General features: G+C 34.9%; 9 protein-coding genes, 1 long non-coding RNA gene and 3 pseudogenes across 16 annotated transcripts; 7 read left to right on the plus strand and 6 right to left on the minus strand.

Annotated features, from left to right (window-relative positions):
* The first annotated feature begins 6,116 nt into the window (after positions 1–6,116).
* LOC145604786 (receptor-like protein kinase THESEUS 1 pseudogene) lies at positions 6,117–9,257 on the plus strand (annotated as a pseudogene).
* Positions 9,258–9,523: 266 nt separating this feature from the next.
* LOC145604278 (uncharacterized) lies at positions 9,524–13,224 on the minus strand. Its single transcript, XM_081660207.1, has 4 exons — positions 13,144–13,224; positions 12,911–13,011; positions 10,770–10,923; positions 9,524–10,366 (listed from the first exon to the last, which is right to left on the minus strand). The coding sequence occupies exons 1-4, from the start codon at positions 13,222–13,224 to the stop codon at positions 9,524–9,526; spliced, it is 1,179 nt and encodes a 392-aa protein (XP_081516333.1).
* Positions 13,225–13,362: 138 nt separating this feature from the next.
* LOC145604505 (lysine-specific histone demethylase 1 homolog 2-like) lies at positions 13,363–17,745 on the plus strand. Its single transcript, XM_081660391.1, has 2 exons — positions 13,363–15,279; positions 16,581–17,745. The coding sequence occupies exons 1-2, from the start codon at positions 13,746–13,748 to the stop codon at positions 17,321–17,323; spliced, it is 2,277 nt and encodes a 758-aa protein (XP_081516517.1). The 5' UTR covers positions 13,363–13,745; the 3' UTR covers positions 17,324–17,745.
* Positions 17,746–20,782: 3,037 nt separating this feature from the next.
* LOC145604279 (protein ULTRAPETALA 2-like) lies at positions 20,783–22,944 on the minus strand. The gene is made up of 3 exons (XM_081660208.1): positions 22,467–22,944; positions 21,545–21,872; positions 20,783–20,957 (listed from the first exon to the last, which is right to left on the minus strand). Exons 1-3 carry the CDS (start codon positions 22,942–22,944, stop codon positions 20,783–20,785), a joined length of 981 nt encoding a protein of 326 aa, XP_081516334.1.
* A 13,195-nt stretch (positions 22,945–36,139) lies between these two features.
* On the minus strand, positions 36,140–47,013 carry LOC145605328 (uncharacterized). 2 transcript variants are annotated; one of them, XM_081661364.1, is made up of 8 exons: positions 46,859–47,013; positions 46,569–46,688; positions 45,296–45,348; positions 45,156–45,201; positions 40,120–40,197; positions 39,644–39,760; positions 37,577–37,644; positions 36,140–36,439 (listed from the first exon to the last, which is right to left on the minus strand). In XM_081661364.1, exons 1-8 carry the CDS (start codon positions 46,904–46,906, stop codon positions 36,352–36,354), a joined length of 618 nt encoding a protein of 205 aa, XP_081517490.1. In that variant the 5' UTR covers positions 46,907–47,013; the 3' UTR covers positions 36,140–36,351. The 2 variants fall into 2 exon arrangements, with proteins under 2 accessions (XP_081517490.1, XP_081517491.1); XM_081661365.1 differs by lacking the exons at positions 45,156–45,201; positions 45,296–45,348.
* A 3,586-nt stretch (positions 47,014–50,599) lies between these two features.
* LOC145604926 (O-fucosyltransferase 20-like) lies at positions 50,600–54,984 on the plus strand. Of its 2 annotated transcripts, XM_081660914.1 has the most exons (6): positions 50,601–51,426; positions 51,548–51,716; positions 53,124–53,213; positions 53,304–53,587; positions 53,680–53,938; positions 54,363–54,984. In XM_081660914.1, exons 1-6 carry the CDS (start codon positions 50,843–50,845, stop codon positions 54,600–54,602), a joined length of 1,626 nt encoding a protein of 541 aa, XP_081517040.1. In that variant the 5' UTR covers positions 50,601–50,842; the 3' UTR covers positions 54,603–54,984. The 2 variants fall into 2 exon arrangements, with proteins under 2 accessions (XP_081517039.1, XP_081517040.1); XM_081660913.1 differs by having other exon boundaries at positions 50,600–51,426; positions 53,124–53,587.
* A 1,513-nt stretch (positions 54,985–56,497) lies between these two features.
* On the plus strand, positions 56,498–65,330 carry LOC145605580 (uncharacterized; annotated as a pseudogene). The gene is made up of 12 exons (XR_014105105.1): positions 56,498–56,676; positions 59,096–59,209; positions 59,791–60,041; positions 60,193–60,306; positions 60,438–60,587; positions 60,984–61,061; positions 61,132–61,353; positions 61,468–61,554; positions 62,264–62,383; positions 64,358–64,450; positions 64,604–64,719; positions 64,808–65,330. The product of XR_014105105.1 is annotated as an uncharacterized LOC145605580 (transcript).
* Positions 65,331–67,524: 2,194 nt separating this feature from the next.
* Positions 67,525–75,522, plus strand: LOC145605381 (uncharacterized). Its single transcript, XM_081661425.1, has 7 exons — positions 67,525–68,096; positions 68,840–68,917; positions 71,044–71,078; positions 71,156–71,211; positions 72,922–73,023; positions 75,037–75,122; positions 75,256–75,522. Exons 1-6 carry the CDS (start codon positions 67,668–67,670, stop codon positions 75,093–75,095), a joined length of 759 nt encoding a protein of 252 aa, XP_081517551.1. The 5' UTR covers positions 67,525–67,667; the 3' UTR covers positions 75,096–75,122; positions 75,256–75,522.
* A 10,306-nt stretch (positions 75,523–85,828) lies between these two features.
* Positions 85,829–88,403, plus strand: LOC145605439 (F-box/LRR-repeat protein At3g48880-like). 3 transcript variants are annotated; one of them, XR_014105078.1, is made up of 4 exons: positions 85,829–85,938; positions 86,470–86,626; positions 86,725–87,235; positions 87,299–88,403. XR_014105078.1 is itself a non-coding variant. In XM_081661488.1 (4 exons), exons 3-4 carry the CDS (start codon positions 87,111–87,113, stop codon positions 87,844–87,846), a joined length of 657 nt encoding a protein of 218 aa, XP_081517614.1. In that variant the 5' UTR covers positions 85,829–85,938; positions 86,470–86,626; positions 86,725–87,110; the 3' UTR covers positions 87,847–88,403. The 3 variants fall into 3 exon arrangements, 2 of the variants coding, with proteins under 2 accessions (XP_081517614.1, XP_081517615.1); XM_081661488.1 differs by having other exon boundaries at positions 87,315–88,403; XM_081661489.1 differs by having other exon boundaries at positions 85,851–85,938; positions 86,474–86,626; positions 87,315–88,403.
* Positions 88,404–89,744: 1,341 nt separating this feature from the next.
* Positions 89,745–92,386, minus strand: LOC145605365 (uncharacterized). The gene is made up of 2 exons (XR_014105062.1): positions 92,139–92,386; positions 89,745–90,245 (listed from the first exon to the last, which is right to left on the minus strand). It is a non-coding gene; the product is annotated as an uncharacterized LOC145605365 (long non-coding RNA).
* Positions 92,387–93,943: 1,557 nt separating this feature from the next.
* On the plus strand, positions 93,944–98,150 carry LOC145605137 (uncharacterized). Its single transcript, XM_081661161.1, has 8 exons — positions 93,944–94,083; positions 94,735–94,832; positions 94,964–95,031; positions 95,577–95,649; positions 96,167–96,258; positions 96,340–96,444; positions 96,996–97,095; positions 97,783–98,150. Exons 2-8 carry the CDS (start codon positions 94,749–94,751, stop codon positions 97,957–97,959), a joined length of 699 nt encoding a protein of 232 aa, XP_081517287.1. The 5' UTR covers positions 93,944–94,083; positions 94,735–94,748; the 3' UTR covers positions 97,960–98,150.
* A 241-nt stretch (positions 98,151–98,391) lies between these two features.
* Positions 98,392–103,627, minus strand: LOC145604280 (disease resistance protein UNI-like; annotated as a pseudogene). Its single transcript, XR_014104929.1, has 5 exons — positions 103,621–103,627; positions 100,322–103,544; positions 100,141–100,246; positions 99,973–100,031; positions 98,392–99,129 (listed from the first exon to the last, which is right to left on the minus strand). The product of XR_014104929.1 is annotated as a disease resistance protein UNI-like (transcript).
* Positions 103,628–105,598: 1,971 nt separating this feature from the next.
* LOC145603778 (putative arabinosyltransferase ARAD1) lies at positions 105,599–107,759 on the minus strand. Its single transcript, XM_081659759.1, has 2 exons — positions 106,893–107,759; positions 105,599–106,437 (listed from the first exon to the last, which is right to left on the minus strand). The coding sequence occupies exons 1-2, from the start codon at positions 107,757–107,759 to the stop codon at positions 105,880–105,882; spliced, it is 1,425 nt and encodes a 474-aa protein (XP_081515885.1). The 3' UTR covers positions 105,599–105,879.
* Positions 107,760–112,575: the final 4,816 nt, after the last annotated feature.

Raw genomic sequence — 112,575 nt, forward strand, 5'->3', positions numbered from 1 at the left:
TTTGGATAATTTCTTGCATAATAGATTGCAAAAGGGTTAGTTTCGATAGATTGACTCTCTTGATTTTACATTTCTTACACGAAATATGCAACAAAACTTTAGTGTACCCAAGAGTATTCTTTCCTTCTTTTACTAATATGATTGTGTGTAAAATAATCATGTTAGTAATATTGAGAAATCAGCAAAATATACTTTTAATACATCGATACACCTAAGCAAGTGACCTAACTCTAGATGTAACCAGATGTATTATAATCTTGCATTCAAAGCACATGCACAAATAACGGACATAGTATTTTAAGGACATGTTCACATTTACTGAACTGAACTGAATTGATTAGAGCTGAGCTGAACTGAACTGAGCTGAAATGAATATTTTATGAGAGAGCGAGGGAAATTAAGAGCTGAACTGAACTGTAATGAACTGATTGGAGCTAAACTGAACTGATTAGAGCTGAACTGAACTGAAATCAAGTAAATGTGAACAGGCCCTTAAAGTTAGATCATGTTGTTCGAGAAATAGACTAAAATTTTAGTGTGACATTATGCAAAAATATATTAACAACCTATAATACCTTCATATATGTTCCCAAAGTACCACGGAATCCAGCCATGATATAATATATATATATACGTAAAAGGGTAACATTCTAACATATAGCCATATTAGGGATAATATATTAGCAAGTCTCGTCAAAGTCCAATTCATATTGTATAATATTCCTCTTAATCACGGCAAACATCTATAGCAAAACTCACTCAATCCTCTTAAATTTAGTGAGTCGTCTTAAAGTACTTGTAGCGTTGTAGGTAGTTGCATGTATTGTCAAGCACTTAAGCGCCATTAAATTCAAACTGATTGCCCACATTAGAAGATATAGTTACACGAAAGAGGAACATAAGGAATCATAACAATCCTTTGGAAACAACACTCACTTTAGGTATAGATTATTAGAGAACCAATTAAGTACCTTGTGAAGTCTTTACATCATACGACCCATGAAAGATTTTGATGAATATGAACAATACATACATATAGTCATCATCTAATTGATTAAACTCGTGTTGTGTGTTGAAAATTGAAATATTTATACATGAACTAGTCATGAATGTCATGAGGTATGTTATCGATTATTGTAAGGGCATTATTGGAAGAAAGTCTACGAGTTGGAGAAACAAAATTTCTTGTTCTAATAAAAGATATACAAACGTTTCTATGTGATCAAAATTTTTATAATAATTTGATCCAATTATTTGAAATGGTTACATAAAAAGGACTGAGGGCCTGTTCACTTCAGCTTAATTTCACTTCAGTTCAGTTTTGTTCAGTTCTAATTAATTCAGATCAATTCAGTTCAGTTCAGCTTCTAATTTCCTTCTCTCATAAAATATTCACTTCAGCTCTATTCAGTTCAGTTTAGTAAATGTAAACGAACCTTGAACAAGTAGTTAAAAACAAGCTAGGGGAAAAAATTAGTGTGTGTTATCAAGGTTCAATCACTCCCAAAGAGGAATTGGGTAGCAACAAAAGTTGTTCACAAATAAGATGAGTAGCATAATAGACTAGTAACGTACCACATGCATGTTTGACTTAAAAAAATAAATATGATTAACAACATTATTTGTAAGGGAGATCCGAAATTACCTAAAAGATTAAGACAATAAAACATTATATTGATGTTTAAGCCAAATCACATCGCACCGTTCGCCTTCATTCACGCTGTCTTGTCCTTATGTTTATTTTTTCACACTTTTGTCATACACTATGTACTTGATCACAAGTTCATAGTCTTCATTCACATTAATGTTAATAAATATCATTATTCTTTTTCAGAAAAATATATATATTATAAATAGAAATTAAAAAGGATATTAAACAAATTGAAAAGGATTTTAATTGTTGATTTGTTGAATTTGGACAATTATTCGTGAAGGTATATATCTTACTATGATTAGTTCATTGCATATTTTGCGTTTAATGTCTGGCTTTTATAATTAGTGAAATGCAGAAATTTTATCCTAGTGATTAATGTAATTGTCCCTATTGCATGAGATGATTAAAATATTATAAGGGGTGCTCCTTTAGACCTCAACAGAGATTGGCTTCTGATTATGAAAAAACAAACATGTTATAATGTTATATCCTTGATTATGACTTTTCAAGAGGTACAACTAAATGGTTATGCTAGCCAATATCTATCACAAAATACAAGTTGCAAATTTTCATATTTTTTTGTTAGAAACTTTAGAATATGCCTTAAATCAGTTTGCCCCTTAAAATGATTACTACTAATGAGTCTCGTTATTTGCTATGTGAGCAATGATTTTCTGTTATTTTTGGCCTATTCCATTTTGTGTGTGGGGAGTAATATATAAATTCCATAAGGGTTTAATCCTAACCACAATTTTTACTTTTCTCGAGATCAGTAAAACTATCCTTTTGCCTCTTCAACGTAACTTGTTGCTAGTAATAATTGTTGATGTATTATATTTTTCTTTAATTTTATCTATTATACTAACACTTAGTCCTATTCTCTTACGTTGAAATTCAGTTCAGTTCAGTTCAGTTCAGCTCAACTCAACTCCTAATTTCCTTCTCTTATAAAATATTCATTTCAGTTCAGTTCAGCCGAGTTCAGTCAATGAGAACAGGCCCTTACCTAGCCACCTTACTTCACCAACTTTGTTTTAATGGGGTGTTTTTCAACATACAATTATAGTAAGAAGTAGCAAATTATAATTTCTCTTTGTCTCAAGTTGGTATTATCTTGGTTTTTTTTTTTTTTAAAAAAAAGATATTATCTTGACCTAGAATCAAATTAATTTATCTCTATTGATTCTATCATTTCTAAATGAATTGTTATTCATATAACGTTTTTGTTATTTGTTTGTGTATTTTATTATTAATTTCATGATTGGTTTTGGATTATTGCTCACAACAACTGATAAAGATAAACAATTCTCATTAGGGAATGCAATGACATACAAGTACATAGTTTGTACTTTGTATCATTTTTGACTTGATTGTGTATAATTATTTCAACTTGAGTCAGAAGAAATCAATGAAAACAAATTTCATAAAATTTGGAAAAGAAACCTTATAGTTTGGCAAATGTATAATTATTTTATAAAATAAGGATTTTAAATTGTTAATTTTTTCAACCTTCAAATCAATATTTTTTTTTCAAAAATTAATGATCTTATTATCTCATATTACTTGCATCACTTGACCTATTATGCATTGTATTACTCAGTAGAATTATAAAATTTTACAGAGTATATTGTTAAGCCAAATTATTCTTCTTTGGTCAATCATAAATACAGTACCAACATGTAATAAAATAAAATCTATTAAAAGGTGGTTACTCGTGGGATGAGCTAGTTAATATATTAAAAAACTTATACGTAGTATCATACAGAGGATCATTTTTATATACCGCTAATTTATTTATTTTTTTCCTGGATCCGACACTGTATATTTTCACAAAAAAAGAATTGGAAAATGTATGCGGAGTAGGAAGTTTATGGGAAATGCAAGGCTGAAGTAAGAGGACGAGAGCCCCAAGCCATGTGCTGAAATGCGGCGTAGGGATTCTACGACAATGACAAAATTTGTTAGAGAATAAAATAAGCTATTCAACGTCATCTTTAACTGTTTGTTTGGTAAACCATTGATAGCAAGTTATAACAAATTAAAGTAATGGTCTCTATTGACTTGATGAGTAATGGGGATTCAAATGAGATTGGCTTCTTGGTATTACTTTCCAAAGCCAATTCAGGATTTTAGCGTCAAGTTAAATTTTTGATTGGATTGGTCTTTTAATTGATTGAGGTTTTAAAAAAATACATTGATTTTAATAAAGTCGTAATAGCATGCTCACTATAATTGAGGTTTTCATAAAATCACTGAAGTAAAACATCACTTCTTTCTATTCAATACAACATATTCTGTTTTTATTATAAATGGTTATGTGTAATGTGTGAGCCCTAAACAATTTAATTTGGTCGCAATTGCACAACCTGCACCGCCTAAAGGTTAGGCATACAGATGAGTTGAGTGTGTTATGGTTGGGAACAAGTTGAATCATTTTATGCAAGCTCATATGTTGAGCTAGCAAGCGTAGCTTGAAACAAGCTAAGAAAAACCCGTGTCATGTCGTGTCAAGCTCAAGTTGATAGTTTATTAAAACGAAGCCCATACACAACCCAATCCATATGTTGTTTTGACCCAAATTTTACCATTCTAACCTACCTCTATGATATAGTAATAACTTATACTTGTAAATTACTTAGTTAAATACGTAGTATAAAGAATATAGGTATTGGGTGGACCGACTCATGCCTCTGTATCATGGTAGAGCGGTAGACCAATATTGGCCATGCGGGACCTGGCGTCCTGGATGGTCAGGGCCATTTGGTCCATGCCTAACTCACCGGACGTTTTTTGGGTCAATGTCGTCAAGTCAACTTTAACACCAGAAGAAAAACACCGTTATCTAAGTAAGACACAAAGACAGTGATTCTATTGTGTGCTAAATTGCAAATGAAAGCCGCGTTATATTGGGCCCCATCAACGGTCCCAACCCAGCTGAGCAAGCAAATTCTCATTTCTTCCCACCTTTACAAACAGAATCTCTCTCTTTTTTTTTTTTTTTTTTTCTTCTGGCAATACTACTATATTTATTGTTTTTTTCTTATTCCTGTTACACATTTATTAATCAAGACTTTCTTTAATATACGGCTAGAAATATGAAAGGCCTAGGTTTAAAGATTTTCTAGTTTGTGAGCTTATTTATTTTAGTTTTTCAACTTGCTGGTTTCTTGATCTGTATTTAATATTTTAAACTCATAAATTTTGTTCATACATTTATTGTTAAGAAATTTTGCAATTAGATCTTATGTCAAACTGTTCAAAATATCCTTTATATTTATATTATGTTAATTCAATGATTAAAAAAAAAAAATCTTTCAACATCTACAATAAAAATTAAGAACAAACAAATACGAAATAAATTGGATCAAATAAGATTTTAATTGATCAAAACCCCGACCATTGTGTATGAAATCTGACATTGATAATTAGCTTATTTAGTTATTTCACATTGCATTTTGATATAGCCTTCAATAAGGGAGTCTTTCAATCTATTGTAATTTTAAAATCAAACCAAATATGATGCAATTAATTGTAAATGTAGAATTGAACTTTTTTTTTTCTTTGATGAAATCTTAAAAACCTTTGTTATTAGTCTTATGATTACTTTTCAACATATATAATTATAATTTAATAGATACAATTACATTTATTGGCATAAAAATATGGTCAAAATGTAACTATTATTGACATCAGCTTTCCTATACGTAAGTAAATAATTTAACATGAACTTTGTCACTAAATTACATAGTGAAGTGACATCAACTAAAACTAGCATGCATGCACTTAAATGACCACGATCATGCCACAATTGGTTTAATGACCAAGTTCATGTTATAATTTAGTAATCGGCTCATATTAATTGAGTGTATCTAACAATAAAGCTCTATCACATTTATCATAAAGTCAAGTTCATGTCAGTAGTTGTAATCAAAATACAGTCCCATTTCAATAAGCAAAATTTCTTCTTTAACACCGCAAAATCACATTAATGGGCGAACGATGGTTATGAACTCCGCATCCCTCGTACTAACCTCGCTGAACTTATCAAATCAGTGTAATGGGGGCATCAAATCTTGTAATCACACCACCTAAATCCCAAAACATAAACAGCTGGTTTGGTTAATTGGTTCAAATAATGTCAATGTGATTTGGGTTTTGTAGTTTCACATCTTTTTCCTAAAATAAAGTGGGTCCTTTGCTCCTTTCTCTCTCTTCTTCTCTTCCTGAATAATGACAGCCTAATCAACAGCCTGGAAAGGGCTGGTAATTCTGGTTAGCTCAATTTCAGCTCACTTTACCTCTGTTTTCATGGTAGTTGGTACTTCTACTACTTGGTAGTATTAGTATTCTTTCTTTCTTTCCTTCTTTCTTGCTGCCATTGATGCTCTCTCTCTCTCACTCTTACTCTTTCTCTCTCCTCCATTGTTGGCTCAATTGAAACACTAAAGAGGTACGAGTAAAAGTTTTTGTACTTCAATTGCATCAACTTTAGCTTAATTTATATACCCATCTTTCTTATTCAATTTATACATTATTTTACCAATTTGGGTTGCTATTGTTTTGTACATTATTTGCTGTTAGCTCAGTAAGTTGGAGCTTTGTTTGATAGATCTGAAGGGTGTTCGACGAAATGCCTCAGTGAGAGTAAAAGTGCTGCCAACTTGGGTTTGCACTATTTGGGTGTTATTGGGTTAATTTTGTTTCTGGGTTTTGAATTGTTTTAGGCAATTGATTGATTAGTCTGTTTTTGGGGTTAAAAAGATGAAGATTATGAAATGGGTGCCTTTGTTTATGACTTTGATTTTATATGGGATGTTTGTTTGTAGCTCAAATGCAGCCTTTAAACCTGTTGATTCTTACTTATTAGCTTGTGGTTCTTCCAAAAATGTCACTTTTCAAGGCCAAACTTATATTCCTGATTTAGAACATTCCTCTGTTAAACTCAGTAGTCAAGCCAATTCTCTTGTTGCTACCACCAATTCTAGTGCTCCCTTCCCTATTTATCAATCTGCCCGAATATTCACCCGTAGTGTGTCTTATGAATTTGATATCAAACAGAAAGGCCATCATTGGGTTCGGCTTTATTTCTATCCGGTTTCGAGTGCAGGGCATGACTTGAAATCGGCCTCCCTTACTGTTGTTACTGAAAACTTTGTGTTGCTAAACAACTTTACATTTGAGAACTTTAAGGGTTCTTATATGTGGAGGGAGTTTGCCATCAATGTAGATTCAAGTTCCTTGAGCCTAACCTTTATTCCTTCGAACAATTCAATTGCGTTTGTGAACGCGATTGAAGTTGTTTCAATCCCTGATGACTTGCTCCCTGACCAGGCTTTGTTCTTGCCATCAACCTCTATTAGTGGGATATCAGAGCTAGCACTTGAGACTGTGTACCGAGTAAATATGGGCGGTCCATTGCTTACTGCTCAAAATGATACTCTAGGGAGAATGTGGCAGAATGATGTGCAATATCTTCATGTGAATAGCTCTGCTACAAATGTTTCTGTTAGCCCTTCAACTATCAAGTATCCAGCTACAGTTACTCCTGAAATAGCACCAAATTGGGTGTATGCCACTGCTGAAACTATGGGAGATCCAAATGTGGCCAATAGTAACTTCAACATGACCTGGGTTTTCAATGTTGATCCAGATTTCACCTACTTTGTAAGGGTTCATTTTTGTGATGTTGTCAGCCAGTCGCTGAATTCTCTTGTTTTCAACCTGTACATTAATTCCGATGTTTGGGCAAGTGTAGACCTTTCATCCTTAACTGGCAGTCTTGATGTGCCTTACTACAAGGATTTTGTTGCAAATTCTTCAGACTCAGGTGTCTTGACCTTAAGTGTTGGTCCAGATCCTGTAGCTGATGATAGTAGTGGTATTATGAATGGTCTGGAGATCATTAAGATGAGCAATGAAGCAAGAAGCTTGGATGGAGTTTCTCCTGTTGAACATCTTCTTCCTCCTTCAGCATCGAAAAAGAAACATAGGGCAATTATCATTGGTTCATCTGTAGGTGCAGTGGCTGCATTAATGATGATTGCTCTCTTCTTTTGCTGCTTTGTTTCTCACAAGTCGAAGACTCCTCAACAAGGACATTCATGGTTGCCTTTGCCATTGTATGGTAACTCCTTGACGTTGACAAAAATGTCCACTGTTTCTCAAAAGAGTGGTACTGCTAGCTGCATTTCATTGACTTCCACCAATCTTGGTCGGTTCTTCTCTTTCCAAGATATCATGGAAGCGACTAATAAGTTTGATGAGACCATGCTTCTTGGAGTTGGTGGTTTTGGAAGAGTTTACAAGGGAACGCTTGAAGATGGGACTAATGTTGCTGTCAAAAGAGGAAATCCAAGGTCTGAACAAGGTATAGCTGAGTTTAGAACTGAAATTGAGATGTTGTCTAAGCTAAGACATCGTCATCTTGTCTCTCTCATTGGCTATTGTGATGAGAGATCTGAGATGATATTGGTTTATGAATACATGGCCAATGGACCACTTAGGAGCCATCTTTATGGTGCAGATCTTCCGTCTCTGTCTTGGAAACAACGGCTTGAAATATGCATTGGGGCTGCGAGGGGATTGCATTATCTCCACACTGGTGCAACTCAGAGCATTATTCACCGAGATGTCAAGACAACAAATATTCTCTTGGATGAGAATTTTGTGGCTAAGGTAGCTGATTTTGGCCTCTCTAAAACCGGACCTTCTCTTGATCAGACCCATGTTAGCACTGCTGTTAAGGGAAGTTTTGGGTATCTTGATCCTGAGTACTTTAGAAGGCAACAATTGACTGAAAAGTCAGATGTATACTCATTTGGAGTAGTTTTGATGGAGGTTCTCTGCACTAGACCAGCTTTAAACCCTGTGCTCCCGAGAGAGCAAGTCAATATTGCAGAATGGGCAATGACATGGCAAAAGAAATGCATGCTTGATCAAATTATGGACTCAAATCTTGTGGGGAAGGTAAATTCTGCTTCACTAAAGAAATTTGGGGAGACTGCGGAGAAGTGCTTGGCAGAGTATGGGGTCGATAGGCCGTCAATGGGAGATGTCTTATGGAATCTTGAATATGCTCTTCAGCTGGAGGAGATGTCATCTGCTCTTGCGGAACCTGAAGATAACAGCACAAATCATATTCAAGGTTTACCATTAACCTCTCTTGAGCAATTTGACAATAGTGTTAACATAATGAATGGAGCTAACTCTGGCACTGATGATGACGCGGAAGATGCTACAACAAGCGCTGTGTTTTCTCAATTAGTAAATCCCCGTGGAAGATGAGGGTGATGAATCTATTTAATACCGGTGAAAATTGTTTGGGTGCTCCATCCAGACATGTATAAGAAGGTTAAGTTAAATTTGATTGCTTGTTGGCTTCATTGTTTGCGTATTTTGATTTGTAATATAGAGAAGAATGAATATAATGAAGTCCGTTCAATACTGTCCCCAAGATCGTTATAGGAAGCCCATTGTTTCCTTTTTGTTCTTATATAATTGGATTTTGCTTCCCATTTTGTATTACACTTCTTTAGGATAGTGATATATGTAATGGATTCACAAACAATTGTTCAACAATGCAGAAAATAATGCACAGGTTCTGCAATTTTTATCTTGCATATTGGTGTCCTTTTAAGATTCATTGATTTAATTGCTTCCTATCCTATTTCTTCTGTTGACTTATGAAGCCAAATACAAGAGAAAAGCATCTCTATGCTAAAATTGGTTGTTCCTATTATTAAAATACATCAGGCATAAATTTCTCATTCTACTCGTGGATAAAAAAATAATATTGTGAAAGCGATGAAAGAGTAAAAAGGAAGAGATATTTCATGCAGGAAATCTGTTGATGGATAAAAATTCTTATTTTCATTTTCTGCAAACTATGCCTTGTCCAATCTCTGTGCTGCCCCTACAGTCTACAATGCCCAAGTCCTTCATAAAAGCGAAATCCTGATGTAGTACTCCAATTGGAGAGAACAGGCAGGATTTGCAGTCTGTTGATAAAAGAGTTGAGGTTCTATATCTGTCTTCACCGCCTACAATGGGCATGGCAACACCTGGCTTTGCCGGGTTTTTGAAGTCTGGTTGGTATGTCCTTCCGAGCACACCTTCAACTTTTGGTGAAAGTCCGAAAAATCGGAATTGCACTTCCAAGTGAGCAAAACAGTCATCTGGAGGTATATGATAATTATGTATCCTGTCATCTTTCTTAGTAACTGGAACCACATTGACTGATATCTCTGCGACTTCTTGTAGAGTCACTATAACACTGTTTTTGCTTTCTGTTCTTTCTATTTTCAGGTCTTCATTAGCTGATGTCCAGCTTGATGAGTATCCTGTTGTTACATTTAGTTCCTGTCCATCATAAGAAAACTTCAAGTGCTCAACCTCTTCATCCCATGCTGCAGCTCGTGTGGCCTCAAGAGAGAGAGTGTGAGAGTTGAACAAGATCCCTAGGGCTTGTATCCATGTGTAATCTCGCTTTCTTCCAGAAGGTCGGAGTCCAATGAAGCGAGCATTGATTTGGAGCTTGGGATCTGATACTAAACTAAAGTGCTCATTTCTCTTACCATGGAAGTAGAAAACTATTCCATCTCCACCAATGAAGCGAGGGTCCAAGCATGCTGCTCCTCGGCCACTGCAATTTGGCTTGCGATCTATGATTGTCACCAAACGATTTTTGTGAGTACGTGCATTATAATCAATACTCTGCATGTTATATGGCATAAACAATTTGCTGTTCTATAGAGTATACTGTAAGTGTTAGAAGATCTATAGGTTCAACAGTTCAACAATCATGGCTTAGCAAACCTTAATGTAAGAAGCAAGTTAAACCATCTTGCACTAACTTATTGTGAGACATTAGAAGTCATCCTTAAATGAAGTATGAAGCCAACCCTAGAAGAGTCACTTCAACTTTACATTAAGACATTAAGTTAGAATAAGCCCGTCAAACAAAATTTTGCCTAGTGTAAGAAAATCTTAGTTAAGACTCGAGACAATGTAAAAGTATGACAGAAATAAAATGTGGATATGTCTTATATATGGAAGTAGTGCACTCACTTCTGCATTCAGCCTTGCATATTGGCGAGTAGCAATCTATATAGCAAACCTTAGCTTTAGGATCCTTCGGGTGTGATGTTGGGCACTGTCTTGGGCAGGTGATTCGCTTGAGGAAGCAAGGGCTTCTGCGACTGAAGCAAGTCTTGGTCTCTGTGTGTACTGGTATCACTTTTGTCGATGATTTTGAATGTACTTGTGTTGAACTGGAGATAAAAACCAGAAAAAGTAGCAGTAAGCAGTTGATTATAGACACCTTCATGGCTTACACCCAATTAGAAAGATTATACAATGACCCCTTAATTATGTGTTTTGTTGTTCTTGGGGTAATAAGCAGTCGAGTCTTGGTTAATATAGAGTTATCTCTGTTGATTATGCACCCAATTTTAGTGAGTTTCTGGTGTAATTCAACTCGAAGTGGAGTTCTAACTGTACAGAACATTCAAATTTGGCATTTTAGCAGAAAATATGTTATAAGGTCCACAAATTCAGCTCTTGGTTTTTTTAATCTATGAAGTATTTGACTCTCAGAAGTCTTTTTGGTTATGTTGTGAGCCAACCTAGTTGGCCCCTTTGAACTACTGGACAGAGTCATGCAGAGTAGACTATGGAGACAGTTGTGGCGCCCTAATGAATGTTTGAATTACCGACTTTCGGGGTAGCACACCCGATGCCCAGTTACCTGACCTAAATCCAAAGTGTACTCGTAATTGCATTATTCAAATCAAAATTAACCCGACTTGAAAGTTAATAGATTAACAACTTTTTTTTCTTCTTCTCATGATTAAGTAATATAATGACAATAGTTACGGAGTTGTGTATAAGGCTTCCAAATATAACTCAAACAAAACCGACTAATACAAATCCGATTTGAATGACCTGATTTCCACCTACAACTCTACATAGTAAGGATAGCCACCATATTCACAAACTATATCAGATTCTTTGTTGCATAATATGTTACAAATGTTAGGCCTTTTTGTATTTTCTTTTTTTGACATTCATGTAATATGGTTGACTTCCTAAATAAAAGAAGTATAAGTGAACATGTACCTATTAACTTTTGAGATGGAAAGATATGAATCAATGCATGAAGATCTAACTTTTATTTTATGTAGACTTTAAAAGTCATAAGCCTTCCTGGCTTACACATTGTTGTGGAGTGTGTTGGTTGGAATGGCGCGTAAATGATGTCCAAATAATTGTCTAGTCAAGTCAGTTTATAAGTCAAATTTCTATTCACCACCTTTGACTAATTTGATTAATTTATTCTATACATTTCGATCCATAATGCACAAAGCTAATGCTACTGATGAGTTTATACCAATTTATTTGGTAAAGTTTGTATTATAGATTTTATAGGAACAAATTTGTTGACATCTACCAATTGTGTTCGTGAATAAGGGCACGTTCTCTTCATTTCAGCTCCAATCAGTTCAATTTAGCTCCAATTAATTTAGTTCAGTTCCTAATTGTCTTCTATCATAAACAATTCATTTCAAATCTATTCAGTTCAATTCAACTCAATTCAGCTCAGTTCAGTAATGATACTACGTCTGTTTTCGAAATAAGGTTACGTTTGGTGGTTTTATAATTTTATACGGTTAGTAAGGAAAATAAGATAGTGGAAAATAATAATTAAATTTCAAATACATCAGGTATGAAGGGATTAAATTAACTTGGAAAATGAGAATATCAAGTGTGCACCTTTAATGTAAAGCATTTGTTTTTTTTTTTAGAAAATGAAAAGTTTGAAGAAGAGGGAGGAATTGAGCATTGAAGTAAACTAAAAAAAGATAGTCAAAATTGTTATCGTGACCAACTAGACTCACAAATCTCAATCTTTTAAATATAACTATATAAGCCATTTCAAATTCTTGCAGTAATGATCTATGCAACACTCAAGGCTATTATGATCTATAGTTTCAAAAAATCTCAAATATTAATAGTTTAAGAATTTATCATAATATCACAAGTTGATTAGTGTTACTCCGTATTAATGTTTGATTGGTGCTTAGTGTGTCCAATTTTAAAATCTAATTTTATAATCACCCAATTGAACATCATGCATCATTCCTTTATTTTTTCTCAACGGGTGATGTTATCATGTTAGAATGTATATTAGTTCCTCTCTTTGGTTAACTACAAAGTTAATTCTTGCAATTCCCACACAAGTTAAGAACTTATACATACTTTGCCACAAAAAACTTGCAAACATAAAGGGCAAATTTTAGTGAACCAAATTTTCCAAGACCACCCCAACTAATTTGGACTAGCCCCATAAATATGGGAACCTTCATACCAAAGTCCAAAGATATGATCCAATTAATTAAAATGGACCCACTTCAATTATTCACAATTCCCTCCAATCAAATATTCTAAAAATTTTACTCTCACTTCCCACACACTTCGAGGCTCCCACTTACATCATCATCATCATCATCATCACAATTCCTAAATACCGCAAGAACCCTAATTTCAAAATTAAATTCTTTCAACCGCTCCATCACTAAAAATTCAAATTACCCACCACCCCTTTTCAACTTCTGTTCACTACAGTTCGATTAAATTTCAAATTTTTTGATTTATAATTATTTCAGTTCGTCCAATTTTTTTGTTTTTTTTTTTTTTTTTACCCTTTTATTAAACCCTGTTTTCTCTCTCTTCACCCCTATTTTGATTTTCTCTAAATTTGGAAATTCGGAGTTTTTAAGGTATGCCCATGTTTTCCCTTTTCAATCAAAGGTTGAATTTAACCCTTTTTTGAGCCATTTTGCATGGGGCGTTTTGGCCAATGTTGTAGGAAAGAATTGCGTTGTAAAATATTGGTTAGTGTAAATTTACTTTTGCTGTTTATAGTGTAGAAATGAATAAGATTAATGTGGGTATTATGTGATTTGTTACGTTTATGACATTGTTTAGTTTGATATGCATCTTAGTGTGATTGATGAAACATTTAGTTTTGTATAGTTGTTGTATTTAGCTTGTTATTGTGGTAGTTTTCTTGGTTTTGATTGTGGGGTTGAACATGGAGACCCCGGTTTCGGATGGGGTTGTTCCGAAAAGGTCATTGAGGAGGAAAGTTAGTACGAAAAATTATGATGAGAAGTTGATGGATGATCTTATAGAGGAGCATTTAGGTGGCCCTTTAAAGAAAAGGAATAGAACTAGGGATGACTTGGAGAAAGAAACTGAAACTGAGGCTATGATAGCTATATCGCTCGGTTTCCCCATCGATGCGTTGCTCGATGAGGAGATTAGGGCGGGTGTGGTGGGGGACCTAGGTGGGAAAGAACAGAATGACTACATTGTTGTAAGGAACCATATTCTTGCAAGGTGGAGAGGCAATGTTCGAGTGTGGCTGTCTAAGGGGCAGGTTAGGGAAACTGTTAGTAGTGAGTGTGAGCATTTGATCTCCTCTGCTTATGATTTTCTTTTGTACAATGGGTACATTAATTTCGGTGTATCACCAGCTTTTACTTCTCAGATTCCAGAGGAGGCATCTGAGGGGTCAGTTGTTATAATTGGGGCAGGACTTGCCGGTCTTGCTGCAGCAAGGCAGTTGTTGTCGTTTGGCTTTAAGGTAATTGTCCTTGAAGGAAGAAACCGTCCTGGGGGTAGAGTCTATACTCAGAAGTTGGGTAAAAAGGGTGAGTCTGCTGCAGTTGAATTAGGTGGAAGTGTTATAACCGGCATTCATGCTAATCCTTTGGGGGTTTTGGCTAGGCAATTATCAATACCGTTGCATAAAGTGAGAGATAAATGTCCTTTGTACAAGCCAGATGGAACACCAGTTGATCATAAGATAGATTCCAGTGTTGAATTTATTTTTAATCGTTTGTTGGATAAAGTAACTGAGCTGAGAAAAATCATGGGTGGTTTTGCTAATGATATTTCTCTGGGTTCTGTGTTGGATACTCTACAAGATCTTTATTCGGTGGTCAAAAGTAAAGATGAAATTCAACTCCTTGATTGGCACTATGCGAATTTGGAATATGCTAATGCCGGATGTTTATCAGAGCTCTCAGCCTCATACTGGGATCAGGATGATCCCTATGAGATGGGGGGTGATCATTGTTTCCTTGCTGGGGGTAATTGGAGGCTGATCAAATCCTTGTGTGAAGGCGTTCCTATATTGTATGGGAAGACTGTTAACACTGTTAGATATGGAAATGACGGTGCTGAGGTGATAGCTGGGGACCAAGTCTTTCAAGCAGATGTTGTCTTGTGTACGGTGCCTCTTGGGGTGCTGAAGCGAAAGGCAATCACATTTGAGCCTGAGTTGCCCCAAAACAAGCTAGCTGCTATAAATCGGTTGGGTTTTGGGTTGCTGAATAAAGTTGCAATGGTTTTTCCTCATGTATTTTGGGGAGAAGAACTCGACACATTTGGTTCTCTTAGGAATCATACCCATGAACGAGGAGAGTATTTTCTATTCTATGGTTACCATACTGTTTCTGGTGGTGCGGTACTCGTAGCCTTAGTTGCAGGAGAAGCTGCCAAGGACTTTGAACACACTGACCCATCCACTTTGTTGCATCGAGTTTTGAATCTGCTCAGAGGTATGTTTGCAATTTCAATTACTATGTGCAGTATAAAGAGCTAACCAGAACGTACCCTATTTTTTAGTTGTTCCTAGTTCGTACAAAATGACAAAACATCCTTTTCGTGTTTGGGTGTGTGTGTGTGTGTGTGCGTGCATTTGACAATGACAGTCCATGATTGTTCTATTTCCAGATCTTAAGACTTTGCTGGATATTTGAGGTTGTCCTTGATTTCTATTGAATTAGTAATTTTATTCCATCTTCTGCTTGTTTGAATAATAACTATGAAAGATTGTTATAAATATGATTCTATCTTATTGTAATATATCTATCTGAATATCATATGATCCAACTTGTCTGGAAATTAAAGGGTGCTATGTTTACTGGCCTCTACTGTTTAAATGTATTGAATTATTGATGATGAAGAATCTGAAAGATATTTTTATATCTATAATTGTAGGCATCAAGATTGTGATGCTAGTTGTATGAATACATAACCTTCTTTCACTGGATTATTGCCACCGGCTCCCCTTTCTTTTCGAAAGAATCAATTGTATGATCCAAATTCGTTCTAGTTCTAAACATATATAATCCTTGAGATCATTTTCACGGTAGCACTGTAGTAGGATTCTGCTTCGTATGAAACTATTAATGGGTCATTGAAGATCATATATGATTGTACTATGCAGCATCACGTATGACAGTTTGCAGATTTGTGTATTAGCTGCTGATATGATTGAGTATTCACCCCTTTGGATGTCAATTCTCTCAAAGCCATAACTATTATCAAATCATGAATTGTGTGATGCAGAATCTGTAGTCCCTTGTTTACAAAATTTTAAACTGTCCATTTATTCTAGGAAATTATTTAGTATGAAATAGTGTATATCAGTTGCAATTTTACAAATATATTAAAGGGTATTTAGAAACAGCATTACTATTATTGCAATGGTAAGGCTGCTTGCATTTGCCCCCTCCTCCTTTGGTACCCCAGATTAGCCAGATTGATTTTGATGCATTGTGGAAGAGTTGATAATTGATGTCGATATAACCTTTTTGCAAGAATTTTAATGCCTGATTAACTGATGAAAGATTCTAGATGGCAGTAAATTTTTAGCCAATAAAGCAGATTTACAACTGAGATTTTGAAAATAGTTGTGACTTGGTGCAAATTGACACAAATAAGAGGGGATTCGGACATATTTTCCTATTGTATATTCCTGTTACATCACAATTTCCTTTAATCGTTTCCATTCTCATTAACAGGCTTCTGATGCATATTGATCTTGTTTGTTTAACTTTTGTGGGTGACTTAAAAGGTATATACAATCCAAAAGGTGTTCAAGTGCCTGATCCTATTCAGACAGTTTGCACAAGGTGGGGCACTGATCCTCTTTCCTATGGTTCATATTCTCACGTCCGAGTAGGTTCAACTGGTATCGACTATGATATCTTATCTGAAAGTGTTGAAAACCGATTGTTCTTTGCTGGTGAGGCAACAAGTAGGAAGTACCCGGCCACAATGCATGGTGCATTTTTGAGTGGCCTAAGAGAAGCTGGTCGCATTTATCGAGGCACTAGGAGTTTACAGTTGCATGGAAGGAAAAATGGGCAAAAAAGTCTTGGACCCAGCTTTGATACCCTTCTTGATCTTTTTAGGAGGCCTGACTTAGAGGTTGGAAGGTTCTTGTTTATTCTCAATCCGTTGACAGAAATTGGGAGCTCCCTTGGGCTTTTGAGAGTTGCTTTTGAGGACTTCAGCAGTGAACTCTGTGATGAATGTAGTTGTTTGGTTGACCAGGGGAGAAAATGTGCAAAACACAGTAGCCTTCCTTTGCAGCTTTACGCAGTAGTATCTCGTGAACAAGTAGAACAGCTGCAACAAGTAAATGGAGGAGACCAAGATAGGATGTTGTATTTTTTCAACAATCTTGGGCTAAAGCTCATGGGACCGAATGCTTTGGGTGCTCTAGGGAACACTGTGATCACTGCCATTCAAAATGCACGAAGAGGTAGAGGCAGGTATCGTTTTGGAAGTGGACCTCCACAAGGAGTCATATAAATGCTGCTGGTCAGCATTGTCCGGTTGTGGTAGTATTTGTAGATTTCAAACTCAAGCTAAGAAGGTTGCTGTTTACTCTTGTTTCCAGATAGTGGTAGATGTTGCAATGATGAAGTCGTGAAGCAGTCAATGTAATTTTTTTTGTTTGGTGCTGTTTCCGACTGGTAAGAGCAACTAAAGCGAGGATGTATTTGTCAGGGAATAGGTTAAATGTAGTCTGTGGTGGTAGCAACTAGCAAATGGGGGTGAGGAAATTGGGTGGTAGATGACTAGTTGCTGCTGCTATAACATCTTCTGACTTCACAATAACAGTTATGCTGGTATTCTTGGGCCCTTGCTCACTAAATGTAAATTTTGTGTACACTAAAAATTTTGATGCTTTGAAAATGTAACTCTTTTGACCTTGAGATATACCAGCAAGAAAAAAAATCATTTAATTATGCTAGTGAGAGTGGTTGATAAATTAATGTGGCAATGTGGCATCAACTTTTGTTTTTCTGATATACTTCCTTTGTTATTCATATACTAGCAACACACAATCTTGGCACACCATTTGAAAAAGTGATTAGAAAAGGTAAATGGACAGAAGCGACAAAATTCAAACAATAACAACTTAACACTTGTTTCTTATCGATGGTAAAATTAATTCAGTTAATTTGTCCGTTCACCTAGCTAGTCTATTATATATATCTTCGTTGAAATGCATGTATATATAAAATGGCGTGTTGTAATAAAATAAAAACATAGAAAGCATGATTTAATGTAAATATAGATGAAAAGAAGCCCATTTCTTACATTTAAAATTGCAAAAAACCACCTTTTATAACAACTATTTTGTAAAAAAAACACCTTATAAACATTTTCTTGTAAAATCACACCTAAAACCACTTTTTTTTTTTGTGAAGTAACACCTTAACCCGGATTCCGTCCTTTGACTTGGTTTTCAGGCATTGACTTGCACGTGTTCCCGTGACTTCCCTCAATTTACCCTCTATTTCTCCAATTTAACTTTCTCTCTCCTCCCTCTTCTCTAACAAAGTCACCATTGATGAAGAAATCTCCATTTTTAAGCATGAATTGTTGCAATTAACCTAATTTCGAGTAGGGTAAGTTGTTGTAATTACTGAATTTCTTGTAAATTATGTTGGGTTTTTCGTATTTTCATAAGTTAGGGTTTGTAATTGAAAATTAGGGTTCTTCGTTTTTTCCACAAATGATGAAATTAGGAGTAATTTCGAGAGACCAATTAATGAACACCAATGTGGTCTTTAATTCTTCTTCTTCTTTTTTTTTTTCCGTATGTGCTTTCTCTATTAGGCTTCAATGGAGGAAGGGGATGAAGAGGTGAAGTGGGGTTTTTGAGTGGATGGGGCTGAATGAATAGGGGTGGAATTTTCATGGGAGCAAATTTATCGGGTAAAATGGTGTTGGTGAGAGTAGTAGTGAATTAGTGGTGGTGGTGGGGTGGTGTTGGTGGGGGTGGCAGTGAGGGAAAAGAGGAAGAAGATCACGTGACCCACACGTGCAAAGTCAACACCGAAAACCAAGTCAAACATCGGAAACCGGGTTAAGGTGTTACTTCGCAAAAAAAAAAAAGTGGTTTTAGGGGTGTTTTTACAAGAAAATTTTTATAAGGTGTTTTTTCACAAAAAAAGGTGTTATAAAAGGTGGTTTTTTTTTTTTTTTTGCAATTTTTCCTTTCTTATATTACTTAATTATTTGGCATTAATAGGCATATAGAGTAAGGCTCATGTAAGAACCCTCCTCTATATAAGAACCCAATCTTATATAAGAACCAATCTCAGCACTTTATTATTTTTGATCTAACCATCTAAAATGATCCTTTAGTAATGACATTTCTGTAATTTTGTATTTAGAACATAGAAAAAAAATTTAGAACATAGAAAAAAATTTAGAACATAAGCTGAAAAAATTTAGAACTTAAGCAGAAAATTTAGAGCATAAGAAAAATAATTTAAAAGATAGCAAAAATTTAGAACATAAACAACTAAAATGTTAGAACATAAGAAAAATAATTTAGAATATAAGTTGAAAAAATAATTTAGAACATAAGTTGAAAAATAATTTAGAACATAAGTTGAAAAAATAATTAATAATATAATCTGAAAAAAAAAATAATTTAGAGCATAGAAAATATTTAGAACATAAGCTGAAAAAATAATTTAGAACATAGGATCAAATTTAGAACATAATTTAAAAAAAACAATTTAGAACATTATTAGAAATAATTTTGAACATAAGTAGAAAAAACTTAGAAAATACGGAGTAGGAAAAACTTTAGAACATAAGCTGAAAAAATAATTTAGAATATAGAAAAAAAAATTTAGAACATTAGCTGAAAAAAAAAAATTAGAACATAATCTAAAAAAAAATATTTAGAACATTATTGGAAAAAATTCGGAACATAAGTAAGAAAATTTTTAGAATATAGGAAAAAGTTTAGAACATAAGTTAAAAAAAATTAGAACATAGGAAAAAGTTTAGAACATAATTAGGGTTCTTACATAAGAAAGGGTTCTTATATATAAGGTGGGGTTCTTACCGGATCTCTTCCATATATATATATATATATATATATATATATATATATAATGATCAAAAAGAAAGACAATACTAATAATAGAAGTTGCTTGTATAATTTGAAATGTATTCTATTAAGGTCTCATTTGGCAATAGCGTTTAGGGTAATAGACAAGTGAATAGCGTTTTGACTAAATCAAAACACTAGTGGGTAAAATAATAATTAAACATTCAACTTGTCTAGTTGGCTCTTTCTAACCCCATAATCCTTATGTATATAATGCCACAAGTAAATTCATATGCATGAAATATTATAAAGAAACTATAGGTAGTAAGTAGTAACACTAAGGGCATGCTTGGATTGGAGGTAATATATTAAGGGGGTAATAAAAGTCAAACTAAGCAAAATGAATGTGAAAATAAGGAAGAAGGAGATAGTGATGGTGTGATTGTAAGAAAATTATGTAGTGATGGTATGGTGTGAGGTGAAGAAAGAGGAATCAATACCCTCATTTTGGGGGTAATAGTTACACTAGGGGGATGGTGGGTAACTATTACCCTCATTATGAGAGTAATAATTCCTCCATCTCTCTCTTTTCCTCATGGCACAACTAGTTTATTTCATTTGTAAGCACCATGTCTCCTACAACAACACCTCTAATTACTTTTGTTTTTTCAAGTTTGACTTTTATTACCCCCTTAATGTTTTACCCCCAATCCAAGCATGCCATAATAAGAAAAATCTAGCTTGTCTAGTTGGCTCTTCAATAACAGAAAATGGACTAAAATAGTTTAATACAGAAAATAGACTAAAATAGTTTTAGAATAAAATATAAAAATAAAATCCAATCATGTTGATAAAATTCAACCATTATTACATGGATAAAGTTTGATCTTGATTCCTCAAAAATCTCCAATTTAATGTTCAATATTGAGAATAAAATCCAGGCAAGTACGACAGTCGCAATCGTCAAATCGGCACATATCGCAACCAAAGCATACACATGATGTGCAACCCTCGCATAATGGTTTTGCAGGACATCCCCTCACTTGTTGTCTCGCTCCCCTTCTTTCATCATCCTCGCACTTTAAGCTACACATTACAATAAATCCTTCTCATATTAGTTCCTATCCATGTTACATGGATTACACTTCATGCAATCGATCATATAATATAAGACACAAGAGTGTTTGGTAATTAGTCGGTAGCTGATTGATATAGCTGGTTGTAAATAGCTGGTATTTGTTTATGATTAGTTGTTTCGGTGTATTCAATAGCCAAAAAGCTAATTATTCAATAAGCTAACTCTAAAATGGCTCTCATAATGAGGTTTTTGTAAAAGAGATTTTTGAGCTCATAAATCTCTTTTGATAAGCTAATTACCAAATACATAAATTAGTTTTTTTAAGTGGTCAAATCTCTAATATGGCAAAATAAGTCTTTACAAAAAAAAAAAAAAAAAAAAAAAAAAAAAAAAGCAAAATAAGCTAAAAGCTCTCCAAAAACCTCTTTACTAAACAAGGGCATAGTTTAATAATACTGTATTTTATCCAAAAACATATAGAAATGTAACATGTGCAAATATGCATGTATCGTGACATGTTGTATGTGAATAAAATTTAGATTTAAGAACGTACGAAGTATATAAGTGACGAGACATATGAAGATAGACGACTTACAATGAGTAAGGAAAGTCGGAGCAAGTCCAAGTACCACTGTTTTTGGTAGCTTGGTGGTAGGCCTTATACTGGTCTTTGTTTCGACACATAAAGAGTCGGCGTTTGCCGCAAGCAGTGCATTTCATGAACTCGTCACGGTGGATAGTTCGAGTTCGAGCAGGCTTAACTGGATCACAGCGGTCTTTAATTGATCCACTGTAATACTTGAGCAGCTTTGTTTTACTTAGATGCGCTTTTGTTACATCAACAAAAACCCATATATGGTTCCTCCAATTGCTCGCTCCAGTAAACCCTGCATGCTTCTCGAATTCGCTTGGACTTATTTTTTCTGTGCATCAAGTAGAATAGAGCATCAATTGTTAGATTTTACACTACGGAGCATGATGTAAAACATTCTCTAATTTCACGGGTTAAACAGCCCGTCTACATAGATCAACACTTGAGAGTACAGTAGAAGGTGATGTAAAATTACATTATTCACGTGGATAATACAATGTATTAACTAAGTTCAGACGATTTCAAACAAGTATACATTGAACTTGAAGATACATGCATATAGTGATATAGATTAATTACAAGAGATCATGTTATTAATTAGAGAGAATTATTAGTGTTACAATTAATGTCACATAATTTCAGAAATAATTGTTTGCTTTTTATAGTATGAGTAATAATTTAAAACATTTCAATATACATTTACTAGGATTGATTGATTGAGAAAGTGCAAGAATGATCAAACTCTTTTAAAAAAAAACTTTCAGTACATTGTATCATGCATATCCTTAATTATAAGGGTTAGGATAATATGACAATTACAAGTTGCATGCACAAATTCATAAAACGTCGCATGTAACTTAATATGATGAAAACAGTAAACGGCTTTACACAATCTAACTTAATAGAAAAATAAAATTGTATGTACCTGCATTGCAGCCAGGAAGGCAATCACAATCTATTTCAATTCTACCGTCACGATAAATTGAAATGTTGCCAATAGAATCACCATATTTAGGATGAGTAATACCACATAGAAGTTTTATGACTTCGTTATTATTTTCTATCAAAGTCATTCCCATCAATTCTTCAGGTGTCCAAAAGGTTTCATCAGATGAAACAATCTCAACTTTAACAGCGTTGTTGACATCATTGTTGCCTTCGTTGTTGACATCATTGTTACCTTCGTTGTTGACATCATTGTTGCCTTCATCATTGTTGACATCATTGTTACCTTCATTGTTAACAACACTGTTGCCTTCATTGTTAACATCAGTGTTGCCATCATTGTTAACATCATTGTTGCCATCATTGTTAACATCATCATCACTATCATCAATCACAATTATATCATGTTCGGGTGCTCTGTTTCTCTTCTTTCCCTTCGACGTCTCTATATGTGGCATCGTATTAATTTACATTTAAAATAATGTTAGCGGGTCAAACACTTTGAAAGTGGTTAGAGAATGATCAATTTTTTAGTAGTAAATAAGTAAAAAAAATTAAAAATAAAAAAAATCACTCAATTTTTAAGAGCAAAAAAATAAAAAAAAATATTGAGATTTGAAGAAAGCCCAAAACCTCAATTTAATCTTTTTTTCAAATTAGAGCTGGTTATTGGGTAGGGTAGCCCAATGATAAAGAGTCAAGGTCAAGCTTAAAAGACTTTTAATGGACAGGGCATTTATTGAGTGGGGCCAATAAAGGAGTATAGGACCAAAATGTTTTTACTACAATTTAATTGATAAAGAAAATAGATAATGTAAAAATAATTATATAGATAAATTTGTATTCATATATACTTAATAACGGCTTTGTCCAATATTTATTTTAATAGATATTTTGTAGGCCCAACCATTATCCACCCGCTATTGACCTGCGACCCGCATTGACCCGTCTCTATATTGACACTATAAAATATGACCCTCTTTGACCCGATCTGCAACCGACTCTAACCTACCCCGCCTAGTAATCGGGTCTATATTTAATCAAGATTTGAAAGCAATTAAGAAAAATGAAGCAAGAGTTTAAAAGAAAATCCCCCAAATATAAAGAAATACATGTATCAAAATACAAATAAAAAGAAATACATGTACATTTTCAAGAATTTAACTTTACTTTTAGAAAATTAATCTACGTTACTCTATAAAATTGTATAAAAGACGAAATCAATATTCAAGAGTATGGAGAATGCCACGTGTCGTGTTATAACTTACAAAGTTACAATTTGAATTGAATTCCAACGAGTACAACTAATTGAGTTGTTTGGAAAAATATAATAAATTTTACATACAAGAGGTATAGTGTATTAGTTTCATTTTACACTCTTGAAATGCATTTCTCACATTCATCAATAGTGTTGTGCAAAAATGAATAAATAAACACTTAATAACTAATAGAAAATGGTATAAACTTATCAAAGGATTTAATAAAATATAGAAGTGAAAATTTACCTCGATTCATTTTTTTACCTCTGAATGTTACTTTGCTGGCATTCATTGTCGGTATTGATAAAGGAGGAGAGTTGCGATAGGTATATGGCAGCCAAGGTACGAACTTAATCACGTCTTATGGACATGAATCAAAAAGCCTCCATTTTTTTTCTACCTATGAATGTTACTTTGTGGGCGTTCACTTTTTTTTATTATTTTCTTGTGATATCAACAATTATTTTAGAACTTAAATAGAGAGAAAAGGGGAAAGAAAAATAATTGGTTGTTACAATAAACAAGATCATTATTATCCAGGCGCCTTTTTCAATTTTTAAATAAATTTGGATTTAATACGTCACTTAATATATAAAATGGGAGATCCGTTATGATTTATTACTTTCTTACAATATACTTACCTAAAAATTGAAATAGTCTCCTTATTTGTTTGGATTCTATGTTCAATATCTTACATGAATGATGAATGTAATGAAAATACATTATATATTTAGCTTTTGAGAAGGTATTGCGTCATTCCGGACTGACAAAATATTTCGTCATTGCAACAGATTTTTGGTATCCTCTATTGGCTGGATGATATCCTTTATTGGCTTGATATATATCATGGCTGGATGATACTATATCACCAGCCAATATAGAATATCATCCAGCCATGATATCATATAGCAAATAAAGGATATCATCCAGCTAATAAAAAATATCTTAGACACAATCCTAAATGAAATCATATATCCAACTAAGGATATCATCCAGCCAAGAGTGGATATCATCTAGCCTATAAATGATATCGTATAGCTATTAAATGATATCATCCAGCCAATAAAGGATATCATCCAGCCAATAAGGAATATCAAAAATTGCTGAATTGACGAAACATTTCAAAGTCCGGATAGACGCAACAGTTTATGTTAGCTTTTTTTAGTAGTGATGCACTCCATTAATTCGATTAGTCTAAGGTGCACCCTAGATAGGTGCAACAACGTAAAAAAAAATCAACACTACGCTCCACAAAATGAACATTTAGTAAAAAAAAAAAAAATATGAACATGAAAAAAATGAACATTTAATAATAAAAAATAAACACGTAAAAAAAATGAACATTTAATACTTATAATGCATATGTTTCATAATCATATTGGTTTTTATTTCTTGAAATTTTCATGTTCATAATTAAATGCATTATATTCATAATAATATTTTATATGTTCATTTATAATTTCAAATATTCATAATGTAAATATGTAGTGTTGTTCATGAAATATTAATTAAATCTGTTTATGCATATGTTGTCTTTCTTAAATGTATATGTTCTATTTTTTTTACGTATATGTTTACCTTTTAAATGCTTATATTCACTTTAAGAAAACCAATGTTTACGTTCATATTTTGAAATATTATGTTCACTTTCTAAAATGCATAAGTTCACATTATTTTATGCCTATGTTCACTTTCTGAAAAGCTAATGTTCACATTCCCAGCCTCAAGGACAGAAAGGGAGGGTAGGGTTTTTCCTTGATGAACCGAAGGAGGCCTCCGAATTCGAGGTTGGGGCGAATTCGGTTTTCTCAGGGCCGTTCTTGCGGTTTTCTTGCCGATTTGTCCCTTTTTTCCTGTTTTTTAAGGAAAATAAGGGACCGCCGTGCTGCTATATTTTGTTACCCCCGTCGCGTCGCTCGTTTTAGATGGCATATACAAGTCTCCGTGTTGTCGATAGGCATTTCAGGTTCCGGAGCGCTCACGTTTATAATAGACCCCGGGGGAATAAGGGTTTTGAGTGACTCATATGAATGGATAGTCGTATTTCTGCATATCGCTCGAGCAAAGGCGCTTTCTCGAGGCTGGAGTACTTCCCTGGTACCTCCGAACACTTACGTTTCGAAGGGACCCCCCAGACCCCACCCAAGCGCCTAATTTTAATCATAGTTTAAGCCTCAATCCGCCGTCAGCTGCAGTGGGTTAGCCTTCCTCTATGTAGTGGGACTTCCACAAACAACTGACTCAGCCAGTTGAGAGCCCATGGCGGCAAGAAGGGACCTCAGAGGTTCCAGACTTCTTTCTTGTATCTGAAAAATCGTGAAATGACGATTTCGAAGATCACTTATTGGTTTTACGAAAAAGCTTCAACAGCTTCTGTGACCTCAGGCCCAATTATATGCCAGCAATCTTTATAGAAATGGGCTCCAAAACCATCAGGTCCTGGAGATTTGGATCCTGGTATGGATTTGAAAGCTACTTCCACTTCTGAGGCAGTAACAGGGATGAGCAGTACCTGTTCCAACTCAGAGTTAATACTAGGCCCTCCTGAAGAATTCTCTTGTTCACCTTAGTTCTTTCAGTAACCTCTCCTAGTAAATGTTGATAGTACTCCAGGAAAGCCTCTGGAACCTTATCAGGGTCATGCACCCAAGCACCATTCTCTTTAATACTGAAAACCTTGTTCTGTAGTCTTCTCTGCTTAATAGATGCATGGAAAAGAGTAGTATTTTCATCTCCATCCCTCACCCGCTTAGCTTTTTGTTGGAGAAAACTTTGATAGGCCTTATGCACAGAAATGTAAGCCATTCTTGCCTCAACCCGCTCAGAAGCATAAGACTCATTAGAAGGATTAGCATGAAGCTTCTCTTGGCAGTTCATAAGGTGAAGTCTAGCTTGCTCATCCTGGACTTGAATGTCTTGGAAGCCTTTCCTGTTCAGATCTTTGAAGACAACCCCAAGGCCATCAACCTTTTGGCTCAAGTTATAGAAGTCATTCCGAAAAGGAAATGGAAGCTTTTTCGTAAAACCTTAAGGGAACATATACATATGTTTGGATTTTGCATGATTATGTTCATTGTAAAAAAAAAATGCAGAAAATCAGATAAAATTCAATTCATTAGAAATAAGAAAATCATATACTACAACCTAATCAATCGAAGTTAATCACAAAGTCACCATAAGATTTCGAAAATCACACATTTGTATGCCTATGTTCACCTTCTGAAAGCTAATGTTCATATTTGTTTATGCCTATGTTCACTTTTTGAAAAGCTAATATTCATATTGTGCTATTGTTACACCTATTTCTAGGTGCATTAGTGTGCACCTAAGAATATGCGCCATTAATTTGCTGTTCAATTTAGTATATATGGGCCAAATTTTATAAGCCCAATAGCTATATCTTACGGTTTCTTGATAATTCTAACATGTTGATTAACTTATCGACAAAAAAATATGAAAGATACTAGAATGGTGAGTGTTGTTTTTGGGGAAAAAAAATGGTGAGTGCTAATAAAGTTAATTTCTAGATACATGTGACAAATTCTAAGAGCATGTGTGTGCATGTATGTACACTATTCATCCACCACCATACGTCAATGATAAATACTTCTTATGAGATATTAGGCGTCTATTAGGACTTTGGGAGTGATCAATCCGCCACAATCCACCTACCTCATCATCAATATATGAACCTGCGAAGTTCCAACCTCCTACATACTCTGTGACTGTTCCTCGTACACACAATCTAAAGTGTTTATTGTACTTACCCTAATTACATAGGATTGATTCTTGTACTCTCCTATTTTCAAATTAAATCCTCTTACAACCCTTCCTTCATTATGATCAAAATTGAACTCCTCACTCCCCTTAGTCGTTCTTCTAATCCAATGATCCTTATTTAAATTTTTCGTCTCAACAAAATTCAAGGTCAATAAATCTCTCTGTCTCTATCAAATACCTATATAGCGCTTGCCTAACTAGATTTTCAACTTATGTGCATGCTGCTATATATGTGACTTATGTGTGGCAATATTTTCTGCTCATGTCATGCACGCACGGAAGTTTTTTTTGTTCATGCTGCAAGTAGCCAAGGTTGTCTAAATCCTAATCATGGGAACCATAATAATCGGTTTATGAGATTAAAAGTATTCGACATATAGATGTCTCAAAAGGAAAATGCAACAACAACAACAAGGGCTAAATCCTAATCATGGGAACCATAATAATCGGTTTAAGAGATTAAAAGTATTCGACATATAGATGTCTCAAAAGGAAAATGTTGCAGCAGCAGCAGCAACAACAACAACAATAATAAGGAAAAACACACTTTAGTAATCCCAACTGTTGTCGACTTATTTCTAATAATCTCAACTAATGTTTAGTAATCCACCACTCCTTTTTGTCCCACGCCAGAAAATAAAAAAACCTTGGTTAGGGAGTTTCGCTAGCGAATCTAGGCGGAAAAAAAGATAAGGAAGGAGGTTGAGGTGGTTTCGAGAGCGAGCTAGCAGGTGAGAGGGTGGTGGTTTCGCGAATGGTTTGGGATTAGTTTATGGTGATTTCGAGGGTGGGGGGAGGGAGGGGCAGTTTCGAGGGTGGGTCTGGGGAAGGTGGTTGTTTTCGGTGGAGTGGAAGGGGAAAGGGGAGGTTTGTGGTGGCGGAATCCAATTGGGTTAGGGGATGGGGGTGGCTGATAGGGACGAGAGGGATTTTTTTTTTAGTTTTTTTTTATTTTAACCACTTACATGATGCTACGAGTCAAAGCAAACCTATTATATTAGGTTGATGACCGCTTGGGACTATTAGTGGCAAACTGGCCTAATAGTTAAGATTTAAAAAAATAAACTTGAATTGGGATTATTAAACGTAAATCGCGCGGTCATAATTGGAAGTATTAAAGTGTATGTTTCCTAATAATGAATGAATTAAAAAGCTCCTAAGCAAATAAATGAGAATTTGATTTTCAAGCCCTTAAAAAGATTTTAAAAATTCCCACTTAATATAATATATAAAGATAGATTTTCAATTTCTACAAAAGATAAGAATTTAATCATCAAGCCCTCCAATTCTGATTTGTAAATAACTTCATAACATCCAAACAAATTAAGGAGCGATTTCCATTAATAATGTTAGAAAAGAATAAAATTCCATAAATACGCTACATTTTAATAAAATTCCCGGGTTACTGCCACATCATCTTTTGTAAACTTGATATTTAAAAAAAACAAAAAATTAAACCACTAATTCAGGGCTTGTTTGGCATCATTATTGGTTTTTAGTTTCCTGTTTTTTTGAAAACTAAAAACCAAAAACAGGAAACAAGAAAAAGGTGTTTTCACTATTTTGTTGTCAGTTTTCAAAATTATCATGACTTTAATAAGTCTAAATATTTTTTGATCCATTATGTAACATATGTAATATACTTTTAAAAAACAAAAAACCAAAAAACAGAAAACCACAGCGATGCCAAACGAACCCTCAATTAGCGGTTTTGTTTTGAATTTGGTAAAAAAAAATTAATAATTACACTTGCTGACGTGGATAGTACATCGGAATTTTATGGAATTTTGTTCTTTTCTCACATTATTCATGGAAATTGCTCCAAATTAAGCCATTTCTCAATAAATTTGAAAAGTGATTTATTAATTTATTTCAATGAAACAACAAATGCATATTCTTCCATGCAATAAATACAAATGCCTTTAAAACTTTAGTTCCTATGTGAACCTAACAGTGCCTCTAGAGCTGTCAAAAACTGACCCGATCCGAGAACTCGACCTGAACTGGCAATGATCTGAACCCAACCTGTAGCCGGACAGTGGGGTGAAACTAGCGACCTGTAACCCGACCTGGACCTGACCATATGTTAACCGACAACCGATTTGATCCAATACTTTTTGACCTGAACCTGAACCTCCTCCCGACTTGAGAGTAGGCGTCAACCGATTTAATCCGACCCAACAACAATCTGAACTCAAACTAGTACCAGACCCAATTATAATCTGTACCTGAGTCATGGAAGGTTTAATAAAAATTATATGTCTTTTGTTCAACTTATGTACTGGTACAAATCTGTAAACCCACAATCTGATTTGGCTTGTATACCTTTTGTTCTCTGTTACTCATATATAGGTGTAATAAAATCTTGATAAAGCTGATCAAATTATGAAAGGCATAATTATATAGGTTCAACTTGAGCAGATCAATATTTATTGGAATTGAACTTGAACCAAAACCTAACTCAACACTAACTCAAACCCGAATGTACCATCTATTAACCCACTCAAATCTGACTCACACACAACCCGAACCTGAAATTGAATTAGATCTGAATTTGCCTCGAATTGAACCCGACATATATCTGAAAAGGTGAACGATCTAGAATAAACTCAACCAAAATTGACCCGACCCGAACTTAACATGATATGAGGCTAGATTGACCCGACATAACCAGATCCTAATTTAACCCGAGACATGATTTGACCCTATCCAAATCCGACTTGAATACCCGAATTGACAACACTACTATAATACACGAAATTGGAGCAATTTAGGAGGTGGCACGAGCTAGTGTTGGAATTTCACAGAACACTACAAGATGAATCCTGGGATCAAATAACATTATGTGGACCCATATATAACCATTATCCGACGACGTAAAGGCCCCATGAAAGCTTATAGCCAATACAAGAGGTATGTACGAAAACGGGTAAAATAACCATTTAAAGGCAAATTGTATGGTTTCACCCACCTAATTAAACTTTCGGAGGGAATTAGGGAACATGGTAAACATCTCGGCAATTTTTATTTCCGAGCGAAAAAAGATCAAAAATTAAAAAATTGAAGGCTATATAATCCACAGTTTTTGAGGAATTTTTTGAGGTTTCGGGGCCCGGTGGCGAAAAGTGTTGAGACCTTAAAGCTGTCAAAAAATGACCCAACCCGAGAACCAGATCTTAACCGACAATGATCTAAACCCAGCCTATACTCGAACAATGGGGTGGATTATAGCTTTCAATTTTTCCACTTCTCGCCATCGGGCCCTAAAACCCCAAAATTTTATTAAAAAGCGTGGATTATAGCCTCCAATTTTGTAGTTTTTTTTACCTTTTTTTGCCTGGAAATAAAAAGCGTCGAGATGTTTACCATGGTCCCTAATATCCTCCAAGAGTCCAATTGAGTCGGTGGAACCATCCAATATACCCTTAAATGGTCATTTTACCCGTTCACAACTTGAAGTGATTTTGTAAGCTCAAGCCTACCACAAACATTTATGACAACATATAATGATCATATGCGGTTTCAAACGGATTTATATGACCCCAAGATCCCTTAGGTTCTCAAGGCTTTTCACCATCGGGCCCCGAAATCTCAAAATTTCCTCAAAAAGCGTGATCCCGAATACCCTCCGGGGGTAAAATTGGGTCGGTGGAACCACCCAATATGCCCTTAAAAAGTCATTTTTACCCGTTCACACCTTGTAGTGATTTCGTAAACTCAAGCCTACCACAGACGTTTATGGAAACATATAATGATCATATATGGTTTCAAACGGCATTATATGACCCCCGAGATGTATCCCTTAGGGTTTCAAGACTTTTCACCAGCGTGTTCCGAAACCTTAAAATTTCCTCAAAAAACGTGGATAATAGCCTTTAAATTTGTAAATTTTTGACCTTTTTTCGCCCGGAAATAAAAATTGTCAAGATGTTTACCATGGTCCCTAATACCCTCCAAGAGTCCAATTGGGTCGGTGGAACCGTCCAATAAGCCCTTAAACGGTCATTTTACCCGTTCACAACTTGAAATGATTTCGTAAATTCAAGCCTATCACAGACGTTTATGACAACATATAATTATCATATGTGGTTTCAAACGGAATTATATGACCTCGAGATGTATCCCTTAGGGTCTCAAAGCCTTTTGCCACCAGGATTCGAAACCTCAAAATTTCTCAAAAAGCGTGGATTGGCCTTCAATTTTGTAATTTTTTTGACCTTTTTTCGCCCGGAACTAAAAATTGCCAAGGTATTTACCATGATCCTGAATACCCTCTGGGAGTACAATTGGGTCGGTAGAACCATCCAAAATGCCCTTAAATGGTCATTTTACCCATTCACAACTTGCAGCAATTTCGTGAACTTAAGTCCACCACAGACGTATATCACAACATATAATGATCAAATATGGTTTCAAATAACATTATATGTCCCCGAGATGTATCCCTTAGGGCCTTAAGTCTTTTCGCCACAAGCTCCTAAACCTCAAAATTTCTTTAAAAAGCGCGGATTATAACCTTCAATATTGTAAATTTTTGACTTTTTTCGGCCAGAAATAAAATTTACCAAGATGTTTACCATGGTCCCTAATACCCTTAGGAAGTCCAACTGGGTCAGTGGAACCATCCAATATGCCCTTAAAAAGTCATTTTACCCGTTCACCACTTGTAGCGATTTCGTAAACTCAAGCCTACCACGGAAATTTATGACAACATATAATGGTCATATGTAGTTTCAAACGGCATTATATGACCCCGAGATGTATCCCTTAGGGTTTCAAGGCTTTTCACAATCGGGCCTCAAAACCTCAAAATTCCTCAAAAAGCGTGGATTATAGCCTTCAATTTTGTAATTTTTTTTGCCCTTTTTCGCCCGAAAATAAAAGTTGTCGAGATGTTTACGATGGTCCCTAATATCCTCCGGAAGTCAAATTGAGTCGGTCGAACCATCCAATATGCCCTTAAATGGTCACTTTACCCGTTCACAACTTGTTGTGATTTCGTAAACGCAAGCCTACCACGGACGTTTATGACAACATATAATGATCATTTATGGTTTCAAACATATGACCCCGAAATTTATCCTTTAGGGTTTCAAGGCTTTTCGCCATCGGGCCCTAAAATCTCAAATTTTCCTCAAAAAACGTGGATGCCTTCAATTTTGTAATTTTTTGACCTATTTTCGCCCAGAATTAAAAATTGCCAAAATGTTTCCCATGATCCCTAATATCCTACGGGAGTCAAATTGGGTCGGTGGAACCGTCCAATATGCCTTTAAACGGTCATTTTACCCGTTCATAACTTGAAGTGATTTCGTAAACTCAAATCTATCACGTACATTTATGACAACATATAATGATCATATATGGTTTCAAACGGCATTAGATGTCCCCAAGAAGTATCCCTTAGGGTCTCAAGGCTTTTCACCACAGGCCCCTAAACTTCAAAATTTCGTTATAAAGAGCGGATTATAACCTTCAATTTTGTAATTTTTTTACCTTTTTTCGTCCGGAAATAAAAATTACCAAGATGTGTACTATGGTCCTTTATACCCTCCGAGAGTCCAATTGGGTCGGTGGAACCATCCAATATGCCCTTAAACAGTTATTTTACACGTTCACAACTAGTAGTGATTTTGTTAACTCAAGCCTACCACGGACGTTTATGACAACATCAAATGATCATATATGGTTTCAAACGCCATTACATGACCCGGAGATGTACCCTTAGGGTCTCAAGGCTTTTCGCCACCGGGCCCTAAAACCTCAAAATTTTATCAAAAAACGTGGATTATATCCTTCAATTTTGTAATTGTTTTACCTTTTTTCGCCCGGAAATAAAATTGATGGGATGTTAACCATGGTCCCTAATACCCTCCGGGAGTCCAATTAGGTCGGTGGAAACATCCAATATGCCCTTAAACGGTCATTTTACCCGTTCACAACTTGTAGTGATTTCGTAAACTCAAGCCTACCACGGACGTTTATGACAACATATAATGATCATATATGGTTTCAAACAACATTATATGACACCGAGATATATCCCCTAGGGTCTCAAAACTTTTCGCCACCGGGTCCCGAAGCCTCAAAATTTCTTAAAAAAGCGTAGATTATAGCCTTTGATTTTGTAATTTTTTGACCTTTTTTCGCCCGGAATTAAAAATTGCCGAGATCTTTACCATGATCCCTAACAGCCTTCGGGAGTCCAATTGGGTCGCTGGAACCATTCAATATGTCCTGACACAGTCATTTTACCCGTTCGCAACTTGGGGCCTGTTCTCTTACGTTGAAATTCAGTTCACTTCAGTTCAATTTCAGCTTAGCTCAGCCAATGAGAATAAGCCCTTGCACCGATTTCGTAAACTCAAGCCTACCACGGACGTTTATGACAACATATAATGATCATATATGATTTCAAATGGCATTATATGGCCCTGAGATGTATCCCTTAGGGTCTCAAGGCTTTTCGCTAACGGGCCCCAAAACCTCAAAATTTCTTCAAAAGGCTTGGATGCCTTCAATTTTGTAATTTTTTGATCTTTTTTCGCTCGAAAATAAAAATTGTCGAGATGTTTACCATGGTCTCTAATACCCTTTGGGTCGGGTGTCCAATTGGGTCGGTGTAACCATCCAATATGCCCTTAAACGGTTATTTTACCCGTTCACAACTTGCAATGATTTCGTAAACTCAAGCCTAGCACGTACGTTTATGACAACATATAATGATCATATATGGTTTCAAACGGCATTATATGACCCCGAGATATATTTCCTAGGTTCTCAACACTTTTTGCCACCAAGACTTGAAACCTCAGTATGGATTATAGGCATACCTCACATAGTCACATTACTTCATTAGTCACATTCCTTCATAGATGCAAAACCTCTACCCCTCCAAGATAGTACACTAAAGAATATTGAAAATATTCAATAATACAATCACGTCTCTACTTCAACTCATAACCTTGTGCAGTTGTGCTAAAGTGGCCTGATGGAGGAGAAACTATAGCCCGTTACACGGTATGGACCCCCCTTATTTACTTGAAAGTACATTTTTGCCCCTAGGTATGGACCAAAGGAGTCCATACCTAGTAGTGGTCCATCATGCCTCCCTGATGGAGGGGTTTTTTTTAGTCTTTAGTTTCTGCCTAACCCATAAACACAAAATCATACTCCTAAATTCAAGAGAATCATATTTGTGCGCTTGCAAAGATAAAGTCTTCAAAAAAGAAAGGTTATAACTAGGTTATAACTTACATAGAATTTAACATTTTTTAAAATAAAATAAAATAAAATAAATCATAATCAGAACAAATAGAGTGCACATCTTTCCTAAATTTCATAATTGCATTATAATCTCATTTCTTTCTCTTCAAAACCAAGAACACTTTTTTCGGAAAAAAAAAAAAAAAAAAATCCTTCATCTTCCTCCCATTGCATCTTCCCATCATATACATTTATACATATCACCTAAAGCTATGTCCCATGAAAAGTATCGAAGTATATATGGCCCTTGGAGTAGCTAGGATTGAAGGAATATTTATGCCAACTTAAATTTACAAGATGAATTAGAACGATGATTATGGGAGAAATTCCCAGTCTCTAATGCTCCTACCTCTGTACAAAATTACTGAAGAAAAAAAAAAAAAAAAAAAAAAAAAAACAGCATTCTCATAATACAATCTGACTGCTAGAAAATCGCCTAATAAGTGGTGTGTGATACTCCTATCTGTTGGGCTACGGGTCCCTTCCTATGTGGAGAAAGCCCATTTTAATGTTGTGTTAATGTTGGGGCAAGTAGTGTAACTAAGGTCCAATTGTGAAGTCTTCTCAAGGAAGCTTCCTTAACTTGACTTTGTGTGTGTCTTCCCGTGGAAGCTTTTGGGGCAACAAAGTCTTTGAGACATTTACACTTGCTGCCAGAATTTTGAGTAAATGAGGGAAGCAAATTAGTTGGGAAGAAGTGAGAAAGATACAGAGTTTTTCAAAGTTCAGCCATTTCACGTTCTTCATTGCGCAGCTCCAGAAATCAGCCCCGATCGAAGCTCATCCGTAGTCCGATTGAGCTCAAATTTTGACAGCTTGTCCGGCACATCTAGGGCTTCGTTTTCAACGGTCAGATTGTCTTTTGCTGCTACTGTTCGTGAGTTACGGCCTCTGGACAGAACTCTGTTTTTCTAGTTATACTCTACCAATTTTTCTTCCGTATCTTTGCTCTTATGATTGTTGTTGTTGGGTAATTGAGTACCCATCTTTTAGACTTGGAATTGTGATTGTGTAACATTCCTTTGATCATAATAAGAACATTTTGGGTGGACTACTAAAGTCCCGTGGTTTTTACTCTTCACATCGAAGAGGTTTTCCACGTAAAAATCGGGTGTCTCTTGCTTGGTTGTTTATGCTCGTTCTTTGCTTAAGTTGCTGCATTATATGTGTTGATATTGTTGGTGGTTTGTTGATCTTGGAGATAATTCATATAGCTTGGGTTAAGTGTGACCTTTAAACAAACTAGTAGCTTGTGTGTGCTTGTGGTTTGTTGTTTGGTTGATTGATTATTCCGCAAGAGGTGTGTTTATCCTCAACACTATCAAGTATCAACTGCCAAATCAATGACTGATTGGAAATTGCCAAAGTAGCTGCTTTGGGTGTGAAATAAATCCTTCAGGGAATTAACAAGCAAGTGAAAAATTGAAAGATCGATGAATGGCTTTAGGTTCTCTGCTTCATCAAATACACTCAAAAGGGCAGATCTCATTTGCCAATAGATAATGCATGATACAGCAGACCTGATATAGCATTGAATTGAATCATGGACCATTGATTGTATCATTCCTGCATATTTCTGTTAGGAGGAAGAAGAAGAGCAAGCCTACTTCTGTATCTGTCAATTCGTTGCAATCTTTCTTCTCTCAATCTGCAAAGAGGTGCAAAAGTTTTACAAAGTTTATCCAAATTTTACCGGGCATATTGCCTAAAACATTTAAACCACTGACAACTGGAAACTCTAACCAAATTAGCTTGATATATGCCCACAAAAGCAAACAAAACAGAGGGAAGAGATTTTTCTACGGTATAAGAGGAGATTAAAATTAATATCATTTTTTCAAATTCCACAAAGTTTCTCGTTGAGATAGGAGGGCTAGAGTAGTTGGCTAGCTCTTCGACTTCTAGGCGTGAGGCCAAGTGTCGAATCTCACCAAGCTCATTCTAGGAAGGATTTCCCTAAAATCACCTGTCTTACGACAAGCCTTCTCCTTGTCATTTGAAAAAAAAAAAAGGTTTCTCATTAATTAGGTCACTGTTTTTGTCGCTGAAAAAACTGTTCAAATTTCTATTTCTAATACGGGAACAAAAGTTACAATCTAGTCTAACTAAAAGGAAGAACAATTGATTATAGTTATGAAATGATAAAAGGATCAATTGAAAAATGGAAAATGGGAGTTAAAATACTTCTTTAAACAATGAAGCTATCTAGAATCTCTTCACGGTTGTAGTTGTGGTTTTTTCTTTCTTTTTTTTTTTTTTTTCTTTTTTTTAAAATGCTGGATTACAGTGTGAGGCGGTGGTGATCAGTGTTTTAAGTGGTGGCGATGGTAGGCAGGAAGATGGTCGTGGGCTCGTGGTTGCCTGGCTGGTACATGTAGTCATGAAGCTGTGATGAGGTTGGAGAGGGGTGGAAAGTGGGGGTGGTTGGCAGGTACAACAGGGCGGTGGTTGGTGTTGTTACATTAATTATTAAGTTGGCTGGGTTAGTGGGGCTATTCTAGTTATTTGGATTTTAATTATGTCTGTTGGGGTGGTCGGGTTGTTTTTATCTATTGGTTTATGAAAGGGATAATTTAGAAAATAGATGTCTAAGATTTCAGAATGTTTCAGTCCTGCAATTATTTTAAGACGTCCAATGACAATAAGTGTTGCAATAATCTAGAAATCGAGAAAGCATGTGATTCAGAGATGGCATTTGATGCAGAAAGTCCACTTGAGTTTTCAATCATGGCTAATAAATAAACCATTTAAGCGACACAAAATCACGAGGGATATCCGGATATACCTAGCTCGAATTCTTTTAGCTCGCTTAATATGCCTGGTTAGCAGCACTTCAGCACATGGAATCTCAACCTGCATGCAGAAAGAGGGAATTAGGATGAACACTCCTGAAAAATGTCACAACATGACAATCTTCTTATCCAGTTCGTTTTTAATAATAAAATAAAATTTATTTTGAAAAATTAATAAAGAAAAGAAACCAAGGAAAGAAAATAAACAGGCTCTAAACATAGAAGCCCCTCCCCTCATATTATACTACCTCCGTTAATTATTATGTGCAACTTTGGAATATTTTATATCTCACAAATAATACCCCAAAGTTGCACATAATAATTAACGGAGGAAGTAATAAAAAAATAAAATAAAATAAAAAATAGAAAACCACTACAGGTTGAGTAGCCAGGCCAAATCCACTTGTCTTTTATTCCATTCCCAATCATAACAGAGTAGTTCCAACGAGACCCATCCTCAAACCAAAAATAGTTGTTGTTAGCATAATAATGGACTAGACACAACCCAATGCCCAAAAGACTCACATCACAGACTTAACTCAGCTACTTAGGTCCTACACAACTAGTAGTCGCCAGTCGGACAACAGAGCACAGAGAAAGTAATCAGCAACTCCAGACAGTAGAGAGGAACCATCAAGCAATTTTACTATAACAACAATACCAGAGCTTAATTTCAATACAGTGGGGTCAGTTTCATGAACAAAGATTTTACCTCCAGTGATCATCGACATAGATCCTCTCCTATTCCCCTTTAATCAAGTGCAATTGTCATAGAATAGGAATAATATTCAATAAAATATAAATCACTATGATAAAACAAAAAAAGAAAGTGTAAAGAAACCGATAGATTGTTTTATTATTGATGCAAGTAAATAACAAGGGAGTTAATAAAACCAAGGCCTCAAAGTAGCTAATTGATCTACAAGGACAAAAGAAAAAATTACTGAATATTTCAGAAACTGTCCTCTTTATATTAAGACAACCGGTCCAATCTGTTGGCCTGAATAGACTCACATGGCCTGAAAAACCCGCATATTTGACCCAACCTTGGCCCAATCTGGCCATATGATCAGCTCTAAACTAACCTATTATTCATTAAATCCTTCCAACTTCATGGGCAAGGCAATAACAGGATTCCTAACAACACCAATCCGAATTCCCCAAATGGTCATTCTGCTTATGTCTCCCACACGTTAACTGTATTGGAAGTCTGTAGTAGTGTAGTAAGTAGGTTGATGAACTTAAACCAAATTTCTTCTGATCATATTTAACTCCCTCCATCCAAGACTTATAAAGCCTCCTTACTCTCCACTTTCCTTTATTGTTCAACTCCACCTAATACATTGACTGATTGACTCACCTCACACCTCCAATAAAAAAATCCCAATCTGCTGTTCCTTCAGATGGAAGCTTTCACTGTTACTTACTATCCGATTAACAGAGCTAGAGAATTCCTCAAACCCCAAATTTAAACGTCATCATTTCCACCATCTTCAATTCTCTCTCTCTCTCTTTTGCCCCTTATTTCACACCTCCACACTACTAACACTAGCTAAAAATGGATGGTCACCCCATAGTTCTTTCCAAGTTTTCTGAATTATCTCAGTATTAAAACTCAAGGTGCCTACTAGAGATATTCCAACTCTATTAAATATAATAGAATGCTACAGTCACGTCAAAAACAGAAATGAATTAATTCTACACACTACAATACTAAATCATCTTGAGTAATCTAATGTTATTCAAGATCTATCATGGATACTCATACAATATCCAAATCATATGATAAATTCTTCAACAACATCCAAAACTCGTCATGAATGCTCTAAAGGCATCCAAAAATAGCTACTGATTAGCTTGCTAACTGAATTGTACTTACCAACATATAATGAAAACTGTAGTTATTATCTTGCACAAAAGAAAACTGTACAAATATATCAATATGACAGGTATTGGAAGATAGAATGCAAGACTACACCTATGCAATTTCAAAATTCACAAAAATATTTAAGATAACAGGTAGGCAGTAGTAATAATATTATAGTCCAAGAAGAACCGACCTCATCAACTTCTGATTCATCATCTCTATCCTTTCTCTTAGGCGAGGAAGATTCATACAGATGCAGAGGCACAGGCAAGGGCTTTGGAAGAGACTTTGAAACATCACCATATTGTGGCTGCAAGTATTAAAACAATTTAGTAAAAGGAGATGGAGAAATATAGATGAACTATAAACAAGAAAACAGCATACAAAATCTTCAGTACTTCAAAATCCAACAAAATACTCCACAGCCAAGGATTGATAGAGATTGTATCTACTAGCTATTTGGCATATGCTAATAACAACCTCCCTTAACTTAATCCATAGGACTAAAATATGCTTTTGATCAAACAATCAATTGCTTAGAGATACATAGATAAATGGGAATCAGGTGCATATGCTCTGCACAGATTAAAAAAGGTCCACAGAGCAAACTTATTATACACTCAATGAAAAGAACAGTATAAATGAGTAATATGACCAACGTTTGCGTACTTGATTATCTTTTACGTATCCATTTCTCAACCATGATCGACAGAGCGCATATAATGAAGCCTCATCTGAAATCTTGACCTACAAAAGGTAGCCAAAACAGCCTTAGTATAGTACAATTGCACAGGAAAATGTCCTGACCAAGATTTTCAGAAAATTAGAAAGTAGAGGCTACGACATCTGACAGACTTATCTAGACAATTATTCCCATGACCCCCTGTACAGCAATAACAGCAACAAAATTTGAAAACATTTCTAAAAGAGTGCTAGCGGGATATAAAAAGAGAGTAAATACATATAATATATTTGAAAGAGCCTTAACAAAGGAAATAAATAGTTTGAAAAACAAAAGAGTTTAGGTACAAAATTAACAAGTATATAATAATATAGATACATAAGTACACACATTAAGTCATGACATGCCCTCGACATGCATTTTCTCCCTCTACTCCACCCTATACAACATCATATTGCCCTCAATTCCCAAAAAAACCATATCACTATAAATCACCCCCTTCCAAGTTTTCTCAAGTCTTCCTCAACCCTTAACAATCCCATCATTTTGTTACTCTTCAAGCCTCCTTATTGGAGCTTCGCTTGACCTCCATCTTACATGGCCAAACCACTTTAGGTGGTTCTCCCTCATCTTGTTCTCAATAGATGTAACTTGTACCTTCTTCCTAATCATCTCATTCCTCAACAAATCTTTTCTTGTATGGCCACACATCCAGCACAGCATACGAGTCTCTTCCACATGACCCACATTCATCTTATGAAAGTGACAATGCTTCACAACCCAACTTTCCGTACAAAATACAATGCAAGCATGATTATCATACAGTGAATTTACCCTTCAAATTGATATGCCAAAATCACCAAAAAACCCTGTATCACTCTTCCACTTCAAGCAACTTGCTTTAATTAGCAGATCAAAGAAATCAAAACCATCAACAATCCTCCCACTTAAGGTGATTTGCCCCTAGCTCCCTAATTCTAACTCAGCTAAACTTTACATTTCAAATATACCATCTTACTTATGCTAGCCTTAAGCCTTAGGTACATGTCCTTAATGCTGAAATATAATCCTAAATATAATAGGACTAATAATAACTATTCCTAGCTGCAAAAGACTGCGCAAACTGATAAACATCCTTTAATCTTGATGTATAGACTCAACACAAACTTTTAAATAAAACGGATGTTCAGTAAATTATTGAACATCCATTATAAAGTGGCAATAAAATGTGCAAAAGTTACACTTAAACGCACAAAAGTTACCCTGACATATATAAGTGTTATTTATGCTTCATTGATAAATTTGACAAAAACTCCGCCAGTGGGTTTCCCGCTGCCAGTCCCAAGCCTGGATAAAGGAGGAGGGTTACGGTAGGCCAGTGACAGCCAGTATAAAACTTCGTCACATCCCATGACATGAGCCAAACAGATATTTTCGTGGGGGCGTTCCCTACTCAGCGACGCGCTGCACTTCCTAGACCCGGGTGTAGTGATAAGTATGCAAGGGTTGCTAGGTCGTCGCCCAGAAGCGACGCGCCACATTGCCCGAGTGTGGTGTCAAATGAGCAAGGGCGTGCCATTGGGGCGTTCCCTACTGAGCGACGCGCTGCACTTCCCAGACCCGGGTGCAGTGATAAGTATGTAAGGGTTGCTAGGTCGTCGCCCAGAAGCGACGCGCCATATTGCCCAATTGTGGTGTCAAATAATCAAGGACTTGGAGTTGGGATCAGGAGGGAGCGTGGGAGAAAAGAATTTAGTTTGCGGATTGGTTCTTGGAATGTGGGGTCTCTTACGGGAAAATCAGCAGAATTGGTAGAAGTAATGAAAAGACGACGCGTGAACATCATGTGCCTCCAAGAGACAAGATGGACAGGAGAAGGAGCTCGAGGCTTGGTTTTGGGGTATAAGGTATGGTATGTTGGGCAAGAAACGAGCCACAGAACAAGGAATGGTGGAGCTAGGAACGGAGTTGGTGTGGTTCTCGATGAGAGGTTGGCAAAAGAGGTGATCGAGGTCTATCGGAAGAACGATAGGTTGATAAGGCTGAAGTTGCTATGTGGCAAGGAGATTGTGAATGTTATCAGTGCTTATGCTCCCCAAGTGGGTTTAGATGCAGAAGAGAAACGACAATTTTGGGAGGACCTAGACGAGGTGGTGCAGGGTGTCCACCACTCAGAGAAGTTATATATTGGAGGGGATCTAAATGGGCACGTTGGGGCGAGCCGAGATGGCTATGAGAGTGTCCATGGAGGCTTTGGGTATGGGCAGAGGGACGCCGGTGGTGAAGCTATTATGGATTTTGCCCAATCATATGATTTAATTTTGGCTAATACTTGGTTTAAGAAGAGGGATTCACACTTGATAACTTTTCGGAATGGAGCAAATGCAACTCAAATAGACTTCCTGCTCACAAGGAGCATAGATAGACAAAGTTGCATAAACTGTAAGGTTATCCCAGGGAGAGTGTGGTCACCCAACACCGGCTATTGGTAATGACTATTCGTCTGAAAGAGAAGGCGAAGAAAAAAGTTAGACAAGAAGAACCAAGGATAAGATGGTGGACCCTAAGGGATGCAAAAGCTAAGGTTTTTACAGAAAAGGTAATTGAAGAAGCGGATTGGGATGGAGAGGTGGATCCGGACATGACCTGGTTACGAATGAAGAACTGTTTCCTAAGAGTGGCCAAAGAGGTCTTAGGGGAAGTAAGGGGAAGAACTTCGGTACAGAGAGATACTTCGTGGTGGAATGAAGAGGTGAAAGCAGTAATTAAGCAAAAAAGGGAATGCTATCAAGCCTTAGGAAAATGTAGGAGTGATGAAACCTTTGCAGCGTATAAGGAGGCTAAGAGTAAGGCAAAGGCAGCTGTTCGCCAAGCAAAAGAAAAGGCATATCAGGAGGTTTATGAAAAGCTTGATTCCAAGGAGGGAGAAAGGATCATTTATAAGATGGCAAAGAGAAGACAAGAGGCAAGGAAGGATATTGGCATGGTGAAGTGTGTCAAAGATAAGAACCAAATGGTCCTAGTGCAAGAGGAGGGCATCAAGGACAGGTGGAAGGGGTACTTCGATGAATTATTTAATGGAAGTAATGGAGTTGTGATAGGAGATACCTCTATGAGTGATGAAGAAATCAACATGGAGTATGTGCGAAGGATTAGGAGAGTAGAGGTGGAGATTGCACTGAGGAAGATGAAACCTAAGAAGGCGGTTGGCCCTGATGGGGTACCGATAGAGGTGTGGAGGTGTTTGGGTAAGATTGGTATTGATTGGTTAACAAACCTTTTCAACAAGATATGGACGGCTACAAGGATCCCACAAGATTGGAGGAAGAGCACCTTGGTCCCGGTTTATAAAAACAAAGGAGACGCTCAAGATTGTTCTAACTATCGAGGAATTAAGCTTATGAGCCATACTATGAAGTTGTGGGAAAGGGTGATTGAACAAAGGTTGAGGGCATGCACAAGCATTTCAGATAACCAATTTGGTTTTATGCCTGGGAGATCTACTATGGAGGCAATCCATTTGATAAGACAAATGATGGAGTTTTATAGGGTAAAGAAGAAAGATCTTCATATGGTCTTTATTGATTTAGAGAAGGCATATGACAAGGTGCCAAGAGAGATACTTTGGTGGGCAATGTTGAAGAAAGGTATCCCACGAAGGTATGTAGACCTAGTTAAGGATATGTATCGGGATGTGTCAACAAATGTGAGGACATGCGGAGGGTTGACAAAAGATTTCCCTATTACAATCGGATTGCATCAAGGGTCTGCATTAAGCCCTTTTCTTTTTGCAACGGTTCTAGACGAATTAACTAGACCAATTCAAGATGAGGTTCCATGGTGTATGCTGTTCGCAGATGATATCGTTTTGGTGGATGAGACTAAGGATGGGGTTAATGTCAAGTTGGAGCAATGGAGGCAAAGGTTGGAATCTAGAGGGTTTAAGCTAAGTCGGAGTAAGACTGAATATTTGGTATGTCGTTTTGGCACTCAGAGGGGGACAAGCAATGAAGTGGTGAGTTTGGATGGAAAGGATTTGACCATGAGTGAATGTTTTAAGTACCTAGGGTCGATCATCCAGAAGAATGGTGACATTGATCAAGACGTGACCCACAGGATTAAGTCAGGGTGGCTTAAATGGAGAGCGGCCACGGGAGTGCTATGCGACCGCAGCATTCCCTTAAAGTTGAAGGGAAAATTCTACAGGACTGCCATAAGACCAGTGTTGCTCTATGGTACAGAATGTTGGGCTTCTAAGAAAGAGCATATTAAAAAGATGGAGGTTACGGAAATGCGCATGTTAAGGTGGATGTGTGGAAACACTTTAAGAGATAGAATCAGAAATGAGGTTATTCGCAAGAAAGTAGGTGTGGCGGGCATTGTAGATAAATTAAGGGAAAATCGTCTGCGTTGGTTTGGACATGTAAGACGGAGACCCGAGGGTGCACCGGTGCGAAGAGTGGAAGAGTGGGACCATGGAGGGATTAAACGAGGAAGAGGGAGACCAAAGATGACTTGGTTGGAAGGAGTGAGGAAGGATATGAAGTGCATGGATTTACGTGAGGATGAAGTTTTGGATCGTAAGGGATGGAGGAGAAAGATTTATGTTGATGACTACACGGAATAATCAAATTTGGTTCATGTTAGCCGACCCCACTTTTGGGATTAAGGCTTTGATTGATTGATTGATTGATTGATAAATTTGACAAAAGTAACACTAAATTTGACAAAAGTAACACTAAATCTGACAAAAGTGTACCCGATGTACAGTAAATTACTGAAAAGTGGGTGTATACAAAAGTTTTCCTAGACTCAAATACCTAACTGCATAAGCTAAAACGCCAAGTGGATAAGTCAAACACAAGAAACATATAATAAAAAATAAAAACCTAAACACCTTCCCCAACCTGCATTATCTGATAATAACTAACTTATTCCCACATGAAGGGTCAAAACAATTCTTTATTGTTCTGGGGCTGATTATCACATACACATCATTCATAAAAAGAACAATATACCCTACCTTTCGATCTCTAAGAGTGACCAAAGTATCATCTTTGTCTTTGTCTCTGCACAAGTCAAAGCATTAATCATAACTACCGGTCTACAACCTTAAAACTAAAGCTCACACGAGCAAAGAGCTAGGCTAGAAGAGATTCTCACATAGGATTTTTAGGAGCATCATTATGAGGAGCAGAGTTGGAAAATGAACCAGCCTGAACAAAATAAGTTTTTGATAAGAATTTATAAAAAAAATAATAAAAAAAGAAAGAAAGAAAGAAAAAAGACGACGAGTTAAATAGAAGCATTCAAATGCAATAATGCAAAGCACATTAATCATAGAATACAAAGTAACAAAAGAGCACGAGAACTTAATTCTGCAAGGCACATCTACCATAAACCACCAAATAACCACCTCTCGGTTGGCAGAAATGCCAAGGCCCTCGAGTATGGAAATTTCAAAGCAACTTTATCATAAGCAACCAAGACAAGGTTGTCCCATGATAAGAAAAATAAGACAGGGAAAAAAAGAACAAATTAAAAAAGTTTGGTCAGTCCTCAATAAGCAATGCATAGTTTGTTACTTTCAAGTCTTATCTCAAGCACAACCTGAGACTATTGATGTGCAATTGCAATGTAGCTTACTTAGAAATAACTCAACCTACACTCCTACACTTGGGCCAGCTAATTTTGACTTTTGAGCATATCATTGAACTCCCTCCATCCTAATTAATTGCAAAGAGTTTTAGGAGATATATTGTTTGTTGGCTTATCGATTTTATATTAATCAAAAAGTAGATGCAATGGAATATAGTGGAGGGATTTTATAATTGAATGAGACGGATTCTGAGACCCTAACTTTAGGTAATCGCAAGAGAGAGGTAATAAGATACTGGTAAGTCCATGACCTTAGAGGAAATGGGACAAAGAAATCGGAATGGGCGTAAATGGAAAGTCTGATAATTAGATTGGGACTGAAAGAGCATAAAAGAACTTATTGAAACTCTTTCATTTTGCTGTAATACCCGAAAAATGTTCCATAATCTTATGAGTCATATTGAGAGTGTTAGAATTTTCCTTGAATTTAATTATCTTTTTCACATCCATTACAACAACCTTCAAAATTTCATGCAGATTTTTGTGCAAATACCACATGGAAGGAAACCCTAGATGCACTACTTTTGCAACTAAACCGAACCGTTCAGGATCATTAAATCACACTCTTAACGGGGCGAATGAGACAACGCAATTATGTAACAGCACCAACAAAATTTAGCCAGGAAAGACACAAACTCCACCCAAATCAAAAGGGATGACTTGATAAAATCACTAAAATACCCAAGTAAAAAAGCAGCAACATAGATTCACTAGACAAATCATATATCTTAGCAATTAAGAAAATCCAACAATAAACATAAAAAAGGAACAAATGAACCTTTGATTGAGGAAAATTGTTTCCTTTAGCAGTAGCAGGGATTGGAACAGATGACATATGAGCATCAGAAGGATGCAAATTAGGGCCGCGTACAAACATAAAAGGATTATAAACAAAATCCTGCAACAAATCAGCAACCAATTTTGATTTAATTATCAAATTAGGCACAAAATCACATAGAATTCTTCTAGCAAAATTGATTTAATTACCAACAATTCATCATAGAAGAACCCTAAATTGACAATACTGAAAATAAAATCATGATCATTAAAAAAAAATGAGCATCTTACCTCAGAAGTTTTATCAATGGAGGAGAGAAAGCTAGGAAGGCGGTTCATTGTAGAACTCGTATACGCGCTTCAAAAGAAGGGATTCTAAAAAATTTCCTCCTCAATAAGAAGAATTTAAAATATTCTGTTTTTTTTCAAAAAAAAAATTCAAAATACATGCTCTCTCCGTTTTTAAATACTTGCTCAATTTCTCTCTACGTAAAGTTTTAGGAGAAAATAATAATATATGGATGTAGTGGGGTCGGTGGAAAAATAAAAAATTGTAAAAAGTAAAAGTAGTGGAGAAATTGGAGGAGATAGAATATGCAATTAATAAAAGGAAAAATTGCCCGGAATAATCCAACCTTTGGGCCGTCCGCTAAAAATAATCCCACCTTTGGATTATTTTTAAATAATCCCACCTTTGTCCTCAATCCGCTCAATTTGGTCCCAACCGGTCATTTAACTTGTTATACCAAGTTACTTGACACGTGTCAGCTTGTGAGTAGTCAAATATAAAAAGTTAAACTAAAAAAAATTAAAAGTTAAAAAAAAAAAAAAAGCTTTAAAAAAATAAAAAATTAAATAATAAAAAAAAAACTCAGACCCAGCCCACAGCTCTGCCGCCACCGCTGGGAGGCTCCTGCGCAGCAACCACCCATCTCCTCCATCCCATTTCCGGCCTCCTCCCCCTCCCCACCACATTTTCCGGCATCTTTCACCTTCCTATGTCCCTGTTCCGGCCCCCTCCCCTGCTCTTCAACCCGAATTCGACCCAATTCCCTCTCCCGTCGATTTCAACCCAATCCCCTCCCCCGTCGCATTTCCCGGCCTCCTCCCCTTACCCTCGCCCTGATTTCGACCCCCTCCCCTTCCCTCGTCCCATTCCAGCCCCCTCCCCTTCCAAAGCATCAAATTCGACCATCAACATCAAATTCGGCCTTCACCATCAATTTCGGCATCACCAATTGTTATGGGAATTATTGTTTCAGCTTCACCATCAATTTAAAGACGCGGACGGAGGTAGGTGGAGAAGCGGCGACCGCCGACCGACTTGGATCTGGGAGCGACGAAGGTCTGGGTCTAGGCCGATGGTGGCGGCGTAGAGGTGGCTGGGGCTGGTGGTGGTTGTTTGAATTTTTAATAATTTATTAAAATAATTAATTAATGTCAATTACTCCAATAATGATCTTTAAAAAAATTAAATTAAAACTTATTTTTTTTACTAATCACGTAGAGACACGTGTAAATTAAACTTAATTAATAAAAAATAAAAAAAAACTTACTCAACCGGTAGCAGGTCACTTGGGACCGATTTGAGCGGATTGAGGATAAAGGTGGGATTATTTAAAAATAATCCAAAGGTGGGATTATTTTTGGCGGACGGCCCAAAGGTGGGATTATTCCGGGCAATTTTTCCTTAATAAAATATTAAAATATGATATTTGTTAGGTTCACTAGGTGAGAGAAATAAAGTAAATATTGTAAAACTTTCCAAGTAAAGGAATGGAGCAAGTATTTAAAAACGGCCGGAAAAGAAGTGGAGCAAGTATTTAAAAACGGAGGGAGTAGAAAGAAAGAAAGTACTCCGTATGAGTTATGATTGTATGTTTGGTACAAGAAGTTCATATAATTATTTTATAATTTCTCTAAACTAATTTCAAGTTGTACATATAAAAAGAAGTTTTCCATAATGTTGTTATAAAAACTTAAGTACTCCCTTCGTGTTTACTTTTTTCAGATATTTTTCACAATTTTATAATGCAGTATTGTATAATTAAAATTAAAAGTGAAACTACTTAACACAAAATATACACTTGTATATATATATATATATATATATATATATATATATATATATATAAAAAGCACAATGATTAGAAATATTAGAACTAATAATAATAATAATAATAATAATAATAATAGTAACAACAACATTAATACGTGATGATGATGATAATAATAATAATAATAATAATAATATAAATAATTATGTTAGTACTAATAATATATTTATATCCCACATTACTACATAGTTGAATTTTGTGATATATATTACACGTGTTTTAGAAGGTTCTTAACTAAACTATTTGCACACGAATTAAGGCAACTAAACAGAGCTAGAGTTGATGTGCTCAATAGACCTGATAAAATTGACCCATACATGATTATCTAACTCAACCTTGAAATTACTTGACTTAATTTTGATCTAATTTAGACTATATCTAATCGAACCGAACTAACTTGATAATCAATATTTTTTATGCATGATGAATATTTTTAGTAAATAAATATTTTATCAACAAAATAAAAAAATGACCTAAACCTTAAATCAACTCGAACATATCCTATCGAATTGACTCATTCTAGATAACCTAATTTCCAACTCTTGTAGTGAATGAGTGTAAGATTTAGATGAATAAAGTAAGAGAAGATGGGTGAAAAGGCCTAAAAACATTTTATGAGGATATGGCAGAACAATTTAATAAAATGGAAACAAAGGTGTATACTAAGATCATCCTTGATAGTTGTGATGATCAGATGCTTGCTTGCAACTTTTAGAAATCTTGAGTCAACTATTAGGTTGATGATTATGGGAAACTAGCTTAAAAAACAAGAAAGAATAGTAGTCAATCATTTATTAACAAGCGATCATGATCCATTTAGATAGTAATCAAGTAGATTTCTATTGAGATACAAATGGAGTAGCTAATAATGAAATCATAACTTCAAATTTCATGTAAAATTATAAACCTAATTTAACAATTGATTAACTTGTCATTAAAGATACTATAATTTAATTAAAGATAATCGTCACTTATATGTCTCGTACTCTATCTAAATTCAAATATTATACTTCCTTCGTTTTTTAAAGTATATCACTTTCTAAGGGCTTGTTCTAATTGACTGAATTGAGCTGGATATTTTATGAGAGAAGGAAATTAAGGTAAGAATAGAACTGAAATGAACTTATTAGAGTTGAATTAAACTGAACTGAACTGAACTTAACTTATTAGAGCTGAATTGAACTGAACTTATTAGAGCTGAACTGAACTAAACTGAAAATAATATGAAGAGAACAGACCCTAAATTGATTGTTATTATTTGAGTGCATCACTTTCTAAACCGGTCGTTTATATTTTACTCAGTTGATCTCACTTCTTAAAGCTCAATATAAAGCAAGCTGATACACTTAAAAAAGAACATCGCGCATTATGTGGGGTTGCTAACCGTGTGGCCAATTGACACACATCAAAACACCGTTCGGGTAACCCTTAAACAAGTAACTCACTAACTCATGACTGAGAAGCTCCTGACCGATTGAGTAACCTCTGAACAAGTAACTCCTGACAGAGTAACCCCAATAACCCTGACCTCACAATATCACTAGTAACATACTAAACTATGTGAAAAAAGAAATGGATAAAGTAAGTCGAAATAAAAGGAACACTTTATTAAACCATCCTAAGCAAACAAATAATAATAATGATCAACCAAAACTCACTCCCAATAATGCATTGGTTCATTAGTTGTGACATTATAATATAGACAAGAATAAAGCAAAACTTAAAATGAAAGACACAAAATGATGGGGACAACCCCCCCACTTTCCCCCCCAGTTATTAGGCCATACCATATGTAATGTTATATCAGTCCACTTTTATTCACTACTCTTACTGGGGACGCGTATAACTTGCTCTATCCATCTTCTCTGTGTTCCCGCCGCCAGCTTTCCCTTTTTTTTTTTTGTATTCTTCTCTCTTTCTTCTCTGTTTCCAGCTTGGATATTACACTATTTCTAAATTATTACCATTTTTTTTTTTTAATAATACTCAATTTGTTCAACTGAAATTGTTTCCATTCTACTTTTTGTATTTTATATTACAAGCAAACTCAACATCTTCTTCTTTTCTAACATTGTAGCTTAAACAAGGAAGAAAATAGATAAAGTAAAGGGTAGTGGTATTGTAGAGTTAAGTTTGAACAAAGAAAGAACAAAGAAAAATGGTGAAGAACAACAAGAAGCAACTACAACACCAACAATCTTACATTGCTGTTTCATCTGAGATTATAAATTCTCTTTCTTCTTCTTCGTTACAATCTCTTCTTGTATCCCATCATCAACCCCAGATTAAAAGGTGTTCAAATAAGCCAAGAAAATGGGTTAAAAACCCAATGTTTTTGCTGATTTTTACTATCTTCTTGTTGGGGTTTTTGGGTATGGTTACAATTTACTTCCTGAATCTCCCAAATGCGTGTAATCAGCCTCAGTTGCGAGACGAGGAAGTATTAGAGTTTGAAAGTAAGATGACAATATTGCCAAATAAAGTCAATTCGAGTGAGGATTTCTGGAATCAGACTAATGGGTTCGGACTCGGGTATCGGCCGTGTTTGGAGTTTAGTCAAGAGTATAGACAGACGAGTGAGGAGATAGTGAAAAGCAGGACTAATTATTTGATGGTGGTTGTTAGTGGTGGGATGAATCAACAGAGGAATCAGATTGTTGATGCTGTTGTTATTGCTAGAATTCTTGGAGCTGCTCTTGTTGTGCCTGTTTTTCAAGTGAATGTTATATGGGGAGATGAAAGGTAATTTGTTTTCTACTCGTATCGTGTTGTGTTGTGTCGTGTTTTCTGGGGTTATTTGTTTTAGGGTTGCAATTGATTTTATTGATTGATTATGTGTTTGTTTGATTGGTTGGTTGTTCAGTGAGTTTTCGGATATTTTCGATTTGGAGCACTTCAAGAGGGTGCTTGCTGATGATGTAAAAATCGTTTCGTCTCTCCCATCAACGTTGTTGAGGATTAAACCAGTTGAAGAGAGTCAAACTCCCTTTCATGCCACCCCTCATTGGATCCGCCATCACTACCTTGGAAAGGTAACATACTAATATAGTAATATTACTTATTGATACTCAGCAAATTTCAATTGGATTTCTTTTAGTTGATGTTATTGTATATGAATTTAAGCATTACTTGAGTACGCGGCTTTTACATGTAACATGTTTTTGTACCATACACGAGTATGTTTCAACACTTGAATGTATAATTAGTAGTTTTGAATGAGATTATTTGTGCTATTAACAAGAGTCAATCATGAATTTTAAATATTTAATATTCACTTATGCATGTATATCTCTAATACAATCACACATTAGGATATAACTAACTATTTATTACTTGGATAAGGTTGAAATTTTAGCATTGTAAGGAATTTAAACGGACTCTTTGCGCTCTGCCCAAATTCTGTTAATTTACATGTGAGTGAGTGGTGCTCATCTTCTGATGAGTTTGCTCAAAGTTAAGGAATGGGGTGACTTATTTTGGGATATTACGTGGGGTATTTGGCTTAGGCGAAATAGATGGGTTTTTGAGAATCAGAAAAGAGGAGTGGAAGAGGTTATTCACAAGGTCATTGACCTTATCACGGAGTATGCTTTAGTTATGGAAGCGAGCAGTACTTGTGTGGTGAGCAAACAAAGCATAAGACTACCTGGGAAGCCCCTGTACCAGGCTTGCTGAAAATCAACTCCGACTTTGCTTCTATCAGTGGCTCATTTTCTGGAGTTGGAGGGGTCGTGAGGGATTCAACGGGTGATATAGTTGTTGTGGTGTGTTCGAAAATTCATGGCAGCCTTCCTGTAGCTAACTCTTGGGATCATGTTTCTTTTTCTTAGGGACATTATCCTTCTAGCTAACTCTTGTGATCACGTTTCTTTTTCTTTTGTTAAAAGGGGTGGAAATAGAGTTGCTCATGACTTAGCTCAACTAAGTAGTAGTTTCAATGAGACATGAGACTAGTGTGGCTTGAGGAGTATCCTCAAGAATTTGTAGTACTGTTTTGACAGATTTGGAGTCTTTAGCTCCGTAATAATATGAGTTGCATCCCGTCAAAAAAAAAATAAAATAAAAATGGATGCCTAGACATTTTGCTACTGCTCTATTACCATCAATAAGATCAAATTAGGACTGTAATGAAATTGACAGAAAATTCAGCAACATTTGCCTGGTTTGATTAGTTATTATAGCTCTTCCAAAGCTAAACTAAGTTGCAGCAATCATGTGGAGCCTTTAGTACTGGGCGAGCTAAAAATCATTGTCTCAGTGATACTAGTAGCCAGTAGTGGGCTAGTAGCTACAACAAATTTTCTGCTGGCAGCCTAGCATACATCTAAGTTTTCGTAATTTGTAATTTGTAATTTGCATCAGATGAGTCACATGAATCATTATTTCCATGAAAGTCTTGTATGTAATAGTAGGTGTTGTTCTGTTTGTTTTCCTTGCAGCTGAAGAAGTATAACGTTTTGTTGCTGCGTGGTCTGGACTCCAGGCTCTCTAAGGATCTCCCATCTGATCTTCAGAAGCTTCGTTGTAAGGTATCATATATGTCTTACCATGATAATCTGTTGCTGTATTATTTACTTGCAGTGAATTTGTTTCTTACCAATTTTCTTTTGCTTGCAAAGGTTGCATTTCAGGCACTCAAGTTTGCTCCTCACATTCTACAATTTGGTAACAAAATTGCTGAGAGGATGAGCAGTAAAGGCCCTTATGTTGCTCTTCATCTGCGAATGGAAAAGGATGTGTGGATAAGAACTGGATGTTCACCTGGCTTGAGCTCAGAGTACGATAACATGATAAACAATGAGAGAAAGCAGCGCCCTAAGCTTCTTACTGGCAAGTCCAACATGACCTCCCATGACAGAAAGCTTGCAGGACTTTGCCCCTTGAATGCCTTTGAGGTTGCTCGGTAAGGAATTATTTGACATTACTTTGTACTTTGATCCTTTTTTGGCACAGATGTTTTGTCTCTTACGCTTAATTCTATTATTATGCTTTCAGATTGCTCAAAGCTCTTGGTGCTCCAAAAAGTGCTAGAATATACTGGGCTGGAGGACAACCACTTGGTGGCAAAGATGCCTTGCTTCCTCTCATTAAAGAATTCCCTTACTTTTACAACAAAGAAGATCTTGCACTGCCTGGTGAACTAGAACCGTTTGCAAACAGAGCCTCGTTCATGGCTGCCATCGACTATATAGTCTGTGAGAAGAGTGATGTATTCATGGCATCTCATGGTGGAAACATGGGACATGCTCTCCAGGTACCTTCATCAACATATCTCGGATTTTTTTTTTTTAAAAAAAATTTATTTATTTATTTATAGTATGGAATTGACATGAACACTTCGGAATTAATTGTCACATGTTAGATGTCTCCTTGGCAATTTATCTCCACCACTCCATTTCACTGTAGATGACCTAATGTCTTTGGAAACCTTAATTCTACACATAATTAATCTATTTCCATCTTAGAAATGTAACATAGTCTTAAGAGAAGACTTGCCTAACTGTTGTATACCTTTACTTTCATCTTAAGAAATGTAACAATTTCTTTTTGGGCATCCGATAATGTTACATTTACAAGGTTTAGAAGATGAGGAAGTCTTCCTAAACCGAAATGCACTCATTTACAGCAACCTGTGGCTTGGATCAGTTTCTGACAATTTGGGTTATTTTTTTATACAGGGACAGAGAGCTTATGCAGGGCACAAGAAGCATATAACCCCCAATAAGAGACACATGCTGCCCTACTTCATGAATTCTTCCCTGCCTGAAACTGAGTTCAACAAAATCGTGAAGGAACTCCACCACGACTCTTTAGGGCAGCCAGATTTAAGGACAGACAAGCCAGGAAGAGATGTTACCAAGTATCCCGTCCCGGAGTGCATGTGCAATACTTCTTCACACAGTCATTCCTCTGCTTGAAAACTCACACTTAATTCGTTTCCTCATCACGTATACTTGTCAACTCTTAGGAATGGGACGTGGAATAATCACTCGAAGAGAGCTAAGCTAAGACAAATATTACAACAAGTATAACCGGATGATATTCATACTAACAAAAGCGCTCTTACACCTTAAAAGTGGAATATTTGGTGCACTTCAGTGCAAGGTTATTCCTTTATTCTTTCCATTCTTTTATAGATTTTGTTTAGCTTATACACCCAGTAACTTTGTAAATTTTTTTGTTTTATCACATCCTATACTTGTATATATGTACAGATAGCAACACAATCAAGATTACACGTTTATTTATTTCCTTTTCGATGTAGAACATGCGATAATGTAATGCAAGAATAAATATCAATATTATTATACAAAGATTGTATGTAGTAGTAGATGATTACTGCAGCATAATTCTACAAGTATTATTCAGCTAAACTTTACAGCACAAAAAATAATGGAATTCAATAATAGATACAGTAGTTAGGTTCTTATCTTTATTATTGTCCACAATTTACAATTGTATAGAAGTATGTAGTCTTAGAGAAAGTCAATAATGAAATAATGATGAATGTCTATTATGTAGAAGTAGGTGAGAACAGAATTAGAACATGGCATGTTCAATTTTCATTTCAAGTTGATTTGTATACCGGCAGATGTGCCGCTCATTTAACAAAAATAATAACCTCACTAGTTTTAGGATAAGTCAGGGTCAAACCCACATAAACTAATTGATTTAAATTAATTAAATAGACTTCTCTTAATACATATAACCAAATTTGATGATCGGAAACTATTAACAATGAGATTGATAAGAAGTAAAGACATCCAAATAAATAGGATTATGAATCCTCACTAATACGCACCAACAGAACATCTTAATTAAGAATTCCGTTAAATAACAAGTATTGGTGAAAAAACATATAAGTTTAAGCTACAGTTCAGTAAAAGGTAAGGTTACTTGACTAATATGGTTTTAGCTCACATGAGTCACATCTCATAAAATATATAGGTTAAGAGTTTGATACCCAACAAGCCCATTTATTATTACTCGTATTTTTTTTTTTACTAATTCTTTTAATCTTTCTTATTCTTTGTCATAAATTCAAATGTTAAGTTAATTTATACAAAAGCTTTAGAAATATGGCCTAATCTACATAAAATTTCAAGATCCGTCCTTGGTCCAAATCCCCATAACACTTTATAAACTCATATCTTATTATCCATCGGCTCAACAAGCACCAATAAGTGTCCGATCAATCTTATAATCCGGAAAAAAAAAAAGAAAAAAAAAACCACCACCTAAACAAAACAATCTGTAAACACATAATGAATTAATGAGACTCAAGTAAACCCAACTACGCGTTATCTAAAAAACCCTAAAGGACAGAGTACAAAGTTATAAATTATTGTAACTTCTTGTGAAATACATTAGAAATAGCGAAATTTAAACCATTGACGGGTTAGAGAATATACTTGTACCACTACGATATACGAAGTACACTCTTTGTCTCATAATGTCTCCCCAATTTTCTTTTACTCCATCTTTTAAGTTTAATTTTTTTTTAAAGGAAATTTTAAGTTTACCTTATTACTCAGTAATACTTCTTAATTTTAATTATTCTATCACATATAATCTCGACATTTTTCTCTTGTGGAGTATTAATTTCATTCAACTAAAAACTGACTTAGTAAAGTTACTATAAAATAAAGAGTATTACCGAATAAGTAACTTTATTTCTCGTCAAAAAAAAAAGAATAAGTAACTTTATTTCGGAGTAACATTGCTCCGTACTCGGCAACAAATAGAAACGGAGAGAGTACATTACATTGCAAGTTGTTTAACTCACTTCCTCCCTTTTTGCCACCACAACATTAGAACAACCGCAAAATCCTCTGTTGAGAGATGATGATGTTGGGTTTGTCAAGTGCACCATTTTCTTATCCCCTGAAATTTTACAAACCCATTAAAGCCATAACCTCTAATTCTTCAGAATTTTCTCTCTCCTCCCCTGCTACTCCTCTTTTTCATCTTGACAGTCCCTTTGTTCCCGAGGTATGTCTCACAATTCCCCGCCTGTTTTTCTTTCTGATGAACTCATGCAATTTTATTTGAAAAGGGTCAAATTTATCTAGTTTTCCCACAAAATGCAATATTCTTTTTGGGTTTTGGATGAATTAAACAAATTTTGGTACTACATGTGAAGTTTTTGTACTATTGATGAAGTAAGGAAATATTTTATTGTTGTTGTTTTTTGTTATTATATAAAATGGTGAAGTAATTAAACTTTGCTGAATGTGTATGATTTTATGTGTTTTCAATAGAGAGAATGGATTGATTGACTTATGTAACCAAGTACATGGTGTTTATTGAAGCATTTTTCAGTGGTTTTATTTGCAGTCTTGAAATGAAGAATTAAGTGCAATGTCGGATTTAACTTGGCATTTCTATGTCGGAGTGATGTCGAGTTTATAGCGGTTATGACTTTGCTTTGCTGATACAATGTTCAATTGTATGGCCTTAGGAAAGATTTACAACTTTAGGGGTGTTTAGTTCTCAAAGTGGTATAGGTTTGGAATCGGGAATCAAGTTACAACTTTAGGGGGTGTTTAGTTCTCAAAGTGGTATAGGTTTGGAATCGGGAATCAAACCAGGATGGTATGGGTTTGAAACTTGGACCATGCGTTTGGTTTAGTTCGAGAATGTAAATTTGTCTTTTGTTTGACACCTGAAAGTGTGGTCACCTTCCCTCTTGGGTTTTGAAACACTATACCTCGTAGGTTTGAGATATAGGTTTTATTGATTCTAAATCCACACCTCATTCCAAAATTATGTGAATCGAACACCCCTTAGGTGATTTGTCTCTTATTTTACCTCAACACTCTAGCCTTTGGATCTAAATGTTGGCATTTGTTCCAGTTTTGTTTTTCAGGTTAGTTAATTTTATATTTTTGTTAATAGTTACCATTTCCCTAATTTTAAGAATTATCCATGACAAAGGTGTGGTAACTTTAGTTTGTCATGTCCAACAACCACCCTTATATGTTAATACTCTCACTGTCTCACTTAATTAGGCTGCATGTTGTTGATCAGTTTAAAATAACTTAATTACCTTACTTTTATACAGTTTTTAAGAACAAGCATCTCATTTATGATACTATGCACCAAATCCTAAATAATTAAATTAGAGATGGATATGTGGAAACACCTTGAAAGATAAAATTACAATTCTAGAATCCCAGATATTTGTAGGAAAGTTGGAGTTACGGGTTTTGAGGATAAGATAAGAAAAAACCAACAATGTTGCTTTGGTGGTAATAAAGATGGGGAATTGGGAAATGGAAATTTCAAAAGGAAGTCGAGGGAGGCCAACAATGACTTGGATAGAGGGAATAAAATATGGCACGAAGGAAGTAGTTGTGCAAGAGCATGTAGCACTTGATAGACACAAATGGAGAAAGATGTATACTTTGTCGTCACTTATAGCTTTATTTGGCCACATATTAATTCTTATGCTGCTTTTGACTATTCTATACATTTCCAGACAAAAGAACGTTGACTAGCGAGGATTAGAGTCACTGAATTTTCGAATTTGCTGACCATTATATGTGAAGCATAAAGTATTTTGTCATCCTACTCTCTCAAAACTAAAGGACATGAGACTCCTTCCTAAGTCCTGTGGTTTAAGTGTTTATTAATAACAGGAAAATTTGTGTGTTTGTATCTCACACTCGCTGAATATAAGTTATAGTAAGCTGATGAATGTTCATTGTTAAATAGATGAGCTGAGCTTGAACAAGTTTAAAAGTTCATTCAATTATTGAGCTTGAACTCAAACAAAATTACACTCTTTCATATTAGTTCATGATTCATGAACAACTCGTTTTATTAAGTTTGAGAAACTAATCTATATGTGTTGACGAACAAGTTCATTTGTAATCATTATAAAATCCCAATGTTTATGTTAAAGTTCACTTGTTGCCTTGATACTAATTAATAATTGAACATCATTCAATGATTTTGACTAAAAATTATTTGTCTATATTTTGAGCATTTCGAATTTTGAATGCACAATTTTTTATTTTCCATGTAAAAACCTGTTTATGAAAAAAGCTCGTGTATTAATGTTTAATAGAAGCTTGAAGTCAGCATGATTAATAAACAAGTAGTTCACAAACACATGAACCTTACCACACGAGCCGAGCTTGAACAGATTACGTGCTTGGTTGAAAGCTTGGGCATGTGCTCGAGCTTGCCTTAATGAATAGGTTCATGAACAGGGCAGAGGCTGTGGGCTCGAGCCCTGTCTATCTCAATGATACTCGGCTCAGCTCATTTACAACCCTATGTAAAGGCTTATGCAAATATATCCCCCCACCCCCCCCCCCCCCCCCCTTTTTTTTTTTCTACTTCTTTTGTGACTGGTAAGAAACTAAGAATGACGTTTTATCCTCTTTTGATGTCAATAATCCAGGTTGATTATGCAGTGGCTTCATTACACTCAGAGTTCAGGGACATCGACAATTTGGTAGCACACAATACTTCCCGTGTTCTAAAAGCCTTTCAGAATGCTCGAGTTGGCTCACATGTGAGTGGATCTGGAAACTCTCTATACTGTATAGGATAGTGTTTAAAGGCTTCTTTGTTAGATGTTAGGCATGTGTTGTCTAGAGTCTTCTAGACAGCGTGTTGGCAAAGCAAGTCTACCTTATTGGGCATGCACTTGGATCTTTGCATCTGTCTGATAGCACCTTAAATGTTATCAGTCAATATAATTGCATAGATCTCACTATCTAGTCAAAAAGACAAAGGTGAAGTATGAACAAATTTGATTATTGTTCCAAATTTAGGATTAGCTCAGAGGTAGACATTTCAAATAATTCATTTGATAAACTTTTATGTCTTCAGGTACAAAGCTACCAAACAATTTTTGCTTTTCTTGGGTAACTGAGGCAGTAATGACATCTGATTCAGGAGGAATTTATGTATTATTGCTATGAAGTTATTGATCTGTGTTGATTTATTCCAATAGTCCAACTATGTGCCTCCTTTGTTGCCCTGCCATTTAACTTTTCAGTGTTACATATGTAGTTTTCTTGTTCTTATAAGATAATACGTACCAATGATCTCAAGATTCCTCAGCAGAGATCTCTGATTCACTTTGTGTAGTTTTTTGCTGGATGCACTGGTTATGGCCATGATGAAGCTGGAGGACGTGAGGGTTTAGACCAAGCATTTGCCGATATATTTGGTGCTGAGTCTGCTATTGTCCGTTCACATGTAATTTGTTCCCCCCTTTTCTCTCTGCATTCTTTGCTCTTTGTTCCCATTGCTATGTCTCATTGTTCATTCTTCAGTTTTTTTCAGGCACCCATGCTATTACTTGTGCCTTGTTTGCTATGTTGAGGCCAGGTGACGAGGTCAGTTATTTTGCTGGTTTACTTCTACTTAGACATTTGTCACCTAACTGCTCTACTTACACTAGATTTTTGAGATCTTTACTTCGTTTTCTCTAAGGTTTTAGCTATTTCTTTTCTGGAAGTGTGTCTTGTAGATTTATTAGTTTTCCAGCTTCTGGCAGTTGCTGGTGCTCCATACGACACTTTGGAGGAAGTGATTGGAAAGCGTGACTGTGATGGGATTGGATCTCTAAAAGATTTTGGAATCAAATATCGAGAACTTGCAGTAATCTTTCCTTGCATTTCTTTGCTCTTTTCTTTATTTTAGATTTTATCATATTTTCTCCTCCCAAAAATGGGAATTTTAAAGCTTTCAGGTGACAAGCTGCAACACTTATGGCTTAGATGTTATTTCAGCTTGCTGAGGATGGTGGACTGGACTGGGATGGATTGACAAGTGCTGTCACTCCTCAAACAAGGTGTGCACTTATACAAAGATCATGCGGTTATTCATGGCGTTGCAGTTTAAGTGTCAATGAGATAGGGAGAGCTATAAAAATGATAAAGGTATTTCTGAGGCACTAATTATTAAACTACTTCCTTATCCTCAGCTAGTTTTATTAAAAGTTGTACTACAAGTAATTGTAAAATGATAAAGGATCGTACTGTAAATTTTCAATATAATCTTATTTTATACTCCAGTAATTGTAATCTTGATGCTTTAAGTTGGCCTAATTTTAAAATAAAGAAGACATTTTCAAGTACCATGTCTTTGATTGTTTGTTTATGAAGCTTTTCTTAAATCTTTTCTCTCTAAACTGTCTGAACATTTCTTCTGTTAACTGATCTTAGATGAGTATTTTATAACCTTATATCTTTGGTTTGTAGTTTGTTCCTAATAAATCTCTTTGCAAAGTTCTTTATTTGAAAAATCCATCTGCTAATAGTTTATAAAACATGCAGGTGCAAAATCCAAACTGTTTGGTCATGGTGGATAACTGCTATGGTGAATTTGTGAACGCAATTGAACCCCCAATGGTGGTATGTTTCTAACTCTATTTGTATTATTAGTGCACTGGAGAAGGAACATGAACTGATTAGTTATTGACAGGGTGCAGATTTGATTGCTGGAAGTTTGATTAAAAATCCAGGAGGGACAATTGCACCATGTGGAGGTTATGTTGCTGGGAAAGAAAAATGGGTGAAAGCAGCAGCAGCTCGCTTGTCTGCTCCAGGACTTGGAATTGATTGTGGCTCAACTCCTGGTGATATCATGCGGACTTTCTATCAGGGATTGTACCTTGCACCTCAGATGGTTGGGGAAGCCATCAAGGTATCATATGCTAGATTTTTTTAAAAAATACCTTAGAAGTCTGATAATTATCTTTTTAGTTATTTCAGTTACTACATCCCTGCAACATTTCTTTTATTATATTTTTTTGAACAGGGTTCATTATTAATTGCCGAGGTAATGTCTTTGAAAGGGTTCAAAGTTCAGCCACGTCCCCGAGTTCCAAGGAATGACACAGTGCAGGTTGATTAAAACTTGGCTTCTTCTTTTTTTTTTTTTTTTTTTTTTTTTGACACATTCTTAATATTATTAGTTGGATAATGGATGCTGTTTATACATTTTGTATGTATTAAATTGTCTTTACTGTGATGTTGAAATCATGTTATGCTGGTAAATTTTCTTCTTTATAATGTTGTACTTCGTATGCAGCAATATATATGTTTCATTCCGTTGACAAGATGATGAATCTATTAGGAAAATCTGTTAGACGATACCAACATTGCTGTATATAAATTGTCGTTACTGTGATATGTCACTTATGTTATGTTGGCAAAATTTCTTCTTATTATGTTTATGTTGTAGTCTTGATCATTATTGCCATCATTAGTAGAGTTGCCTAATTGGCTCTGCTGCTCCAGTTCTGGACTTTTGCCTTAGCGTCCTAGTTAGATGGTATTTTTTGTTGCCTACATATTTAGCTAGCTAGTTCAACTATTTGCGAATTACTTGAAGCCAATTGAGTGTCTTTTCTGTGAAGGTATTTCTGTGGTAGTTATCTTTTTCGAAGAGGGGATCTCAGGGTAGCCTTTCTCGGTGTACATCTCTTAAATTTTGCTCCATAGAGGCTAGAGCAGCAACATAACTTTTATTTTTCTGAGATTATAGTTGATATTATTTCATTTTTTTTGAAGCAAAAGGATGAAATCTGATTTTATTAGTCATATTAATTCAGGCTGTCGAGCTAGGGAATCGAGAACGCCTTATTGCTTTTTGTGAGGCAGTGCAGAGAAGCTCTCCTGTTAGTTCATTTACTAAACCTGTGCCTGGAGCAACTGCTGGATATGCATCAGAGGTATGGTTAACTATACCTTTTTATTATGACATTGTGTGTGATGTGTAATTTGTTTGGATAAAAAGCCATTTCATGATGGCGTTTCTCAGAATTCCTGGGAAGTGTATTATTACTTAATGGATGCAAGTGCTAGATTTGATTGAATTATTTAATATATTAAAAGTCTAATTTTCTAGTTGTTAGTGAATCAGTGAATGCTCGCGCACACACACACACTTAGAGATTTTCTAGTTCTCAGTGAATGCTCTCTCTCTCTCTCTCACACACACACACACAAACACACACACACACACACAGGGACTGTTGGGGGTGTTGTATGGGTTTATTTAGAGATGCTCAAATTCTAATGGGTTGGTACAACTTTTATATATTGCATGTCTCATAGCTGGTTAATACAGAATATGTATAAAACATTTCTATGCTTTCCTTCGTCATGTCAAAGTGTCAAACCAACATGAGCTCAAGCTTGGTCTTTAATAATGATGATTGTTATAACTTTTAGGACTGTTTTTTACATTGATTTGAATAAGTTTTATATTATTTTGTATGTTTCAACGTGGCCTAGTGGGTCGGTAAGAATCAATCTAAGAAGAGGGGCACTATAGGTAGTAGGCTTGTAGCATAATCATACGGTTTTTATTATTGAATAAGATAGCTATTCAATCAGGGTAAATACTTTATATGTAGAAAATACTAGAGAGAGGAAAGCATTTGGAATATTAAGGAGAGTTTTCTGTTGATTGTTTTACACTTAGGGAGAGAAACGGCTTCTCCGATGCTTAAATTATCTTCTATTTATTGTTGTATTTTCTAGATATTGGTTTTTTAAGCTTCATCTTCTTCCATGAATCTCCATGTGTCATTTCTTATTTCTGTCAGCTACTATATGATTCTTAACATGGTTACAGTCTTGCAATTTTTCACCTGGCAAAGAAAAAGGTGACACGACGCTAAGCAGAAGGTTAGCTATTACGAGTAGTCTTTCAGTATCTCATAGGGAGGGCATCTGTTATTTTTTTTATGACGTAGTTATTTGTAATAGACTATAATGTAATTTGGGAAGTTTAGTACTTTTAGGTTAGTAGTCCTTTTTCCTAAGCCTTAGTATAAATAGGGGATAGTATATGCATTAGCCATAATGTGAATTGTGAGGAAAAATGTTGAGAGTAGTAACCTCAACTTACTAGGAGAGTGATAACCTAAAGTTATCAAGCGAGTGATAGCCTTAAGCTATTAATCTATCCTTTTGTATCCAAATTCTGCCATTATTAATCTAAATTATCAAGCCTTTACATCTTAATCAGTCTTTAAATCAGAAAATACTTAGTTAGTCCATTACATTATTGTGGCTTACTTATTGTTGTATTACTTTTTGGCGTTCTTGCTACCACAAAGTCCACAATCTAAAGGAACTAGATAAAGTTTTACTCTACTTTTTTTGGAAATATCCTTTTACTTGTTTCACCTTCACAATTTTTTGTTAAAATTTTCCTACTAAGGACCTTTTTGTTCTGAGCTTCTGACTAATTTATGGGTACTGGACTACTGGTAATGTTGTGTGCATCTACCCCTCAAAGAAGTGCAGTCTTTTACTGACCTTGAAATCTGCCATACTTTGTATTGTTGTAGTTATTGTCTAGGAAATACATCCAACTTTACCATGCTGAAATGTGACTGTCCCTCTCTGAGCTCTGACTCTCCGAGGCTTCCTTGTCTCCCATAACGTGAAAATGAGAGTGAGAGTCAAACCAATTATTGTCTCAAGCTATTGAATCATGCATGTTCTTTCTTACAAGATCAACGACTAACTAGATGCTCATTTGATTTTGTGTTTGAATCTCTTATTCTCATCTAATTAACCGGAAATGCCTGCTAATTGCCACTAAATTATTGAAATATTAAATAAAAATTAATAAAAAACTGGAATAGCTTGCTTCAAAAAAAAATTGATTAATAAGGTCTATGGTGATTCAGGTGATCTTTGCTGATGGAACCTTCATTGATGGTAGTACCAGTGAGTTGTCATGTGATGGACCACTGAGGGAGCCGTTTGCTGTATTCTGTCAGGTCTTTACTTATAACCCAACTTTTTGATCTATCTCACATAGTCCCATCCCTTGTTTTCTTATTGCAACAGTGAATTAAATTATGGAGTTTTCTATTTATATGGGGTGTTTGAAGTCATGTTAAATTGAATTGGGATGCCTGAATTTGATGCAGGGTGGTACTCACTGGACTCAATGGGGATTGGTTTTGGGAGAGGTACTTAAATCCATGAGTTAGTGCAGAGAAGCCTGTAGCGTTTTTCTTCCAGAAGTATTATTCTTTTAGCCGAGGTAAAGATAATCCTTGTGGCACTTAAAATTTTAGCATTAGCTAAAGAATTTCTATTGAATAGTATTGGCACCCGTGTATCATGGACAGTTTTGTCAACATTCAAGTACATGGATCTTCATACAACTGATACAAGTGCAATTGTACAAGAACTACTCTTGCAGTGAGAATGGAAACAAGCGACAACTTAATTTTGTTAATTGTTTGAAGCAAATGATACGTGATTCTGTGAAAGGCTCTTACAGCTTCCCTTGCCTTGGTTAAGGAAGAAAAGCAGATGATGCCTCAAGACCGACTGCTTCTATCTTAAGTTAGTATATTTATCAGTTATTGATTTTCATATGTTTCACTCATTCAGGAAGAAAGAGCTCTTATTTTTATATCGTCCGTGAATTAGGAGGCAAATGCATCTCATAGACCTACCATACCTTGTTACCCTGGACACTCGTAACTTGTTTGAGTTATCTTGCATAATTTCTGTCTGCTCACAACAAACCTTTGTAAAATATCCCCGGTTTTTGGAATGAAATTAAATATGCGTGATCAAATTCATATGTTTGTAATTAGTTATGTGGATTATTGAAGGGAGTCAAGGGATGGCCTGCATGCTAACCATCATTGTGTTCATGATGCAAAACGCTCTGCTCTTCCGCTTCATATATATGTGCTTGAATTCTAATATGGAAGTTATCATTGTTTGGTTCTCTTTTGCTGCAGGAAACATTTAATCAACTCTTTTCTTCAGGGGCCAAAGAAATGATGCAGTCATGCCTAAATGTCTGAACAACTTTTGATGTAAACAGTTAATCTTCAACGAATCAAAAACAAGCTTCTTTTGACTTGATTCTCATTAAACACTGATCAGATATTTTTTGAGACTCTGAACATATTACTGTCTAGAATTATCATGAAAAACAGATTTTTGTACAAATTTTGTTTAGATTTTATAGAAGGGATTTGAGCAGAACAATAGAAGGTAATAGAAAATGATTGTTAATTATATTGAATATTAGAAAAAGTAAGGGGGAGAAAAGAAAGGAAGGTGAACAATTGCAGACTTGCAGTTCCTCAATTTGAAACAGTATGTGTGATGCTATAGTGAACTAATTCATTATTATTGATTTTGATTTCTTACTTAATAATGTATATTTTCAAATGAAATATACGAGTATTTTTTTTTTTTTTTATTCATATGAGCCTTGTGGTACAACGTTGATATACGTGTATAAACGTTGATATTATAAATTGTAATTAAGTTGATGTAAACCAAATCTTGATGATATATTGAGATTTCTCACATAAATTGTCTACTTAAAAAATGAATCATTAGTAGGGGTGTGGAAAAATATAGGGTTCCTACTTCCTAGCAGAATTAAAATCGAAACCTGTTAGAATCTGCAAATTTCAGTTTCTTTTTTTGGGTAATACGTAGTAGAATTAAGAACTCGTTGTAACAACTTCCGGTTTAGGTTCTCAATTTTTTAGAATTGGAACAAACTTAATATTTTAAAGTATAATGTACTACATCCGTTTCATATTATTTTAAGATAAATGAATTTTAATTATTTTCTACATCTAATTTAAATATAGATCAAAATAAAATGCTTATATTCGATTGAATTTGATATGATTTTTAAAAATATTTTAATTAATTATTTTTTTTCGATACTTCAAAGTAGTATTTTAATGAATTTGATACCCCAAAGTAGTAGTTTGATATAATATTTTTTTCGAAATTAAAATGTCTTTGCCTAATTATTATTCTTTAATATTAATATAGTCCAATCATAATGAAATTCATTAAAATATGGATAAGTCCCTAAACTCTCCTTTGCAATGATGAGCTCTGCCACATTAGCGTAACTGGTCCCTAAAACTTTCAAGTGTAAAAAATTATGCCTTGTCATTTTGTCCATCCTTAAATTTCATTATTTTTTTATATATATTTTTTTGGGGCAGGAAAAACTTTCATTGTTTAGTAAATATAAATGTCAACTTAACTTCAAAAGGTCCCTAAATTTTGAATTAAAATAATTTATTTTTTTTCCACATGTGCATTAAGGTTCCTAAACTTTGGTGAGTCAACTATCTTCTACCTGAAAAGACACTAATGAATGATTGAGGGACCTTTTTACCTCGTTTAAAAGATAAAACACTAAATTGCTACAAATACTAAAGCATATAGACCGTATTCTTTACGATAACTCGACTAGTCGACTCCCTCCTTGTAGCTCTCTCTAGACTTCAACTCTACAAGTCTACATTGAAAAAGAAAAATATTGTACTACTCCTTACTTCCTTAGTATATTAGTAGGAATGGCAACAGATTAGATTCGGGTCGGATGTGGCTAAATCCAAATCCGATCCATTTTGCAAACGGACCCTGGACTCGGAACCGAATCTGAAAAATCTGAGTGACCGAATCCGAGTCCGATCCGACTCGTAATTTTTGGATCCGAATCCGCTCTGTTTATACGAACCTCCAAAATAATCCGAATACTTTTTTTTGTAATGTCATATACTTATAATTGCTTGTATTGTCATACCAAGTAAAGAACGTATAAACATAACACATTTAAATTATAAACTATTACATAACAAATTTTTTGCTATAAAACAAGCAAATAATTGTCCCAAGTTATAAAATATATGCTCATACTCTCGGATTGGACTATATCGGACTATGTGTAAGGATACTAAGGACCAAGTTTGATCCGCCTCCTACTTGAATTCGGACTAATTTTAAATTGATTCGGATCGAATTCCAATTTAAATGACATCTAATATTAACGGTTGGTACAGTATACTCGAGAAACATACAGTATATACTTAAACAAAATCTTTCCCCACCTCAAATTGGTCTGTTTGATTATTTTTCCCCATTAACTCGTCTTCAAAGAGTTCAAATACTTCAATTTCACAAATTTATTTGTTAATTAATGATTTTCCAATGACAACAGTTTCCCCTGTATCCTTCACCACTTCAACCTGTTTTTGCCATAAACCAACAAATATTGTTCTTCCAAAATCATCTCAACCCATCAAATTTCACTATCTTAAAACCACAAAAAATGGCAATTTTCATCAAAATTGCTTGAACATAGAGCTATGTGCTTATAGAAGAAAAGGGGTTTTGCATGATATGAGGATTAATGAAAATGGGGTTTTATGGGGAAATGAGAAGAAGTTGAGGTTGCAAAAAAGGGTTGTATTGGTTAAATTTAATCAATTTCCTGATAATTTTAATGGTGGAGGTGATAAGAGAGATGATGGTACTACTACAAGAGTGTTGGTTAATCTTGCTTTAGCTGTGGGATTGACTTATCTTACTATGACTGGCCAACTTGGTTGGGTTCTCGATACTATTGTATCTCTTTGGGTAACTCTTATCTACTCTTCTTGTTGTAATCAATTATGTTTGTCAATTAATTTGGTTATGGAGTTGTTTCATTGGATGTTAATTTGTCTTGAGAGTGTTTGCTAGTTTGTGGTAGTTGAGTTTTCGGGTTTATTGTTCGTGTTTGTGAGATTGATCAATATCGGATATTAACTTAGGGGGTGACATGCTCATTTGAGTCTCAGCTTGTTTCTATCTTCCTTTTATTGTTGTTTGTTTTGAGTGTTGTTGCGAATTTGCTCCTTTGTAAATGATTGTCTGTTGTTGAATATTTCTCTTGTTGTTTGTAGCAATACACGTTTTCTTGCCTTCGTGTTACAAGTCTTACAACCATATATAGTGTCTTCAATGAATGAACATATTGCTGTCAATATTCAAAGATGGTTGATTGGTATAGGGTTGAATTCCATATTTCAAATTTCACCTTTTGCCATTCTTAAACATAGTCATCGCATTTTTTTTTGTTACTAGAGAACTTTATCAAGCTTATAAGAGATTGTCCTATGTTGCCATTTTGGTGCTGCAGCTGTGTTCTGCATGCTAAGTATGATTGTATGCAATATGTAATCATTTTTTCTTATGTTTATTGTTGTCATGCTAATCTACATTTAGGCATCTGACTTTGCTCAATTGATCAATATTGTATGAAAACTGCCACATTTAAAATATGTATTGCTAAAACGGAAACTTTACCTATGCTGACTTTCCACATTGTGCTTATGCAGCTGCTGGCAATAATTATACCTGTAGTCGGCTTAGGAGTGTTCCTATGGTGGGCAGGAAGAGACATAATTCAAGACAGTGTGAGATATTATAAATTATCTTACTTTTCTGCTTTTGCTATGATATGCAATGCATGGGTTATACTTTTTGTTAATTTTTGTATGAAGGATTGTTCATAGTGGAATTATTTGATCATAGTGCGTTATATATTCTTATCCAAGAATTGGAGGGTATAAATTTACTATATCAATGCTTTTTACTAATAAACCGATAATTGGTATAAGTTTGGTATCATTTTCAGTAATTTGGTAAAGCTTTTCTTGCCTAATAATACTATATATAATGTTGGAGTGTGGTAGCTCTCTTGGAAGATCAAGGAACTTAATTTCTAGTCTTCTTGTTTTGTTTATACTAGTACTAGTTGATAATATGAGCAGGTTTTTTTGACCAATTTAGCTTATTTATGGCCATTGCTGAATTGCTGCTCCTGTGAGTGAAAAGAAAATTCTCTTTTTCACACTAGTCATTTTATGTTTGGGTTCCTTTTCATATTCTCTTCCCAAGTCCCACCTAGACTCCTAGTGAATTAAATCCTGACCACATTTTAAAGGATTTTGAGCTACTATGACCATAGTATCATGCAGTGACAATTGCGTACTGTCTGCATCACCTGGGAAAATGAATCCTTGACCAATAGTGTGATTGTCATTGCATTTATATTAATATAAAATTCTGCTTTCAGCTCCTTCCATTCTTCTATACACACCCGTTCCAAAATCAAATACCAATATGCTTCTATCTCTTAATCTTTTATATGATACCTTTCTTGATCAATAGCCTGTAAATGGTTATAGTTATATGAATCTTTGGAAGACCTGTGAAAGGATTACGAATGTGCTAACAAGTTTATGGTTAACGACAATCAACAACAACGAAGAACGAAAAACAAGTAAAGAAAGAAACAAGAACAAATTTACCGTGGGAACCCGAGTGCCGGGAGGAAACCCACCAATCCACTATGGAGTAACTTTGATGATGATGATTACAAGCTCTCAATACACCATGAAAGCTCACACCTCTCTTAATTCACTCTCTTAAACCCTAAGAAGATGAACTAATCTCAAGAGGCTTTTTCTCTCTCTTCAATCTAACATCATAACCTAATTAATGATATACATGAGTATATATAGTCCAAATACAAGGCAAATAATCCAAGGGCTAAGATTAAAAGTTAATAGCAAAGGAGAAAACAAGACCGTAAAACCGAGGCTCAAGCGTGAAAAAACAGAGCCCCGTGAAACCCAGTGGAGCGGGCGCTCCATTGGACAGGAGCGGGCACTCCAATGAACAGGAGCGGACGCACCATTAAACTGGAAGAAAATGGCAAAAAACCTCTACGGAGCGGGCCAAATCTGATATCTTCCTCGTTTCTTGGCCAAATTTAGCTTATGACCAGTCGTTGGAAAGCTCTTGAGACGAGCTATCACCTCCAACTTGAATCATCTCAATATCATTTCTAGATCTTGAGATATGCCCATTTAAAGTCAACCCTTGCCTTTCGTTGTTGCTTTGTACCAAGCAAACAACCCATAGCTTAACATCCAAAGCTATGCTCTCCTTTGCCTCCTTGAACCACTCTCCACACACTACAAAACCCAACAACCTGCCTTGGATGTGTTGAAAATTCGGAACCTATGAACAATAATGAGCATACCCAAAGCTCATATGTGTTTCTATTGATTTAGCTGAATTTTAGGAACATTTTCAGAAATTTAGGTGGTTTTTGTAAGTTGTAAATAGATCTCTTAATTGTGTTAGCAATATAACTGTGGATGGAAATAAGCAGGAAGATCAGAGACACTTGCAAAGGCAAGAATTCTAATGAATGTTTGTCATTCCTTTTATAGATGATCTTATTATATAAGTTGTTGAATGAAATGGCTTTTAAGAAGTAATTTCATTATTAGTTTCCCATACCAAGCACAAATTATGTATATATGTTAGCTTAGCACAATATCACATCCTTCTTGTCTTGGATCCCTATCATTATGTAGGAGGTGTTTACATTGCCTTTTCCTCCATTATCTATCAATATGTTAAATGGGCAATTCTTGGTCTTGAATAACAACTACTGGTCTACTGCTATATGCTGTTATCTGTTGCTTTCGTTGACTAACGGGTATCTGTATGGTGTATATATATGCAGTGTCCAAACTGTGGTAATGCTTTTCAGGTTTTCAAGTAAGAAATCGCTCAACAACTATGATTATTACTATGTTTTTTTTTTCCTTAGATTTACTAATGGTGTCTGATATCAGATCAACTCTAAATGATGAGCCTCAGTTATGCCCATATTGCGCTCAACCCTTCTCAGGTAAATTATGTTAGTTTTATTTGTTGTAGATTGTTGAGTAGCTATCTAAATTCCAGTAGTTGTATTACACTTAGATCAAAATTCTTTGGAAGATTCTTTGATATAACATCACTATGTCATATATGTGCTCTACGTAGACTGACTGAATGCATAAAGCCTTTCACTGGCAGTGCTCAACTAGCCACAGCTGCGGCACCCAACATTTTTCATATGATTTCTCGTGACTCATGCTAGCATTCTCACTTCTAAAATCTCCACAGTCAGAGTTTACAAACTTCATGCTAGTAAAAGTTAATGTTGCATTGATCTGAAACAAAGGGAGTGTTATAATTGAAAGAATGCATTTGATTATAATTCATAGATGCATATTGTTTTATGGATGAAGAGATTGTTTTGGGTGTGAGCTTACCTACACTTATCTGAGCTATATGAACTTAATTCATTAGTACTATTGTAGTTGTGAATTGAACTTAAATTACTCATATCAACCCTTATTATAACTTATTGGCAACACATGAAGGATTAATGTCTTATTTGATTTAGAACTACCAATCTCCAAGATTTTTTTGCCTAGAAGCAGTCAGACCCTACTTGAATAATGACCAGAATATACTCATTTTCTTTCTAACATTCAACTGCTCACTAATTCTCAAAATATTCTGCCAGTACTGCCTTGGTTCTTTATTTGTTTCTAAAGTGGTCAGAGTTGTCTTCTTTCTTTAAGCAGATCTGAATTGATATAGTGTTTTCTTATTTATTTCTATGCTTACAACTTTCTCTCCGTTGTTCAAAACCCTTTTCTAAGTGGTAGCAGTTTTTTTTTTTTTTTTTTTTAAGAAACTAAAAAAAAAGATAAAAAAATAAAAATAAAAACAATGTTCTTTAATCTATTAAAATTCACTGATATGAAATGAAGAAGTATATTAAAAAGACATCCAAGAGGAGGGATGATATGCAGGTGTATAAGGATGGCTGAAGCCAATAGTATCATGCCCTTAAGCTATGAATTATGATTCCATCTATAAATCAATAAAAACCAACTGTGCCTCAGAATGTAAAACCTGACTCCAAAACGATTCCTGTGTAACATATTCTGCTCGAAATTCATCATTTCTTTATCCTCTAGTGCATCACCAATTGCAGCAGAGTCATCTTTGACACTTACTGATCCACCCCCTTTTCTTCCTTCTTTCCACGCCACTAAAACTTTTCTGGCCTTACTAAATGTACCGATGATGACCAGTTTTCTTCGGAGGCTGTCTCGTCTCTCCTCCTCACAGGTTTACATATCGAATAATTTTCAGCTTACATTCAATTAATCATGGCTCGTAGGGATGGGGTCTTCATTATCTATAACATAGTTGGGGAAATGCACCCCCCCCCCCCCCCCCGCGGGTTCATGAGAATGTTCCTTGTCTTCTAAAGCTTTATGTTTTCTCTATTTTTTTTTTACAAAATTTTTCGTTTTCTAGCAAAGTAATAAGAGTTTGTCCTTTGTCTCTTTGAGGTTTATAATGCACTGGTTGTAATTAGCTGAATGCTATATTCTTTATTATGGAGGCTGCAAGATTCACCTCAGTATTTGCTAAGTTTCTTCTGACAACTATTTTATTACTCCATATGATATTGGTTTATGGAAAACTTTTCTAATTGGAAAAAACTTCTCATTGCATGTATCAAACTATCAACGGACTTGTTGAAATATATCAGTGGAAGGTAATAAGTTTGTCAAAGATCCTATTAACTTTTCCTCCAAGCGTTCAACTCCATTTGGACAAATATTTGATGACTTCTCACCTTGGTCTAGAGAAGGTATGATCCTGGCTTTTAGATTTTTTTTTTTTTGCACTTACTTTTCCTTTCTATTTATATCTTTTAGTCATTTTCTTGGCAAATTAGGCGTGTTCTCATGTTCCATGATTGATAACTTATTATTGCAAAATGCAAACGTGTTCTTGTCAAAATTTCTGGCACTATACTATCTTAAAATAGATTAACTTTTGCATAGCTTTACTATTTTCCTTCTTGAAGCTTTCTCAAAATGTTGTTTGGCTCTATACTAATTTTAATTAGAAATGCCTGCCTTGTAACTGTAAACTTCAAATGTTTTCATCTGGAATCTTGATCTGATCTGGATATTTGGTATATTCTGAACTTATCAGTAGGGTCCTTAGATTATTGTTCTGGCCGGTGCTGAGTGATGCCACTTTGTCTCTGTTGCTTGGATGTATGCAATTTCCTTTTTTATTTCTTATCATAATTGTGAAAGTCTATAAAGTATTTGAGCACTAGAAATTGCATGAAGGAAAAGAGATGTTATTCCTTGGTAGCTCACTAAGTTTGACAAGATGAGTGGACTATTGGCTGAAAACCCTCCTTTTGTTATTTCATAGAACATAAGTAATTATTTTAGGAGGATGCTTATGGGCTTATGGATATGAAATTATGAATAAACCATGATCCTGAGAGAACTATGGCACCCTTTTATATTCTATTGGGGAAGGAAGACAATAAAGCGAAGATCTAGTTGATGTATGAACTCTTTCCCTTCCATCCCCTCTTTCCTTCCCCTTTCTTTATCCAAACACACTGTTAGTCATTTCCTTGGAAAATTAGGTATGTTCTAATATTATATGATTGATTATTAATTATTGCAAAATGCAAACGTGTGTCTTGTCAAAAAATTTGGCACTATACTATCTTAAACTACGGTATGTTCTCATATTGTATGATTGATTATTAATTATTGCAAAATGCAAACGTGTGTCTTGTCAAAAAATTTGGCACTATACTATCTTAAACTATATGTACTTTTCCTTAGCTTTACAATTTTCCTTCTTGAAGCTTTCTCAAAATGTTGTTTGGCTCTGTACTACTTTTAATTAGACATGCCTGCCTTGTGAGTATAAACTTCGCATACTTTCATCTGGGATCTTGATCTGTTCCGGAAATTTATTATTTTTTATACTGATCATTAGCATCCTTTGGTTATTGTTCTGGCAAGTGCTGACTGCTGAGTTATGCCACTTTGTCTCTATTGCTTTGGTACATCGTTTTTTTTTTCTTTTTTTGAAAGTTTATAAAGTAGAGCCCTAGAAATTGCATGAAGGAAAAGAGATGGTATTCCTTGGTAGCTCAGTAAATTTGACTAGAGGAGTGAACTATTGGCTTAAAACCCTACCATCTTATTTTATGGTACATAAGTAGTTATTAGGAGGATGCTTATGGGCCTATGGCTACAAATAACGGGATTCTGACTCCTGAGAGAACTGTGACACCCTTTTATATTCTATGTAGTAAATCATTCGAGGGGGAAGAAAGACAATAAAGTGAAGGACAAGTTGACGTGTGAACTGGGTATTTCTAGGTGTACACAGATTTTCTGATCCTTTTTCCTACACTATTCTTAATAAGAACCAGTGAAAACTGAAGAAATTTTGTTTGTTAATCTGTCACTGCTAGAAGCCTTATTGTTTCCTTTTCTCTGCATTGCTGGCAAAATTGAGACTACAGATTTTTTATTTTTTTTTTAATTTTTTTATTTCTCCTATTTTCTGATGTTTAGTCAACCCTTTTTTTTTTTTTCCTCTTACAGTGGCTTATCAAGTTGAAATGCTAGATGTCGATTGTGTTTCTATATTGATCACCTCTTGTGCAGACTTGTTTTACATAGCTACCAAATATTGTTATACAATATAGATGCTTAGATATGAACATCAAATTTAGGCTTGCTATCATTGGTAATAGGCGGTTAGATAACTTGCTAGAATGCTTCAGTAATCAATTCTCGTTTGTGACAACTGACAAGTAAGTTTCTATTTGCAGGAAAGAGTGCTTCATCATCTGTAGTTGATGTTGAAGCTGAAGTGAAAGATGCAGAATGAAGCGCACATATTTTTTTCCCTGTTTAGGTAATGCTTTGTTGCAACATCTCATCCTATGATAGACATGCCCAAATTATAGGCCATATTTATGTTTAAGTTTCGAGATAATAAGTCTTTTTTTTTTCAATTTTATTAACTTGAAACTTTTTCATATTGCCAGTAATCAGGCGTGGTCTTTGGTGTAGCAAAATCCAGTTTTGAAGTTGCAAATATAGAAGGGATGTATATATGTATACAATCTTATTGTCAGGTTACAAGAATTGGTTATGTAATTCATCATGTAGTGTAGCTATTTCTCTAGGATGACCTTGATGAGAGTCGGCCTCACGCTAGAATGTAAAAGCTTGGCATACTGCTCCATGCCACTACTCTTCATGTTATGTAAGTTACATTCTAATAGAATTGTACATATATGCTGTAACTGTTATCTTAAATCCTGTTACAAAATTTTGTTAGTCATGCAATTTATATGTGCAAGTGTGCCACTAATTTCTTTTAGGGTTGCGCAAAATCTGGTCCAGTTTACTTATTAATATATGAGCCTAAACCATGAGTGGGAATTTGGTCTTTAGTATGTCAGGTAGCTAGGTTTCTGGTGTAGATAAGTACATCATCCATGAGGGAAAGGAAGGATGCATCATCATCCTTTGTTTGGAATTAGAAGGATCAATGTTCCTTCCTCTTTTAATAAACCAAATCTATCTATTGTTGGAGAGATTTGGAAGGAAAATGGTTTTCACCTTCTCCCTCCTTTTCTTTCCCCTTCCTTTTCCCTTCACTATTGTTGTCTACAAAAAAAATTAGTGGACGGGGCAAGGGAGAGCTCGACAATTCGTCACCCTCTGAAGAAAATATTATTCATAACACAAACAAAATATAGAAGTAAAGAGTTTCTCTGTATAAAAAAAAAAAAAATATGAGTCCTTTTTAAAAATAACAACTTCGATTTTAGTTTGAAACTAGTACAATACCCCGTGCGATGCACGGCTTATAATATTAAATAAGATTAACTAATTAATATGCGAAATTAATCCAACTTATGAGTAATAAAAATATGAAACAAAACTATCATCAACTGTATAGTGTGAATGATATGTTGTTGTAGAAGTGTTTTTGTTACAACTTCTTGCTCCTTTATCTTATAAGTAATCAAGCAATAAATAATTGTTTTATATGAAGAAAAAAATAACACAAACAAATCTATTTCAGGTCCAGCCCAACACATACCATGTTTGAATAAATGTTAAATTATTTGACTCTAACCACAAAAATCTAATTAAAGTACTTAATGCCTTTCAATCTATACCTACTTCGTCCATTAGTTGGGCATTAATAAAAGTCCATGAATTGTAGCACTGCAATGTAAATATTGATTACAAAAGATAGAGAGTTTAACAATAAAGTTGGAGAGTTTAACAATGTAGATTTAAAACAATATTAGCAAATGATGAATATTAATTTATATATTAATTAGTGTTGAGTAATACCTTTGATAACACGATATTATACATGATTTATATGTGATATTTGGTCATATTTTATTGTGTTTTCTTCATTTTCCTAATCTTTTTGAGCTATTATTCTTCCTATTTCGATATTGCTCTTCTCGGTTTGTTTGCTTTTGTTTTTATAGGAATAGGGCTCGATTGGCGTGGAATTTATTTTAAGCGTGAGATAGTTCTTCATATGGAGCGTTTCTAGCACTAATGGAGCATCGATGGAGCATTTGACAGCCTACTCCACAGCTCGGTTGTGGCGTGCAATCTGTTGGCCACAACCTGGTTGTGGGCGTCTATATTGGAGCAAAGGAGAGGCGAAGGTAGCCCGCTCCACAGCCTGGTTGTGGCGGTTTTCTTCGTGCCACAACCTACCTGTGGCAGCTTGTTTTGGTGGCGTTTGAGAGTCCTATTTAGATAAAAAAAAAAAAAAATACCTAGTTTTATGCTAGGATATAAATAGGTTTTAGATAGTATTTTATTGGATCACTTTTATTCATTGTTCAGATATTATTTTTAGACTTCTTTTTGGGTATTACGTTCTTCCATATTATTTTCTAGGGTTTTGCTTTTAAGATTCAAGATTTCATAATTAATTCCAAGTATTGATTTCTTCTCTCAATTCTTTTATTTTATTATTGTTAATTATGTTTTCTTTATTGATTATCATTATTGTTTTCATTAATATGTGTGAGTAGTTTCCTTATTCCAAGATCTAGCGGAACCCGAATATGATTAACGCATGATTTAATTCTTTAAATTCTTTAATGATAATTGCAATTGATATGCTTAATTGATTGTGCTCATGCCAATATTAGATTAGGGATAATTAGTATTGTTATTAATCCATTGTTTTAATCACAACGGGAGTTGGGTTTTGACGGGTTTGAATAAATCAATTAAGGGTTTGAAGTTCATCACGGGAGTAGTTGAACGGATGATTAGGAAGTTAGAGTAGTGTGCTCAAGGTCTTTAATTTGCATGATTCCACGGAAGTAGGCTTGATTGTGATTAGAGAAGCCATTGATAACTCGGGAGAGACCATTGGTATTATATAGGGATCGGATTACTTTTCCTCATTAATCAATTGAACTATATGTTAGGGGTAGAACGACTATTGCATTAACTGTATTCGTGGTGATGCTTGATCTTGGATGTTTTTAGCATTGATTTATCATATTATTTATTTTAATCGCTTTAGTTAGTTCTTTAGTTATTGATTCTCATTCGTTGATTTGGTTACTTGCTCAGTAATTGCTTGAGTCTATTTAATTAGTTTAACTATAGTCTCTTGGGATCCGACCCTTACTTGCCCGTCTACATAGTAGTGGTCTTGTTAGGTTATTTTTGTTAGGTACGCGACACGCCTATCAACCTTCTCATGGCAAATTTTGAAATACTTCTTTGTATACTGCATTGTTTGTAGTGTTAGCAATATTTTTTGTTAGTAGAGCGTTGTGCCGAACTTGTTTCATCATCAATCCCTACATTTGTAGCATCATCAAGAGGTCTTTTTGTTGGAGTGACAAAGGATACATTAGGGTTTTCATTATCACATACAACGGTGGCCAATTCCTACAAAACACAAATACAGAATATATATATCAATACATATTATAAAAAAAAAAATTAAAGTATAGAATTGTGGTAGATTAATATATATGACCTTATCTTTGTCGTCCAAAGATTTATAGGCATGGCTAGTAGCCAAATGTTTGTCAGCATTAGTAATCATTCCGAAGCTAGAGATATTACGGGAAGTGCCCTCTTTCACAAGCCCTTCAAATCGTCAAATGAGTGATTCTTTGATAGTTGCTTGTATTTTAGATCCCTGCGTTTTAAACATTATCATATCAAAATCAATTTTGCATTATAATTTACAAGTAAACATATTACAAAAAGTAAACATATCTAAAAGAAGAAAATAATTATGAACCTATAATAGTGTACCTTCTCATCAACTAAAATTAACTCAAGTGAGTTAATTTTTTTTGGATTGGAATAGTCTGGTTGATACCATAGCCTCACAATTCAAACTTTTATTCTTCATGATTCTTTAAGAGGGGTGAGGTCAGATATCATAGTAAACGCCATTAAAAATATATTAAGTAACTATTATGACTCTTATTTATATAGTTGATAATACAAATAATATTGTATCTTATTTTCTTATTTGAACATATATGATTTCATTTTAATATGTTAACTATATTTTATCTTTGCCGTTTTTTGATCAAAATATGTAACAGATCAGAATATTATACCTAGGCCCTACCTAAGGGTAAGTATTCCGTTTTTCCGTATACAAGATGCCAAAAACGGATTAAGAAAAATTCAAATCATTGGCCGTGCAAGAAATCCAGAAAAAATTGACAAAGTATCAACGAAATTAACCATCTTAATTAAGTTTGCTAAGAAAATATGTAACATATTATGTAACAGAATATTATACCTAGGATATTCCTTATTTTTTTGTTAGAATATTATCTTAAGTTTTAAGATATCCTAGATATTTAATCTTTCTCCTTTTTTGCTAGAATACGAATTACCATACATATGTATTTTGATATTTTTCCATACTAAGATATTTTGTCCTTATGTAACTTTTATTATTTATATATAGTAAGATATTTTTTGATACTTTTCTTAATATACCTTGCATGCATGCATACAAATTACCATTATCAGATCATTTGTTATTTTGATATTTTTTTATACTAAGATTTTTTATTATTATGTAACTTTTATTACTCTATAATAGACTTTACTATAATAAATTATGTCTATTACTTTACTATAATAGACTTTACTATAATAAACTATTTATTTATTTAGAATAAGATGTATAGAATTTTATTTATATAAAAGAAAAAATTAATAAAAGACAGCGAATCATATTGAGACATTTGTCAGTCTCACATTGAGGTGCTTGTCTTTTAGTATAGTATATAGATACCTCAGTTTAAACCTTGAGAGTGGTCTAGTGAAAAGGTTTGTTATCTCACAACATGTTGTAAGATCATATACTTACTTGAGGCACTTTGGGTTCGTTTCTTATTGATTTATATATTTCATTTAGGTATATATTCTGAATCTAAATCTATTTTCATTAAAATTAATTAAATTAATACTCACTTGTTTGTAGACGTAACCAATGTGTTGTTGATGAACCACGTACTTTCTATGCATGTTTCTTCGACTCCTCCTGGAAATGCATTATAGAAGTTGAGCCAACTCGGGAGCTTTAGCGGCGAAGAGGTTGGGCGAGAAGGGCACCACCGAGCTAGGTCTTTGTATTCGTTATTTGTTTCATTCTTGCATCTTTCATAATAAATTGGTATTAGAGCAGGTTTGATTGCACCATATCGTATGTGTTAGGCTTATGTCAAAGTGTCATGTCTAAAAGTAATTGAAGTAGCAATTGCTTTAGCATTGTAACTCTGGTCTTAAGCTTTGCGAAGTATAAGGAGAAATTACATATTTCGTAGTATAATAAAGTAACAATTAATAACAATTAATAAGGGTATATGTGCAACTCTCTCTCTCCTCCATTTGAGCTATAATAATCCTACGATTTAGAGCAGCCACAATGGTGGGGAGCACCCTCCCCACAACTCTCTCTCTCCTCCATTTGAGCTACCTCACCATTGTAGGAGGTGACTCATGGGTTACCCATTTGATGGGAATGCCCTCTCTGGCAAGTCACCAAATGCATCGGCCCACGTGAAGAAGAACGTTGCGTTTCATATCTTTTTTTGCCGGTTTTTGTTGAAAAACGGTACCGTTTTGACTGTTTTTATATATAAAAAAAAAAAACTGAAATTTCTGACGCGTGTCAGGGAGGACGCGGTCCACCAAATTTATGGCAAGTGTCTACTTGCTTTGTCTTGATTTAATTGTAGCCATTGATTTTATAGCTGTTGGAGGTTATATTTTTAAGTAATTTTTATCTCTTAAAAAACTTTCAACGGTAATAAAAAAAAATCTGCTTTGAATTTTTTTAAAAAATTTTTACCAACGGCTTTCTTATATTTTTGCCTATAAAAAGAGACCAATATTGCCTATGTTATTCACACTTAAATTTTTTACCATCCCTCTACTAACCCACAAAGGCTAAGTTATATATTAACTAAACCCAAAAAAATAATAGTAGTCCTAATTATGGATCCTAATATTTCTAAAAATCAAGGAAATAATTTCTACTCCCCACATAACCCAAATAATCCAAATTACCAAATTACTTCCAAATCTCCAAATTTTCAAGCTAATCTCCACTTTGATCCAAAAGGTCTTGCTAATCCAAATGTTTAGGATAGTAGTAATTGGACTTTGGTTGTTGACAGTAACTAAAGCTACGTTCCCAGCCTTGGCAGATATGAACAATTACATTCTTGCAACAAATGCCTGGCTTCCATTGTCTTTCCAATGCCTCGTTGGTAAGGCCTCTTACTTCCCCTGCTGGCAAAGCTGTGATGAAATGTTCCTAGATGTTGCAAGGAACTGTCAAGGAGTCTAATTCAGGTTGTAGATGTTTGCTTGGAGGAATGGTTCTTGATTGTGTGAAGTTAGACATGCGCTTGGAAGACTAATTGAGAAGGTTGTGCGTGAACATTGATGGAGCAATAAGTGTTGGAGTTGACAAATGGGGCTGGACGGGATTCATGGAGGGTATAGGCTGAGAAATCAGATGATATAGAATGGGCTCAAAATTTTCATTTGTGATTGGGTTGTCTCCTTTTGGATTAGAGTTGTAAATTGTAGTTGAAAATTGGGCTTACTTGAAATTGGACTGGGTTGAGTGTAGGGAGTACTTGGTTTTGAAATTGATGCTGGATAGCCCACATTAGATTTCTCTTTTACTGAAAAAAGAGCATTGGACCTACTAATGCTGATGTCGTCTTTTAAGCTATTGTCTAGAATACCCTTAGTAATATTCTTCCAGTCTGTAGGGTTCTCCATGAAGCTTCCTGAATACTCCTCAATTGACTCCTCGCCACTTTTAAGAAAACCATCACAACCAACGCCTCTTCTGTCACGGTCGCACCCTTCGCCGCCTATCTCTCCAGCGCACCAGCTACCCGGACCACCACCAGATCCACTACCTCCGGCGCCGCCCCTCACGAACATTCCGCCACTGCAGTTTGTATTGCCTGCCATATTTTGCCCTGTCCCACCAAAACCACCTGTAAAACCACCTTCAAAAGTGGTCGCCCCACCACCAAGACCTCTAACATTGATATACCCACATACAAACCCACCTGCATGTTTGTGCAATCTACCACCAGCCTTGCCGGTAAAGCCAGCTTGACCCCCACCGATAAATCCATCTCCAAAATCACCAAGCCTTCCACTAGGACTCGAATCCTCTAAAACCCCCGTCAAGGTTTTCTGAACTACCAACAATAACGCCCCATACAAAAATTCCCTTATCATCCTCTAATCTAGGGTGTACATGCTCCTCCACTTCATTATCTGTATTTTCAATTTCATCTTCCAATTTTGCTTGATATTCTTCTTCCTTCCTCTTCATTGGAGAAGAGGATTTGTTAGTGATTTTGTCCAAATCCCTTTGAACAATTCCGATGATTCTCTTCGTGATTTCCTCTACCTCCTTTGAGAATATCAGAGATGACACCTTCGTTTCCTCTTCAATCGATTGTTTCAGAACTGGAGTTGGTTGCTCCTGCCAGGACGTTGTATATGACGAGCCAAAACGACTCACCAATACTCCCTTCAGAATCCGCCACTCACGTATTGGTAACCACCTGTATTCACATTCAAACCACTCCAACGCTTTGCCATCCAGACCTATTATGGCGGCCTTAAGTTTCACCTCTTCACTTAAGTGAAAAATATGAAAGAAATCTTCCATTTGAAAGATCCAATCATCCAAGTTTCTTCCATTGAACTCATGAATCTGAAGCTTTAGACGAATGTTTTGCTCTTCCTTGGAATCTGAAATTCCATGTTCTCTCTTGCTGGAAATGCATGCATACTCTTCACAGATCCATTTATGCATCTGTTGTGCTACACTCCTTTCGGCAGACTCAAAGATCATTGCTGTTTTTTTTTATATTGAAACAAAAATCAGCAGACTTCCCAGAACAGAACTGCTCTGATACCAAGTGTAATGAACTGATTTTTTGGCTTAATATTTCTGATTTAATATTGCAAGTAACTAAACATAAAAGCTTGGATTTTGATTGATAATGGTGAAAGGATTACAAAGATAGGTTAATAGCTTAAGGCTATCAATCTTCAAAAGTGAGTTGAGCTCACAACTCTCCAAAAATGGCTTTAGGCCATGACTCTCTAGGTTTCCCTAACCAATTTCTGCCTGCCTCTTCCTTTCCCCTCTCCCTCTATTTATACTAGGGTTAAAGACAATTAACCTATGATACTAAACTTCCCAAAGTGCCCCTCCTAAAACTAGTCTATTACAATATGTCTTGTTTTTGCTCTGCTTATGCTAAAATATTTGTTTATACATTAAATATTTTCAGATGTTTTCTCTGTTGCGGAACTCTCGAAATGTTCAATGAATGTAAACTGCTGGGATTGCTTAAATTGGGTTGATTTTCTAACCGACTACTCTGTAAGGTATGAACTTTTTTTGTTTATTTGTTTTTAATTCTTTTTGAGATATACTTGTACGGCGCTGTTTGGTATGCGGGATAGGATAAAGAGGATAAAAGTTGTAATTTTAATCCCTATCCCATCCCACATGCTCGTAAAGCTGTAATTTTAAATTACTGCTGTTGTAAAATCTTTTTCAGGCCTTTTCGTGGCATATGTTCTGAATGGATTAATATGTCTGAGATGGATGCCTATAAAGCTGATCATTTTTGGCTTTCAACTGATCAAATTACTTCAATATGGAACAAAGACCCCAAGCTCCATATCATGTACAGTGATATAGTTCGTGAGCAGAAAGATGAACTATATCAGTTTTGTAGGGATAATCAATTACAATATCCAGTTGCAAGCATTAGAGATTTTTGGAGTAAGTTTTGTTTTTTCTTTCAATTTCACCTTTTTTTTTTTTTTATTAAATTCAACATCTTTAACATCTGTTTTTATTTCCAGGGTATGGTTGGAAAAAAATCATGACTATGAATGTGTCGGATATTTGGCGCGCCAGGAGTCTATTAAATTTCATATGAAGCATATGAGTGGGGAGTTGCGCGAGGAATTGGAAGCTGAACTGAAACGAAGAAATGGTGCAATCGATGATGCTATTCAGGTTCAACTTCAACATCGGCAGAAGAACCCCACAATTGATTTTAAGTATTCTGCTATTGCTGATTTGTTCGAGTTAGCAGCTGAGAGTGAGAGGAAGAGGAAGAGGAAGAGAACTGAAGCAGCCGAGAAGAAGGCAAATGAAGCAGCCAACTGAAAGAATGAAGCACTTGTATAAGAATTTTTAAAGCACTTGAATTTACTGTACTTAGCTATATGTGAATAGAATTTCTTGGGAGATGATACACAATTACACGTAGACGAATAAGGAATTTATAAACAATTGTCATTTAGAAAGTAAGTGTTGAAAATAAGCATTGAGACAAATTTACATTTGCAGTTGACTTTAGGTTTATAAGCCGTTATATAAATAAAAGAAGTATTACTTGATTGTGATAATTTGGGATTTTGGGAGAAAGTAAAATTTCGTGTATATTTAATTTTAAAATTTCATACTAATACTAGAAGTTTGATGAGTAGAATCAAGAAGCTGATGTTGGAAGGTTTCAGTATGAATTGAAAGAGTTTATTTATTAACTTGTTAAGTGATCATGTTGCTATACGCCTATAGTAGTACTCCGTATTATTTTGTTATAAGCCTAGAATTCTATAGATCTATAAACTATAGAGCTTGGTTTATGTATATTGTATTGTAAATCTAAATATCTAATGCTACTCCTTTATTATTTAGAACTTCTATGGTCCAAAAAAAAAAAAGTTGATAATACATTGTAATAATAAATTCAGTGCTTTGTAATTTTTTATGAAGCCTAGATTTCTCTAGATTATAGCGTTGGTGCAGGTTGGGTTTTTCGAAAGGTCTCTTATGACATGGTCTTGGGGGGCAGTGCTAGACATGGTTTACTGAATATGACATGGTTTTTCGAAAGGTCAGTCTTCATCGGCTCTTCAAGCAGAACTACATGCTTGTTTATGGGCTATCAAAGGTGCCATCAGTCTAGGTTTCCTTCGTCTTCTCGTGTACACAGATTGTCCGGCTCTGATATCCCATCTCTCTCGAGATTCAATGGGGGATATGTCTTGTATCACAAACTTTTAAATAAAACGGATATTCAGTAAATTACTGAACATCCGTTATAAAGTGACAATAAAATGCGCAAAAGTTACACTAAAACGCACAAAAGTTACTTTGACATATATAAGAGTTATTTATGTTTCATTGATAAATTTGACAAAAGTGACTAAATTTGACAAAGTGACACTAAATTTGACAAAAGTGTACCCGATGTACAGTAAATTACTGAAAAGCGGGTGTATACAAAAGTTTTCCGTCTTGTATTTGGCCTCTTCAGGAGATTAGGGATATCATTCTTCAGCTGTCTGTTTGCTGGATTCGTTGGATTCCTCGCCGCTGGATTGCTCCTACGCATTGGTTGACGGTTCGAGCTTGACGTCGGCAATTTCTTTTTTGGTAGTTTTAGGTCTTTGTTGTGTGTGGTGTGTTTTGTAGTCTTTGTGTTTGTCGTTTGTGGTTTGTTTTGTAGTGTGCATTATTAAAAATTTATTAACTATTACCAAAATAGAAAATTGCTGATATCATCCTCTCCTAAAATTATATGCATGTCGCTTTCTCATAAAAAATTTCCCGCCTAATGCACTTATGATGTCATATATTTTCGAATTGGTTATTTTTAACCATTTTTATTTCAATATTTGGTTGTGTCAATAATAAATAAATAATTTTTTTTGGTTGGAATATAAAATTGATATTGAACTAAAACATTTTAAGTAGGTATGACATTTTTTTATAATTTTTTTTTAAGCTTTTAATGTTATCCATGTGTGTATACTAAGGATTGTGAAAGCAACCTAGCTATGAAGTGATGTAATAATAATATGGATGTTTGTTATACAAAAATAAACTAATGTTGTCATTAAATGTTACCATTGTTTCGCAATATTTACAAGAGAGTTAAAAAAACTTCGAACTCATCTGAAATATTCAAATTTAGGAGCTTTTTTTTTTTTTCTTATTTTTTGGTAAATTTAGAACCCTTGAAATATTTTAAAATTGGATTTTTTTTTTCCGCTCCTCTATTGAAGCGGCTTATCAGCTTTTCTCTCCTCCATTGAAGCACCTACCTAAGGTAATTTATTTTTCTTAATCATCGAATATCAATTTCACATATCTAGTGTAAATCTGATTCAAGTTAGGGTTCTTCTAATGAAAATTAACTATTGAACTGTTGGTTTATAATTTTAAGAATTTATATCAATTCCAGAATTTTGCTATTCATATTGTTAATCGAGAACAATTTGATTTGATGCTTGAATCTAATTTGGTTGCTAATTTGCTTATTGATGATTATAAAGATGAAATCTTTGCCTATTTAAATATCCAATTCAAGTTTCCAGAATTACATAATCAATGATATATTCAAATTTAGGGTTTACTTATTTCAATTTTGTTTTATGGTAATCAATTTCGCATGCCTTTGCCTGTATGAGTGGTATTGTGACTAAGTTTCATATTTTACAGTATAACATAGATATAACCTTATTATTAGCTTGCTAATGATTTGAATTAATTATACTCTTGCAGTTAAAACATAGATATAAACCCTTATAGAAGGGATGCCTAACTCATCCTTGCTGATGATCGTTTTTTGTTTTAATAGTCAGGTCAAACAAATCGTGTCGTAAGATACTTTATAACTTATATGCTGCGTTGCGGTTTTATTTAACTAGTGAATAGCTATGGATATCAAAAACTCCATTATATCTAAACCTACCTTACCTCAAACCGTAGACACGCCACAAGTTTCTCTCTTGAAGGTATGCCTGTAACAATTTGTGTACAAATCTGCAGCTTAGTTTTTGGGCTAAAACAGTATAGTTAAATTCTTATGTTGGCTTTTTACTTCCACTTGCAGAGTCACAAGCAGTCGATCATTGGTACATTAGACCCTTGTAATAAGAAGAGAAGAGTGACGAAGAATGGTCTACAAGAAGAATGCAACCTAGTGAGTAGGCAGTGGGAGAATTTGGATTCAAATATCCTTAGAATAATATTTTCCCGCGTACCTGTTCGGGACTTATTCCTGAATGTGTCCTCTGTCTGCTTATCATGGGAGGCTGCCTGCTGGGATTACATGTTTTGGAGTCGTAATGTTGTTGATTTGAGTGCCACGGGTGCTGGACTTGGCGTTTATGATATGTCAGATGTAGTGTCACTGGTCAAATTCAAATCAAAACCTGTGCCAGGGTTTTTTACGGCATCTGACTCATCAGAAAAGTATAATGGTATGGCTACGATTTGATGAGAAAGTTATGCTGCATATTTGAGGGCCAGAGTATACAAGGTTGGGCAGACTCAATTCAGACAGTTATCCTGCCCTATGATTTGGAAATATCGGATACACATCTTCTCTACATTGCCGAGAGGTAAATCATGATGACATTTTACTTCCCCTACTGCTTGATATCTTAATAAATATCATCTGGTAGACTATTTATGCTGCAGAACACCTCGCCTACAACACTTGATACTCCTGCGTCCCTGTAATATAACAGCTGGTGGCTTCACCCGAGCCATCCAAAACTGGAAACATTTGAAAGAGATACATATAGGGTCGCTTGAAAATTATGCATTCATACATTTCCTGGAAGAGATGGGCAGAAACTGTAAGGAGCTTGAAATTTTGCACATACATCAGGAAGATTTCAAAGTTGACGGTGCAATTGCAACAGTAGTTGCCAAAAGCTTGCCTGGATTGAAGAAAATGGAGTTTGAGCTTGGAGATATGCGTCCCACTGGGGTAGTATCCTTGTTTGAGATGTGCCTGAAACTGGAAGAGATGCGCTTCAGCTGTTGTGCATTGAAACATGATCATGACTTCCCAGCAGAATTTCCAGAATTATCTATTTTTGAAAGACGTTGCGATTTCAACTTGTTTTGGATCGACACCGGTAAAGCTGATGGAGAATGGAAAGTGGAACCCGGAGTAGGGAGCCTTGAAGAGTATAAGGAATTAAGGAGATGGTGGAGAGATTAAAGTTTGATTTTACCGGAGAAGAATTGTACCACTTCGCCATGAGCGAGGAAAATAAGGCCGAGAGTCTATCACGTTTTGAAGATTGGGTAACTGATTCAAGGAGTTGGTCTTTAATGAAACGGCCTTGCGCTTTTTCAGCCCAACGTCAAAAGCAAATCATCGAAAAATATACAAAGAAATTCAACGATAGAATAAGGAGTCGAGGGAGACGTTGAATTTGGTTTGCAATGGTGATGTGGCTGAATCCTGAATCCTTTAATTTCTTGCAGCTTTTGTCGATTAATCTTGTTAGATTTTCCTCTGTTGAGGTTTGGAGGACTATTTTTGATCCGTGTAATGCACGGTACTCCCTCCGTCCCTAAATTACATTCCTACTTCTCTCTATTATGTGAGGAATAAATGCTAGAAATAGGAATGTAATTTAGGGACAGAGAGTAATTTTTTTTACCTCCTTCATTTCTAAATTGATGCGGTTGACTATTTTTGCTTTATATATACTAACTTTGACCATTGGTTTTTGGTAATGTATTATAAACAAATTAAATTTTATGATGAAATATATTGTTAAATATGAAGTAAGTAACTTTATATATATATATGTAGAGCTTTTCTTGGCTAATAATACTGTATAGACTGTTGGAGTGTGGTAGCTCTCTTTGGAAGATCAAGAAACTAAGGGTTCGTTTGGCATCACTGTGGTTTTCTGTTTTTTGGTTTTTTGTTTTTTAAAAGTATATTATATATGTCCCATAATGAATCAAAAATTATTAAGCTTATTAAACTCATAATAATTTTGAAAACTGACAACAGAAAAGTGGAAACACCTTTTTCTTGTTTCTTGTTTTTGGTTTTTAGTTTTCAAAAAAACAGAAAACTCAAAACTAAAAATGATGTCAAACAAGCCCTAAGTTTCTAGTCTTCTTGTTTTGTTTATACTAGTATCAGTAGGATGATATGAGCACGGTTTCTTGACCAGTTTTATTTATGGCAATTGCTGAATTGCAGTCCCTGCGGGTGAAAAGAAAATTTTCTTTTTCATGCTAGTCACTTTATGTTTTGTTCTTCTTCATATTCTCTTCGCAAGTGGGAGTATTAATTCTTGACCATATTTTAAAGGATTTTGAGCTACCATGGCCATAATATCATGCAGTGACAACTGCGTACTATCTGCATCGCCTGGGAAAGTAAATCCTTGACCATTATTGTGATTGTGATCGCATTTTTTATTTAAATTTCAAAATCTACTTCTAATACCAACATGCTTCTATCTCTTCATCTTCTGAATGATACCTTCTTGACCACAGCCTGTAAATGGTTATAGTTTTATAGAACTTTGTAAGACCTGTGTTACTGAGCAAGCTTGCCTAAAAATGTGTTGAAAGTTTGGAACATATGAAGTTATGAACAATAATGAGCATACCAGAAGCAGACATGTTTATGTTAATTTAGCTGAATTATAGGAACTTTTACAGAAATTTGCGTAGTTTCTGTATGTAATGTGATAAACAGATCTCCTAATTGTATTAGCAATATAAATGTGGCTGGAAAAAAGCAGGAAGATCAGATACACTTGCAAAGGCAGGAATTCTAATGACTTTTTATCGTTCCTTTTATAGATGATCTTATTATTAGTTGTTGAATGGAATGGCTTTAAAGAAGAAAATTTCATTCTTAGTTTCCCATAGCACAAATTCTGTAGACAGGTTAGCTTTGCACAATATCACATCTTTCTTCTCTTATTTGTCTTGAATCCCTATCATTATGTCGTAGAAGATGTTTACATTGCCTTTTCCTCCATTATATCAATATGCTAAATGTGAAATTCTTGGTCTTCAAATTACTACTGCTGCTTTATGTTGTTATCTGCTGCTTTACATATACTAACTTTGATCACAGTATTCAGTATGCCAAATTACCAGAAGCCAATACACATCCTGAGGCTTTAAAATATACTTCGTACATAATACATTTAATATCAGTCTTCTATAGGCCTTTTATCTTGTCCAATATCGTGACATAGCAATAAAATCTCGGATCTAACACATTGAAGCAACTATGTAATATTTACTATCATACATTACTAAGCGATTCATAAGGTCTAGCTCATAGACGGGACCGTATCATAATCCTTTTCCTGTTTGGCATCAGAAGGTTTTTTTTATCCACCTGCTCAGGAGGAATCCTTTTGAATGAGCTTGGCTCCTGTATCTCTGAAGACATCTCATTCTTCAGCTTCATTGCATTCATCTCTTTCTGCATCTTCTCCATCTTGGTATTCTCCTTTTCTGAACTCAACATAGTGTCACTGTCAGGCTTCTGATTCTCCTGGTTGTTGCACACTTTCAAGGAGCTTCGGTCTTTCAAGTTTTCTTGCACTGTTTTATGCAACTGCAGGAGACCTAGATTGTCACAAAGGGATGAAATGAAGGTCACAGAGTAGAAACATGAGAACAATGTTACCAACTTACCACAATAACTAAAACATGGAACGAGGGAAATGAAGAGATGACAATGTTTGATTGGGTCTTTGGGAGGATAATCATTGTCCATAAAAAACTTGATTTTCTTCCAATTTCCTTTAACTAGATTGTATCCGTTCTAACACACAGTGTATAAGATGTCGAATTATTAGAAAAAAAAATGAAGTGGAAGTTATTTAATTGGAGGTTATAACAACCACCAAAAAAAAAAAAAAAAAAAAAAAAACTCAAATGCATGAGATTTGAGAATTGGCCTTTTGAAGGGCTGTGATTAAATCACTCTGCAATTATATAAAAGATTTATTTGGTTTGTTAAGGGGTACAATATCAGAATTTGAACTTGATTTTCCAAACGATAAAATATATTTCTACTTTTTAAAGAAAGAACCTTCCATCCAATAAAATACAAGTAAACAAAATAAAGGATTGCCCTGTTTTCTTATCTCTCAACCTCCTTCCCTCTCCTATCCCCCCCACCCCCAAAGCCGTCCCACACACACGCACGCGCATACACACGCACGCGCGCACACACACACACGGTAATTTATATAATGGAGCAATGAATAAGGAAACAACAAGGTCAGGCCAAAGATGGTACAACACTTATTAAAAATCTTCTTATGCATACTAGAACCAGTAGCAGGACAAGAATTGAATTTATTTTACCAATTGCCAGTAATAACAGAAAAATGTTATGTTCCAATGTTCCATGAACTGTGCACTCACAAAAATAAATACCATTAGAATATCTTGATCACTAATAAAAGAAAAGCTTCACCACAAAAATTGTGAACCCTCAAAGAGTTTTAAGCTTTATCAAAGAAACTTTACTTCATTAGAAAGCTGCAAGAATTGTGATGTCTATAATATATATATACCAAGTCCAAATGCATAGAAACATGAACCTATCTAAGTCCCCAACCCCCCAAAAAAGAGACGAATGTTTACGAAATTGCTAATGAGACATTAAGGTCTAATGCAGTAGGTTTCATCATCCCACCTTTAACTAAAAATTGTTCAAAATCAACTACCTGAGATCCTCAACAACATATTTTATTCCTACAATTTAGCAAAATTGCAACTAGTCACGAAGGGAAATTGAAGTAAAGCCTTTACTCTTAACATTCGAGATCTTCCGACTTTCCAAGCACACGATGTCATATGGTGCACAAAAAAATAACAACACAGGTTCTTAACAACAATTTGAGACTTACCAACAAAATGTGAATTGATGCAAGCTTCAATTTCACCCTTAAATTTCCACATGATTGCATAATCATCCCTATAATGCGCGTTAGCCACTTAACCTCAATGAAATTATATAAATTCTCATATAACCCCAATGTAAAAAAATTATTTTTATCATATTAATAACTTATGCTTATCATATTAATTTTTCTTGTATGTATTGCTAATTTTCATCAAATGAACTCCATAACTCACAACACATTATCAACAATAACTCACTTAAATTAACTAATCTTCAGCACATTATGTTTCACAAATCCTCTTTATTCACCCTTAACAACACCCAAATTATTTTAGTACTAAACAATGTAGACTACAATTTCCAACATCGATATCGATCAAACTCATAAATCTCCAGAAAATCATGATCGTATTGCTGATAAATCAAACACAGTTACAAATATTAGTAGATTATACTCTTTCAGAATTATATATCATAGTATTCGTATATATTACGAAATATAATATTGGCAACAATACTACACCTCTTGATTAATCCAACAAACTATACAATTTTCAACATAAATCACAAATTAATTCTAAAAATTGAGAAAAATTAATCACCTTTTTTTCCTTTGATTGACAAATTAACGGAATCGACGGCATATTTTCCGATACTTTCCAGAAACCAGCCTATTTTCCGGCGACCGGGCTCGTGGTTCTGCTTCAGTTCTACGTGTTTCGAAACGGCAGCCATAACCCTAAACGATTTACCTTACTCGAAACGTTTCGAAGTGGGGACTGGGGAGTTTCGGAGTGGAGTTCTAGGAAGATGAAGATCAAATAATTATCTGCATAATTGCAAGGTTTTGGAAAAGAGGAGGGCAAATGTTAATACGACGCCGTTCTTCTTAATATCTAATGATTCTAATCCATCAAAATTTGACCCGAAACCCGTTTTGACTTTTCAATACTTTGTACTTCGTACTGTATTACTCTTATTAATCTTACTCCCCCGTCCCGTCTCAATTTATAATTTTTGTTTGTGTTATTCAACCGTATATGGTATTTAGGAGGAGATCGTGGATGGGATACATTTAAAAAAAGTCAAAAGTATAATTATAGGCAAAAGTTAGAGATAAAGATAAACACAGTACAAAGCAAGTTGAAAATTAATGGATAAGTTAGGAAGTTTTTTGACAGGAAGTTAAGTGAATAAAGTTAAAAAAATAAAAATAAAATCAAAGGTTATAATGGTATTTAGGGCCTATTCACCTACGTTGAAATTCAGTTCAGTTCAGTTCAGCTTAATTCAGTTCAGCTCAGTTCAGTTCAGTTCAGTTTAGTTCAGCTCCTAATTTCCCTCACTTATAAAATAATCATTTCAGTTCAGTTTAGTTCAGTTCAGCTCAGTTCAGTTCAGTTCAGTTCAGTCAATGAGAACAGGCCCTTACTACTATACATTATCCTAAGTTAACAAATGGGAACAATATTTTGGTTTTTTTTTTTTAATTTTTGACAAAACAATATTTTAGGGTTTCCAGAATAGAATAACAGGAATGATAATGTGGGATGAAGGGAGTATTATTTTTAAGAAAAATGAATATGATAAATTCTTCTGTTTTCTTTTAAAGGCAAACACTATTTTATATGGAGTACTCCACTTTTAGGCCCCGTTCACTCCACCTTATTTTTGCTGAATTGAAATTATTTTTACTGAAACAAAATTATATTTGCTGAACTTAAATTATTTTTTACTGCTTTTCAATTATAGTTCTTCTTTAAGAAAACTGAATTTTACTAAATTGAACTTATTTTACCGAACTGAAATTATTATTAATTAATACTCCCTCCGTTTTTAAATACTTGCTCCAATTCTCCATGTGCGGAGTTTTAGGAGAAATTGGAGAAAAGTAATAAAATGTAGTGGGGTAGATGAGAAAAAAAAATTGTAAAAAAAACAAAAGTAGTGGAAGAATAGGAGGAGAGAGAGTATTATGTTGGGTCCAACAAGTGTGAAAAATCAATTAAATATTGTAAAAGTTTTCCAAAAAAGGAAATGAAGCAGATATTTAAAAACGGCCGGAAAAGAAAAGTGGAGCAAGTATTTAAAAACGTAAAAAATATTATTTTTTAAGGTGAAGTGAACAGGGCTAACATTATTTAACTTTTTTTTTTCTTACCGTGTTACATTTATTTATATCTAATAATTTACTTTTTTTGTTAATAATAGTACAGTAATATTTTCTCAGTGTTTTTTTTAAGAGAAAATTTATTTAGTTAAAAAGAGAAGTGCCACTAATTTTTTTTTACTTTTTCAAGTAACGCATAAAAAACATGTAATGAGAACACTTCACCAGAAAAAAAAAAAAAAAAAAAAAAAGAAAACGTGTAATTTTCTTTTTCAAAAAAAAAAAAAAAAAAAAAAATGTAATGAGAACAGAGGAAGATCTAATCGTTCATGTTTTGCTGACTTCCCTCCATTGCCGAGTCTCAGTCTCCTCCATTAAAACGCACTCTTAATCCTCCATTAAAGTGCCTTCCGAGCTTTCTCTCCACCATTGAAACAGTAAGAATTTTTTCTTTTAATTAATCATCGTTTTCAATTCATAATCTAGGGTTTAGTTCCGCGCTATCTTTAATATGATTCAGTATATTTTTCGTCTAAGTTGGATCATCGAACTATTGGTTATAATTGCTGAAGTTTTGATAGATTATAACCAGCGATTTTGTTGCTACAATTTCTATACGCGCAATTTAGATTGATAATCTCCATTGACAAGATTATTTTGCGATTCATCATACTTTATAAGTTTAATTGATCTATATTATTAGACTTTGTGTAATGTAATTGTCGTATATATTCATATCTTGTCTCCGAAGCTTGCCGAATTACGTATCTTTTTTCCTTTATTAACAGTGTGGGAGGTAAGACACGGCTGAGGTTTTGCTTGTAATTGAAATTTTGGGAATTTATTCAATTTGGAATTATTGCTTGTTAATCTCTGATATATGATTATTAATTTAGTATTGCTGTATCTTTGTCGATTTTAATCTTATAATTGGAAGCAAAGATAGGAAATGGGTCGAGGTTGGAGAAATTCTCATTTGATTAGTGTAGTATGATCAAGGACATAATTGTTTTTGCTTGATTGCCAAACATTGCCGAGGTTGGTCGGTTTGTAATTTGTTTATCTAGTTTTATATGTGTGTGTGGCAGGTAGGAATCTTGGTATGGGGATCAGCAAAACTGAGATAAATTTGAGAAGGTTAATTGCTGCTGCACCACAACAACAAAATCAGGCAAAATTAGCCCATGTATGTTAATCGAGATGTTGTGAACAAATTTCAATTTGTATCAATCTAAATTTTTTAATCATACGTTTATTCAACTTGTTTGTAGTTCATATGCTTTTCACCTGATTGGATTACAATCTGTAACTATGCAGTATGTTGCTACACTGCGAGAATTGTTGGAACAGCTAACTGAAGAGACCACTCCAGAAGGCTTGCCCAGGTCAGCTTATAAATAGTGGAGATATTCTCTTGCTCCTTAAAGATGGAGAAATGGGTTAGAGGCACAAAGGGTGGGATTTGGGTAATTGGGGATAAGCTTCCTCAGCGATGCATGATGCAATAACCTTAGCAGTAGAAGTAGAACTAGTAAGAGATTAGAGTTTGGATCTTAGAGTTGCAATTTAACCTTGCTGCATTAATTAAAATCATCTACTATTGTTGAGAAAAAAAAAAAAAAAAACCTTTTCTTGATGTCTTTTTTGCATAATGTTGTAGATTGCGAGTGAAAATTGGGACTAATTTTTTGGTTAGGATAGTGTAATAATATAATCTGTTAATTTATGAGTATAATAGTCTAGCTATCAAGCCGTTTGATGACTATTGTGATTTGTGATCCATAGTTTTATGTTATTTGTTGTGTTAGATACTTTGCTCAATCATCAACATAACTTAGATCCTTTACTTTTTTCAAACTCTTTGTTACTGTATGGGTTTACCAAACATCAATTTAATCAATTCACTCTGCTCCTGGGTTTTACCTTGTAGGGTCTCCAAAGCTAAAGTAAATGATTACTCTGAGAAGATTGAATCTATTGCAGGCAAATTAACTTCACCTATGGTATGTTTTGACAGCCTCTTAATGTGTAATATTTTCTATGCTTAATCTTAGCTGTTATAGCTCTGCAATATATTGTTTTTTTACACTGCATAATCACTTATAAAACTTGTGATAGCAAAATGTATGATTGTATGTCTGCTAGGTGTCTGTTCATTGTTTATGTATTTTTTGATGATTTTGATTGAGGAGGTTGCTAGTGATTTATTAGTTACACAATGTTGAGGTTTTCGAGCTGTTGTAGGATTTTTTTTTTTTAAAAAAAATTATTTTTATTTTGTTGTTTAAACCAGAAATTTGCATTATGTGGAGACCAAGTTGTTTCAATAACAAACTTCAACTGTATATCTTTTAAAAAGGGCAGAAAAGGAAGAAGTGGCCAGATTCTGTATATAGAGAGCTTATTTATGTTGAATATATGATTTCAATAGTTCCAAAGGGAAAAAGTTTGCTGCTTTTGATCAACTTTGGTGTGGAAAGGAGGTTTCATTAATAACTATTTGGTACATGACTAATGCAGGAAATCTTTGAAGAGACTTCCACTGAGGCAAGCCCTCAAATAGCTGAAGAACTTAAAGTTGCCTCCCCACCAGGACTTAGGAAGAGACCAGTGTATGTAGACATTACAGTCTTGTTCATGGAGTTATTTTAAGGAATTTTGAAATTGAGTTGGAAGGTTTTTTTCGAGTGTAGGCCATCCTCATTTGTTGAAGACAAGTCGCACGATAATGTTGGACCTGATTCCTCACCAATTGTTAAATTAGATGCTGCTGCCCACTCACATATAGACAAGCACAGGTAATTTTATTCTGAGCATTGTTTTGTAAATGTGGTTGATAACTCTGAGTTTATCACTATTTACTTGAAAGAGTAAACTGAGCAGTCTTCTTGATACACATCTACTGTCCCTACGGAGTGTTTTGAGGAGGGATATGAACTATACACGTCTTCCAATGTTAATTTCAGGAGCAAGAGGTCAAGGGGATTATAACTTGAAAGTCGAAACATGAGGAAGCTCGGTTTTGCTTATCTGTACTTGAAGCAGAATATAAAGAATTGTCTTGTATAAATTTTGTGGATTTTTTTTGAGGAAATTGTTTTCGACCCCATGTTTTTTTTTTTAATAAAGTTGTCTTCAGCACCTTTTTTTTGAATATTTATACAAATGTCTACTTTATCCCCATTTGCAGTAAAATATTAAATCCTTCAAGCCTTTTTTGAGGGAACATGGTTAAAGATAAATTTTTAGAAATTGTAGTATCGTGTTGTTGATTCTAGGTGAGCATATGCTCAGTCAGCTTTCCTCTGCATAAAATTGTGTAATTAACCTTCACTTCTTTGTACTACAGAAAGCTTCAAGAAGACTTGACTGATGAGATGGTGGGAATGGCACGACAACTGAAAGAGAGCAGTCTCTTAATGAGTCAGTCAGTGCAAAATGCTGAGAAGGTCAGTTTGAATTCAAGTTATATATTTATGCCTTGATGAGCTTTTTTATGCATCTCTAGACTCTCTACTTCATGAAATGTTGTCCAATTGCCCTTTTTACTTGCTACAACTTAGAAAACCAAAAACTTTCTACGACTTAGAAAATTAAAAAAAGAACATGAAACATAGAAGATTGTGTGAATAAGGTATATTTTAAGTACAGGACCACTGTATCCTATATAAAATCAAAGGCCAGTTCACTAAGTAACCTTTTTTTCAATTGCATTTATCATTTATGTATAGAGTTATAAGTGTAATTTAGGATGGGGCACTATATATAGTCTTGCAATTGTATCTTGAAAATATTCTCACTATCTCTGACACTCCAGAGAGTTTCAGTGGAAATTAGTATTGAGAGGAAGTTTTTAGATGTAAATTTCAATCTATATGCTATCTTTTGTGGCAAAAGATTCCATGTCTTCGATGCAAAAACACATTTCTTGCTTGCTTTCGCGGAAAATTAAATTTTCTGCTTTTGACCTTCTCCTCTGTCAACAAGTCAATTGTTGTAAATGCTATGCTTGTCACTTCTCACCTTTCTGGTCTAGTCTAGCATCTTAAATTTGTTTGGTTCCAACTTAGCTCACATTACTGTGGATATATTTTGGGGGTTAATTCTGTATTTTCATCATGGTTTTGTTGATATAGATACTTGATTCAACCGAGAAGGCAGTTGAGCATAGCTTGGCAAGCACTAGTCACGCCAATGTAAGGGCAATGAGTGTTTTTTCACAGAGCTCAAAGACTTCATGCTTTACATGGCTTATTATGTTGTTTATGCTAATAGTTTTTATGATGGTAGTTTTCCTTATTCGTATTACTTGAGTTTTTTTTTAACTCAAGCCACTTAAATTTAAAACTTAGGTTGTGGGGTTTTTTTTTTTTTTTTTTTTTTGATCAAAAAAGGAAGGCGATAATAGGTGACAGTTGGATAGAGTTTTTGTACATGTAATGTAATTTGTAAGATCCCTATCTTAGGGATAATCACTTCTATTGATATGATTGACTTTCTGTTACTTGATATTATTTTATAAATGAATTGACTAACTATTCTTCTTTAATTTCTTCCTTGAGTCCTTTCTCCATATTAATTTAGGTGACACCTAAATACATCAGGTTAATTAGCCATATGGAGAGACTTCAAATGAACAAGTAAAGCATAGGACTGACTGACTGATTGACTGATGAGATATCATTTACAATGTGTGACACTAAGGAAGTGCTCAGCTAGAACGTCTGAAGTCATGTCCTGAAAAAAAAACTAATTACTCTATTTTATTACCTGATCCAATTAAGACGGGATTGTTTATTTACATGACTGACCGGATCAAAGCTCATTAGACTTGAAAATAAACGTAACTAAACTAAAGTTATATTTTATATTTATAATAATGATATTGACATAAAATTTAAAATATGAATCGAAACCAAATACAACTGTAATTACTTGAAATCGAAACCAGAACTCATGTACCAGACAATTATGCAGTTGGTCACAAAAATTTCCATCACAAAAATTGCATCTACCTCTGTTTTGCCCTGTCCAATTTCATTCAGATCTAACTTCTGGCAAATAGGCAACAGATGATCAAGGGCAATATGCGTCTGATGAATGGCTATATGGCCATAAAGAATTAACGAAGAAAAAATGTCATTTAACCAAAATCGGATTCCATTTCCAAGTTTTCATTTTCTCTGCTCTCAAATATTCTTGCAGTTCTGCACCACTAACAGAAGACAATGCTTCTTTTTCATCATGAACTTCATCCCAAAGTACCTATAGATTTTTGACTGCTTTCAGGGCATTAAATTTAGATGTTGTCATGATCGCGATAAATTATATGATGAATTCATGACAACATACTTTTGCTAGGCAATGGATTCCATGCAAAAGTACCATCTGAAATAGCCCGGGGACCTTCCTATTTGATATCAAACTTCAGCAGTACAAAGCAAATAGAATTGGAACAACACAATACCAGCTTCAATGATGCCCTGTTTATTCAGAAAGAACAAGATAATAAATTCCTTGTTTAAATTAAAGCTAAATCAACAAAATCGTACCCAAAGCTTTCCTAACTAACCAAAAAAAATAATAATAATAAAATAATAAAAATAAAATGGAGCTTGAAAAATTGCCTGAAAGATGACCTAAACCGAAAAATGGTTCCGTATTCATCCTGTTTACTATATGTTCTAATCACTTTTATTTTATTCCATTTATGTCAACTTTTATTTCATATTTTATCATCTCCCACTCTTTTTTGTGGGACTCGATTATATGAAGTATTTAACCATTCTCTTATCCTCTCTCTGTGCTCCTAAAAGCAAAAGTATCCACATGAGCGGTCCCTATATTGAATTCTCCTTGATAATTATTGCTACATACTCAAGAAAACGGAATTAATTGGTGTAAATGTGTGAAAAAAAAAAAACAAACAAAACAAAACTACATATGTAATTGAAATAAATAATATTCATCTTGTAAGGATATAAAATGTCTGGAAAAAGTAGTTGCTATAGCAGGACAAATCTCTATTTTTCCAACACCTTCCATACAGTCTACAATTCGACAAATTCTGAAAGCTGTAAACTCATTGTGGCTCCTATGATGGAAATGTGTTGTACACCATATTTGACTGCTATTGGGGAATTTCCTGAGTTTAGTATGGCTAAACTAGGCTATCTGAATTTTCAGAAACAGCTAGGTTATTTAAACATGCCTTAAGAGGTTTATAGCTAAAGGAATTAAATCTATGAGCATGAAAGAATGTCCTAGTGTGACTATTAAATCTAGATGGTGGTAGTATATGCTAAAGAAAATATCAAATTTCTAACCTCTTATTGGAGAAAGAATAAAGCATTGCTCGTCTTGCATGCCTCACGGCAGAACATCACTACAAAATCAAAAAAAGTTCAGAGTTTCGACGTCTGTCAGAGAACATCACCAGAGAATTGGAAAGGAAAAAGATGAGTGGATGAAACAAAGAAATATAGAGAAGTAACCTTAACAAAGTAAGGCAGGAGTTGATGTCTGCAGTATCTGAACTATTCACTTCTGGCTTAGAAAATTTGTTTTCCAGTTCATTGAGTCTCCTGGGAGACCCAAGTTCTGCAATATGCAAAACAGAATTTCCTTAGATTGGATACAAATTAAGAAAGTATGTAAGTTGGAAAACTAAAGCACCTTCAAAGATATCAAAGCTGGATGCGCCTGCCACACTCAACTTGGTGAATGGCAGAAGGGTCTTCTTAATAAGAGGATTATCCCATTCGAGAGATTCCCACCACTCTTGGTCTGCTTTTATCTGTTGAAGAAAAGGCGGTACCAGTCCTTCCCCATTGTTGTGTAGGGGTACGGAGAGAGGTAGTCTCTTCACTATTGGACAATTTGTAACATTGATATGCTCAATGGAACCACAAGTTGGTATGATTCCATGAAAGAAACTTGTAAGACATGGTAGATCATCCAACTCTAACGCCCTTAAGTAGGGGAGTTCATAGGTTCCACTACTCTCTTGACCCTGAGAGTTGGGTGATGCAATAATCTCCTCCAAAATGTTGCAAGCTGATACTTTAACTTCTCTCAAGTTTCTCAAATGGTACTGTGTTAAACTGCTCTTGAATATCTGCTTGATTTTTGCACAATATTCAACAGTAATCTGTTCAACAGAACATTTTCCTAGCATCCCTCCATGACAGATGCCTGTCAACTTTGGCAGCTGCCTCAAGTGCAGAGCTCTCAAGTTGGGAAGCCAGATTAAATCACTATCTTTGTTGACATATCCTTCAAAATCTATGATCTTTTCTCGACCACCATCATCATGGACTGCAATAATCATTTCTAATTCTTCGCATCCTTCAACCTCCAGCTCCTGGAGGTTATCAAGGCCACCTTTTAACAGATTTGATGTGAATATCTCCTTTATATTGGGACAATATTTTATCACCAATATCTTAAGATTGGAAAAGGCACCTTGTTGGATAGCAAATCCTCCTTTTACTAGACCCCTGAAATCATGTAGATCAGTGAGAATTAACTCCTGAAGGCATTGAAGCAATAAAACAACAGCAGCATTGAAGTGGTTCCTTTCTTGTGTAGCTTCAACGCATGATACTGGTGACCATATCACTTCTATCACTCTGCAACGCCTGATTAGAATTCTTTTCAATGCTGTTAAACGAATTAATGATGGAAGGGCACCAACCAAGCTTCTTGCATCAAATGCAGAGTTATGAATCTGTAGATCTTGAGTGTTCTCTGGAGGAACAAATAGATCCCCTTCGCTTCCTCCTTTAAGACTTCCGCTGCATAGGATCACCATTCGTTCTGCATCTATGCTATGATCAACCCTTTTGTATTGTCCTGCTCCCACGACAAACTCGTAGTACTTCAGCTGCTGGAAATGCTGAGATTTAACATATTTGTTAAAACTGCTTACATCAGATATCCTGCAGCCTTCCAATCTCTCCAAATATCCCATTTTCAACACATCATCTCCTGAGATACTTTGCACATCTGGATCGAGCTTAAGGCATTGGATGTGAGTGAATGTGGATAATGACCCACTGAGTAACTGACACAGATCCTTGCATCCCTCTAAATCAAGGAATCTAAGTTCAGCTAGCTGATTCATCCCACGCGGCACATCTTTCATTGACCAGCAAAAGCTAAAATCCAACTCCCTCAAGCTGGTAAGTTTCACTACTGACGGCACAAAATGCAAACGCTTGCAGAATTCAAGCAGAAGAGCTCTCAGGTTCTTCAATTCTGAAATCGAGTCTGGTAGCTTCTTGATGCTGGTTTTGGATAAGTTAAGCACCTTGAGGGCCTTCATATGCACAAAGAAAGAATCTGGGAGTTTTGTAAATGGGTTTTGCTGGAGCAGTAAGGTAGTGAGGTCTGGGCACATGGGTATTGTTCCGGGTTGAATTTCTGACAAAGAATTGTGCATTAAGGAAGCCTTGTCAAGATCTATTGTCCATCGTCGCCCACTAGGAATTCTTCTCAGCTCTGCACCCGCTGCAATCATGTATCGTGGCTTAATATTGGTGATTCGAATTGCCATGTCTCTGATGAAATTGTGCATCTTCACACATCTGTTATCATACCGCTCCAGTAAGCATGCATTTTCGAGTTTATTCAGCATGCTGTGTCCTTTATCAAATTGCTTTTGCCAACTATCTATCTTATCCAGAAGGCCTTCAGAACGGAAAAGCACAATCAGCTCATCTCGTACAATTTCACCATATTTAGGATACAATGCACATAATAGGAAACATTCCTTCAGCTTTTGGTCTTTCAAACGATCATAACTAAGCTTCAAAACTGGGAATACCTCTGTTTCTATGTCATGTGGTCCTTCACTTGAGTTTTGCAACTCCTCTAAAGTATTACGCCACTCTTGAATGTCGTCTACTTCTCGCATGCTTCCAGCCATGACAATCAAACCAAGAGGCAAACCAGCACATTCAGCAGCAACTAGCTCTGCAAGCTCATTTATTTCTGATGGCATATGATCTCTTCTTCCAAGTACCTTCCTAAATAGCTCCCAAGCTTTTTCCTTTGACAGCGGCTCCACCTTGACAGTTTCCCGACATTTCATCCTTCTGCACACATCCAAAGACCGCGTTGTCAGGATCAATTTGCAACTATTCTCATCTCCGATGGGAACCCCCACATCCTCTAGAGAAAAATGTTCCCACACATCATCCAGGAAAAGAAAAACATTATTTCTCTGCTTTAACTCATAAGATAAAGCAGCTGCCTTCCTGATTACATTTTTCTCTGTCAAAAGATAGCTCAAATTCATAGCTTCAGCAATTTTATCCTGCAACATAGGCAATGTGATGCCATGTGACACAGACACCCAATAAACGCGACCAGATGATTTAAACCGTTCAAGTAGCTCATCATGAATTTCCTTAAGCAGCATAGTTTTCCCTACACCACCTGGACGCTACTGAGGAGATAATACCATCATCTATCAGCCAAGAAATGACTTTCCTCTTATTATCATGTAGCATTCTATCATTTATTTTCGTGTTTGTTGTTACTAGTGCTACACTAGAGCTCCCCTGATCATAGAGCGTAAACCCTCGAGGAAAACTCCCTTGCATAGTCAGGTCTCCAATTTGTTCTATCAATCCAGCATTGTTCCGGTCTGATGTAATCAAACCTTGGCCTCGTAGATTTTGTAGTTGAAGCTCCACCTCCTCGACGTCTTTCAACCAGTTATCAACCTCCTTCCTTCGTCTCTTTCCTGGTTGAAGCTCCTCTTGTTTTAGTTCACTGAGTACATCTTCTGCTTTCGCATGCAATGCTCTGGCTTTACGCTTTAATGTCTGCAGCTTATCATCTTGGCCAGCACTAATATTCAACAGATTCTTTAAAGTTTCCATTGAAGAACCTGATAACCAAAAACAGGTACAAATGATTCTATAGGGTAAAGGAGGATAGTAACATAGCTTTATAGTACAACATACATCCCATTTAATAATTAGACCTTTCAAATGATTTGTCATCCTGACTTCCCAATTTCCCTAATGAAAGCTGTACACTTTAATCTATCCAAAAAAGAATATATACTTATAGTAAAGCATGTTTTTCATTTCCTCAAATGTGTGTTGTGGTAAATCTCAGGATAAATATGGTAGAACTCAGTGTTCATAGGAGGGTATAAGCATGAAGTGTGTACTGCAACATCAGCTAGGTAATGCTTAGATTCTTGGATTATACATCCGAGAGCATGATGGGATTTATGTTTTTGGTTACATGTTTTTTCAATATACCCAAGTGCTTTTTTTTTTTTTTGTGTGTGTGTGTGTGTATGCGCGTGCGTTTGTGTGTGTGTGTTTTTAGCATACCTTATAATTACAGTTGCATATAAAAAGACAAGGTAGTTGTAATAAAAAGAACATGCATTCTGCTTGCTTAATTGAGGGCTCAATGAAATATGTAATTATGCTCTCGAATGTCGGATCTAAATATGCAACTTGTGACACCAAATAAGATTCTTTGCAAGTGAAAATAGACTAACAAGCAAATGCTTGGACTTTTTTGGGGCTGTGTTGTTATAAAGAGAGTTACAAAAAGTAACGATATAGACGAGATTTGAGCTTAACATATAACATTCCAAGACGTTATCTGTTAGCTGTTACACTCAAAACCATGTTGTATGAAATTCCAACCAACAAATAAAGTGATACCTTGGCATTTCACTACTGATTTATACATTAAGATTCATTAAACATAATACTACATGATATACAAACAACTAAGTAACAAATTTTACTTTGACACAAATGAGATTCGATCTAAAGTCAGGCTATACAAATTAAATTACGTAGTAAATTAAATTGTAGTACACTAGAAATCATATTCAATGCGATCTGTACCATACCAACATAAATTAACAAAAACAACCAAATAGCAGAAATTATCCAACTGCATGAAAGTTCAGGAAAATAGGCATTACAGATTACAAGAAAGAATTTCAGTGAAAAAATCATACCTTTTTGCAGCAAATAAAGATAACAAACTTCAAATCTAATAAAAATGAGCATATTGCACAAAGCATTACGGACTAAATGCAAGAATTTCAGTGAAAAAATCATACCTTTTTTCGCAGAAATTCAAACAAACTACAATTCTAATAAAAATGAGCACATATCACAATTTTGTTAGTGGCTTGATCATCAGCTTTAATTAATCTTTCAAAGTATCAAGAGATTAAGGGAGTTGACTTGCTAAAAGTAAACTATTAAAGTCCTCTTTGGGTTTCCGAAATTTCCCTTCTATTTTTCAAGTTTGACAAAATTGGCTGTTTTCTTTTATCTTTGACATTTCTTCGAATAGTTAGTGTGGAAATTATCTGCCGCTGCTATTTTTACAATTACTAGGTGATCAATAATAAATTAATATATTATATTGAAATTATTTTGGCTAAACTATTTTTATGTGAACTTATTTTTTCTGAAATAAGATACGGTATAAAATAAGTTAAAGTAAGATGAAACAAATGTACCCTTAAATCTTAATAATATGTATACAGTATACAGCATTCCTATTAGTCTATTACATCAGGATTGAAAAGTATTAAATTTTAACAGTAAAAGAAAAAGAAAAAAAAAAAAAAAAAACTATACTCCGTAATTATTTTAAGTTGACGCTAATTAAACTCCTTACAAGTTTGTTTTGGGAAAGTCACAGCTTCTTTTTTAAAGGAAAGTCAAAGCTTCTTTTTGTAGGAAAGTCAAGGTTTTTTTTTTTTTTTTTTTTTTTTTTTTTTTTTTTGGGGGGGGGGGGGGGGGGGGGGAGGGGGGAGACTACCAGTACCACTAGGAGAAATCATTTTTAGTATATAGCACAAAATATAAAATCAAGCATATTCCTAAAATCCTAACAAAAGAAAGGAAAAAAAGATAACACCAAATGAACAAAAGAATCAATCATACTCCGTATAAACTTCAAGTGTTCCTTTACCGCCAATTCCTAAAACATACAACGGCCTACTTTGGAGAAGTAGCCGATGCCTTGGGAAAAAATCGTCTATACACAATCGATTTAGGAAGATGGCTCATTGGCTACATAGTAGTAACTAAAGAGGGGAAATGAAGCTCTGTTCCCTCGAGTTTGAAATGATCACAAAATTTCTGTAAGTGTAACTGTCTAAGTCTCTCACCTACGTTAGGCAGCTTTGGCTGACCCTAAAAATTGCAGGCCTCCAAAGAAGACGTTGACTCCTACCAAAAATTATGCGGCACCATGAAAGCAGGAGGTTCCCTATCCACACTGACATTGGAGGTACGAACATACCGCCTATTTCGGTTCAATTTCAACTTCACTGCAGGCACCTTGTGTGCTATGGACTTCCATATCATTTGGACAGCGTCATCATCCCTTGACGGATACCTAAACTCAAAGTATTTCTCAACTTCCTGCAGTTTTCTCCACATGCGAGTCCATTCTTCCTTGCTGATACCCCTAATAAGATTCATAAGAAATTTCTCTTTTGTGGCATCAGAAGTACGAACAAATATACAGAATTCCGAGTAATCAATAATGTCTTCGTAGGGAAGCTCGATTTCATCACTGATGATAACAGGGACACAGTGGCTGGCAATTGCATCAAACAGGCGGTTTGATGATGGTGTGTCACCAGCTATGTTGAGGCAGAATTTAGAGGAGTGCATTCCTTGGGTAGCATTATTGACACCACCTCTTTGGATACTTCCAAATGTAAAATGCACATCCCTTTCATCTTTCAAAAGATAAAATAACTCTTGCCTTATCACTCCACCCTGCAAAAAAATATTAACCCAAATTTGAGGATCACATTGAAGATTATAAGACATTAAGACGACTTAAACTAACCACCAAAATGAAGCCATTTTGATAGTATAAATTTTTGCTCAATGTTACAAAGCCAAATAAAAGTTATCAAGGAAAACAACTCTAACAAACTAATGGAAGTTGCAACAGAAGAGAAATCAGAAAAATGCTTGTCTGCAATGAACAATGAAATACAGTATGATTCACATTATGGTTTTCACAAAGTAAGCCATATTATATATTAGTATCTTAGACAAGTGATAAATCATCGGCCACTCAACAACAAAAAAGTCTATTGAGAATTAAGGCAATAGCTACACAAGGATGAGAGTGAGAAGGAACTAATCCGTGGTGCACAATAGCAATCAACAGAAAGAAACCATTGCAACATCAAACAGGAAATCAGATGATGAAGAGAACTTACATCTTTTCTGTAAATGGCACCTTGGAAGAACAGTAAGATTGGACGGCTATCGTAAGTTGATGTATCATTGACATATGACTTGATAACATGCCGGTAAGGAGCTATGATATCTTTCTGAACATTTGCTATATTTGGAGGATACCTCCCGAGATCTGAGAGTATGTACATTGCAGGCCAAAGTTGGTTCCTTGCGTATAATAAACTATTTGGATGATGAGCCATAATAATGTGATCTACACCCCCTGACCTTTTCCATTCTTCTTGAGCTTCTAAATATTGTACCAACTTATCCTGTGTAAGCTTATCTAAACTGCTCCTTTCCTGCTTTCTCAACCTTGAAAAGCGATTGTAGGATAAAGACGAGAAAAAGGGAACAAATATCACATCTGCTTCACTAGAATTTCGCACTCTCACAGCAACACGAGAATTTGAAGAGCCTGAATATTCCGAAAAGAGGAGATCAAGTGTAAGCCAATACTCTATACTGTGTTGTAGATTCAATCCACCAGGATAGTTTGGGACTGTAGTTCGAATATCTGGCCAAACATTAGATCCCTCAGGTTTCCAATCCAAAAGTTCAAAATGAAACTCAGGTGGCAAATCATACATGAAAACCTTCAGTACTTCTTTTCTCACGCCACGTTCTGCTATAACCTTTTCACAGAATACTGCAGCTCCTCCACCAGAATTAATATTAGCAGACACAATGTTAGCATCAGAACTAGGCCGAAAAACAAACTGTGGCCGGCCTGTTGACCGCAATACAAAGAAGGAAGAGAGTAGGAAGAGGATGCTTGTTAGACAAAGCCAATAAAACAAGGAATTCCAGCAGTAAAACCCCATTGAAGACGAGCTCCTGTCTGCCATTGGTTCAACAATTCTCAACAAGAATCACCAGTATATCTCACACAACCACCATTCCAAATTAGTAATAACCTACACACATAAATTAACTCGGTCAAAAATTGGATAAAAATCCCAACAATCAGAAATTATTCAAATTTTCAATTTTGACACATTTTAACATATCTCCCAATTCTAAAGATAAATATCAAAAATCAAACTGAGTTTGCACTATACATATTGCCCTTGCTTTAATAACTGTGTTCGCACTATACATAATTTTTTTAGTCTCACTCAGTCGAGAGCTCATGTTTGGAAACCCATAGGTACACTAGTGTACTACATTATTACACTTTGAGCTCAATTATCATCGTTCCGTTTATAAACTGAATTTCCCATTAGCGGACGAAAAATAATAGGATGACAGGACAAATGAGCAACTAACATCAACAGAATCACAATCATATCATACAAGATACAACTGACCATCATCTAACAAAGTATCAGCTGCATCAACACAATGACAATCATATCAACAACCATACAACTCGCAAACATCGTACTAACAAAGTTTTTGTCAATATACTATAGTAGCAATCGTTCATCTTTTTACTTACAAAAAAATTTGTTTCCACGAATTTTGATAAAAAAAAAAAAACAAAAACAAAAAATGATAACGAACAATCCAATTTCCTAAATCGGACATTTCACCAACTAGTCTCACAGCTCTTATCTATCAAACAAAACAAAAAACACAAATTAATAAATTTATTGATTCCACCAAAATTGTCAAATTAAGTGCAAATGAATAGCAAAACTGAAATCAATTCAAACGTCGGTCAACTGAATTCATTCAAATCAATTCTTGTAATTTTTCTCAAACTCGAATTTTCTTTTCTTTTCAATTATAATGACATTTGACAAATTTCCACAATTCGAAATCAAACAAAAAGAAGGAAAGATTGAATACCTGAATCCAGAAAAACAATGCGGCGAAAAGACGGTGTAAATGTAGCCGGTGAAGAATGCTAACAACCGGAAGTAGCCGGTAATCACATTGGCGGCAAAAGAAGAAGATGACCGGCAGATGACTGGTTAAGTTTGCAATTCGGTAGAAAAATCAGAGAATTGATGAAGAAAAACGGCAGAAACCCGAAATTACAAAAATACCCCTAATAAGGAGAATTGCAGTAACAAAAGAATATTAAATACCTGAACGATAAACTCCGGCGGTGGCTGCGGCGGCGCTGAGTGAATGTGGCGGTGGTAGCACTAAAACGACGGCGTTTTGGAGAGCGGAATGAAGAGAGAGGATGGAAGGGTGCGAGAGGAAGAAGGCGGTTTCCGGCGGAAAGTAGCGTTTTCCGGCGAAGAAGGGAGAGAAGAAGAGAGAAAGAGGTGAGGAAGAAAAAAAGGGGAAGGAAAACGTGAGAGTATGGTTTAGCGAAAGTGAAGCGGGAAAAAGGGATCTAATTAACAAAGAGTATGGGTTAAGAGATTAATTTGTTGGAAATTATTTGCATTTTTCTTGAAAATTGTTTTTTGTATTGTTGGATCTTGCTTGTTTTGTTCATGCTAATGTAAATTTATTTTTTTACTCCGTTTTTTTTTTTGTCAAAAAAAAAAAAAAAAAAAAAAAAAAAAAAAAAAAAGAAAAGAGAAAAAAAGATATATAGTATGGTAAGGTAGAAATCGGGTCAAATTAGTAGTAAAGGTTGGTTCATTGTCGGATCCACGAAGCTAATAATGTAGTTAATAACTTACTTTTTTTTTGCTTAATTGTAAACAAGTATGGTAAGGTAGTGGTTCAAAAAAAAAAAAAAAAGTATGGTAATGGTAAATAAGGTAGAAATCGGGTCAAACTACAAATAAAGGTAGGTTCAAAGTTGGATCCACGAAACTTTTGGTTTTATGATCGGATAACATGTTGAGTCTATCTCAATAAAGTAGTGAAACTATCATGATTGAGTGATGAAGCTAATTATATTATGATCCGTGGATTCAAATTTGTATAGGATTTTAGGTTCATGTGATTTCAAGTACTATTCAATTATAGGTCTTGTACCGGTCAATTTTGTTGCATTTTGTTCAACTTAAAAAAATAAATTTCAAGAATTATCAAGTGTGATTATGGCTTAATAGGTCTAATAAATTATAATCAGTTCATGTTAAAATAATGTATTATCTACTTATAAAATCACTATAAATTATTACGAAGTATACATTTTTATCTTATAATTTTTTTTTTTTTTTTTATAAGAGTATATTAACATCATATCTTGTACTTGAATTGCTTAGTGTAATTTACTATAGCCTTATATTTTCGGTTAAATTCGATAATCGCGTAATTTATTATAGTCTTATATTTTCGGTTAAATTCAATAACCACGTACAACTGTACAAAATATTACAGTAAGGTTTCAAAAAAAAAAAAAAAAAATTACAGTAACATGTATTGTGCTCTTAAAGGGCTTGTTTGGTAAATGGTTTTTCATTGGTTGTTTGATTGGCTTTTGGCTTTTGGCTTTTTCATTTGGTCAAACATCTAAAAATTGTGTTTGGTAAATGGCTTTTTTAGCCAGCTGAAAAGCTGGCTTTTAAGCCAAAATGAAAAAGCTACTTGGAGTAGCTTTTGGCTTTTGGCTATCTAAGTTATAAATAACATCCAACAACCAATTTTACCAAACATGTTTTTAAACTAATAAAAAGTCAAACAGCCAATAAAAAAGCAAATACAAACAGCCAGTCAAACCGGCCAATCAAACCAGCCGATAGCCAACAGCCAGCAGCCAATTGCCAAACAAGGCCAAAATATGGGAATGCATGAAAAAATCACACGTCAATAAGTGTAAATTTGGGAATTGGATGATTATTTAAAATATTATCTAAAGTGGTATTAATTTGGGAATGCATAAAAAAATCACACGTCGATCGGTGTAATTAATGTTCGTTTTAATTTAATCTTTCTACTTTTAACTAGTTTATCCAACGCCCCCGAGGCATTCGTTAGCTTTTTCTTGATTAAATTGTAATACTCCCTCCGTCCCCAAATGATAGTCCCTTATGGCCTATTTTTAGTCCCAAATTGATAGTCCTATTTGCTTTTTTCAAGTACTATTAGTACTCCCTCCGTCCCTAAATTACATTCCTGTTTCTCTTTATTATGTGAGGAATAAATGCTATAAATAGGAATGTAATTTAGAGACGGAGGGAGTATCAATTTTTTATCAAAATTTCCTCCAATTACAACAATATTTGTGCAAATTTAACTTTCCCATGTAAATTTTGTTTTTCAATGTACTTTTATTACTTTCTCTCTCTACTATTTTACATATCCAATGTAAATTTATCTTTTCGATATAATTTTACTACTTTTATTTAAGTTTCTTAATTCCCGTGATTTTTGCCCATAAGGGACTATCATTTGGGGACGGAGGGAGTATATGTCTATTGGTGGGATGGTGTTAAGAAATTCAAATAATAACAAAAATGTTATCTTGAAATAATATTTTCCATTGATGATACCTTAATTATTGTGCACACCAAGGTAGGAATTTACAGAAAATGTTTGTTAGAATCTTCAATGTTCTTTCCTCAACTATAATTTTTTATTAGCCTCTTGAATCAATCCATGCATTAACATGATAACGCACAACTTACGGAGTAAAATATTATGAATCATAATTATACTGTCTTCTTCACATGCAATGCCCAAAGTGCAAAGTGGTGATTGTAAAGTAAATACTATTCAACCCATTTTCTTCCACATTTGATGTTTTCCTTATATTATTATCAAATTTCTATTGATTAACAATAAACTAATCTTGTGATCTCTAATTTTATTATAAACTATTTCAAAAGTAGTGGTTTTGAGGGATTTAATGCCCTTGTCTTTATATGTTTTACCTTGTTATTAGTGCACAAAGGCTTGTGATCAAGTCCAATATTAATTCATTTTTAATGGTGCTACAAAGTTCTTACTATCTTCCCCTTTGTAATAGGGCTAAATGGTCAAATGGTTATTAAAAAATACAGTATGATAAACCCTTTGCCAAATGATTATGAAATATATAATTTGTTTTTAAAAATGCAGATGACAATGTTTAATTGTTTATGCATATTTTTATTACAATCTTAGTAAAGGAAAGGAATTATCGTCTGGATTTGTATGAAATTTGTTTTATCTAAACGCATCTAAATAAATTTTAACTTATTAGATAGCCCATTTTACAAAAATCACATAATCTAAAACTGGTTAACCTTCATTAATTAAGGCCTTGATACAATAAAATAAGTTAATAACAGTAATCTAATGTCATAGTACATCTTTTCAAAAAAAAAAAAAAAAATGGTCATAGTACATAGAAAATGTTAAAAGTATCAAAAATCAGCAAAACAGGTAATTGATGAAAGTAATTAAAAACAGGTGAGTAAAACGAATTCAGATTGGTGCACAAATTTCAAACCAATCAAATAGTCACCAAGTTTCCAATTTTTTAATGCTTTGAATGTGTTGTCATGTTTTTTTTTTTTTTTTTTTTTTTACCAAGAATGTGTTATCATGTTGCATTCTTGGATTAATATGAAAATGCAGAGCATGCATGTAGTAGAAGCCAAGTACTCTGCCTTACGCGCAGAAGCAGTGGCTTCTATGTCTTCATCATAAGCTTGTTTTGTACTGCCATGGCGAGGCCATAAGCACGCTGCTCGTTGTTGTGCAACCAAGTTTCTCTCTCGAGCTCGAATATGCCTGATAATAAAATTGTGCTAAGTTGAGTGGCACATATATATGGAGCAATTTTTATTAATGCTTGAAGATTATAAAGGAAAGATCATGAAC

This window comes from Chenopodium album, chromosome 22, assembly GCF_948465745.1.
Source record: "Chenopodium album chromosome 22, dcCheAlbu1.1, whole genome shotgun sequence".
In the NCBI taxonomy this organism is placed as follows: domain Eukaryota; kingdom Viridiplantae; phylum Streptophyta; class Magnoliopsida; order Caryophyllales; family Amaranthaceae; genus Chenopodium; species Chenopodium album.

What these genes read in the sequence shown, in the direction of transcription:
- LOC145604278 (XM_081660207.1), bottom strand. Translation starts at nt 13,224, where the DNA reads ATGGAGCGGTTGAAAGAATTTAATTTTGAAATTAGGGTTCTTGCGGTA. An exon ending in ATGATGATGATGATGATGAT is followed by an intron (nt 13,012 to 13,143) that starts GTAAGTGGGAGC and finishes TTTGGTATGAAG; the next exon opens with GTTCCCATATTTATGGGGCT. An exon ending in TGCAAGTTTTTTGTGGCAAA is followed by an intron (nt 10,924 to 12,910) that starts GTATGTATAAGT and finishes TTTTATCTCCAG; the next exon opens with TTCAACACAAGTACATTCAA.
- LOC145604505 (XM_081660391.1), top strand. Translation starts at nt 13,746, where the DNA reads ATGGAGACCCCGGTTTCGGATGGGGTTGTTCCGAAAAGGTCATTGAGG. An exon ending in AGTTTTGAATCTGCTCAGAG is followed by an intron (nt 15,280 to 16,580) that starts GTATGTTTGCAA and finishes GTGACTTAAAAG; the next exon opens with GTATATACAATCCAAAAGGT.
- LOC145604279 (XM_081660208.1), bottom strand. Translation starts at nt 22,944, where the DNA reads ATGCCACATATAGAGACGTCGAAGGGAAAGAAGAGAAACAGAGCACCC. An exon ending in CCTTCCTGGCTGCAATGCAG is followed by an intron (nt 21,873 to 22,466) that starts GTACATACAATT and finishes CTTGATGCACAG; the next exon opens with AAAAAATAAGTCCAAGCGAA. An exon ending in TCCGACTTTCCTTACTCATT is followed by an intron (nt 20,958 to 21,544) that starts GTAAGTCGTCTA and finishes TGTAATGTGTAG; the next exon opens with CTTAAAGTGCGAGGATGATG.
- LOC145605328 (XM_081661364.1), bottom strand. Translation starts at nt 46,906, where the DNA reads ATGAACCGCCTTCCTAGCTTTCTCTCCTCCATTGATAAAACTTCTGAG. An exon ending in GATACGTAAAAGATAATCAA is followed by an intron (nt 39,761 to 40,119) that starts GTACGCAAACGT and finishes TAATACTTGCAG; the next exon opens with CCACAATATGGTGATGTTTC. An exon ending in ATGAATCAGAAGTTGATGAG is followed by an intron (nt 37,645 to 39,643) that starts GTCGGTTCTTCT and finishes TTCTGCATGCAG; the next exon opens with GTTGAGATTCCATGTGCTGA.
- LOC145604926 (XM_081660913.1), top strand. Translation starts at nt 50,843, where the DNA reads ATGGTGAAGAACAACAAGAAGCAACTACAACACCAACAATCTTACATT. An exon ending in GCCATCACTACCTTGGAAAG is followed by an intron (nt 51,717 to 53,123) that starts GTAACATACTAA and finishes TTTTCCTTGCAG; the next exon opens with CTGAAGAAGTATAACGTTTT. An exon ending in ACATGGGACATGCTCTCCAG is followed by an intron (nt 53,939 to 54,362) that starts GTACCTTCATCA and finishes TTTTTTATACAG; the next exon opens with GGACAGAGAGCTTATGCAGG.
- LOC145605381 (XM_081661425.1), top strand. Translation starts at nt 67,668, where the DNA reads ATGACAACAGTTTCCCCTGTATCCTTCACCACTTCAACCTGTTTTTGC. An exon ending in ATACTATTGTATCTCTTTGG is followed by an intron (nt 68,097 to 68,839) that starts GTAACTCTTATC and finishes GTGCTTATGCAG; the next exon opens with CTGCTGGCAATAATTATACC. An exon ending in TTGCGCTCAACCCTTCTCAG is followed by an intron (nt 71,212 to 72,921) that starts GTAAATTATGTT and finishes GAAATATATCAG; the next exon opens with TGGAAGGTAATAAGTTTGTC.
- LOC145605439 (XM_081661488.1), top strand. Translation starts at nt 87,111, where the DNA reads ATGAGAAAGTTATGCTGCATATTTGAGGGCCAGAGTATACAAGGTTGG. An exon ending in CTTCTCTACATTGCCGAGAG is followed by an intron (nt 87,236 to 87,314) that starts GTAAATCATGAT and finishes TTTATGCTGCAG; the next exon opens with AACACCTCGCCTACAACACT.
- LOC145605137 (XM_081661161.1), top strand. Translation starts at nt 94,749, where the DNA reads ATGGGGATCAGCAAAACTGAGATAAATTTGAGAAGGTTAATTGCTGCT. An exon ending in TCACATATAGACAAGCACAG is followed by an intron (nt 96,445 to 96,995) that starts GTAATTTTATTC and finishes TTTGTACTACAG; the next exon opens with AAAGCTTCAAGAAGACTTGA. An exon ending in CAGTGCAAAATGCTGAGAAG is followed by an intron (nt 97,096 to 97,782) that starts GTCAGTTTGAAT and finishes TTGTTGATATAG; the next exon opens with ATACTTGATTCAACCGAGAA.
- LOC145603778 (XM_081659759.1), bottom strand. Translation starts at nt 107,759, where the DNA reads ATGGCAGACAGGAGCTCGTCTTCAATGGGGTTTTACTGCTGGAATTCC. An exon ending in GTGCCATTTACAGAAAAGAT is followed by an intron (nt 106,438 to 106,892) that starts GTAAGTTCTCTT and finishes ATTTTTTTGCAG; the next exon opens with GGTGGAGTGATAAGGCAAGA.